The following is a 144,179-nucleotide window of genomic DNA, read 5'->3' on the forward strand; positions in this document are numbered from 1 at the left end:
TCACAAATGATTATAAATTGACTGTGTTTGGGATGTTGTTATTATATTAAGTTATTTTAATTTTTAGTTATTTTAGTAGGTTAAAATTTTTGTGTTTAGAAAGATGGTTGAATTTTTTTGTAATTGGATATCATGTTTGTGAGAGAAAAAATAAAATAATTATAGATTTGATGTAATATTTTGTTTTATTAATTATTTTAGCTTATTTTATCTTTTTGTCTATTTTAGCAAAAAACATACTAAAATCTAACTTGCCAAACACCCTGTAAGATTTTGGAGATACATTGAACCATTTATGAGTATCAAAGCTAAGGGGTTATTTGCGGTGTCCTAAATAAGTGTACTTTTTGTCTTTTTGGACTAAAAAATTGAGGAAGAAAATATGGATGTTTGGATTAACTTTTTGACTTTTTATGGAAAAATGTGTAATAAAAAATTATAAAAATTGATTTATAGGGAAAAATTATGATTGAGAGTTGTGCAGCCGTAATTGTTGACTTTTGGTGAATAGTGTTAACTTTTTAACTTTTTGAGTAACTTTTTAACTTTTTGACTTTTTAACAATATGTCAAACTTGGCCTAAATATATATCCTAAGAGATAGACGGAATATGACCATAAATATGAATTTAAAGAAAATTGAAATGGGGGTAGATGATAGATTGGTGGTAGACTTGTTGGCAACATGAATTGGGATGAAAAATTTACCCAACATGATGTATTTGTCACAATTTGATTTTAATGAAAAAAAGTTTGAAGTATTAATAGGATATGTTAGAGTATAGGAGATTCTAGGTTTAGAATTTTGATAAAATATGAAATTAAAAATAACAATACTCAATTAGTACACAATAATATGTGTTTATAAGGGAAAATATTGAATACACATTTAATATTTGGCATAGTTATAAAGTGATTATTCCGTAACTTAAATCTATAATCTCAAACTTATGAGGTCAAAATTCTATCATTGAATCAATAATAAAATATAAAATTATATCACAAAAATCTTTAAATTGAAAATTAAGAATTCACACACAAAATTCATAAAAATTACTCGTTTTCATTCCCAAACACTAACTTCTAGTAAAACATAATTTATAAATATATTAATATTTTAATAAAAAATTAAAAAATCACTTTTCAAACTTATCCTAAATAGTAGTATTTCACAGTAAACTTAGAGCTCAAATTTTATCCAAATCCACCAACCCAACTAACTAAGGCGCTGTTTGGGAACCTGAGATTTAGGCTATTATAGCCTCAATTCAAATTTCAGCCAAAAAGCGTGAACAGTTCACGCGTGGTACAGCTACGTTAGAAACCGGGGGTGAAATTACCATTTTGGCCTTTGACTATTTCAAAGGGTGTGGGCTATACACACAGCTGAAACCCAAGTGCCCTATTCTCATCTCTTTCGTTCCGTCTCTCACACCGACTGTAGCAACACCAGTGCGCGACTGATCTCTCCCTGGCGGACCTATCTCCGGCGGACCTCTGCCTTCCACAGAACACGATGGACGAAGAACAATGACAAGTAAATCACGTGAACCGATTATACATGTGTTTGTTACCTTTGTCGACTCGGTTTGAAACTTTTTCCATTCCGATCTACGACACCTTCCTCTGTTTTGGCCCATAGTGATGGTATTCGGTTGGTATTTATGCCGATCTGGTGATGATCCGTCTTTCTCCAAATATAAATCGCCGACAACATTTTTTTTTTCTCGCCTTAGTTAAATGCCTTCCACAGAACCGCAAAGGTTTTTTTCTGAACATTTTTTTTGTGTTAAGCTACCCAGGTTTTTTCCCCCGTGATTTCTGTAATTACCATTCACGGTTGGAGTGATGTAATCGTTGCTTAGGTTTGGAATTTTTTTTTTTGTTTCAAAACAATTTTTTCCATAATTATCATTCACAACCCAGTTTTTCCCATTTTTTCCCCTGTTTTTCCCATCCGAATGATGTAATCCCTCTTGATTTCCATTATTATCATTCACAATCCACTGTGTTTTTCCCATTTTTTTTCTGTCCATCTGTGTTTGTGCATCATATATGAGATGGACCAAAATTTTCAATAATTTTCTATCAATCTGTGTTTATGAGATGGAGCAAAAAAAAATTTCTGTGAAGCCTATCAATTAATCTGAATTAAGGGTACAACAACATGTTGGGAATCTTCAATGCTCTGTTCATTATTTTAATCTGATTTCCTCATTTCGTCATTTCTGTTCATTATTTTACCTATTTCATCATGACTGTCTTATTATCAAAATGCCTAAACCTTATTATCTTCTTGTAAAATGCATAATGAATTTCCTGGTTATAGTTCGCCACCATATTATCAAGATGTTAAAGTAAATAGATTCACCACCATAGTTTTGAATTTGCAAAATGCCTAAACCTTATTATCTTCTTGTAATTTTGATGAAAGTAGATTAGACTTGTGAGATATTTATTAATTTAAGCACAAGAGCTACATGCTGGGGAAAATGCTGGTTATAGTTCCTTGTAGAATGATAAATATTAAGAATGTTCAGTTAACTAAGATGAATTGTTAATAGAATGATAAATATTAAGAATGTTCAATTAACTAAGATGAATTGTTAATAGAATGATAAATATTAAGAATGTTCAGTTAACGGTTTCCATTCAGATGCCGATCTCATTTTCAATACTAAGTTCACTTCTCTGAATTATGCATAATGATTTTGTACTTCCACATGTGTTAGTTCTTCTACACTGAAATGCTCTGAACTTGGTCACCTTTGCTAAATTTGCTCCAGCAAGTGGTAGGGTTAGAGAATTGGGATAAGACTATTGAATTAAGTTGTTATACTAACTCAGTTGTTCCATGGACTTTCTTATATACTGGCTGCCTTATTCATTAAAAACAACAACAAAATACTAATAATAATCAGTGGAAATTTGGTCGTTCTGTCTTGTTTTGAGTGTTCTATTTTGGTGCTGCCCTTGTAGGCTTTAGGTATTCATTTCGATGGGGGGAAAAATTTGTTCTTACAATTGGAAAAGCGAAGACATGAAATTATTTTGTTTACTCAAAACCAAGACATGAAAAAATGTATTATTAGAATTGGTAATGCCCCCATTTCCATGGCCCAGTTCATGTTGTTCGACTACATTTGTAGTTTATAAATTATAATTTATAAATACATATATGGCAGTTGGTATCTATTAGTTGAGTGATTCATTTAAGAGTTTGTCGTTTCATATTCAAATAATTGTGAAAATACTCTATTCTATTTTATAGCTCTTCAATATAAATAACGACAACAACGGTGATATGTATTGGTTCAGTTGTTCATTTAAGAGTTAAAATGATAATGTCGGACCACGCCAAACTTTAGATGACGCATGCTTGTTGAGATAGAATCACATCAGATCATTATTATTTATACTAAAGATGAACCTGTTTTATCTATAAAGTGTATTCGTAAATTCTAGAAATCACTATTTTTACTAAATATTTGTTAGTAAGAAACAGCGGATGGCTTCGTCTATGTCCACTAGCACGTCGACAGGGCCACGACGAATGTGTGCTTGCGGCTATGGCCATTGTTTGGTTAAGATTTCCAGATCCCACAAAAATCCTGGTCATGCATATTATGTTTGTTCTCGGCTTGTGGTGAGTTGTGTAAAATACGTTTTTTGAATCTCCATTTATTGGCAAAATTGAACTTCATTAGCTAACCACAGTTATGTTTGTTGCTCATCAGCAATGTGTAAATTGGATTGGTTTGTGTGATGAATCAGGGAGACCGAGCCCCGACCATGACTCATCTCCAACCGAAGTGATGCAGTTACGGGCTGACATCGTGCAAATTTTTAATACCTTGCGTGTCATTAAAACGATTATTTCTGTGTTGTGCATAACGGTTATCATATTATTACTGCGCATGTAAAACGTTGTAACAACATCGCGTATGTACGTTGGATGCTTGTCTAACTAGTAACTGAAGTAACAAAGCTGGCCTACTGTAAATGCACTTTTCTATTCTTAGTTATGTCCTACATTTCTCCTACATTCCAGTTTAATTTTGCATATCATATGTGCCTGTGATATGTTGTCTATTTTCCGTTTCTAATTTATTTGTGTAAAATGTGTACACTACCTTTTACCGTAATTAGTTCAATGGCGGCAACACGCTCCTCCCCTCGAACACCATGCAAACATAAAGGTGTTGGACAGTTGCCTACTGAAGGGTTGCCTGATTACATTGATCTTTCACATAAAGCAACTTGGGACAGTGTATCAACCGAAATTTTCTTAGAATGTGTGCGGGAGCAAATTTTAGTGGGACGTAGGCTAGGTACAACTATCTCAGTTGCCGGGTATAAGGAAATTTCTGTGCAATTTGCTAAGCGCACAGGCAGGCGTCATGACATGAAACAGTTCAAGAACAAGTACCTTGCTTTGAAGAAGGAGTGGTAGGCATGGAATAAATTGATGGACACCAGTAAGGGTGTAACTGGGATTGGGTTCGACAGGTCAACCGGGTTGTTCACTGCGTCAGACGAATGGTGGGAAAATTTGAAATCGGTATGCATTGGAATATAGCATGTTGTACTATATTGTTCAATTCATATTCGTAATTTTTTCGGTTGTTTGTTACTCTACAACTTTAATTTGGGATTCTAATTGTTATTCTTCTCATTTGCAGACAAACAAGCTAGCTTACAAATTCAAGACAAAGCCATTGGAACATGAAGATTTGATACGGGAAGTTTTCACAGGTGCAACCGCGACTGGGAAACATCATTGGACCCCCGGTGAGCCTGTTGTGGACATTGCTGACGGTGAATCCGATTCTGCTGACTCACCTGGGTTGCAGCCATTTACTGCGCCATATGAACCGGTTGTGGACTCACCACCACCCTCCCCCATTGTCCACGTAGATGAAGCGGAGCAAGGGTCAAAGCGCAAGAAGGGGGCGAGTTCAAGTGGAAAGTCGAAGAAGCCGTCCACTGGCGCATCAGTGCTTGCAAACAGTTTCAACCATCTCTCCGAGGCTGTTCGTTCACAGAAGCACCTTACGATCAGGCATGGAACTGGTGCGTCTCAAAAGTATGGCATTGAGGCATGCATGCAGAGGATTATGGCTATACCCGACTTTCTCAGTACGCCTCTTTTCCACTTTGCCTGTATTGCTTTGGAGAATGCAGATTACCGTGAGATACTAATGTGCATGCCTGATGATGGTAATGTGGTCGGTTGGCTTGCGGCATTAAAGGCCTCCAAAGGACTGTGAGAACTGTGGTTTGTTGTTTTTTGGGATAATGGAAACAATTGTGGGTGTTTGTGGAAATGACTTGTGCTGTTTTTTTTTTTTTTTTTAATTTTTGCTTTTTGCTAGCTTCGCTTATCAGGACTGTTAGTTAATATTAATGTTTTGGGTGAATGGATGTGGACCTAATGTCCAACATTGTATGCAGTATTGCTTCATTGATGTGTGGTTTGTGTTGACTATACCAGCATTCGTAACTAGAAGTGTTTAAGTTCATTGACTGCATTCCTCTTTATGGTTTGTTGGAAAATGTGGATGTATGCATAGGTGTTGCCATCCTTTGTTATTTTGTGTAGTAGTTTATGCAATATGATAAGACTACATGGTCAACATAATTAATCCTCTGAGACGTGCATTGTAGGGTTCAACACTGTTGATATGTGGAACGGTGAATGTAGCATTCTGCATCGAAATAACGATGATTACATAATTGAGCAAGCAGAAGATCAAGAGGACCAACAGAATGATGTAATTGTTGAAGCAGCGCGACATACAATGGAATATTACGTAAAGTACATGGACAAGATCCCATGTCGAACTTCAATTTTAACCGGTCGTGCATGGATTGAAGAATTATTTGATGGACACTTGGGTAGGGGTGAAGAAAATTTGCATATGCCTCTGTATGTGTTTAAAGCGTTATGTCATACATTACGACGAGATTTTGGTTTACGGGTACCTAAAAGACCTCATGGATTACACATTGAAGAAAGTGTTGCCATGTTCATACATACCTTGGCCGGCTACCAAAATCGAAGCATTCAAGAGCGGTTTCAGCACTCGGGAGAAACGGTTTCTCGACATTTTCATGCAGTGTTGGATGCAATGAAATTGTTCACAGAACAGCATTGCAAGCCCACCAGAGCTCAAACTAGTAGGCATCCCAAATTGCGTTCAAGAGGCAAATACATACCGTTCAAGGTAAGAATGCTGTAATTGTCATTAAGAACACTTGTTTACAATGCGGTGTTCAATTAAATAGTTGTGATGTGTTCTATTATGTCAGAATTGTATAGGTGCGTTGGATGGAACTCACGTAGAAGCTGTGTTGCCTGTCCGTGATGCAGCCACATATTACGGCCGAAAAGGGTATCCAACCCAAAATATACTAGCTGTGGTAGACTTTGACATGTGCTTCATTTTTATTTCCTGCGGCTGGGATGGAAGCATGCATGATAGTCGCATCTTTAAGGAAGTAATTGAAAATCAGCGTGTACCGTTTCCTCACCCACAAGAAGGTAACAAATTTCAGATTCATAACTAGTTGGGGTTCATGTCACGTGTATATAATTATTTTTTTATTTAATTTTATTTAACTATAGGTAAATATTACCTTGTGGATGCGGGATATCCAAACAAGAAGGGGTACCTGGCACCATTCAAAGGGTCTCGGTATCATCAAGCACAATTTCGGGAACATGGACAACCCGATAACCCGAGAGAAATGTTTAACGAAGCGCATGCATCACTAAGGAGTGTAGTGGAAAGGACTTTTGGAGTGTGGAAATCTCGGTGGAAGTTCCTGCACAACATGCCAGACTATAATTTTGCGACGGTGCAAGTGCCGTTGGTCGGTGCATCAATGGCCTTACACAATTTTATTCGTAGACACGAGATAGCTGCCTTGGGCAACGACAGACAATATTTTGTTTCATCAGCCCTGGATGACAAGCCCGACGTTCACGCTGGTGGACAAAATCTCGATGATGGGCTCATGGTTGGGGATACAGATGTGGATATGGCAAGAGTTCGTGTTCGCATACGCGACCATTTGTTTTATATACGCAGGTTGGGACTATTGTGAATATGCTATTTTCGATGTGGAAATTTGTTTCGGAATGTGACCCATGTAGCAAGCCTTTGGACTTATGGAACTATTTGTAATGCACAATATTCGAACTGCAGTATCAGTTATGTTTGTAATGTACTTATAAATTTATTTAACTAGATCATCCTTTAGTTTCGTTCAATTTTGCACCTATTGGATGCCTTTGACATTTGCCTCACAGTCAAATTTCATGACATGAATTGCATTTTTTTTTTTGAAATGTCATTCATAAATTTTTTTGGTAATTTATTCAATTTCTGAGAAATTCAATAATTTTATAAGTTGATTTTTTTTTATTTGTAGAAAAACATAGAAATTCATATTTAATTCTTATCAGATTTTGAGAAAATGTTTTACAGTTTTTGTAAACATCAACTAAAGAAAAGAGTTCGCGGTTAAGGTGAAAATATATTTCAATTTAATTTTTATTATTTATTATAATGAGACCGTACACATTAGAGTTGGAACAAAGTTACTTGAAAAAAATTAGTTGGATAAGAAAAATAGTTCAAAACACAAATTGGGAAAAAAAAATTAAAACAAATGTGATTTTCACAAAATTAATTTGGAAAAAAAATAAATTCCGATTTTTTTTTTGAAAAAGTAAATTAATTGACAACTAAATAATTGTTGAAAAATATGTATTTTTCAAAAAAAAAAAAAGCATTATAAACTGGCCATTTTTAATAAATTTTAAATTTTAAAAGAATTATAAATTATATTAATGAGTCATGTTTAATAAATGACTGAAAGTTTGTTCATATATGTAATTAATTGTGTATAAGTTTTACATATATATTTATTTGATCTGTACATGTTAAAAATTACACTTCAATTAAAATAACTGACAATTCTTTTTATTTTTTTGTTACCCAGATTTGTTTTTTTTTTTTTTCAATTAAAAGTAACGATCCTTTTTTTTTTCAATTAATGACAATGGGTACCGGTAGGTATTAATTTTTTTGGTCAATTAACTTTCACAGTTTGATTTACAACTCAACTTTGACAAAACAGCCATCCTGATGTGCAGTCTGTACGTCACGTGAGGGATTCACCGAGCTGCTGCCAACGGCGGGAACATTGGTTATGTAGGGGCAATTTGGTAATTTAATAACAAAACATCATATCAAACACTCTCTCCAATACAATTATTTAAAAATATTCTCATTCATCTTTCCAAACACAAAAATTAAAATAGCCTATTAAAATAGTCAAATAACCAAAAAACTTACTAAAATAGTTACTTTCCAAACGAGGCCTAAGAAACATGCAAGTAAAGAGAAAGAAACACATCAAGTTCCAAATGGACCCACGTCTTCATTATCCAATGAAGCACCTCCACGTGGACCAATCACCACACTTTCAAAGAAAAATGTTTGGATTTCTTTTTTGAGACGTCACAATTCCTTTTGAACAGGGGTGAGCATGGTCCGGATTGGACTAGATTGGGATAAAATCAGGACTAATTCGTTATCTACGATTCTTGAAAAATTGGAACCAATCCAATCCATTTAAATCGTGGAATCAATCTGAACCAATCTATTTAAACATGGATTTGATTGGTTTAGGACCACGAATTTATATAATTAAATAACAAAAAAATATATATAACACTTTAATTTTATAAAAATATAAATATAGTATTATATTAGTTTCACAATAACATGTCTTTTCATAATAGCGACGTACTGTTCTAGAATTTAAATAATTGTAAGAAAACTGGTTCTACCATAAGTATTTAGACCATTACAAATTAACATTAAAAACTAGCAAACAAAAATAATAAAAGAAGATACTATGCGAGTTTAAGTTTGGATTTAAGTTTTATATAAAATAAGAGAAGATGCTATGCAGGAGGGTGTATAATAAAAATATAGATTATTTGTATACAGTCCGGATCGGTTCCAATCCGGAACCGTGGGGCTCAATCTGGAATCAATCCGTGAACTACGGATTTTTAATTTTTCAATCCAGAACCGAACCACGGATTTAAAAAACCAATCCAAATCTACTGGATTGGTCTGGACTGGATCAGCTTACGGATTTCACAGATTCTTTACTCAGCCCTACTTTTGAATTTCAACCATTGATGTATATGTAGGACCCACTTATATATATATATAAGGTCCACACCGTCAATGGTTGAGATCCAAAAAAAAATTTGTGAGAGTTTAAAAAAAAAAAAAAAAAAAAATCTAAATCATTGTTGTACTTTCAAAAAGCCAGTCACTTTGCTTTCCAAAAATGTTTGGGAGAGCTTTAAGAGATGAGATTCACCCATTAATATGATATTTTAATTTTTTTTTATCACATCATCAAAATTCAATTAAAATTTTAAAATTAAAATGCTCCTTTGCTTCCCTTCGATGCTTCCGTAGACTGTTGGCAACCCTTTGCTTAGCTGTCGTTACAAAAACAACACTTGATAGAGTCCCCCTCACACGTTAGCTCTCTCATTAGTCAAAACCCAAAATTCAATTTCTTTTCCAACAAAGTGCATAATACCCGTGCTATATATGGGTTAAAATAAATAAATAAAAATTATTTTTAAAATTAAATTATAACAAAAAATTTATTTATAATATAAAATAAAATTTATTTAACATGAATTAGTTTCCATATAATAATTATATTTATAATAAAATATAAATATATTTCATTTTGATGAATTTCGTAATTTTATTTTTTCATTCTATCAATTACCTCTTATCTTTTATGTAAAATCAATTACCTTATCTATTTTGTAGAATCCAATCAATCAAAATTAAAGAATAAATAAAAAATAGAGTCTCAATGACCTCAATCTTCAACCCACTGCTCAATTAAGACTTTGATGACGATTTTGCAAGGTTGCTAAGTATAATATCTAAAACAATCTCATTAAATATTAGTTAATTATATTTACTAATTTTTTAGATGTTAGATCAATTGAACATTTTGCAAACCATAAAGCCCTTTTTTTAATTTGATCACCACTACAAATCATTTTTAATTTTTGATTTTTAATATTTTTTAATTGTTTTATATTAAAAAAATTTAGAACTAATATACTAAACAAATAAGTTAAACTGAATATGTATATAAAAACAACTTAACTCTAGCCCATAGACCTAAGTTTTTTATTGTGCATGTGATTGAAAATGTGTTAGACCATTTTAATGGCCAGTACCTAAACCTCGATATTTACATAGTGGGTAGCTTGAGCCAGAATGATTACTTGGCCTATAATTAGTATGGTGTAAATAAAAGGTAATGTATGTATTATATGTGAATTTATAATTTTTTTTTCTCATTTGTTAATAGATTTATGTATAATCCGTATTTCAAATAAGAATTTTATAAATTTTTAAGAGTTAGTCACAAATTTGAAAAAAAAAACAAAAAAACAAAAATGGACATGATACATTATAAATATATAGCGATCCTGATTTGGACCTGACTCATTTATTACTTTTGAATCCGGGAAACCATATCTGAGACAATTGTTCTTCATTTTTGGTTTTGGCTTCAGGAGTCGACACCATCCTTGTTGGTGTCAACTTTGCCTTCTCTTCTTGGTCATGTTCTACTCCAAGGGTTGTGGACAGCACCGGATCCCTTTTGACCCTTAGGCCCAACCAGTTAAGCAAAAACTGCGCAGAGTCTGTCCAAACTGGGTGTTGAAGATTAAGGAGGAGGTCACCAAACAGATTGATGTGGGTTTCTTGGTTGGCTAATATTGTTCTGGTTAAGGAGGAGGTCACCCAACTTGGTTGGCTAATATTGTTCCGGTTCCAAAGAAGGATGGCAGAATCAGAGTCTGCGTTGACTACCGGGATCTGAATAGAGCTAGCCTGAAAGACGATTTTTCATTACCGTACATCGATGAATTGGTAGACTTCCCCGCAGGCCATGCGTTACTATCGTTTATGGATAGATTTTCTAGGCACAATCAGATTCTGATGGCACCAAAAGATAGAGAAAAGACTACCACACCGTGGGGTACCTACTGTTATAGAGTCATACATTTCGGGTTGAAAAACGCTGGGGCTACATATCAGAGGGTTGCGACTACAATCTTGCACGATATGATCCATAAAGAGGTTGAGGTGTATGTAGACGACATGATCGTTAAGTTTAAAGAGCGAGAAGACCACTACACCGCATTGGAAAAATTCTTTGAACGGATTAGGGAGTACAGACTAAGGTTGAACCCACAAAAATGCACCTTTGGGATAACTGCAGGGAAAATGCTGGGATTTTTGATTACGTAGAGGGGAATTGAAGTAGATCCATCTAAAATCAAGGCCATCTTAGAAATACCACCATTACAGATTGAAAAGGAGGTGCATGACTTTTTGGGTAAAGTGCAATTCATAAGATGATTTATTTCAAAATTAATCTTAACTTATGAACCATTATTTGGTCTGTTGAAGAAAGGGAAGAAGTTCCAATGGGATGATTGATGCTAGTTTGCCTTTAAGCAGGTCAAACAGTACCTCCAGAATCCACCGGTATTGTCACCATTAGAGTCGGGGAAGCCACTGATCTTGTACCTTTTGATAACGAATTCGACCATGGTTGCATGTCAACTCAAGAATCAGAAGCTAAGGTAGAGAAAGCCATCTACTATTTAAGCAAGAAGATGCTGGACTATGAGACCCGCTACACTTCCCTAGAGAAAGCTTGCCTAGCTTTGGTATGGGTGACAGGGAAGTTGAGGCACTACTTGTTAGCTTATTCTGTAATTCTAGTTTCGAGATTAGATCCCATCAAATATCTCTTTAAGAAACCGGTGTTTACGGGTAGGCTGCTTCGTTGGTTGCTTCTTCTATCTAAGTTTGACCTTAAGTATGTCACACGCAAATCAGTTAAAGGGAGAGCTGTAGCGGAATTTCTGGCAGATCACCTAGTGGAGGGAGATGAAGCGGTAGAGTATCTATTCCTAGATGAAGGCATTCTGTAGATAGAACAGGAAACATGGACAATGTATTTTGATGGAGCATCTAATCAATACGGTTATGGAATATGAGTGTTGCTAATAGCACCCGATGATTCCCACATACCCTTTGCTTTCAAACTCTGGTTCAAAGTGTCTAATAATGAAGCAGAATATGAGGCATGTATCGTTAGTTTGAAAGCTGCCCTAGAACTAATGGCAATACAGTTGGATGTCATTGGAGACTCGAACCTGGTTGTTTCTCAAGCCAACGGGGATTGGAAGGTCAAAGAAGAGAATATGAAGGTTTATCATTAGGCCCTGGACATTCTAATTCTGAGGTTTGAAAAGCTAACGTTTACACATCTGCTAAGAGAGAACAATCAGTTTGCCAATGCATTAGCAACTCTATCTTCCATTGTAAACATCCCGCTTGGAGTCAAGATGCGTCCAATTATCATTGAACAGAGGTATACGCCTGCCTATGAAACCATTGCCTCTATAGATGAGGTTCAAGACAAAAACCCCTAGTGTTACGACATTTGGAATCTTTTGGAAAATGATACGTATCCACTAGGAGCAAATGCTAAAGATAAATAGGGAATACATCATCTGGCCATCCAGTTCATTATTTGTGGGGATAAGCTGTACAAAAGAGATCATCTAGGAATGCACAAGCTTTGCGTTGAAGAAGAGGAATCGAAGTGTCTCATGGAGGCCATTCATAGAGGAGAGTGTGGAGCACACATGAATGGTGTAATGCTAGCTCGGAAGATCCTCAGGCAAGGCTATTATTGGTCAGCTATGGAGGAGGATTGCATCAATTTTGTGCGGCGATGCCACAAATGTCAAATTCATGCTAATCGCATGAACATACCACCGTCAAAACTTTACAACATGACTTCGCCGTGGCCTTTCTCAGTCTGGGGAATCGATGTCATTGGGGAAGTCTCGCCAAAAGGCTCCAATGGCCACGAGTTCATTCTAGTGGTGATCGACTATTTTACTAAGTGGGCAGAAACTCAGTTTTACTCTGTGTTGAAGACATCACATGTGGCTAAGTTCATCAAGAACAACATCATCTGCAGTTACGGGGTGTCAAATGAAATCATGTCGACACCAGCTCGCATTTCAAGAAAAAGGTGGTAGATTTGCTTGAAAAATATAATGTGGCTTTTCATAAGTCATCAACTTATAGACCACAGACCGATGTAGTTATTGAAACCGCTAACAAGAATGTTAAGAATATCCTGCAGAAGATGGTTGAAGCCTATAAGGACTAGCCGGATAAACTACCTTTTGCACTCTGGGGCTATAGAACATCAATTCGAACATCTACAGGGGCAACTCCTTATTCTCTTGTGTATGGGATGGAAGCTGTTCTACCAATTGAAATTGAAGTGTCGTCCCTAAGAATTATGGCTAAGTGCTAGATAGCGGAGGCAGATTGGCAGTAGAGCAAGTTCGAAGAATTGATGTTGTTTGATGAAAGGAGGTTAAAGGCATTATATCACATCCAAGGGTATCAGCACAGAATTGCTAGGGCCTTCACCAAGAAAGTCAAATCCAGAAATCTTAAAGAAGGAGATATGGTGCTCAAAGACAATAGAGCCCCCATCTATGACCCTAGGGGCAAGTTTAGACCCAATTAGATTGGTCCTTATATCATCAAATCTATCTGTTCAGGAGAAGTAGTTATCTTTATGGATTTAGCTGGTCTAGAGTTCTCACAATCGATCAATATGGACATGTTGAAGAAATACAATCCTTGAGAGGCTCGCTAGGTCAAAAACCCGAAAGGGCGACCTAGGCAAAAGTTAGAGCATGACAAATTAGAAACAAAGAAAAACAGAGCTCGCAAGGTCGAAAACCTGAAAGGGCGGCTTTGGCAAAAGTTAAGCGCAAAAGGAGAGAGTTAATACTCAAGTGAACCTGAGCCGAACTACGTAAAGCCTGATTTCTATCTTTGGGATACGTAGGCAACTTCATTCTGAAGTTCAGCCATAACCATCTCCAACTCAAGTGTCCTATCCATTTGTTTAATCGTGCCATCTTTTTCCTATCATCTATTAGCTTATGTTACCACCATTTAGTAGAAATGTCAGTTGCAAAGATAAAACAATAATGGTGAATGCAGTTCTACGCAGTTATGATTTTCTGATTTGGGGTTGTACATCTTAAGGGTTGATTCCGTGCGTGTCAGGTGGTGACCGTTTTCGAAAATTGTTTTGAAAAGTTTTAATAAAATTGATTTTTCTCAAAATTTTACCTTTTTCAACACAGACCGTTTTAGACCAAAAAGGAAATTTTTCAATGTTCACAACTTTAATTTCATTGGTTTCAACACATGTACATTCTCCAACTCTCTAATTAAATCAAAGTTGCTTTTACATCATAAAAAACTTGAAAAGAAAAGACAGAGCAATAAAACTGGGGGCACATACAAGTCAGGTGGTCTTATGTCTTCTGCTCGCACTTGTGAAGGTTTCTGCTGCCAAGGTTGGCCTAACCTATTCCTCATCCTTAAGCCAAGCCAAGTACTCACCAGAAAGGGCGTGATTAAAGCTACGGGCAGGGACCAGAAGTTCTCTTATCCCCCAAGCAGTGAGGTATCGAAGCAAGTGTGAACCACGAATGGAAAATGGTGCCAGGTATTCCACTCTTTCCTCCAGACAGATTTGATCATGTCCAAATTGACGTCTGAACATGGATGAAAAATATAACACACAGTGCATGAGGCCAATCAACTATATACCCGGCTGTCGGGACATGCTATAACACATCTCTGTCACATTAATCCAAGGGCAACGCCAAGCGATGTCAGCCACAGATTTGCTGCACATCCAGTCGCATCACAATTCTTCTGAAGGGAAGTCCACTAGCCGCTGGCAAAAGAAGTAGGCTCTGGCTGAATATACAAGACAAGGATCCACCACTTTTAGCTTATCTATCAACCACACCTGGGAAGGGATGAAAAATAAGAGAGATTAAAGAATGGAAGATGTGCGTTGAGAGAAAAGTAAGAAAATGGCATCAAGTGAAAATAGAGAGTGAGTGCTGAGTGATGTAAGTATCATAAATAAGAAGGGTGGGAAACAATACCTGAAGAAGTAATGAACTCCTTGCAAACCGAGTGGTCTCCCACTTGTGGAAAGTATTTAAACCCATCAAAGTCTCGGCCAATGCCAAACTAATGCAACTCTTACCCTCCTTTAGGCATTGGGCCACTTCGATCAACCTAATACTAGCTCCACCATAACTAGGGGCAATAAGGAAATGATCGAGTAAGGATAAGTAGAGGTGTCACGACCCAAACCCGGCCCTATGGGTTTAGCACCGTAACCGGCCAGTAATCCGAGATTACCGAAGGCCTGCAGAACAGTAGTATAGTAAAACAGAGTACAGGGCCTGGCGGAAGCCAATACAGTAAATGAATAATGTCCATTGAGCTGTGTCAGTCTGTATGCCAAAAAGATTTTTCATGCATTCACATATACAAACAGTACAGTCATTACAAAACTTACAGCCACACAGTACAAGGACCTAATCCCTTGATAACAGTACAGTAAACATTCAGTCTATACAGAACAGTAGACGGTACAAAAGGGGGAATTGTAAAACACCCCTAAGCCTTAATACGATAGGCTCGGAACCTCGCAGTGAGGCACATAGGCTGGCTTGACAAAACTGGAGTCTAACCCACGCTCCTAGCTCCGATCTGGTGGCTAAGCACCTACATACATATATAAACAGTGAGCTAAAGCCCAGTGAATAACATAATGCGTAAAGGGGTTATGAATGAAATGTCCTTATAGTAATGAAAACAGTCCATTAAATCAGTATTTCAGTCAGAACAGTTATTCAATCATATGTGGTACATCCATTAGCATAGCAGTAAACAGTAGGTCTTAAAGACCGAACAGTATTGATGGCCATCAATCAGTAAACAGTAGTGGTTCCACGAGGAAACCGACAGAGATCTCTGTAACAGTAACAGTCAGTAACAGTAGTTGCTAAGGATGTCACAATACAGTTCAGAATAGAGGACATACATTCATTCAATTAACAGTAACAGTTCAGAAAGCAGTACAGTTCAATTGTTCAGAAAATAATCATTTTGAACATATCTTTACACAGTTGTTACTCACAGAGTTTGGGCTACAGTATGCTAGAGCGTGTCTCCCCAGTCGCCAGCCCTACACAGTTCACAAGTTGAACACACACTAAGCTACACAGCTGGGAAAGATCATAATTTAATCCCTAATGCCTCGGTGTGCTCTACATCTATATCCTCAACAAGATGCCTTAAACTAGGTCTAAGAATGCCTAGAATGGGATGAGGATGCAAAGATGTGATCAGAAAACAGTCTCGGAGTTTTCAGAAAAACAGAGTCCCGCTCGAGCGCATGTTTCCCCGCTCGAGCGGACATGCAACAAAGGTACACGCTCGAGCGTAAACTTTCCCGCTCGAGCGTACTGTAAAAGTACTGGATGGGTGAAATCTCCGCTCGACGCCCGCTCGAGCTTGAGACATGACTCCGCTCGAGCGCCCAATCCTCCGCTCGAGCGGACTGTAAAACAGTGCAGAGATACTGGATGCTCGGATTCCACGCTCGAGCGGCGATTCCCCCGCTCGAGCGGAAATGCAAAATTTGGAAATTCCAGATTGCACCTCCAGGCCAAAAACCAAGTTCAAAAGCATCAAAACCGATCCTCTTGGGCCCATTTTCTGGAAAACATTTATAAACACATAGAATAACATGTTTCAAAGCTCAATTTTAAGAAATCAAAGCCCAAGGGTGTTTAATTCAAACTCAATTTAAACCATTTTTCAAGCACATGATGAACATGCAAACATGCATGAATTCAAACCATTTTGAAGCTCCAATTTGATGCTCTAAGGAGCCAATTGATCCAAGAACAAGTTGGAAACATGGACCATTACAAAATTATGGACATGCATGCACCATTTTGCCATGAACTCAACTCCAAATTCAACCAAGAACACATGCAAGCATGAATTATGCCCTATATCAACATGTATGAACTAAAACATGACTTAGCTCTACAATTTAACATGGACCATGCAAGAATTAGTTCAAACACAAGAATGAGAAGGTGAAATTCATACCTAAGGTCCTTGAATGCAAGTCTAGGGGTTCAATCTAGCAATCCACCCTTCAATTAGCAAGCAATACACCAAGCAATTCAAGCCAATTCAACAAAATGAACTCGATTCTCTCCTCTAGTCTCTCTCTAGTCGGCAAGGCAAGGAAAAAGGCTGAGGTAAACGTTTTTGGCTTAAGTATAATGAACTCAAAAGTGTATAGGTAGTGGCCCACTCAAGGGCAAGGTTGTAATTAAGGCCAACTCTGTATTTTATCAATATTTAATCTAATTTAATCATACCTAATCAGTTTTCAAATAATTATACCATAAAATCACATCAATTATGACGATCATAAAACATTAATCAATTCCGGATTCGGCCGCCGATAAGGCCTTCAATTAGCAGTTTAAACACTAAAATACGAACAGATCAAATAAACAATCGACAGATAGAATGCAATTCAAACGTACATACTCAGTCAATTCAGTTTCAGTTTTCAGTCAGTCAGTTCAGTATTTTTAATCAGTTCAATTATCAGTCATAATCAATTCAGTTTAACAGTAATCGATGGTTATCGGTAATCAATCAGTCATTAGTCGGTAAACAGTATGAGGGTTGTTACAAGAGGGCATGTTGACGATAACCTCACCAGAGAAGGTCATCTCTATCTTCAATATTGACACACTGATGAATCAAACCGGGAATATCTACCTCCCCGTCTTGGGCCAGAGACTAAGCCTCGTGCAAAATAAGCCCACACGTTTGTTCCAAAGCCTTTGCATGGCCAAAGTGGGGTTGGGGCATAATCTTCTCATCACGTCGAGATTCCATTAAAGCCTGAAACTCTTCAAGAGTCGGACACATTTCTTGTGCTCCAAAATGAAATAGATGCGTGGAACGAAAAATAAAGCGAAGTAGGGCTTAAAGGAAAAAGAGCCTTGATATTGAAACCCCAGAAATTCACCTTTTCGAGTCATTCAAAGTTGCTAATCAATTCAGTTTAACAGTAATCGATGGTTATCGGTAATCAATCAGTCATTAGTCGGTAAACAGTATGAGGGTTGTTACAGTCTCCCCTCCTTATAAAGAGTTTAGTCCTCTAAACTCGAGTTACCTTCATTCTGGAAGAAAACAGGATTCAGTGGAAACAGTTCAGGATATTTTTTAGCCATGTCATCTTCCCTTTCCCAAGTGGCATACATGCCACCATGGTTCTGCCAGTCGACTTTCACTAGCTGGATCTCTTTGTTCCTCAGTTTCTTGATCCGTCTGTTTACAATCTGTATAGGCCATTCCTCGTAAGTGTAGTCATCACTCAACACTACGTGGGTAGGCTCTATTACATGGAAGGGATCCCGGAGATAATCTCTTAACATCGAAATGTGGAAAACATTATGCATATGCTCCATTTCAGGAGGGAGCGCAACTTGATACGCCACCGGATTGATTTTCTCAATAATCTCATATGGTCCGACGTATCTCGGTGCTAGCTTGCCTTTGACTCCAAAACGAGTCTGGCCTTTCATCGGTGTCACTTTTACAAACACGTGATCACCCACTTCATACTCTCTGTCTCGTCTTCTGACGTCAGCATAACTCTTCTGTCTGCTCTGTGCAGTTTTCAATCTTTGTTGTATCAGTTTCACTTTCTCAGTTGTTTCATAAACCATCTCGGGGCCAAGCAAAGGCCCATCTCCAATTTCTGCCCAGCAAATCGGAGATCTACATTTTCTGCCATACAATGCCTCGAAAGGCGCCATACCAATACTCAAATGGTAGCTGTTATTGTAGGCGAATTCAACTAAGGGCAGATGACTTCCCCAGTCCCCCTGAAAATCAAGGACACACATTCTCAGTAAATCCTCCAGAGTTTGGATGGTCCTTTCTGACTGTCCATCTGTCTGAGGATGATAGGCACTACTCAGCCTCAATTCAGTACCCAATGCGGTCTGTAGACTTTGCCAAAACCTCGATGTAAACTTCGAATCCCTATCAGAAACAATAGACACAGGCACTCCATGCAATCTTACAATTTCATCAATATAGATAACAGCCAATTTGTCCGCATTATAGATTGTCTTGACAGGTAAGAAGTGAGCAGATTTGGTTAGTCTATCAACAATAACCCAAATTGAATCCATACCTTTTTTGGAGCGAGGTAACCCAACGATAAAATCCATCGTGATATGCTCCCATTTCCACTCTGGTATGGGTAGGGGTTGCAATAATCCGGCAGGTCGTTGATGTTCAGCTTTGACCTGTTGGCAATGAAGACATTTCGATACAGAATCGGCGATTTCTTTCTTCATTCCTGGCCACCAGAAATTCTGTTTCAGGTCTTGATACATTTTCGTATTCCCCGGGTGGATAGACAATTTCGAATTGTGGCCCTCTTGCAGAACTCTTCTTTTCAGTTCAGTATCGTTTGGTACACACAGTCTTTCATGAAATTTTAGTACATTGTTCTCAAATTTGAATCCCGGTCTCGGTTTAGATTCTCTTTCTTCGATGATCTTTTTCAAGAAGTCATCCTGTTGCTGTTTCTCTTTAATTTCTTCAATCAGTGCCGGTTGAGCAGAAATAGCAGCTAAGATTCCACCTTGTTCTCTCAAAACAATTTCAATTTCAGATTTCTCAAGGTCACAAAGCAACTCTTTCTGTTTGGTGAGCAAACAAGCTAAGTTGGCAATTGACTTTCGGCTCAATGCATCGGCCACAGTATTGGCTTTTCCTGGATGGTACAGTATCTGTAGATCGTAGTCTTTGATCAGTTCTAGCCATCTGCGCTGTCTCATATTTAGTTCTTTCTGTGTGAAGAAATATCGTAAACTCTTGTGGTCGGTATACACTTCACATGTCACCCCGTACAGATAGTGACGCCAGATTTTCAGTGCAAATACTACTGCAGCAAGTTCCAGATCATGGGTCGGGTAGTTCTTTTCATGTGGTCTCAACTGTCGGGAAGCATAAGCAATGACTCTCCCATTCTGCATTAAAACACATCCCAAACCCTTATGAGAAGCATCACTAAAGACAGTATAACCATCCGTACCTGAAGGTAAGGTCAGAACAGGTGCAGTCACTAATCGAGTTTTCAACTCCTGGAAAGCAGATTCTTTTTGGTCAGTCCAGTCAAATGATGTCCCCTTCTGTGTCAGTTGAGTCAACGGTAAAGCAATCTTGGAGAAATCTTTGACAAATCTTCTGTAATATCCAGCCAAACCCAAAAAGCTTCGGACTTCAGTCACGTTTGTCGGTCTAGGCCAGTTCACTACAGCTTCAATTTTCTGCGGATCAACAGAAATCCCAGCTTTGCTAACAACATGCCCCAAAAACATAACATGGTCAAGCCAAAATTCACATTTAGACAGTTTAGCATACAGTTTCTGTTCTCTTAAGGTTTGTAGGGCAAGTCTCAGATGATGTTCATGTTCTTCTATATTCTTGGAATAAATCAATATGTCATCAATAAATACAACAATAAAATTGTCAAGGTATGGTTTAAAAATTTTGTTCATAAGGTCCATAAATGCAGCTGGTGCATTCGTGACTCCAAAAGGCATAACTAAAAATTCGTAATGGCCATACCTTGTTCTAAAAGCAGTTTTATCAATGTCTTCCGGTTTAACCTTCAGTTGATGATATCCCGGTCTGAGATCGATCTTAGAAAACACTCGAGCACCCTGTAACTGATCAAATAAGTCATCAATGCGCGGTAATGGGTATTTATTTTTCACAGTTGCCTTGTTCAGTTCACGGTAATCTATACACAATCTCAATGAGCCATCTTTCTTCTTTACAAACAAAACAGGCGCACCCCATGGTGAGGTACTGGGTCTGATGAACTTTTTGTCTAACAGTTCTTGCAGTTGCACTTTCAGTTCTTTCAATTCAGTTGGAGCCATTCGGTACGGAGCTTTAGAAACCGGCTGTGTTCCGAGAACCACATCAACAGTAAACTCAATCTCCCTGTCAATCAAATCTCCTGGCAAATTGTCTGGAAAGACATCTGGGAATTCTCTGACTATAGGAATACAGTTCACATTAGCATTATCATCAGTAGATACAGTCAGTACAGAACACAGATATCCCTTACATCCCTTTCTAACTAATTTAACGGCTTTCATTGACGAAATCAAATACGGGGGAGGTACTACTCCACTCCCATTAAACACGAATTCAGGCAAACCAGGTGGACGGAAAACAACTTGCTTGGTCACACAATCAATAGTGGCACGATATTTTTGTAACCAATCCATCCCCAATATTACATCAAAATGATCAATGTTCAATGGTAGTAAATCAATAAACAGATGCATATCCCCAACAATGATTTCACATGCGGGGTACATATAAGCACATGTCATGGATCCTCCTACGGGTGATGATACGGCTAGCAGATAGTTCATGGGTTCTAAGGGTCTATTCAATTTCCGTGAGAAAGCATGCGATACATAAGAATGTGTAGACCCCGAATCAATTAATACATATGCGTTTTGTGTACAAATAGAGAGGATACCTGACACAACGGTCTCTGTATTTTGCACGTCTCCCGGTACTAGGGCGAACACTCAGCCCTGCCTCACGGGCTCTTTCCCGGTAGCTTTGGGGTTAGGCTTTGGTGCTACAGTTGATGCTGCCATGCTTGGTGCAGCTTTACTACTGGCTTGTGGGGCAGAGGGGCAGTCTTTAACCATGTGACCCACCTTGCCACACCTGTAACAGGCTCCAGATAGTTTGTAGCAGACCCCTTTGTGCTTCTTGCCACACTCAGAACAGGGTGGTATGAAACCACTCCCTTGGCTGGGGCTAGTTGTCGACCCCGTATTCTGTTTCTTGTTGGCCGGGTTGTGCTTGCCTTTCTTGAATTTGAAACCCTGCCTCTTACTACGCCATTCCGACGTTGGTGTTTCAGTTTTCAGTGCTTCAATGTTTGATTCAGCCATCAAGGCTCGGTCAAGAACATTTACATAGTTCGGTAGCTTCAAAACATTGATTCTGTCGAGAATTGCAACATTAAGGCCGCCTTCGAACTTTCTGGCCTTCTTATACTCAGTATCCACCATATGCGGTGCATATCTAGCAAGCTCGGTGAATTTCGTCTCATATTCAGCCACAGACATTGCTCCTTGTCTCAGCTATTCAAACTCAGTCACTTTTCTATCCCTGACACACTGAGGGAAATACTTTTCGAAGAAGGACTCCTTGAACTGAGCCCAAGTCATAACAGTATTTGTATCGCGGATCAACATCCACCGCCTTTTACCTTCTTCTTGTAGGGTGAAGGTAACTAACAATACTTTATTCGCTTCTGAGCATGGAAACACTTCAAATAGTTTTTCTGTTTCAAGCACCCAAGCTTCAGCCTTTAGCGGTTCCAGTCCTCCCTGAAAGGATGGCGGTTTCATCTTGCTGAATTTATGGGTGAGAGCAATAATATCCCTATCATTCACATTCGCATTAGGTTCCGGCTGTACCGGAGGAGGAGGAGGAGGTGGGGGTTGTTGGTTCTGTTGTTGTTCAAGTCTAGCAGTTATCAGTTCCATCATTCTTTCCATTCTTTCCATTTTTTCCTCAGTAGATGAGGATTCAGGTTCATTCGCATTGTCCATTCCACTATAAGCAGTTATAACAGTTATAACACGTTAACATATATTCAGTCATAACATAGCCACACACTTTTCAAGTTCATCACCCTATAGCTCATTTGGACACGTGTGTGCGGTATAACTCGTGGTTAAGTATCGCTCTGATACCACTCTGCACGACCCAAACCCGGCCCTATGGGTTTAGCACCGTAAGCAGCCAGTAATCCGAGATTACCGAAGGCCTGCAGAACAGTAGTATAGTAAAACAGAGTATAGGGCCTGGCAGAAGCCAATACAGTAAATGAATAATGTCCATTGAGCTGTGTCAGTCTGTATGCCAAAAAGCTTTTTCATGCATTCACATATACAAATAGTACAGTCATTACAAAACTTACAGTCACACAGTACAGGGACCTAATCCCTTGATAACAGTACAGTAAACATTCAGTCTATACAGAACAGTAGACGGTACAGAAGGGGGAATTGTAAAACACCCCTAAGCCTTAATACGATAGGCTCGGAACCTCGCAGTGAGGCACATAGGCTGGCTTGACAAAACTGGAGTCTAACCCACGCTCCTAGCTCCGATCTGGTGGCTAAGCACCTACATACATATATAAACAGTGAGCTAAAGCCCAGTGAATAACATAATGCGTAAAGGGGTTATGAATGAAATGTCCTTACAGTAATGAAAACAGTCCATTAAATCAGTATTTCAATCAGAACAGTTATTCAATCATATGTGGTACATCCATTAGCATAGCAGTAAACAGTAGGTCTTAAAGACCGAACAGTATTGATGGCCATCAATCAGTAAACAGTAGTGGTTCCACGAGGAAACCGACAGAGATCTCTGTAACAGTAACAGTCAGTAACAGTAGTTGCTAAGGATGCCACAATACAGTTCAGAATAGAGGACATACATTCATTCAATTAACAGTAACAGTTCAGAAAGCAGTACAGTTCAATTGTTCAGAAAATAATCATTTTGAACATATCTTTACACAGTTGTTACTCACAGAGTTTGGGCTACAGTATGCTAGAGCGTGTCTCCCCAGTCGCCAGCCCTACACAGTTCACAGGTTGAACACACACTACGCTACACAGTTGGGAAAGATCATAATTTAATCCCTAATGCCTCGGTGTGCTCTACATCTATATCCTCAACAAGATGCCTTAAACTAGGTCTAAGAATGCCTAGAATGGGATGAGGATGCAAAGATGTGATCAGAAAACAGTCTCGGAGTTTTCAGAAAAACAGAGTCCCGCTCGAGCGCATGTTTCCCCGCTCGAGCGGACATGCAACAAAGGTACACGCTCGAGCGTAAACTTTCCCGCTCGAGCGTACTGTAAAAGTACTGGATGGGTGAAATCTCCGCTCGACGCCCGCTCGAGCTTGAGACATGACTCCGCTCGAGCGCCCAATCCTCCGCTCGAGCGGACTGTAAAACAGTGCAGAGATACTAGATGCTCGGATTCCACGCTCGAGCGGCGATTCCCCCACTCGAGCGGAAATGCAAAATCTGGAAATTCCAGATTGCACTTCCAGGACAAAAACCAAGTTCAAAAGCATCAAAACCGATCCTCTTGGGCCCATTTTCTGGAAAACATTTATAAACACATAGAATAACATGTTTCAAAGCTCAATTTTAAGAAATCAAAGCCCAAGGGTGTTTAATTCAAACTCAATTTAAACCATTTTTCAAGCACAAGATGAACATGCAAACATGCATGAATTCAAACCATTTTGAAGCTCCAATTTGATGCTCTAAGGAGCCAATTGATCCAAGAACAAGTTGAAAACATGGACCATTACAAAATTATGGACATGCATGCACCATTTTGCCATGAACTCAACTCCAAATTCAACCAAGAACACATGCAAGCATGAATTATGCCCTATATCAACATGTATGAACTAAAACATGACTTAGCTCTACAATTTAACATGGACCATGCAAGAATTAGTTCAAACACAAGAATGAGAAGGTGAAATTCATACCTAAGGTCCTTGAATGCAAGTCTAGGGGTTCAATCTAGCAATCCACCCTTCAATTAGCAAGCAATACACCAAGCAATTCAAGCCAATTCAACAAAATGAACTCGATTCTCTCCTCTAGTCTCTCTCTAGTCGGCAAGGCAAGGAAAAAGGCTGAGGTAAACGTTTTTGGCTCAAGTATAATGAACTCAAAAGTGTATAGGTAGTGGCCCACTCAAGGGCAAGGTTGTAATTAAGGCCAACTCTGTATTTTATCAATATTTAATCTAATTTAATCATACCTAATCAGTTTTCAAATAATTATACCATAAAATCACATCAATTATGACGATCATAAAACATTAATCAATTCCGGATTCGGCCGCCGATAAGGCCTTCAATTAGCAGTTTAAACACTAAAATACGAACAGATCAAATAAACAATCGACAGATAGAATGCAATTCAAACGTACATACTCAGTCAATTCAGTTCCAGTTTTCAGTCAGTCAGTTCAGTATTTTTAATCAGTTCAATTATCAGTCATAATCAATTCAGTTTAACAGTAATCGATGGTTATCGGTAATCAATCAGTCATTAGTCGGTAAACAGTATGAGGGTTGTTACAAGAGGGCATGTTGACGATAACCTCACCAGAGAAGGTCATCTCTATCTTCAATATTGACACACTGATGAATCAAACCGGGAATATCTACCTCCCCGTCTTGGGCCAGAGACTAAGCCTCGTGCAAAATAAGCCCACACGTTTGTTCCAAAGCCTTTGCATGGCCAAAGTGGGGTTGGGGCATAATCTTCTCATCACGTCGAGATTCCATTAAAGCCTGAAACTCTTCAAGAGTCGGACACATTTCTTGTGCTCCAAATGGAAATAGATGCGTGGAACGAAAAATAAAGCGAAGTAGGGCTTAAAGGAAAAAGAGCCTTGATATTGAAACCCCAGAAATTCACCTTTTCAAGTCATTCAAAGTTGCTACCCAATCTCTGAGCCTATTGTTGGGTGAAATCTCTATCTTGAGAGAAAAATATCAAAGACTTGCTATTCTGCCATAAAAACAGGATAGGAGCACCTTTGATAAAGTTTGACAAGAGGCAGTGCATGGCAGCTGGATCACACCCACCGACATCTTTTATGGCCCTGGCTGTGCCTTATTGGGGCCCGACCGTGTCTATTTGGACCTAGCCAAGTCTAAATGTCTGCCCAGAGCAGAGTGCTTGTAGAAGGGGACTAGCTCTTGCCTAGGTTCACTGTGGCTGTGTGTTGAGTTTTACCTTGTTTGCATCAAGTGTTATTTGTGTTTTTTAGGTTGTTTTCATTTCTTTTTTCCTGTTATCGAGTTGTGTTTTGCATTTTGTTTGGTTGTAGGTTATTATCCGATTTAGGAATGAATTCAAAGCGAGCATTATTGTGAAGTATTGTTATACAAGGGTTATGCTATTCATCACATGCAATGCAATGAGAAACTACCAAAATATTTCTTTTCATAAATTGGTGGGTCCAACCCCAATCATTATTTTACAAAAACAAAAGCAAAAGAAAAGTCTTCAAAAAAAAAAAAAAACAAGAGGGTCTATTTGAAGCTACATAGTTCCTAACTACAAAGCAAAAAAAGGAAAAGAAAAAGAGAAATCAACCCATCCTGGCCCTCTTTATCCTTGGTTGAGGAGGAGGCGCATCACTATCCTCACTAGCACTGCTGGACTGGATGTCAACATCGTTCCCCTCATCCTCAGGGGTCGTGTACTCATCAAAAGTAGCCTCGGAAGAAGGTGAGTGCTGTCTCACTCTGCCTCTCCCATGATAAACCCATCCTCTACCTCTCACTAGGGCCCGTCTCTCTCCTTCTCCCAGCTGGAGAAGGTCCTGCAAGTGCAGCTAATGTTGGCTCAAGTTGAAAAGAGTATAGATGTCAGAATAGATTCAGGATATAGGCAAGATTGTAACAACTGTGGACAAAGTGTACCTCGATCCCGTTAGTGACCAGAGCAGTCTATCTCCTTTGTACCATGAAAACAGTCGGTCAACCAATCGAAGGAGGTCATTGACATACCCTATAGGCACCTGCAAAAGAGAGAAAATTTGAGAATGTGAAACAAAGTGGTAAAGCACAGTGGGCAAAAATATAAGGGAAATGTTTACTTGCTCAACACCGGGAGCAACCACCAACCTGCGATCCCTCTCTTCAATATGCTCAAGAGGGATCGGCTTAATCACCCCATCTGGTCGCACGTATACAACCTCGGTCGGTATCGTAGGAAGCCTAAGAATGAGAGCTGTAGCAAGAACATCTCTAGCAGCGGAGACAACAGCCTCAGGAAGTGCATAGACCACACCCCTGGTAAGAGGAGCCATCACAAGAGTCTGTAGAAAGATGATGAAGTCGCCAGCTCCGTGGTATCGATCACCATCCTCTCTCTACATAAGGTGATCAATCAGGGGCTTGTCACAGAGGTCATTAGCGATCCTCATGCTTGAAGGAGGGGGGATGTGGAACATCAGGATCAACTCAGCCCTGAGTCTAGTGAAGGAATTGCTCTCCAAATGATTTGCCCTGCCAAAGGAATCCTCGAATAGAATTTGCATGGTGGAAGCCTCCTATTTAGCAACATAGGTCATCCTCGATGCCTGAGGATGCCTGCCTAAGGATGCCAGTCAATCTGCACGTAGAAGATGCAAGACAAGTATTAGATATCAAGGGTTAACAAAAGTAGTAAAAGATAAAGACTAGTAGCAAGTTTTGTTACCCTCTCTGTGGTGATGGTGTCAAAGAAGCGGCAAAAGTAAGGAAAGTCATGATCTACGTGTCATCGTTACTCCAACCAGGAGTTGTAGTACCGAGAGCGGGATACAAACAACTCGATCGGCCACACTGGGACTGGGGCAAGAGAAGTGAAGTATGAGTAAACCCACAGTTGCAAAAGGAAAACAGGTTGAGGAACCAAGTGAACAAATGAAACAGATATAAACGGGAAATGCAAAGCAAAACAGAAAAGGAAGTGTAATGTATACCTCTCAAGCTCTCTAATAACCACTAAGTGAATCCACATTTTGGTAGGATACGGGACTCATGTAGCAATATAGGGTAGCCAGGCTAGCGCTACCCGAGTCATACTCTACCATGGAGATACATGAGGAAACTGTGATTGTACTGAGCAATCTCTCCTGGAGTAGTTGGCTGGAGGCTGGAGAAGTGGTCCAAGAATCAATTGTAGCGTACCATCCCATGGCTGACAGTGTCCGGGATCGCCCTAAGAAGGTGAAGCTGTGCGGTTCTCCACTGAACCATGTCATGATCGAATGGGATCGAGTCGCCAACCCCTACCCGCAAGCCTGTGAGCATCGAAAAGTTGTATGGGGTCAGAGTCAACTCCCCGATAGATGAGAAGTGGAAAGAGTCGGTGGTGTCCCACCATCTCTCCACTAAGGCCCCGTATAGCAGTGGTTCGGCCCTCATCTGTATGAGTCCTAAGCCAAATGGCCCGAAGGCGGCAGTGTCAACTAGTGTGCAGACCTTTGGGCGGAGCCTCTCGTACCAATACCGGGGGACCAAAAACAATCACGTAGCCATCTATCCTCCTGGCTATCACCTGTGGCGTGGGAATGTTGTCAGTATTTGCATTAAAGGACAATAAAGGATTTGTTTAGGATATTCCAAATGTGTTCAAAACAAAGGAAAAGATTGCTTACCATGGAGGCATTAGCAGATAAGTGTTCCGAGGGCTCTCGCAGTAGAACATCCTCGTCAATCCCTAGGATGAGGCCCTTAAATATCAGAATATCACCAGGGGTTAAGGCATGTGTGTGTGGCTGGTAAGTGGCCACATCAAAAGGTGTATCGGCAAGAGAAAGCAACTCAAGCTCAGGTACGAGAGGGAGAACATTCTCAGCCTTTATGCCCTCACCAAGGATGGCTCCAATACCTGCGGCAGGGTCTGGAATGGGAACCTCGTCACTAGCCATAGAGGGAAAATAAGGAAAAATGAAGAAAAGTAGGTGGGTGAGTGAGATTGGGTGAAACACCCCAAGTAGAAACCCTAGGAGAGAGAAAACAAGGAGAGATTAGGAAAATCAAGAGAGAGTGGGTAAAACCCGAGGAAACACACGAGAAATCAAAAAAAAACCAAGAGAAATCTCAAAACTTCACCAAAACCAATTCTAATCGGTTCAAAATGTAGAGGAGCGAAAGGGTTTTCACGGAAAAAATCGCAAGGGTTGTTGGGTATCATGAATAGAAGGAAAATCTAGCAAGAGGAGGAACCTAGGAAGAGTGTTTTCGGCATTGCGTGTATGCAAAATAGGGGTTGGACTGTGTTTTAAAAGGGCCACGGTTTGTATGTTTACCGAACTTCCCTCTGTCGCCATAGCGACCAGGCCGGCTTTATTGAGACTCGACCGTGCTTAATTTAGGCCCGACCGGCCCCAAGTGTAATACAAGTTGTATGTTTTGTTTATTCCAATACTGGGTAGTCTTATCCCAACTCTGGGTGGCCCCCAATTCAAAAAATAAAAGAAGAGTTTAAAAGAAGAGAAGAAAAAAGAAAAAGAAAAGAAAAGAAAAAAAAAGAGAGGAAAAGAAAAAAGAAAAAAATAAAGAGAAGAAAAATAATAAAAGAGGAAAGGAGAGAAAAAACGGAGAGGAAAAAAGACTAAGAATAAAAGAGGAGAATAAAAGAAGAAAGGAGTTTTGTTTTTCTTTTTTTTGATTGTTTTGTGTTTTGTTTATTTCGTAATTGTTCCAGAAATTGCATTCAGTTCTTTATATCATTTTCTGAGGTATGCCGATTCCAAATTAGACCCATTTTCAAGAGAAAATTGGCAGGTTTGCTTCCATATTATTAATTCGAGCATCGTTCTGATTTGTGCGTCATTTTGGCTTATCTAACTTGTGATCCACTCTCCATACCTTGAATTGGGTTATCTTCGTAAGCTTCTTTTTTCTGAGGCATTGTTAGAAACAAGTTCCCCGGATGGGATAATCTCGTTGTATCGAGTTCTAAAAACTCGTTTGCCCTTTTGCTAATTCAAGGGTTTTTGAACCTCACACCATCTTTTCTCTTTTCACAGGAGACACGCTAGGAGTTGTTTTACTTGGTTAAAAACATTAGGTGCGCCTGGTGTTCACACCATCTTTCCTCCTTTCATGTGAGACGTGTTAGGAGTTGTTTTACTTGGTTAAAAACATCAGGTGCGCCTGGTGTTCACACCATCTTTCCATCTTTCACGTAAGATGCATTAGGAGTTGTTTTACTCGGTTAAAAACATTATGTGTGCCTGTGTTCACACTATCTTTCTTCCTTTCGCGTGAGACACGTTAGGAGTTATTTTACTTGGTTAAAAATATCAGGTGCATCTGGTGTTCACACCATCTTTCCTCCTTTCGCGTGAGACGCATTAGGAGTTGTTTTACTTGATTAAAAACATTAGGTGCACCTGGTGTTCACACTATCTTTCCTCCTTTCGCATGAGACGCATTAGGAGTTACTCGGTTAAAAACATCAGGTGCACCTGGTGTTCACACCATCTTGCCTCCTTCTGTGTGAGTTGCGTTAGGAGTTGTTTTACTCAGTTAAAAACATCAAATGCGTCTGGTGTTCACACCATCTTTCCTCCGTTCGCGTGAGACGCGTTAGTTAGTTGTTTTACTCAATTAAAAACATCAGGTGCTCTTGGTGTTCACACTACCTTTATCTTCTTTCGCATGAGACGCATTAGGTTGTTGATTTCTCTTAGTTAAAATTTTCTCTTTCTCTTCGTATGCAATACGGAGAGACGTGTGTCGATTGCACCGTCTTGTTAATTGCTTACTCCTTTCTGTATGAGGTGCAGCTAGATTTGTTTTGGTCCTTTTCATTCTTGCTGTTATCTTGCGTATTCTATTGTTTTACATGATCATGAGTTTTCAAAAGTAGCCGGCTTCGTGTAGCGCATAAGTCCAACTTTCAAAGTTCTTTCTGTATATCATTATACAGGTTTGATTCCTTACAAAGAGATACGTAAGCAACCCTCTACTACAACAAAACTAACTATTTACGGCTTTAAGTGTACGGCATACATCAAATGCATGTCGTAATTAGTACATTCTACGGCATTTTTTTTTGGCAAGCCGTTAATGTTTTTTCAATAATGACATACATATGATGTAAGTCATTAATTCATATATTTATGGCATACAAAAATATGCCGTAAAAAATGTATATTTTCATAACTTAAAAAATATGTCGTAAAATATTTGCACTGAAGACGACATACATTTCATGTTGTAAAATATTATAACTTTACATGACATGCATTAACATGTGGTGAAAACTTCTAAAAAAAAAAAAAAATTCAATTAGATTTTTTTATGGCATGCAAAAGCATGCCGTAAAAAATGCATATTTTCACGGCATACAAAAATATGTCGTAACATATTTGCACTTAAGATGACATACATTTAATGTTGTGAAATATTATAACTTTATACGACATTCATTAGCATGTCGTGAAAACTTGTATTAAAAAAAATTTCAATCCAATTAATTTTTTTTTTGTTTGATTTTAAAAAGCTAATAATTTCCAACCAAGCTTCTCACCTTAAATTTTTCTAATTGAGGACAACGTAAAAAATAATTTATAAATTATTTTATAATTTAGTGTCTTTTGATAATTTATATATTTTTTGCTTTTTAGATGTGCCTAATTTGGATACAACTAAAAAGTAAAATATTTATAAAAAAATATAATATATATCAAATGTATTAAATTTTATATTTTTTTGAATTTAGTGATTTTTTTAGAAAAGTAAAAAAATATATTCCTTCTAAATATATGTGAATTATTTGAATTTAAAAAATAAAAAAATATTTTGAAATATTTCAAAACTTACAATAACAAAAACAAAAAACTGAAAAACATATTATTTTAAGACCCTGCTCACCACTCTCCCTCTCATTCTTTCTATACATGTTTTTGTTTCAAACCTCTCATTCTCTCTCTCTCTCTCTCTCTCTCTCTGCGTGCGAGCTCTTGAGCTCTCTTCGTTCTAGTCTGTTTGAGGTATGTTCTTCGAGCATTGCCTTGATCAATCGCGCGACTTCGCATGGCCTCACAATGTGTGTCATTCACTTTATCTCCCAATCGATCAATTTCTCTGTCTCTCGATTATTTTTTCCCAAAAGCTTCGAATTCATCATTTTATTTGAAATGAGGGTTCAGTGAGAGCCATGGAAATGTAGACTACGAAGCCAAATGAATTCTCAATCAGTTGATCTCAAACCCTAACTGATCTCTACATACTCCTCTGTATCGAACGATTCGACCTCTCTGCAATCTCCTCTCTGATCGCGAACTTGAACTAGTTAAAGCAATTCATCGATGATTGCAAGTCCAATCCCTCAATCCTCTCCGATCTTTCTCTCTCCTTCTTCCGAGACTACCTTGAAAGGTATGATATAATTCACTTTCATGTAGCTTGATTCAGAATTTTGATATATTTGTAACATGTATTATCTTATTAATGCCAAATTTTGCAGATGGGAGACTCTTCTATCGAGGTCATGGAAGAAAACCATGATGCTTCGCAGGAGGCTAAGGTGGAAGCAATTTCTGAAAGCATTCTAATTTCATTACATGTACATACACAAATGTGTACCTATTGTAAACACATGTTTTCATAATCTGATTTTGATGGTTTTGGGTTGATTAGGGAAACTGGAGAAAGCAATAGAGCAGCTCACAGACTATTTTGCTCAATCCAACCTCAGCATTTATGTATTCAGGTTCTCTCATTGCGATCACTTCAGCCGAAGTTTTCTTTGAAGAACATTATCAGGGTACCTTCTCTCTCTCTAGCTCTTATTTTTTGATTCTTACTTGTTGATTTTCGCTTGCATTTCGAGATTCCTATGATTTTTTGGTGGTTTAGTGGAGTGAATTGATGTTGAATTTGATATTCCTTGCTGAGATTCCTATGATTTTTCAATTCAATTTTTAATTTGTTGTTAAATTGTTTAATTTGTTATGGTGAGCCTTATTGTGTTGATGTGTACATTCTTTATCCTTTTTAGTTATTTAATTCTATGTATTTACACTTACTTTTCTTTTGATGCAGTGATGCACAAGAAAAAGTAGCATTACTTCTGATATCATTGTCAGTATTAAGTGGATGACCATTATTCTCTCTCTCTCTCTCTCTCTCTCTCTCTCTCTCTCTCTCTCTCTCTTTGTTTTTCTTTGATCTTCAAATGTGTAGGTAACAAAAGATCAAAATTCAAGTAGTTTCAAAATTAATTTTCAAACGGATCTTCTTTGGGAGGGTTTTTTCTTTTTTCTTCCTGATGTGCTAATAGGGCTCTCCTTTTTGCTTTGTTCTCTGGCTGCTTGTGAGCTTTGTTGCCTTTGTTCCCAAAAAACATTATCATCGAAATCATGTTTTATGAAAAAATCTGGGTTTGAAAAATAAGTTTAAAAATTTGCTCGACTTTAGGAATTTATTTTAAAATAACTTGTATTTTAAAATAACACCTTCATTCCTTCCTCTCTTTCCATTTGGAAGTTGATTGAATGAATCTTATTTTGGCATTGTTTCTTGTTGTTGCATACTATGGATAAATTCAATGTTTGGCACTTGCAGAGTGTATAATTTCATGTTCTTGTTGCATACTATTGATTCATAGAGAATTTTTCTATTCTGGGTTTTGATGAAATTAATCCACTTTTTTTGTGTTTTGAATTGGACTAATTTTTGGTTGAATCCGTTGTCGTTTTTGTTAAAAAAATTAGTGGCTTTAGTGTTATGTTATGGCTTTGCGTCATCAAGCTGCCCCATAATTCACGTGCCCTCTTCTCAACAGAATTCAATACTACTGAAAATTCTTTGCCAAGCCATCACTTTCTCCTAGTATTTGATTTTATTATTATTATTATTATTATTATTATTATTATTATTATTATTATTATTATTTTCTGTAGAATGAAAATTTTAAGAGGAGTGGATAAGGATGTGGCTTTTCATTAAGATTTTTTTATTTTTTTAATTATTATTGTTTTTTGGAGGCTGAGAGATGGGTGGCTTGTGGTGGTGGTTTTGTGTGTTGGTGTTGGTGGGTGTGAATGGGTACCCAAAGGAGGATCTGGTGGTAGGTTTGCTTGGACAACCAAAGGTTGGGTTCAGGCAGTATGCAGGGTATGCTGGTGTGGATGTCAAGGCTGGAAGGAGTTTGTTTTACTACTTTGTTAAAGCAGATGAGGAGGACTCTCTCTCTCTCTCACTCACTCTCACGCTCACCAGCCTCATCATGATCGTCATAAGCTTAAGCCCCTCACTCTCTGGTTCAATGGAGGTAGGCTTTTCTTTCCACTTTAATTTCTTCCTTATTTAGCCCAATCAATGTAATGTTCATGTTCCCTAAGTGGGTTCTTCTGACTTGAATTTATAGGGGGACTGTTTTGTCTAGTTTTAGCGCCTGTTATTGTGGTTAACTTATGGGTCTTGCCTTGATCCTCTCCTTTTGCTTTCTATCTTGAATATTCAATTACTCTTCTTTTGCTAATTTTCTCAAGAATTGTTGAACTGTTGCTTTTTTAGACTCCTGTGATGACTATAGTACTGGCCAAATTGTACCTATCTATAATTATTGAACTGTTGAACTGTTGCTTTAATTTCTGTTATGCTTTAATTCTACCTACCTACCTATAAACATTTCTGTTATGCTTTAATTCTACGTACCTACCTATCATTTGGTGGATAGTTCACTGAACTTTAATTGTTTGCTGGTACTACTACCTAGCTGTATAGCTGCTCTTAGTGGCTTGTGGATGGATTGTCTTGTGCTTATCATTAGGAAATGTGTCTTAGAATTTCTCGTAATGTTTTAATTTTTAATGTCTAACAAGCTTTATGTAAGATGTAGAAGAATCAGAATTGTAAGTGTAGAATTTTCTTCTCTCTCTCTCTCTCTCTCTCTCTAAATTATCATCAAAGTTGTAGAATTCTCACTGATCTTTAAAAAAAAAAAATTGTAGAGTTGTCGTTAGTTAATGTAGGAACTTTAGTTTATGAGCAAGGTTTTGTTCCTACATTGATAATAAGTGAGAGCAATTACGAAATATTTTCAGAAAACTATCAAGCATATGATTTGGTGTTTTATAATTAGGCTTATTACATGTCAGTGAAGTCAGGAAAAAAAAGTACAAATTCATGGAAAAGTTTACAAATTTAATTATTAACATGTATAAAGTTTTTCATTGATTTGATATTTTTGTTGAAAAGTTACGCTGTTGTGCTATTTTCCCTTTATAATTTGTCTAAGACACATCCTACCCACCTGTGCACCCTGTGTACACATAAGTGGGCATGGATGACTAATGGCTTGTGTAGGGAAGGAGATTAATATTACATGCAAGGGAAGGAAACACATTGTAGACGCCCCATTTTTGACCATCCTCAAGACTTGGATGTTCATACAGGTATATCCAGTGACAAGTTTGATTGCTTGTCGAGTACTCGAATTTCGCAGCAGAACGTCACAGGTTTGAACTTTCCAATCCTTGTATTCTTTTCTGCCCCATTTTTGGACCATGCTTTGGTCCCTCTAGCATGCTTCTCTTGGTGCACTGCCGGCTATGAGATGGGACTGCCGGCCACGCACTTTGGCCTGCCGGCCATTGAGGAGGCCTGTCGGCCATCAATAAGCCACTGCCCGCCATCACTGATGGCTGGCCGGCCACTAGTGCATCAGTAGATATTTTTACATATTTTGAGCCAGCTGGTGAACACTAGTGCTCCCATCTATACACATGTATGGAAGGATGAAGGCAAGCTTTGGCTTGCATTTTCTATAAAAAGGGAGGTCTCTCCCCCATTTGAGGGGTTAGAAATTTTTGTGAGCAAAAATTCAGTCTCTCTCTCTCTAGAATTCTCTCTCTCTCTCTCTCTCTCTCTATATTGTGCTTGAAAGTAAGTTTTCCCCACATCTTTGCACTAAGACCCTTGATCAAACTTGCTCATCTTTGTGTTGAGATTCTTGGAGGCCTTGTTTGAGGTCTTGAGCTTGGTTTTAGCTCAGAATACTTGTTGTTTGCTGTTGGCCTTCAAGGGTAAAGCCTTATCCCTTTTTAAGCTTGTTTTGTTTACTTGTTTGGCCACCTTTGCATACTGTTTTTCGCCTAACTTTCAACTACAAAAACCTCTATTTTTAAGGTCTCAAAATAGTGGTATAAGGTCTTTTTGGAGTTGGGGGTGGTCCACACTCTTTTGTGGCTTATTTGCTAAGAATTGTGCTACCACTTAAAGCTTTTCAAACAACTTCTTTTTGGCCTTTTAACCACTGAAATCCAAGGGATTTGCAGTTGCAAAAACTTGGTTTTGAGGTCCAAAATAGGAGGGTGTGACCTCTCCTCCTTGTGTTTTGTTTGCATGTGTTGATGGCCTAAGATATGAGCATGCTTTTCTACCTTTTTGTAGCTTAGTTCAAGCATGTTTTAGGCTTTATTTTGACCTGCTTTAAGTTTGTTTTTGGCTGGTTGGATCACTTCTTGCTTGTTTCTTGCACTTGTAGTGCAATCATGCTTACTAGCCTAGCATACTTGATGATTTAACCTATCATCCTAGCTTGTGTTAGCTTAACTCCAACACATTTTTGCCAATGTTTTAGCATGTTCTAGCTCTGTTTTGGGTGGTCTTGGTTATATGCTTCATGTTTTGTATGGTTGTAGTGTAAAAGGCCTTGACTAGCTTTGTGTTCTAAGGCCTCTAACATGCTTAGCTTGAGTTGATTGCATGCCATAGCATCATTTCGCATGTAATTTTAGTGCATATATCACTGTTACATTCTCACATATTCCACTCTTCCATGGCTTTTGGGAGTTGTGCTTTGTGCCTCATTTGTGAACCAACATGCGAGCATGTTTTCTTGCCTTTTGTGCTTCATTCTCAGCATGTTTTAGCCACTGATTTGGCATGTTGTAGCTCTGTCTAGGGCTAGTTTGATCATTAAGCTTGTTATTGCATGCTTCTAGTGTAGTGTTCTTCACTAGTTTTGATGCTTTTGGTTTTGAACATGTTGTGCATGTGTTTCTTGCATGTTTTAGCATTCTTTTTCATGCCATCTCAGCACTGAAATTTTGCAACCTCTCTCATTTCTTCACTTTTAATTTGCTTTGAGGGTTGGTTGGCTTTAGGGTAGTGTTTAAGCTTGAGGTAGGGTTTATGCTTAATGGCTTTAACTCTCTTTTGAGGGTTCCTCCTAGCCAAAGGCATGAGCTCCCTCATGTCTTAAACCATCCTTTGGTTAACCCCTCTCTTTGTATGGCAGAACCCTGTGGGATGCAGCAGCCACTTGGTACGTCGAGTTGGAGGATACATTAAAGCAAAACTGAGAAAAGTTGGTTGAGGCCTTTGGCGATCAGTATTCTTGTAATACCCAGGTTGAAATGACCATTCAAGAGCTTGAAGCAACCCACCAGAATCCTACAGAGCCTTTTGTGGAATTTGTTGCAAGGTGGAGAGCAAAGGCAGCACAGATGACGGATCGCCTTCTGAGAGGGATCAAGTGCGGATAGTGGTGTAGAACCTTGAGCATGATATATTACAAAAGTTAATAGTGGCTCCACTATTCACTTTTAAAAGTTTGTATGAATTGGGGGTCCAGATCGAGAGTGCGTTTAATAGAGGGATTATTCTCAAAACAAGTAAACTAGTAAGGAAGGTTTTTGCTGGGAGTGCCAATGCTGGTGGTAGCAATGTTCCCAAACCCACTAAAAGCAATACAGTCACCACAGCTGACCCTTTTGCCAATGCCAACCCACAAACAACCAGCCTAGCCCAAGCTTAAGGCAGAACTTTCATCCCCCTCTATATGAGCCTAACCAGTGTACTAAAAGTCCTGATGGAGAGAGGGTATCTCAAACCCCTTGATCGTCAACCTCTACCTGACCCACTCCCTGCCAGACATAACCCCACCAAATACTGTGTGTATCATCAGCAGCACGGTTATGGCACCGATCGTTGCTACCGTCTTCGTCATGAGGTCCAGAATCTCATCGACAACCAGACGATAGCTCCACATCCAGACCCCAATGACCAAAAATATCCTGCCTACCTCAATCTGATCCATACACTGTCACCCACCTATAATCCTAGTGTATACACCCCGAGCCATATACCCAAGCCTGAGGTGTTTATCCTAGACAGTATGGACTAGTGTATGATGAATGCGCTCGAACCCCAATCATCTCAAACCCATGAACCTACTACTTCTGAGCTAGTGAGCATGATTGAAGATTTTCAGAGAATAGTGGCAGATTTAGCCTTTGGGGTTTTGGCCCCATCATCAACCACATCACATACCAGGGATTTCAAGTCAAAAGGCTCCCCAACCTTGGGACGGGCTGCATTGGAAGAAGGCCAATCTCTTAGCAAAGTGGAGGCCAGTGATTAGAACAAGGCAGGGGCAGACATTGGTCCCTATAAACATCTTCAGTGGGCTGTTGAGGCTTTGAAGGCTGAAGGACTGAACAAACAGCTAGTGCACGCAGTTGTTGCAAAGACTGTGGATGACACTTTTGCCAGTCAAGATGAGAGCACTCTGAATCAAGGAGTAAGCCAGGAAAAGGGATGTCCTACCCGAAACGCCCCTTTCAGCTCCAATCCTACACTCGGAAGAGATCATCAAACCCAGTCAGCACCTGCCAACCCCTTTGCTGGTACATCCAACACAACCTCACAAACCTTGAAGTGTCCACCCCGAGGCGAGAGGGTCTTTAATCCCCTTTACATGACTTTATCCAAAGCTCTCCAAATCCTCGTTGGGTAAGGCCACCTCAAACCCCTTGAGCCTCGGCCTCTCTCGGATCCTTTTCCAGCCAAGCATGATGTGGCCAAGTACTGTGCCTTCCATTAACAAGTTGGCCATGACACTGACAGTTGCTTTTGTCTTCGCCATGAAGTACAAGATCTGATTGACAACGAGGTCATCGTTGCACCAGGCTCTCACTGGATCAGTGAACTTGAGGGATAACGTGATTATGTGATCGGGGGATGAACCACCTGCTGATGGCGCTCATTTTATTCCAGATGTGGAGATGGCACATATTGTTTTGAGCAATTTGCGAATGCTGTTTATTTTACTTTCTGACTTGGGTGTTGGGTCAGTCTTGTTGTATTGTATTGAGTCAGTCTTTTTGTACTGAGTCAGTTGAGTCTGTCTTGTTGTATCGAGTCAGTCCTGCTGTGTTAGAGTCGGGTGATTGCGGGGGTGTTACCTTGGGCATCACTTGCTTGTTTTGTGTTTCTCTTTTACACTCCTTTCTTTTCAGTCTGTTTTAGCCATGGAGCCAGTTGTGCTGGAAGATCTGAATGAAACAGCAGTGCTTTTCACCTACTATTCTGTGCCTTGAAATCATTACATTGACCTAAGTTTTTCAAAACTTTTCTAACACTGTGTGAAACCAAAGAGTGAGGAATTCCTCGGGATTTGCAAAAATTTGATCAATTGAGACAAAGAGAGGCATGCTAAGCCGTTAATGAATGAGATCATGTTTGTTAATGTGAGTACTGAGAAGGATCCTGGCTTGATCCAGATTGGTTCTACATTGCCTTCAGCGCGAGCGGCTAGTCGCTTTCTTAAAAGATTTCAAAAAATATTTTGCGTGGTTCTACGAAGACATGCATGGAATTGATCTTGAGATTGTGCAGCATAGGATCACTCTCGGCCTCGAGACTCGCCCCCTTTTGCTTTTAAACCTTGAACTTGGATTCAGAATGTTCAACAATTAATCACAACATAAGGCTTGTATAGCTGGATTAGAAGCAACCCTTGGACTAGAGGCAAGAATGTCAGATCAAGAAGGTTAGATGTCATCAAAGGAAGCTTGTAAAGCAAGATCAGAAGCATCCCTTGAACTAGGGGCAAAAAATGTCAGATGTGCTCAAAGATTCAAAAGATGAGTCATTGCACAAACCAATGAAGACTGACAAGAAATCCAAATCCGAGAAATGGAGAGAATAAAGTTTATTGCTGAAGGACCATCGAGTTCCTGTCTACAACACTAGGGGCAAATTCAGACCCGATTGGATGGGCTCCTACAGCGACAGCGAACATCAGCCATTCTCTTGGATTCAGATGGCTTCGAGATCTCAAACCGATCAACATGGACAAGTTACACTTTTTTATCCTTGAGAGGCTCGCTGGGTCGAAAACCCAGAAGGACGACCCAGGCAAAAGTTAGAGCAAGGAAAAAAAAAGAGAAAAGAAAAGAACAAAAATGAAAAAAGAAAAAAAGAAGAAAAAGAAAAAAAAAGAAAAGAATAAAAAGAAATGAAAAGAAAAGAAAAACAGAGCTCGCAAGGTTAAAAACCCAGAAGGGCGGCCTTGGCAAAAGTTAGAGCACAAAAGGAGGGTGTCAACACCCGAGTGCACCCTAACCCGGAACTACGTCAAGTCTGATTCCCATGTTTAGGATATGTAGGCAACTTCATCTTGAAGTTCGGCCCCAATCATTTTCAGCCTCTTGGCTCATCCATGTTGATTGGTTTATCCTTATTCAACTCAGCTATCTTATCCATGTGCAAATTGGCTTGTCTTCGTTTAAAGTCGGTTGTCCTATTCCGTTGGAAGATTCAGCTGCAAGGCAATTTAAATTCAGATCTGAGGTTGTGCATCTCAAGAGTAAATTCTATGTTGGTCGAGCAATGGCCATTTGCAGAAACAGCTTTCAGGATTTTTAATGAGGTTGATTAATTCTCTTGAAAATTATTCCATTTTTTCCAAAACTGGACCCTTTCTTGGACCCAAAAAAAGAAAATTTTCAGTGCTCACAACCTGAGTTGCATGATTTCAAATCAGAAAATCGAACAAGTATGTTAATCTAACTCTCATATTGGTCAAAATTGTTTTAGTAGTAAGCCAAAAAATAAAAAATGGTCAAAATGATGAACTAGGGGCACAGTTGAGTCAGGTTCTCTACCTTTTCCCCGTTGTCAACATACTTGTCAGAAAAGGAACCATACTTGCCGGAAAGGGCACCATATTCGCTAGAAAGGGCACAACTGAGGCTAACAAGAAAGGGCCGGAAGCTCTCTCATCCTCCAAACAGCGAGGTATCAAGCTAAGTGCGAAGCATGAATTGGAAATGGAACTGGATGTTCGTTTCCCTCATCTGGGACGATCACGCTCAAATTGGCATCCGACCCAGAATAGGGACGTAGAAAACGCAATGTGTGAGACCAATCAATTGTATACCTGACCGGTGAGATGTATTGTAATTCATCTCGGTCAAGCTAAGCCAAGGGCAAGCCAAGGGCATCGTCAACCGATATCAGTTGCAGAGTGCAGATCTGCTGTACATCCGGTCACATCACAACCCCTCTGTGGAAAAGTTCACTATTGTGAGCCAAAGAAGGAGCATCTGGTAGAATACCAGGGACAAGAGCCCACAGCTTCCTATTTATCCATCAACCACCCAGGGAAGGGATAAAAAAAAAAGAGAGATTGAAGAATAGAGAGAGGTGCGCTGAGAGAAAAGTGAGGAAAGAGCTTTTTCAGAAAACAAGAGATTGAGTGCCAGAGTGATGTGAGAATCACAAATGAGCAAGGGTGGGAAACAATACCTAGAGAAGTTGTGGGCTCCCTGTGAACCGAGAGGTCTCTCGCCATTGGAACACATTTGTGTGTTTTTGTTTGTCCGATTCTTGTTTTGAGTCGTTTCAAGTGTCAATAGATGTGTTTGTGTTGTTTCTACCTTATTTCTCCCTTTGTTGAGTCGCTTTGATTGTGGTCAGTCGTAGGCTCAATACCTGGTTAAGAACTCGTTTCTTAATTTCAATTTCAAAGCTAAATCATTTTGTGCTCAGAGTGCTGTGCCATTCTCCATATATGTGCAAAATAGGATCCTTTCTTTCATGAACTGCAGGGTTCAACCCAGGTCATGTGTGAATAATTGAACCAGGACCTATCTGAAGCTATATAGGTTTCGGACTGCAAAGCAAAAGAAAAGAGGGAAAATTTGGAGCATCTGAGTGTGTTTCAAACTTCAAAAAGTTCCGAGATTGCACTCCGGATGTACCTCCTCAGGCCTTGTCAATGCTCCGAAGTACGAGTGTACCTCTACCTCAAGCTCAAGCTCAAGCTTGCTTAAAGCCAGAATGGCGATCAGAAGTGTTCTCCCAAAGTACCATTCCCTGCTAGAGACATCTTGGCTGTGTTTGCAATGAGTTCCTAGGAGACCAACTACGACGGTGGAAACTAGAGTTCGAATAGCGATGCCTAGAACGCAAAGGTTTAGGATTTTCGAGACTAAAGTCTGGTTTAAATACCCAAAGGTGTATCCTCGGCTTCAAATCTGTATGGCAGCCCCATAGGTTGAGGTAGTGGGTATGCGCCTCAATTCTGGATACTGAACCAACCTAGTCTGTCACCCTATTAGAGAATAGGGAAAGTTGTGAACATGGCCAGGAAGAAAAGTAGTACCTATGGTTTGGAAGTGTAACCAAGAAAAAGCAGAAGATCCCCAACAACATAAGGAAACACTCGGGTGCGCCCAGTGTTTACATCGACATCCCTGTTGGTTAGAAACACTCAGGTACGCCCAGTGTTTACACCGACATCTCGTTGGTTAGAAACACTCGGGTACGCCCGGTGTTTACACCGACATCCCTGTTGGTTAGAAACACTCGGGTACGCCCGGTGTTTTCACTGACATCTCGTTGGTTAGAAACACTCGGGTATGCCCGGTGTTTACACTGACACCCCGTTGGTTAGAAACACTCGGGAACGCCCGGTGTTTACACCGACATCTCGTTGGTTAGAAACACTCAGGTACGCCCGGTGTTTACACCAACACCTCGTTGGTTAGAAACACTCGGGTGCACCCGATGTTTACACCAATACCTCATTGGTTAGAAACACTAGGGTACGCCCGGTGTTTACACCGACACCCTTGGTTAAAAGCGTTTGGGATGTGTGTCTGATGCTTATACCACCTTGTTGGTTAGAAACACTAGGGTACGCTCGGTGTTTATACCGACATCCTTGGTTAGAAGCGTTTGGGATGTGTGTCCGACGCTTATACCACTTCGTTGGTTAGAAACACTCGGGTACGCCCAATGTCTACACCGACTCCTTTGTTGGTTAGAAACACTCGAGTACGCCTGGTGTTTACATCGACTCCTTTGTTGGTTAGAAACATTCAGGTACGCCCGATGTTTACACCGACACCCTTGGTTAGAAGCGTTTGGGATGTATGTCCGACGCTTATACCACCTCGTTGGTTAGAAACATTCGGGTACGCCCAGTGTTTGCACCGACACGTCGTTGGTTAGAAACACTTGGGTACGCTCGATGTTTACGTCGACTCCTTTGTTGGTTAGAAACATTCGAGTATGCCCGATGTTTACACCGACACCATTTCGGTTAGAAGCATTTGGGATGTATATCCGACGCTTACCCCCTAGTTGGTTAGAAACATTCGGGTACGCCCGACGTTTATACCACCCTGCCTTGGTTAGAAACATTCGGGTATGCCCGATGTTTATACCACCCTGCCTTAGTTAGAAGCATTTGGGTTGTGTGCCCGATATTTATACCACTTCTCGGTTAGAAGCGTTTGGGACGTGTGTCCGACACTTATACCACCTCTTTGGTTAGAAACACTTGGGACGTGTGCCTGATGTTTATACCTCCTTGTCGGTTAGAAGTGTTTGGACCGTCTCCCGATGCTTATACCTTGCTCTGGTTAGAAGCGTTTGGATCGTGTGCCCAACGTTTGTACCTCGCGTTGGTTAGAAACATTCGAGTACACCCGATGTTTACACCGACACTTTGTTAGTTAGCAGCATTGGGTTGTGAGCCTGATGTTTATACCACCCTTTTGGTTAGAAGCGTTTGGACCATGAGCCTGACGCTTATATCACCCATTCCGATTAGAAGCGTTTGGGTCGTGTGCTCGACGCTTATACCTCGCTTTGGTCAGAAGCATTTGGATCGTAAGCCTGATGCTTATACCACCTCTTCCGGTTAGAAGCGTTTGGGCCGTGTGCTCGACGCTTAGACCTCGCTTTGGTTAGAAGCGTTTGGACCGTGAGCCTGACGCTTATACCACCCCTTCCGGTTAGAAGCATTTGGGTCGTGTGCTCGACGCTTATATCTCGTTTTGGTTAGAAGCGTTTGGACCGTGTGCCCGACGCTTATACCTTGTCTTTGGTTAGAAACATTAGAATGTGCTCTGATGTTTATACCACCCTCTGGTGTTTGCACCGCTCCCTTTTCCCTCTCGCGTATGCCGCGTTAGGATGCTTTGGTTAAATGCATTTGAACGGGTTCCAATGCTTATACCGCTCTTTGCTTTGATTGCTTGAAAGTTGGATGTGTTTCACTTGTTATCATTACTTCTTTCCTTGCGTGTGCCACACGTTGGAATTTTGTTTGCTGCCTTGGGTGCGCCCGATGGTTATTGTTCTTTATCTCTTTCTGCGTGAGGCACAGTTAAGATTGCATAATTTTCTTACATCATTTCTGTGTGAAATGCGGTTTGATTTGGGATTCTCACGCGTGGAGTGTTTATTTGTTCACTTCTTCTCATGTGTGAGATTGTTATACCTCGTTGGTTTGCTTAAAATGTCGCATTTTCTTTGCATGATACTTGCAGTTAAGTGCTTCATTACAGCTTTCTTTGCATGATCATAGGTTATGCTTTCGCATCATGCATACCATTTGCATTTTGCCCCAGCCTGCGGGCACATCTTTGTATTGTTATATTGAATGTTTGTCTAAGTCTTCGGCCTTGGTAAAAATGGGTCGTCTCTAGGCTTTGACATTCACTCCTGTCATTTCATGACTTCCGAGTTCTGTCAAAGAGTGGCAACTGTAGACACCCCATTTTTGACCGTCCTCAAGACTTGGATGTTCATGCAGGTACATCCGATGACAAGTTTGATTGCTCGTTGAGTACTCAAATTTCGCAGCGGAACGTCACAGGTTTGAGCTTTCCAATCCCTGTATTCTTTCTGTCCCATTTTTGGACCATGCTTTGGTTCCTCTAGCATGCTTCTCTTGGTGCACTACCGGCCATGAAATGGGACTGCCGGCCATGCACTTTGGCCTGCTGGCCATTGAGGAGGCTTGCCGGCCACCACTGATGGCCGGCCAGCCACCAGTGCATTAGTAGATATTTTTAGATATTTTGAGTCAGCTGGTGAACACTGGTGCTCCCCTCTATACACGTGTATGGAGGGATGAAGGCAAGCTTTGGCTTGCATTTTCTATAAAAGGGGAGGTCTCTCCCCCATTTGAGGGGTTAGAAATTTTTGTGAGCAAAAATTCAGTCTCTCTCTAGAATTCTCTCTCTCTCTCTCTCTATATATATATATATTGTGCTTGAAAGTGAGTTTTCCCCACATCTTTGCACTAAGACCCGGGATCAAACTTGCTCATCCTTGTGTTGAGATTCTTGGAGGCCTTGTTTGAGGTCTTGAGCTTCGTTTTGGCTTAGAATACTTGTTGTTTGTTGTTAGTTTTCAAGGGTAAAGCCTTATCCCCTTTTAAGCTTTGTTTTGTTTACTTGTTTGGCCACCTTTGCATGCTCTTTTTGGCCTAACTTTCAACTACAAAAACCTCTATTTTTAAGGTCTCAAAATAGTGGTATAAGGTCTTTTTGGAGTTGGGGATGGTCCACCCTCTTTTGTGGCTTATTTGGAGGCACTACCTTTATGGTGAGAGGTTCGAGGTGTTCTCGGACCACAAGAGTTTGAAGTACCTGTTTACACAGAAAGACTTGAATTTGAGGCAGAGGAGATGGATGGAGTTCATTGAGGACTATGATTTTGAGTTGCACTATCACCCGGGAAAGGCCAATGTTGTGGCCGATGCTCTTAGTAGGAAATCCATTAGTGATGTAGCTTGTATAGCCATCCGGGAATGGGAGATGTTGGGTGCACTTGGCGAGTTTGACTTGCTTCTGAGTGAATCAGTTGAGGTTGCGGCCTTCTTTTCTGTTGTTGCGCAGCCTACACTTGTGACCCGAGTGTTAGAGGCACAGAGAGGTGACCTTGAGGTAGAATCCCTCCGAGAGAAGATCTCAAATGGGAAGGTTGAGAAGGGTTTGACGGTTTATCCCGACCTGAGTGTGAGATACCGAGACCGTTTGTTTGTGCCGGAGTCTTACCGAGAGGAAGTACTCCGAGAGTTCCATCATTCACGTCTTGCGGTGCATCCGGGAGGCACTAAGATGTATCGGGATTTGGGTCGCCAATTTTGGTGGCGGGGTATGAAGAGAGATGTGGTTGTTTTCGTATCGAAGTGCCTTACTTGCTAGCAAGTGAAGGCCAAGCATCAGAGGCCAGCGGGTTTGTTGCAACCCTTGCCTATTGCCGAGTGGAAGTGGGAGCATATCACTATGGACTTCGTTGTAGGTCTTCCGAGGACTCAGCGGGGTAGTGATGCCATTTGGGTGGTTGTAGATCGGTTGACTAAGTCGGCGCACTTCATTCCTATGCGCGTGAGAGATTCGGTAGATCATCTCGCTGACTTGTATATTCGGGACATAGTGAGATTGCACAGGGTCCCAGTGACGATCGTCTCAGATAGAGATCCTCGTTTTACTGCTAGGTTGTGGCAGAGTTTGCAGAGTGCCTTGGGCACTAGGTTGACCTTTAGTACGGCTTACCATCCTCAGACAGACGGGCAGTCCGAGCGTACTATTCAGATCCTTGAGGATATGCTTCGAGGTTGTGTCCTTGACTTTAGTGGGATGTGGGAGGGGCACTTGCCCTTGGTGGAGTTTGCCTACAACAACAGTTTTCAGTCTAGCATCGGTATGGCACCGTTTGAGGCCTTGTATGGCCGACCGTGTAGGTCTCCAGTGTGTTGGGCCGAGGTGGGTGATGCACCTTTGTTGGGTCCGGAGTTGGTTAGGGAGACGACGGAGAAAGTTGAGCTTATCCGTAGGAGGCTTGTTACAGCCTAAAGTCGCCAAAAGAGTTATGCCGACCGTAGGAGGAGGCCTTTGGCGTTTGAGGTAGGTGATCATGTCTTCTTGAAAATATCACCTAGGCGAGGTTTGATGAGGTTCGGGAACAGTGGGAAGTTATCTCCTCAGTTTATCGGTCCCTTTGAGATCCTTGAGAGGATTGGGGAGGTCGCTTATCGTTTAGCTTTACCGCCGCAGTTGTCCAAAGTACATGACATGTTTCATGTGAGCATGCTTCGGAAGTATGAGCCGGATCCGTCCCATGTGTTAGATTGGACGGACTTGGAGGTAGATGAGGATGCCTCGTATGAGGAGAGACCGGTTCGGGTCTTGGATAGGCGGGACCAAGTCTTGCGAGGCAAGACCATCCCTTTGGAAAAGGTTTTGTGGAAACATCATGGAGTGGAGGAAGCCACTTGGGAACGTAAGTTGGAAGTCCGCGAGAAATATCCATACTTGTTTGTTGATATGTAACCATGTATTGGTAATTTTGTAATATCGTTGAACTTTAAGAACATTATATGTGTCTTAAGTTGTAAAACATTGTGAATGTTTTGGTTAATGGAAATTTGTTATAACATTGCATATGTACAATGTATTGTGGAAATGCAGGCATGGTATTAATGTTGCATGTATTATGGAATTGTGGGAAATGAGTTGAAATTGGTAAATTTCAAAGGAATGCATGTTGATAATGCAGGTTGTTATGAATAATGTGATATGCCTCTTGAAAAGAGATGGGTTTGACCGGTAATGGGTCGGATTGTTTAATATTATGCTGTAATATTGTTGAGAATGGAGAAAACCTGTTTTTGAAAAACTTGTGTTTAATTTCGGGGACGAAATTCTTTAAGGGGGGGAGGTTATAACGATCCCGGTTGTCCCTTTACTGTTCTGTTGTATTCCGGACTCGGTTCCGTGATGTTGGTGGTGGTATACCTTGTTGTCATCCTTTAATTCCGCTTGATTGAGTTTTAGGATGTTTTGGGCAGAGTTGTTACAAGTTGGTTAGGCTTTGGTTTCAATTCTTTGTTGCCCAGTTTTTAGGAGTTCCGCTCGAGCAGGTCTTCTTGCGCTCGAGCGGAGATTGCACGCTCCCAGTATTTTGGTGCTCTGCAGAACTTCTGCAGGCATGTTTTTCATGCTCAAGCGGGTTTCTTTGCGCTCGAGCAGTGGCGCTCGAGCGGGTATTCTGGCGCTCGAGCGGGTAGTACTTTTTGGCGTAAGTTCTGGTAGGGGAAAATTCACGCTCGAGCGGATTAGTTTTCGCGCTTGAGCGGATGTACTTTATTCTTGTGTCTTGGCGCTCGAGCGGGCCTTATTGTGCTCGAGCGGACCTAGTTTTTTGTTCTTGACGCTTAAGCGTTGTGTTCTCCGCTCGAGCGAGAATGTCGTATATCAGTTGGCAGCTGGGCATTTTAAAATCACTTTTTACATTCTCTCTCTCTCTCTTACTTTCTAAAAAGCCATTTTGAGAGTTCCTCTCTCTAGAAACTCCCTTCTCTCTAGGGTTTGATCTAGTTAGAGTGCTTCCCTTCCCTTCGGCCTTTGTAAGAGTTGGGTTGATCGTCGAGGGCTACGTTTTGATCCGAGTATTTTGAGTTTTGGAGCACGTTGAGTTTCTTTATCTTCTTTCCTTGAGCTCCGAATTTGAGGTAGGGATTCCTACTCACTCTTATGGGTTTTAACCTAGATTTTGAGCTTATTGTTTAAATGGTTGATTTTGGGACTTAGGGTTTCAAAATGTGTTAAAAAGGGTTTTGTGATTTTGGACTCATAATATGTATTTAGGGTTTCAAAATGGTGTTATTGATGTTGGTTGTTGATATTTAGACCATTGGGTCAATATTGGGAAGTGGGGTAGAAAACCCTAATTGGTTGTATAAATTAATTTGTATGATTAATTTGGGAAAATTGTGGTTATATGGAATTGAGTTGAAAATAATGAAATTGGTTCATTATATGGTTAAATAGTGGAGTTGGACTTATTAATCGCTCACTTTTGAAAACATTGATATTTTATCTGTTGGAGCTTTTATTATCTGTTTAGAAATAATTGCTTGGGCTACTGGTGGAGGGTAGTTTTGATTGTTGTAGACAATGCATGATGATTAGGCAAACTAAAACTAATCAATTGGATATGTCATAGAGTATGACGGTTGATAGAATACATTAACGTTATGTATTGATTGATTGTGTATATGACTTTTGTGTATATACGTTGTGTGTGTGGGAGGAGATAGGGGATGTACTCCACGGTTTAGGGGAAGATAGGGGATGGACCTCTAAATCGGATGTTGTTTGGGAGGAGATAGGGGATGGACTCCACTGATACAGCTCATATGCTTGTCAGATAATGTGTTGATATAGCTCATATGCTTATCTTTGGAAGTGTTGATACAGCTCATATGCTTGTCATTGGAAGTGTTGATATAGCTAATATGCATATCTGTTGAAATGTGGATACAACTTGTGTGCTTATCTGTTGAGATGTTGATATAACTAGTATGTTTATCTATTGAAAAATGGGAAAGGTTTAATATGAGTCACTGTCTCATATAAGTGGTTGGCCAGGTTCTGAGCCATTGATGTAAATTGTGAAATTGATAAGAAATGGAAACTGAAATGAAACATGAACATAGTGGTTATGAAATGGAAATGGGTTATGAATTGGTTTATGGAAATTGAACATTTATCAATTGTTAATGTCTTAGTCATTGCTCATACTATGTTTAGCATATCTCTACTGGGCATTGGCTCACCCTTTACGGGATATTATTTTCAGGTACAGGTAGTATGCCACTTCCAAGGACATAGCTTGGATGATGATGAGAGTTGAAGACTCATTTTGTTTATTTTGATGTATTACTTGTAAATTCAAGCCAAGGGCTTAATATGTATTGAGTTAGCATTTTTCTTTTTGTAACCAAGTGTTAACTTGGAAAGCTGTAAACCCATAGGGCATTTGCTTTTGTTGTTAACATGTAATACAGTTGTAAGAATTACTCTGATGAATAGAAATGGTTGGTTTCTTTTATATCAATGCTTGTCTAAAGTGATGGGTTTTATGTATTATTTTGAGGGCGTTACAGTTCAGTAGAAAGATCTTGGAGTTACCTTGCAAACAGAGCCTCTTAAGAGCAAACCAGAGAGCTTTTCGGGACGAAAACTGATTGCATGCATCTTCTACCTCCCGGAGCAGAGTAGTAGCCGCATAGTTTAACATGTTAATTACCTAGTTAATTTGCATTGATTGTTGTAATAATTAAGTAGCTTTAGATTAGCTATTTCTTTATGTTGTATTGTAATAATTAGTAAGTAGTTTACTAGTTATTCATTTTGTTGTGTAATAATTAGTCTAATTAGTTTAATTAGATTAGTTAGCTTAGCTTAGATTAGCTTAGCTTATTCATTCGGATCCTCATTCGCGAGGGTGTAATGTTGTAATAGGGATGCGTGCGTGTGTGCATGTCTTCCAACCCCACGTCTTTCTCCCTTTTATTTAACCGCTTTCGATGGATAGTTTAGGGATCATTTTCAATTAGCATACCTTATGCTTGCATGTTTGCATCATTCATTTGTCTTGCATGCACAGGGCTCGGCGCATCATTCAAACTGCATCATATTTCAATTCTTATTTGAATACGTGTTTCAAAGGATGTTATCAAATTGTTGCATTCATATGCCATCTTAGATAGCCGAGCCTGTTTAGTTGCATTATTGCATGTGTTGCATTAGACATTTTGTATAGTTAGGATCATGCATATTTTTAACTAGTTTTTGTTTTGGCTCAGAGTACACTGTAAGTTTTACGCTTTAGCATACTTGTATGAGTGTGAGTGTTGTCATGTTTCACATACTTGCCATGAGGCTATTTGCTTAAGTGGTTAACTGCATGAATGCCTGTGGATAAAGGCTTTGTTACTTGAATTGGGACAATTCATCAAATGTGAGTTTTAAGCCCACTTTGTGAAGTGGCAAATCATGTTTTAAAGCCTATCTTGTGAGATGGCAAATCTGCGCTTTAGCCCACTTGAGGGTGGCACTTTCAAACCATTTTCGAAAACAAACATGAGTTGTTTTATTCCAATTCTTGCGATTTTAGTCTATACTTGTATGCTGTGCACATCACATAGTAAGTTAGATTAATAACCGGAACGAGAACACATGTGTTTATAAAACAACATATCATGGTTAGTAGAGGCCGATCTTTGATCGGGCGAGCGGTGCTCATTTCAGTACCTTCCCCTCTCTTACCCAAGTTCCCGAGCCGAGGCAACTTTGGTGATGGCGGACACGTGACCTTTGGCACGAGTCAGGATTTCCTAAATTTTTCAAAAATAAAATATTTAGGTGGCGACTCTGTAATCTGGCAAAGTAGTCCAGTTTTGACAATATTTGATTTAAAATCTGATTTTCCAAAATGACTTGTCGGATTGGACTCTTTGGTGTTTATTAGTCTGACATTGCACTTTGTGAGATTAGATTCAGAACTGGGACAGGAGTTCGAACTGTAAGAGACCAATTCGCGCCTCGCTGAAAGGGGGGCGCGCGAAGAAAGTCGAGTCCACACACATGAATGTAGGTTCCTTGAATATTTAAATAGTTCTATGGATAATGTTGTTTTGCTTGGTCTCTAAACTCTTAAACTTAAGATATCTAATGTCTTTTATCAGTAATTAGTTTGCTGATATAAAGACGAGATACTTGAATAAGATAGTTGTGCTAATCTTGCTAGTTGGCAATAAAAACTTTGTATCTCGGCTACTAGGTAAAAGTATTGTTTCTTTGGTAGGTTGCTTCTTGTATTGTGGAAGTAGTGGCCCAAATAAATTCTGACATAGTGTTTATGAAAGCTGAATAAACTTGGCCAACCATATACATCTCTCCACTACTAGTTTTGTACACCAAAGAGACACTTGTGAATCTGTAGCAGTTTTATGGTGTTTACGCAATCATCTGGTAGAATCTGTCCTTGTTTGGCTTTACATCTCACTGGTATTCAAAACCACATTTTTGCTGAAGTGAAGCTTAGGAGTAGAATTTAGATTCCACTTGTGTTTGGTATTAAAAAATGGTGTAGATTGTGGTTTCATACTTCTTATTACTATTTTGGGCTTGACATTGCATTGTTTAATTGTCAATTGCTCTGCAGGCATTGAAGTTCCAAAGTATGTGGACACCTTTACTCCTGAATACAAACTCAAGTTTGATGCCCTGGTGAGAACTCTGAATTTTTTTTTTCCTGATTGATTGTCAGTCTATTGAAGATTTATCTACTCTTTACTTCCACTTCTCAGTTTTCACCATCTATCAAGTGGATTTCCCCCCCCCCCTTCCTTTCAACATCTTCCTCTACTGCAAAGCTCTTGTAAGCACCCATGATTTTATGAAAATGCAACATTTTTGAGCTTTGTAAAAGTTTGAATTATTGGTGAATAGTAGTCCATTTGTAAATGACCTCCATCCAATGGGGACTAAATTGGACAAACCTTTTTTTTAGTAATCTATTTGTAAAGTTGTTTGTTCACTAAAAACTTCAAAAATCTTTGAAGTTATTGCCAAAAAAGGACAAATGAAATATGTTTTACCTTTTGGGTAACTAAGCATTTGGGTTGGGATTTTGGTTGAATAGATATTTGTCTTTTTGCAACAAGGTGAAACATCTAACAAAGAAGTATGTTTTGAGTTACAATTGGTGGAACTGAGAGAAGCAAAAGCAACATCTCTGAAGGAGTTTGAAAGATTAAAGAAAGAAATTGTAGAAGTCCAAGAGTTGAAGGTAATGCAAAAAAAATATGAATTTTGTTCTTTGCCAATTTTTCACATGTTCCCTTTATGTTGATATCTGAAGGGTTGTTTGTTGTGTAACAGCGAAAGATCAGTATCATGACTGCAGATGAATATTTTAAGAAGCATCAAGAGGTAAAGAACATTGTGTTTAGATTTTGTGTTCACAAACATTGTGTTTAGATTAATTTTGTGTTCAAAAACATTGTGTTTAGAATTAAAGTTCTGTTCACAACCATTGTGTTTAGATTTTGTTCACAAACAGAAATCAAAGTTCAGAGGTGGCTGATATTGATATTTGTTTTTCTCTACAATGACTCAGGTTTATTGTTGTTGATCTGATTGTTATTGTGAATGCCCATTTTTTGATTGATATTAGATTTAGAGATTAGTGAATCTTATGATTTGGATACTTTTTTTGATTTGTATGTTTGAGGTTGTTATCAGCTTGATATGATCAAAGTTGAGGCTGAAAGTTGGTATGCAGGTTGTTTGGTGTATGGATATTAGATTTTTTTGCTTACTTCGTAGTTGTTGCTTCTGTTTGGTTTGTTAACAGGTTGTATTTTATAAGCTACTGTCTATATATTGTTAGGCAAGGTTATATTCCTGTGTATATATTATATATTAAAAATTACCTTCTACGATATATAAAATCATGTCATGAAAAGTGTAATGATTTATGACATGCAAGAAAATGCCGTCAAAGATTATATACGACATACAAAGTATGTCATAAATATATTAAAAATGACATTCTATGGCATACAAAATTATGTTATGAAAAGTGTGATGATTTATGACATGCAAGAAAATGTTGTAAAATATTATATACGGCATACAAAGTATGCCATAAATATATTAAAAATAACCTTCTATGGCATGCAAAATTATGCCGTGAAAAGTATGATGATTTATGGCATGACAAAAATGTCGTAAAAAATTATATATGACATACAAAGTATGTCATTAATGTTTAATTTATTACTTTTTACAACTTTACTTGCATGCCATAAATGATGCTCAACTTTCCACGGCATATCATATAATGGCATTTGTATGCATGCCGTGAAAGAGTGTTTACGGCATGCATTGCAAGCTATAAAAATTCAATTTTGTTGGAGTGCTCGGGTTCAACCAAATTTATTTGCATTTGTTTATTTTGCCCAAGTCTTACGGTCTTGTCAAATGGGTCGTCCTTTGGGCTTTGACATTCACTCACGTCATTTCATGACTTTAAGCTTTGTTAAAGAGGGGCAACTGTAGGCATCCCATTTTCGACCGCACGCAAGACTTGGGTGCTTTATTCTGAGCACTCGATGATGAAAGTTACATTGTGTAATTGCTTTGAAATTCAACGAAGGAATCCGAATTCGAGCTCTAAACAATCCCAACCTTCCATACCCACACTGTTTTTACCTCAGAAATCCATTTTTGAGCACTGTGCCAACCTGCCTTGAACCTGAAACTAAGAAACAGGGGAACAACATTGGGGCCCGACCATGCCTCATTTGGGCCCAACCGTGTCCATTAGGGCACGACCTTGCCTTTTGGGCGATAAACATTACTCTGGGCAGGAATCTGCCAGCTGTCTATTTTTGAAAATATTTATGATCTATTTACCTCAAATTCTATAAATGCGAGGCCTCACCTCTGTTTTGAGGGTTAGAAAAATTTCAAAGAGTGTAAAAGATCTTTGAGAGCTCCTTCTTCCCTTGCAAGCTAACATTGTGTTATTATATCATCTTTGAGCTATATTTATATGCCATATACACCCTTAGAGCTTAATCTTGGAGCCTTGGTTGAGACTTTAAAAACCATAATTCACACTTGAGAGTGCCTTAAGATCAAGTATGGTTTACAACAAAAATTTTCTCTCTTCAAGAGGCATAAGCTTGCCTCCTTCTTTCTTGCTTTCATTTCAATATTTTTCTTTCATTTCCTGGTGTTTCCATACTGTTTTGGATCCTTTTCAAGTGCTAAAACTTAGGGTTAAAGAGTTACCAAAGGTAGGAGGGGCTTATCACCCTTTTGAACCTTATCCCATAAGTCATACCCTTTGTTTTCCCACTCTTTTCTTTGGTTTACATATTGATTTTCAGAGTTTTAAAAGGCTGGAAAATATGGTTTAGAAGTCCCAAAAGTAGAAGGGTTAGCCACCCCTCGTTAGTCCTGTTTACTAACTTTGTATCTCCTTGTTTTATTGGCTATCTTTCGTGCTCTCTTAAACATGATTTTCGGCACTATTTTTTACATTTTAGGGGCTATTTAATGCTTTTAAATAGTTTATGCTTTGAATATTATACTTGTTGTGTTGTAAGTTCTCATGGCTTCGGTTGTTTAGGCCTTAGACATCAAGTCATTTGAGTCGATAGCTTTTATTACCTAGTTTTCATGTAAAGAGTCCCATTTTTTGTAATAATCAACTTTGCATAATCATCTCTACACTCTCCATCCTTTCTTGGTTTTCTTTGTTTGAGAGTCGTTTCAAACGAGTGTTTAAGGCATGAGAAAGAGACCCTTCCATGCTTAATAGTTTAATCTCTTCGGAGGTTCATTACCAAGGCATTACACCTCTCTCATGTCAAGAACAACTTCTTGTTTAACACTTCCCTCCTTTTGGTGGACTTAATTCTCATTTTTCTTGGACTAAATGATTAAAAAATGGAAAGGTAAGTTGAAAAGGCTAATAAAATCAGCTTAAAATCGATCAATTGGATTCAGTCGAATGGTATGCCGAATCCATCACTTCTAGAGTCATCATATACTAATTTGTGATGTTTGATGATTCTCTAGGCGTGTCTACCTCTCTTGTCTAATTAATTTCATGATAGTAAGGAGGAGTATTATGTCTTTCATTGTATTAATTAATTTTTTGTCTCATCGTGTCCAAAACCATCATGCGATCAACTTGCAACCATTGATGGTTTCAGAACCGAATCCACTCTTCCCTTGAGTTTCTCCATGATAGAACAGAGCAGAAGGAACAAACATGGCTTAGAAATGTTCTGTCTGCACTGTTTTCACCTCAGAGTACAAAAATATTTTTCTGCTACAAAATAAAGCATGACCGGATTTATTTGAGCCCGGCTGGGCCTCATTGGGGGCCGGCTGGGCTCCAATGCATGGTAAATAGGGAACTTTTGGTTGAAACAGAGGGCTGTGGCTGAGGGTAAAACAGAGCAGTTTCACAGAGGGCAGAAATAGCAGTTTCTGAAAACTGTCTTCATCGACGCGCATGCGATCTTTGGCATTCTTTACATATTCTTGTTGGAATATTAATGTTGTAATAAATTAGATGGTTTGTTAGTTATTATTTATTCAAATTTGTAATAAGTAGTTAATTCAAGCACTTAGATATTTGGACCCTTCTACGTGAGGGGAAAATTGTAATATTGTGCATATCTTCCAACCTCCATTTCTTTCTTCCTTTTATTTATCCGCTTATAATGGTAGCATCATGTTTTACACTTTTATTACCATTACCCTGCTTAACATATCCATTTTTGCATGCATAAAGGTTCGGCTTATCATACTAATCAAATGTCAATTTCCTTCTTACTTGAATATATGATTTATCGCATGCCTTGAATTGACTCATATGCCAAGTTAAATAAACCGAACCTAGTAATTGCATCTTGTATGTATTGCATTAGCCATTTCTATTGTAAGGATCATGCATTTTTCTAACTATTTTATTCATTTTGGCTTGCCTCAGTTGAGGACTAGGTAAGCGTTTTTGCTTTAGTATATTGCATGTGTGCGATTGTTGCTATGTCAAGCATGTTTACCATGTGGCTAAGTGCTTAATTGATATATCTCTTGAATGCCTATAGATGAAGGTTTTTCCGATTAAGTTGGATGATTTTGATTAATGTACATATGAGATCACTTTTTTAAAGTAGTGCATATTCAAAACACTTTTCAAAGCAAACATGAAATCAAAACGTTCAAACTTTTGTGAATTAGTCTATATTTGTTTGACATCACGTAGTGATGATAGCATAATAACCAGAACAAGAGCATATAATGTACATAAAAATCACATCTTGATTAGTAAAGGCCGATCTTTGATCGGGTGAGTGAGGTGCTCAATTCATGACCTTCCCTTCTCATACCTAAGTTCCTGAGCCGAGACACTTTGATGATGACAGATAAGTGGCCTTTGGCATGAATCACGGGTTTCTTAAATTTCTCAAAAATATTTAGGTGGCGACTTTGTAATCTGGCAAAACAGTCCATTTTTTTGGCATTTTTTCAAAATCAATTTTCTAAAAGATTTGTCGGATTTGGACTCATTTATGTTTATCAATTTCACATTGCACTTGTGAAATCAGATTCAGAACCATGAGAGTCCAAACTATAGAACTAATCATATCTGAAAGGAGCACAAAAGGCAAGCTACAAGGATCGACACCAACCTTGAAAGGGTCGACACCTTCGTGCTACTGTGTTCCTGATTAACTACTGAAATTTATGGTCGACACCAGCCTTTTGTCGTGTCAACACTTGCCTTTTGTTGATGGTCTCTAGGGTTGACACTAATCTGGGAGGTGTCAACCCTTGTCTACTACTGGAACTGAAATTAGCTACAAAAATCTGGTGTCGACACCCTGTCTGCTACTAATGTTGGCGTTTTGCCATTTCTTCTTGAGGGTCAACACCTCTGGCTCAAAGGTCAACCCCTGTGTTCTTTTCCTAGATTTTTGTGCAGTTTTGGGTCCTACTTTTCAGGGATTTTGACTTATTCTTTTGGGTTGACTTTGGGACTTTATTTCACTTTAACCTAGTACTATAAGTAGGGTCTTCACTTACTCTTTTCTTTACTTTATCTTCTCTCTCCCTCTCTAAACCGTGACTCTCTATCTCTCTTTCTAAACTCACCTTTTTCACACAAGATCTTCAGATCAACTCACTTAGAAGCATCTTCTTACCTTGCTCCTTTGAGATTAAGTGCAGATGTTGTCGAGGGCTTCGCTTTAATTGGCACAAATCGTCATTTTGTCTCCGTCGACTTTTGGATTTTTCTTCCTCCTTCCTCTTTTAAGCTTGTGGTAGGGATTTTCTACACTTTCTTATGGCTTTTAACTTAGGTATTTGCTATTTCTAAAACAACTTTGTGATTTGGGAATTTTTGGACAAAACTAGGGTTTTGGCTTAAAAATCGAATGACAGGTTTTCAAATGAAATCTTGAAAATGGTTATGGAATTGGAAATGAGGTTGAGTTGTGATAAAGTGGTTGGTTTTGATACTTGGAATTGATTTTGAAAGAAAAAAGGGACTTTGCCCTAAATATCTTAAATGTTGATTTTTGTATAAATATATAGAATTGATGTTGGAAATGTGAAATTAGGTGAATATTGATGAGAATGGTGGAGTTGGGTATGCATTACTACTCACATTTTGAAATTTGGAAAGTTACCTTTATGGAAAATTGTTTACCTATTTAGAGATATCTGTTTTGGGCTATCAGAGGAGGATAGCCATGATTATTGTAGAAATTGCATGAGGATTAGGTGAACTAAAACCAATTTCTTATTCATTTGCATTGAACATTGAAAATGTTATTGTTTTGAGAAAAATGGGTGAATTTGGGAAGTGAATGTAATCTTGTTGAAATAAGTTAAAAACCACATATATACATGGGTGCTGATCCCGCGGACGAAATTTTCGTGAAATGACAATAGTAGTGCTTGTACAGCCTACGTTTACATGGGTCCTAGTTTCCTCAAGACGAAATTTCCTAGAAATGTTATATTGTTTTAAAATTCCCAAAATATGATTCACTGTCCTGTTTTCTAATGTAATGGAAGTGGTTACGAATTTTGATATAAACTTGGCATTGCATGGTTTGAAAGGAGATATAAAATGTTTTGTACGAGCATTACACATGCATATCACCTTATATCTCTGTTAAACTTCATCAGTTGTGTTGAGTTATTTCTACTGGGCTTTGACTCACCCTATGTGGGAAAAACATTTCAGGTGCTGATAATATGCTCCGCCAAGGCAATAACTTGGGAGGAATTGGAGCAAGGGCTTCATTTTATGTATTTATTATACTTATTTTTGTATAAGCCAAGGGTTTTAACTGTATTGGATCTAAATTCACTTTTGTTGTAACCAAGTATTGACTTGGAAAGCTGTAAGCCCTTAGGGCATTTCTTGTCTATTCAATTTCCATTCTATTTTTGTATTTTGCAATATATGCTATAGATTCAAGGCCAGACTTGTGAATGTATACCCGCATATGTTACTTTTTTTTGGACTCAATTAGATTTAATGGAAGATAATTACTTTATCATTGTCGTCACTTATGGATAATGTCGATGGGTTGTTGTTTTATTTCGGGGTGTTACAACTTGGTATCAGAGCGTACCAAGTTTGAATACTTTGGGTACGTGGGAAGTGGTTTCTACCACAATGAGTTTATCTCGCTTGATAGAGATAGTTATAGGTATGGTGTGTTATGTGGTAACATGCTTATGTGACTAAGTGGGTGTGGAATTTAATTTCTAAGATGTTGATTGGATCTATGGGTTTGTAGAAGTCTTGTTAGAAATGCACTTGATTACTGCTATTTCTAATTGGAACTTTGGTAGTGCCGTGGAACAATCATTATCTAGAAAGGAAATTCATATGTGTTTACGTGACTATGTACTTATATGGAGTGAGTTACTATTGTCCATCGCTCTAGGACGCAAGTGAGTTAGCTTTGACACATTTGTAAATGTACTAATCTCCTATGCTACCTTTATTAGGATGTTCGGATGTGGACGTGGTGGTGGTAGGCGTAGTAGGCCTAGACAATATGAAGTGTTGTTACCAAATGATATTCCGGTGCAAGAGGAGGGAGTTGGTCAGGCTAATGTTGCCGAGCTAGTAGGTTGGCAGGCCGTGGGCGCCTTGGCCCGATATATGTCCGGAGCTTTGCTGGAATCTATGGACAATCTCAGAGCTGAGAATTAAGTCTAGTCCAGACAAGGTCATCTTTTCTAAGGAGGGAGTTCTTCTGGTAAAATTCGGATAAGTTTTTGGGTGATCCTAAAGAGCCTTTGAAAGAGGTAAACGGCTCGAGCAGATAGTGAAGACGTTCGAGATGCTTGGCATCGAGGACGATGGGTAGAAAGTGACCTTGGCATGTATAGACCTTAGGAAATTGAACCTTATACGGAGCCATTGTTTTACTTTATTAATCTTGTTGGATAACTAAAATTCCCACATGTCTTGAATTGGTTCTTCTTGCAATGTAGTCCGATGAATTTTTGATTATGTCTGCATTGGTTCTATGTAGGGTGTTACTGCTTATACTCCCCCGAGGTCAATCTCAACCTCATTTCGCCATGGGTAGTAATTATGTTCAGGTAATATTTAATAATGTGTGTTTTTTTTTCTAAATGAATATGCATTATAATTTTTTGACTATTTCATATATTATTTTGTTTATGTTGGTTATATTTAGGGTCATTCTCATGGTGTTTATATTTCTCAATCTCGACCTCAATCTCAACCTCAACCTCCCTTTGCATTGGGTGGTATAAGTGTTCATCTTGTTATGTATGCTACATATGATGTGAGTTATAATTGCTTACATACTTCACATTTAAAGGGTACTATACATTGAAATAATAAGTTAAAAATTTTAACACTATTGCAGGGAAGTAACATGCCTCGATCAGTGACTGTAGTCTATCCTACTCAAACATCGTTTCAGGAGTTGCTTCGAGGTACTAGTGTTTAATAGTTTGCAATCCAAGTGTCACGATCCAAACCCGCTCCTATAGGTCTAGCATCGCAACCGGCCAGTAATCCATAGATTACCAAAGGCCTCTTAAACAAAAATCAAATTATTAGGGGCTAGTAGAAGCAAATAACCAATATACTGTTGGAAATGGTAGAAAAAATTCTGGGTAAAACCAGAATTTTTCCTCAAGTTTGGTCTATTTTTTAGGTGGGCCCCGAGTGTCGATTTACTCGGGTCAAAGTGGTAACGCGTTCTATGCCGCGTTGTGATTCACGTGGTATATTTGGTTGCTCAAAACCATTACCGAATGAATGGGAAATTGAAGCCAAAGTGTGCTCCATGGAAATGGAGTTTTGGTGGAAATTCCTTAAGGTTGTAAATTGGCTTGTCCCACATTGATTTGGTGGGAAGTTTTGAAAGGGTTTATAAGGCTTAGGGTGAGATACTTGGGGTGTGCCCCAAGGGGTACCCAAGTGTTTTAGAGGGAGAGGTTATGGGCAAAATAGGCTAGACCCATTGGACCCAAAAATCACCACACACCCGCGCGCGCGCCGTCGCCACCGTCCGTCCGGTCGGTCGGGCGGGCTGGGCTTGGGCGCGGGTGCGTGGTTGGGTTGGGCTGCTCATCCAAACAGAGCCCTTCCCGTTTTGCTATCTGTTTGAATTCAAAACCAACAGGTATCATACCTGTTCAATTCAAAATCAAGAGCCACCTTCACATCTATAAATAGGACCACCCTCATTTGATGTTTTCCATTCAGAAATTTCGTATTTCACTTCTGCTATTTATATTCTTCATGTTGCTGCATTTTATTTCCGAAAGAAAGAGTGTAAACACTTAGTGTGTTCGTAAGGCAAACAATTAGTAGTGCTGCTATTGCTTGTGGTAGATCATTTCATCCTGGGAGATAGACGTCCGAATTCTGAAAGCACCGTGGAGAGGACGAATCTGTCTTAAGGACACAGTGTTAAACACTGGACTTGATCAGAAAAGTTATTCAAATAAATTAACCAAGTAAGTTGCTTAATTTTATTCTGTCTTTATTTGTTTATTTAATCAGATTTTAATTTTGTTTTTGTAACAAAATAAAATCTGTAGTTTTATTTATTAATTTTTATTTCGAGTTTGATTTTTGTAATCAAACAAATTCTCTCATTTTCTCTATTTCTTTTATTCTTGTTGTTGTTTTGTACACAACAGTATTTAATCTATTTAAATACAGTGAAGATTGTCCAACAATCTTAAGACAGATTCCTTTTTGGGTATCTTCATTGTATTTAATTTTCTGTGTTTTCAAATTAATATTCTGGTTGGAAAAACAAATAGTGATTTATGCTATTTGACAGATAGTAGTAATATACTGTCTCTTTTCTTTGACAACAACTAGTAGTACGATACTGGTGTCATTAACAATTCAGAATATTATTTGGTATTACAGAAAATTCTTGTTATATTTTATTTTTCTAGTTTTAGTGACAAGGAAAATAAAATTATTTTGTTATTATAATTATTTTCTGGTTTTAGTAACTAGAAAATTAATTTGTGTTTTAATATTTTCTGATTTTTGTAATCAGAGATTATGGCTACTACAACTGAAACTGCATCTGGCAGTGGTACTCCTATTGTTACACTTACATCGGTCCCTATCCAGAACCATGTTCATGTACCAATCAATCATGGAGAAAAACGGAAAAATTTAACGGTACCGAGTTTAAGAGATGGCAGTAGAAGATGCTGTTCTATCTTACAACTCTTAATTTGGCCCGGTTTCTCCATGAAGAGGCTCCAGCACTTAAAGAGGGTGAAAGTGATCGGCAAGTTGTTGCCGCTGTAGATGCTTGGAAACATTCAGATTTCCTGTGCAGAAACTACATCCTAAATGGCCTTGACAATATGCTGTATAATGTATACAGTCCTCTGAAAACAGTAAAAGAATTGTGGGATTCTTTGGAGAAGAAATACAAGACAGAAGATGCCGGCACGAAGAAATTTGTCGTCGGTAAATTTCTGGACTTTGTTATGGTAGACTCCCAAACGGTAATATCTCAAGTTCAAAGTTTTCAAATAATTTTGCATGATATTCATTCAGAAGGTATGTCTCTTAGCGAGTCATTCCAAGTCGCTGCTTTAGTGGAAAAGTTACCACCGGCTTGGAAAGATTTCAAAAATTATTTAAAACATAAACACAAAGAGATGACTATGGATGAATTGATTGTAAGATTAAGAATTGAAGAAGATAACCGAAAAGCTGAAAAGAGGAATGGGAAAAATCCCATTGAGTCCAAGGCAAATGTGGTTGAACAAGTTCATAAACCACATAACAAAAAGAGAAAGTTTACTGGAGATGGTCCTAAACAAGGCGATAGTAGCAAGAAGTTCAAAGGAAAATGCTATAACTGTGGCAAAACTGGACATCGAGCTTCTGACTGCCGCCGCCCTAAGAAGAATCATGGAAGTACAAGTAAGAAGACCACCAATCAGGCCAATGTAACAGAATTGGATTACATCTCTGACGGAGTGAATGACATCAACCTCTCTGCTGTGGTGTCTGAGGCTAACTTGGTTGGAAATCCCAAAGAGTGGTGGGTTGACACTGGAGCAACTCGTCACATATGTGCGGACAAGAAGATGTTCACTACCTACAATAAGGCAGCAAATGGTGAACAACTTTTCATGGGAAATTCTTCTACTTCTACTGTGGCTGGACAAGGGAAAGTGATCTTGAAGATGGCATCAGGGAAAGAACTGACCCTCAACAACGTACTGCATGTACCTGACATCCGGAAGAATTTAGTTTCTGGGTCTTTGTTAAGTAAAAATGGTTTTAGGCTTGTATTTGAGTCTAATAAATTTGTATTAACAAAGAGTGGTATGTATGTTGGTAAGGGATACATGAGTGATGGTCTTTTTAAGTTGAATGTAATGACAGTTGTACCGAAAGTTGCTATGAATAAGAATAACACATCTTTTGTTTATATTCTTGAGTCAAATTTATGGCATGGTAGATTAGGACATGTGAATTTTGATGCTTTGCGTAGATTAATTGGTTTAGATTATATACCAAAGTTTGAAATTAATCCTAATCATAAATGTGAAATTTGTGTAGAAGCGAAACTAACTAAGGTTCCATTTAAATCGGTTGAAAGAAAAACCGAACCTCTAGAATTAATTCATACTGATGTATGTGATTTAAAATTTATTCAAACTAGAGGAGGCAAAAAGTATTTCATAACATTTATCGATGATTGCATAAGATATTGTTATGTTTATTTACTTAGAAGTAAAGATGAAGCCTTAGAAATGTTTAAACTCTACAAAACAGAAGTTGAAAATCAACTTGGTAAAACCATTAAAATGGTTAGAAGTGATAGGGGTGGTGAATATGATGCACCATTAAATGAATTTTGTGCACAACATGGCATTATTCACCAAACTACAGCCCCTTATTCTCCACAGCAAAATGGAATTGCTGAAAGGAAGAATAGAACCCTAAAAGAAATGATGAATGCCATGTTACTAAGTTCAGGTTTACCACAGAACTTGTGGGGGGAAGCAATATTGTCTACTAATTATGTTCTTAATAGAATACCTCACAAGAAAACCAAAAGCGTTCCTTATGAATTGTGGAAAGGTCGACCACCTTCCTACAAATACTTAAAAGTGTGGGGGTGTTTGGCAAAAGTTGAAGTACCTGTTCCTAAAAGGACTAAGATTGGACCAAAAACAGTAGATTGTGTGTTTATTGGTTATGCTCAGAATAGTAGTGCATATCGGTTTCTGACTTATAAATCAGATATACCTGATATAAATGTGAACACTATTATAGAGTCAAGGAATGCTGTGTTTTTTGAACATGTCTTTCCTTACAAGAAAGGACAGGAATTAAGTTCACAGAAAAGAACTTATGATTGTACACAAAGTCAAGAGACTAATGACAATCAAACACAAGAGACTAGTAATAGTCTTGACCAATAGGATTTAACTAATGATGAACCTAGACGAAGTAAGAGAGCAAGAACATCAAAATCCTTTGGTTCAGATTTTCTGACATACTTGTTAGAAAATGAACCTCAAAGCTTTAAGGCAGCGATGACAGGTCCTGAAGCACCTTTGTGGAAAGAGGCTGTTAATAATGAAATTGAATCCATTATGCAAAATCATACTTGGGAATTGGTGGATCTTCCACTAGGTTCTAAACCTCTTGGATATAAATGGATATTCAAGAGAAAAATGAAAGCAGATGGTTCAATTGATAAGTATAAAGCAAGACTTGTTGTTAAAGGTTACAGACAAAAGGAAGGTCTGGACTATTTTGACACATATTCCCCTGTGACAAGAATAACATCCATTCGCATGCTTATTTCTATAGCAGCGTTGTTTAATTTAGAAATACATCAAATGGATGTTAAGACAGCTTTCTTAAACGGTGATCTAAATGAAGAGATCTATATGGAACAACCCGAAGGGTTTGTAGTATTAGGGCAAGAAAAGAAAGTTTGTCGACTTGTAAAATCCCTTTATGGATTAAAACAAGCACCTAAGCAATGGCATGAAAAATTTGATCATGCAATGCTTACTAATGGGTTTAAGATAAACGAATGTGACAAATGCGTCTATGTTAAAAACACTGACCAAGGATATGTCATAGTTTGTCTTTATGTGGATGACATGCTTATCATTGGAAGCAGTCAAAACATGATCAAATCAACTAAGCAGATGCTTAACAAAAGATTTGATATGAAAGATATGGGGGTCGCAGATGTTATATTAGGAATGAAAATTACTAAAACATCTTGCGGATATGCATTATCTCAATCTCATTATATTGAGAAAATTCTTGATAAATTTATCAAGGATGATTTGAATTTAGATAGAACACCTGTAGACATCAGTCTTTATTTATCAAAAAATAAAGGTGATGCAGTGTCACAGTTAAAATACTCCCAAATCATTGGAAGCCTAATGTACCTAATGAATTGTACTCGTCCTGATATAGCTTATGCTATCAGTAAATTGAGTAGGTACACTAGTAACCCTGGAGAAGACCATTGGAAAGCGATCATTCGAGTTCTTAGATATCTAAGATTTACTCGTGATCATGGTTTGAACTTTACTCGATATCCAGCAGTACTCGAAGGTTATTGTGATGCCAATTGGATATCGGATACTAAAGATTCAAAATCCACTAGTGGATATGTCTTTACTCTAGGAGGCGCTGCTGTTTCTTGGAAGTCCACGAAACAAACTTGCATCGCACGATCCACAATGGAATCCGAGTTCATTGCTTTAGACAAAGCAGGTGAAGAAGCAGAATGGCTTCGTCACTTCTTAGAAGACATTCCAATGTGGCCAAAACCTGTGCCAGCTATTTGCATTCATTGTGATAGTCAATCTGCAATAGGCAGGGCACAGAATCACATGTATAACGGTAAGTCACGACATATACGTCGTCGACATAATACCGTAAGGCAATTGTTGTCAAACGGAATAATCTCAATAGATTATATAAAATCTAAAGAGAATATTGCGGATCCGTTAACAAAAGGTTTGACAAAAGAGCTAGTGTATAGTTCATCGAAGGGGATGGGATTAAAGCCTATTACATAAGAGTCGTCATAATGGTAACCCTACTTATATGACTGGAGATCCCAAGAACTAAGTTCAAAGGGACAACTAAGTTATGTATGGCTCGCCAGAAATCACCAAGGGATTAAAATTCCTACCCATTCCTATGGTGAGAGTGATATCTGCAACATATGTTGTCTGCAGGGGTATAAGGATAAGCTTTGCTTTTAATGATTACTTATATCTTGATTAAGACATAAAATCAAGTTGAGTATAAGAAGATACTCACAATAAGAATCACCTATATGAGTGTTGAACTGGGGCCGGTTCTATGAGAATGAAGAGGCTAAATTCTCTAGAAACACTTATGAAAACCAGGTGCGTTCAAGGCCAAAATGAACACAACAGTGAGAACCACGATGTGTTAGAAGATATTTTGTGTGAAATCTATTGTCTTGGCTTACACAAACGGCTGAACAATTCAAGGCATCGCGTCCATTGGTTAGCCAGTAAGTCCGATAGGTTATCACTAGGGAAGGTTCAAGGCCGAAAACTACCTATCCTGATGCAAGATATTTTCGACTTATACTCTTTCGTTAAGTCTGCATATTGTTGCATTTCCGTTGTCATCAAATTCCATTCATGTGGGGGATTGTTGGAAATGGTAGAAAAAATTCTGGGTAAAACCAGAATTTTTCCTCAAGTTTGGTCTATTTTTTAAGTGGGCTCCGAGTGTCGATTTACTCGGGTCAAAGTGGTAACGCGTTCTATGCCGCGTTGTGATTCACGTGGTATATTTGGTTGCTCAAAACCATTACCAAATGAATGGGAAATTGAAGCCAAAGTGTGCTCCATGGAAATGGAGTTTTGGTGGAAATTCCTTAAGGTTGTAAATTGGCTTGTCCCACATTGATTTGGTGGGAAGTTTTGAAAGGGTTTATAAGGCTTAGGGTGAGATACTTGGGGTGTGCCCCAAGGGGTACCCAAGTGTTTTAAAGGGAGAGGTTATGGGCAAAATAGGCTAGACCCATTGGACCCAAAAATCACCACACACGCGCGCGCGCCGCCGCCGTCCGTCCGTCAGGTCGGTCGGGCTGGGCTGGGCCTGGGCTTGGGCGCGAGTGCGTGGTGTGTGGTTGGGTTAGGCTTCTAGCCCTTCCCGTTTTCAAACAGAATTAAATTGATTTGGATTTATTGCTCATCCAAACAGAGTCCTTCCCGTTTTGCTATCTGTTTGAATTCAAAACCAACATGTATCATACCTGTTCAATTCAAAACCAAGAGCCACATACCTGTTCAATTCAAAACCAAGAGCCACCTTCACATCTATAAATAGGACCACCCTCATTTGATGTTTTCCATTCAGAAATTTCGTATTTCACTTCTGCTATTTATATTCTTCATCTTGCTGCATTTTATTTCCGAAAGAAAGAGTGTAAACACTTAGTGTGTTCGTAAGGCAAACAATTAGTAGTGCTGCTATTGTTTGTGGTAGATCATTTCATCCTGGGAGATAGACGTCCGAATTCTGAAAGCACCGTGGAGAGGACGAATCTGTCTTAAGGACACAGTGTTAAACACTGGACTTGATCAGAAAAGTTATTCAAATAAATTAACCAAGTAAGTTGTTTAATTTTATTCTGTCTTTATTTGTTTATTTAATCAGATTTTAATTTTGTTTTTGTAACAAAATAAAATCTGTAGTTTTATTTATTTATTTTTATTTCGAGTTTGATTTTTGTAATCAAACAAATTCTCTCCTTTTCTCTATTTCTTTTATTCTTGTTGTTGTTTTGTACACAACAGTATTTAATCTATTTAAATACAGTGAAGATTGTCCAACATATACAATGTCCATTGAGCTGTGAAGACATATATGAGACAGAAAAATTTTAGACTTTATATAGATATATATACACATCATTCTTACGTCATCATATATATATATATATATATACACAAATAAGACAAAAAATGGACTTAGCCCTAATTATAGAATAAACAAAAGTTTAAACTTTAATCACATAGCCTTCACTACTTGACGTATCCGGAACCTCCACCACAGATTGTAGGCAAATGCTCTAGGCCTGGTCACGCGCTTGATCACCTACATACATAAATAATACAGTGAGCTGGAGCCTAGTGAATAACAACAAAGTAAAGGTTTTAATGAATGATGTCCCATAATAGATTCAAAAACAAAATTCAGATCAGCAACAAATTCATATTCATATCAGATTCTCACAAATAATCATATGTGGTACATCCATTAGCGTTAATAAATCTGATGGCTCATAAATACATGAGATGTACAGATGACCCATGAAGGGACCAGATGACAAGTAAAGGGACGTATACAGAGCAGATAAACAGTTATGCATAACCAACCCTGGTACCACGTCATATAATAAATATCACATGATGCTAAGGATGCCACGAATACATTTTAGAAAGTTGGACAATCATTCATTTAATCATAAAATAGCATTTCAGAGAACGGTTCATATCATATCATTCAGAAAATACTTAAAGTTGAATATAGCTTTACAGAGTTATTACTTACAGATAGCTTCAGAATCAAATAAGACAGTTTAGAGAGATCAGACAAATCAGGTAGACGATAGCGCGCGACCTACACAAACACATAACATATGTACATTCGAACACAATATCACTTCCTTGATCAAACTTGACTTCTCTTGTCTTTTTCTGTCTAAATAATCTGAAATTCTACTATGCTTATTGTTTCTTTATTCAAATGAATAGAGTTTTCATTTCACATATTCTTTCATTATTAAATCATTCTTTTCCAAATAAACCGATTTCTTACTTGGCTTCTTAATCAATTACTACTAAGTCAATGACTCATTCTTTAACTAACTAATTTATGGTGATTGTTAGCTTATTAATCCTCAATGAGTTACAATTCTTGCTTAGAAATGTTTGGGAGGAGATGAGATGAAAATATAAATAAAGTATGATTTTTCAAAATATGCTAAAAATAGTCTAACCGCTCGAGCCACCACTTAGTCGCTCGAGCGGACTTTATTGTCTGTAAAAATACTAGAAGCTCGTAATGTTCGCTCAAGACACCAATTGGTCGCTCGAGCAGTCTGTAAATTTTTTGAGTTCCAAAACTGAAAATTTACCTTCCAAATTTCATTTCAAAACTTAGATTTATGCATATTTAAACATGTAATGTCATTAATAAATATGAACACATAACTAATTTCCAAATCTTAATGCAAAAACCCCCTTAATTTGTCAAGATTAAAACCATAACTTCATGAATATAATGATTTCAAAACTTTTCTTCCTTTTTCTTACAAAATATGAAACTAAAACTATAGGGCTCTTAGAAAAATATTTACATATATGAAAAGATCAAACCAATTCTTGATTGTCACATTCAAATTATAATTTATTTCTTAATTTGTCCAAATTTAGATTTAATTCATTTTCTTCATATCAAACCTAATTTCAAACTCATAAATTCTAAAATATGAATCAAATTTTCAAAATATAATTTCAAAACTTGGGTTCATACATGGCTTGTCTAAAAACATACAAATTCTTAAATAATCAAGAAAATATGATCAATTTTAAATTATTTAAATCAAAACTCCTTTAATTTAAAAATTAAGCTTATGTGTTCATAAACTCATAATTTCCCAAACTTAGTTCTTGTTTCATCAAAAACTGAAATAAATTCATAGAAATCTATAATACATGTATAATTGGAGTATTAAAACTTATAAAAGTTGCTCATGCATGTAGAAATGAAACTCAAATTCAGGCAAGATATTTAAAATCAAACCCAAAATAATTAATTTCTAAATTTAACTTTTATAACTTGAACCTAATTTCATTTCTTCATCTCCTTACTAATTTCTTTCTAATTATATGAAATTGAACCCAATTATTTTTTTTTTTTAATTTCAGCTTTTAAATAAATTATCTACAAGATTTAAACTTTAATTTCTTACCTAGAGCTTTGGATTGTTGAATTCTTGAGTTCACTTCTTCAATTTTCCAGCACAAAACTTGAGCTTTTTTCTTCTTTAACTATCTGATTTCCTTCTAATTCCATGAATATAATTCCAAACTCTTCTCAATCTCCAGTATAAGAAGGAGATTTTACATAAATCAAGCATAAATCTCATACCTTAAACTTTAATTTCAACAAATTGAGTTGATTTCCCTTTAATTCCCCTTGTTCTTCCTTCAATCTCCATCACAAAGTGGGTTTCTTTCTCTTTACCCTTTGAGCTCTCAAACTCACTCTCTTTCTAAGCTTCTTCCAGCAGAAATGATGGACTCAAGAATGAGCTCCCTCTCTTCTTCTTGACTCACATATAACACACACGTCACTTTTTATTAATGCCCCACGTGTGCACACACTTGCACCTCTTCTTTGAGCTCTAGCACAACAATGACATGTACATATACACACTAAATTATTGGTCCAACACAACTTATAGGGGTATAATCCTCTGCACACCACCCCACAATTAATCACATCACACTATTTCACAATTAGTCGCATGGGTAGGATTAGTTTAACTCTTAGGCTTCGTTTGGGAACAGGCTAATTTAATAATTTTTTGATTATTTGGCTAAATTATAAGCTAAAAAAAATTAGTGTGTTTGGGATGACTTTTTGACTTTTTATAAAAAGATGTACAAAAAATAGAGAGAAAATAGAATCTTTGACTTTTTGGTATGAGTTGTTGGCTTTTTAGCTAATTTTATAACTTTTTGACTTTTTAGCTAAAAATGAGGATTCCCAAACGAGGCATTAGTCGCACAATTAGCTTAATTAAACCGCATTTAGTCACACAATTAGCTTAATTAAACCACATTTAACCATATTGAGTCTTAATTGATCAATTCCCACATAACTCAATTAGTCTAATTAACTTCAATTAAGGCCCAATTAATCATAATTAAATTTCTCAATCTCAATAAGATTTTTAATCAAACTCCGAAAAGACTCCAAATATCAAATAAGACTTATTACCATCATCAATTTTGGTTTCTCAAATCATTAATGCCTTCAATTTCAGATCAAATTCTGAATCTCCGTTAATAAATTACATATTCAATTGAACACCTCATAAATAAATTTAATCTTAATTCCCAATTCTCACAACTTAATCAACTCTAATTCGGACCCACTTAATAAAATCTCAATTTTACTAAACTGAATTGAATATTTAATTAAACTCCCATATGGTCCGATACTCGAAATTAAAATCATTCAATTCACCAATTATAATCCCTTGAGCCATTTAGGCATTCAATATCTAATTCCAAAATAAATTCTCAATAGAATCTTATATGAATCAGTCTCCACACTTTTCATAAATCCTAAATTAAATTAGAATAATATGCCATTAAAATTCAAATCTCCTTAATTAATTAAATGTTAATTATTATATGCAGTGGGGTCGTCACACCAAGTGTCGCAAGCCTCACATAGTCTTGCTCACAGTCATGTAGATGGACATCCCTAAAAGGTTTGCACTGAACAATGATGACGTTACCTTTTCAGATTTTGGTCTTTTTTTTTATTTATGTTTTTCGGCCTTTTTTTTATGTTGGTTTTTTCAATGGGAACAATGTATGTGTGGTTGACATTACATACGGTTGACATTATTATGAGGTTGTATTTTGGTGGATTAGTTCTACTATTTCAAAGTCATGCAGTATTGGGGGTTATCATTTCTGATAGAATTGTGGTTTGAGTTTTTACAATGCACAATGTATATGAGACATTATATAACTACAATAACAGGTTAAGGGCTCTGGAGAAGAGAAACACTACTTCAATTCATGGAGTATGTTGTACAGGATTTAACAGTATTGGATTTGTGGAGTATGTTATAATACTTCAATTGATTTCTTTGGGAAAAAAAATATAAGTAAAATAAAAATAAAATGATGAATGAATGACCATACATGCAGGCATGGAAATCTATGTTCTTTGGGGTTGATCTTGATCTTCATTCTTGGGGAAAATATGCATTATGATGTTCTGCAAATAATTGTATGATAAGTTCATACCCTTGTCACAATATGCTAGTCCCCATTCAATAATTCTAATTCTCATTAATTCTACTAATTAGAAATAACACCAATTTGATACAGATTTTGTTAGGAATCTACTATTCTCAAATAACTAACATTTAGATTCAACACAATTGATATAGCATATGTAACTTCATTAATTAAGCATTGTTTGGATTTTACATGCACATATCAAAACCCATAGTTTAAGCTTCACAACCCAAATACAAGTTCTACAAACAGTGGTTACATTCACTAGAAGGGCTTACATTCACTTGAGCAACATCATTAGCATGGTAAAACCAACCACCACTATGGTTGTAAACATAATGAATTTCATAGCTCCTTGGTTTGCCTCAAGTCATTCCAATTTTACCATAACTTCATTATTTCTATCAAAATCATAATCATTCGCTCTCTCATCTTCATTTTTCATATGAATAGCTTTACTTCTCCTTTGGAAATTTGATGCATTCCCAATAGGAGCCGCTCCCCATGCATAGTAGTCATAAATCTTATCTGCACACTTTAAATATGACCTCGTTAGATTTTTCTTTGATTCTGATATGTACACTGCTGTTTTTTTCCCACATTTGCATCGTTTATTTTGCAAAAAGCCATCATTGTTTAAACCCATTGACATGTTAATCCTAATTACAAGTAAACACAACGTTCAAATTCAGATATAACCATGGAACCTTAATCCAGGCAACTAATTAAGCATGTAACCGAAAAAAAAAAAAAAGTTTAAACAAAAAGCCTTCAACTTTATCAATTTCATCCATCAAGTAACCTAATTCAGATATGATTTAATTCAGAAACCAAGAGATGGAGAAAAAAAAATATTATGTATTACAACTTAGAAAAAGATTAAAGCTCTTGCTTTATCTATGTTCAAGTTACCAATAAACTTTTTGTTGAATCAACTTATCAGTTTCATATGCAACTTATAGGAATTTTAGAAATTGTGTATAAGGCAACCACTGTTTCTATCATAAGACTCTAGAACCACTTATTTTCATATGCAATCATATTCACTAAACACGAGGAAAAATAACATAAGTAACTTAAGGTTCACATCATGCCTCTAAATAACAAATCAGGGTAGTTTTCAATAGAGAGGATATGAAACTACAACTAATGCTATGTTTTGTAAAAGGAGAACCTAAATAATGGATCATGGGATCCTTCCAAAGTGTTTAAAAAGGGAAGGAGGAAGGTAGGGAAATGTGGATGCGTTTTTACCAAACTTCAACCCAAGAAAAAGTTTTGAAGGAATTGTTTTCTTTACATATTGATCAGAGATGAGTTTTTACCAAATTGTTTATCTATATAATCAAACTACAAAATACTCAAAATCAATTTGAATAGTTCAAACTAACATAACCTTAATTTGTCATATGGTAAAATTACCATGACCAATAAAATCTAGTTTAGACCACCAATACCATGGCCATGGCTAGGTCCTTGACTTTTTTTTTATTTATCTTGATTCCCTAAGAGTAATGTGAGATATTCTTTGTTATCAGGTAAATGATTCATTTCAAGCCATCTCTTCCCATCAATCCTAACTACTACCCATCACATATTGCACATTATTATAAACCAAAATGGTTTCCAATTCCAAACCAATACTAACAACTTAAAAATTCAAAACAAAACACTAGATAGTTCATTATGAATGTCAAGAGCTGAAGATCATCCTGGTCGACTAAACATCAGACAAATCCACAAGATGATCATGTAACTCAATAAACATTCGTCAGTATCACCACCACAGAATTTTTCTTCTAAAATTTATGCAAACTAGAGAACTTAATAGAGTATAAATTAACTAATATTGCTAAATTCAGCCATTTGACAAATATTGCTAAATTAACTATAGTGAAATTTATGATTTTCAAGCTCTGGGATCAACAAACTCAACAAATCATTCCATTCTTTGTAAAGTAAAATTATATTCTATGATGAAATGTGTAAGGTTTTTATTCTTGGCAATCCTGTCTGACAAAATTTCTTTCAGTTGTACTTGTTTTCGCACTTTTATTTCAGCGAGACTATGAGTTTTTAGATGCGAAGCCAACCCGAATTGCGCATTGCAGAGAAGTTTGTGGTGTTAATTCTTTCATGATTGCCATTTCGCTGACTATGACGGGGATCGAGTTGCCCGGTCAGCTCGCGGGGGTTTAGGGGGTAGTGCCCCCGAAGCAAAATGTAAAAATGCATTCAAAGTTGCATGTCCGCTCGAGCGTACTCGAGCGGCCGTTTGTACGCTCGAGTAGAGAATGTTGGGTTCCAAAAGTTTGACATGTCCGCAAAAATATTGTGAGGCATGTTTTTACGCTCGAGCGTCAATTTCCCCACTCGAGCGTACATCCTGGTTTGGAACACACGATATAAAATCCCCGCTTGAGTGTTCTTTCCCACGCTAAAGCGGACCTCGCGATCTCAGCTTCTATAAAACCTCAAGTTGCTCCAAATCTAGGGTTACGCTTCTAGATCTTCTTCTTGGATATTATGGTTTATATCTGGGACTATTTTATTAGTTTTCTTTGATGTTTAATTGAGGATTCAACTCATGGTTTAAGAAGTATACATCAAAAGATTGTTTGTTTATTTAATACAAAAGAGAGTGTTGTTCTTCGGTAGATTCTGTGAAATTCGAACCTGAAGCTTTGGTGGATTTTGGAGTGGCTCATCGTCATGAATTAACATCGGCGTTGTCGATTCAATGTTGGGCAAGACAATTCCAAGGTGAAGATGGGGCTGGAAGAGGCACATAGGGGTTGGTTTAATTCAAGCGTGGATTCGCTAGGTAATTGAGAGTATACTTGTGTAATTCCTTTATATCTTTTTAGTGGATTGTTTCATGGCTTTTTCCAGTGATTTTTTTTTATCACAATTGGAGGTACTCCAATTATGATTTTTTCACGTAAAATCCTTATGTTGATTTGTCTTTGATTGTTTGATTGGGATTGTTATTTACTAATTAAAATTGATACATAATCACAAATCAATATCTAGGGAATTTATAGATTTTTCAAAATGGATAGAAAAGTAGAAATCAAATCAGTCTAGCTTTTGGAAAAGCTCATATTTTGATATTTCAGTGTGATCTATAATTTTATTCTAAAACCACAAACAGAATAACCGTAAGCTCATATTTTGGTCTTCGTTATTTTGTTTATTTTGGTGTTTGTGGTTTCACTTTCTGGACTGAATATCAGAATAAAATTATAGATCACAATAAAGACCAAAGGCAGAGAAATTATATGTGTGCTTTAGTTGAGTTGTAACCAGTAGAAAATTTGATAACAACTCAAACATTTTTGGACGAACCGTAATGTCTGTTTTGTTGTAGGAAGACCAACTCAAACATTTATTATAGGAAGATGTTTCTTTGTTTAAAAAATGTTTGTTAGTCTAGAAAATGAAGACCAAAGGGAGAGAATATATATCAGTAGCAAAAATTATAATGAAGATCAAAGGGAGAGAAATGGACCTCGTTGCCGTCTTGCGTTCGTCGCCCACTCTGTTCATCTCTCGCTGTCTCTCTCAGTTCGTCTCTCGCCGCCTCGCCTCGCCTTGCCTTGCCTCCATCGCCTCGTGGGGAAACCACGTCGCCCGTGCAGCCCTCTCCGTTTGTCGCCTCTCTGTTCATCTCTTTCAGAGGGGCTAGGGTTCAAAAACGCAGAGGAGTTGAAAAGCAAAGTAAGAAGGAAAAAACAAAAAAAAAACAAAAAAAAAAACAAAAAACAAAACAACGTCGTTTTGGCGGGCCACAGGAAAAGACGACAGATGATCTAGACTCGTTATGGCGCAATAGGCTTGCACAATAGCGAGAGTGACCACAGTGATCCCGCATCCGAATATCTTTTTATTGCATGGGGATGAACAAATGAGGTCTTTCTTTGTTTTCTTTTCATGGTGGCATTGGCAGAAGTTCTAAACTTTTTTTTTTGGCTAAAGTTTTAATTTGTTTAAACCTTTAACACCTTGGTCTTGCCCTGTTTTTTATATCAATAAAAATGCTGAATTAAAGCGTGGTGTCCCTTCCCTGGTCATTAATTACAAACCATTAAATAAAGTTTTAGAATGGATAAGATATCCAATCCCCAACAAAAAAGATTTAATTAAAAGACTTAGTCAAGCCGTCATTTTTAGTAAATTTCATTTAAAAAGTGGATTCTAGCAAATCCAAATTCATCCTAAAGATAGATATAAAACTGTTTTCACTACACCCTTTGGTCATTATGAATGGAATGTAATTCCCTTTGGATTAAAAAATGCTCCTAGTGAATTTCAGAATATCATGAATGAAATATTCAACCCTTTTAGTCATTTCTCTATAGTCTACATTGATGACATCCTTATCTTTTCTAAGTCATTAGAAGAACATTGGAAACATCTCCATGCCTTCTTCCAAATTATTAAACATAATGGTCTAGTCATTTCTGCTCCTAAAATTAAACTATTCCAAACCAAAGTTAGATTTCTTGGTTATGATATTTACCAGAGTACTATTCTTCCTATTAGTCAGTCGATAGAATTTGCTTCTAAATTCCTTGATGAAATTCTTGATAAAACTCAATTACAACGATTCTTAGGATCACTCAATTACATTGCTGATTTCTACAAAGACCTTAGGAAAACTTGTCAACCACTTTTTGATTGGTTGAAAGATAATCCCCCTCCATGGTCTTCTGTTCACACTTCCATTGTTCAACAAGTCAAAAAAAATGTCAAGACTTTGCCTTGTCTTGGTATTCCTACTGAAGACTCATTCAAAGTTATTCAAACTGATGCTTCTGATATTGGTTATGGTGATATTCTCCTTCAAAAGATTACCCCCAAGTCATTTGAACAAATTGTTCATTTCTATTTTGGTGTTTGGAATAAAACACAGCAAAATTATAGTACTATTAAAAAAGAAATTTTATCTCTTGTTTTATGTATTAGTAAATTTCAAGATGACATTTTAAATCAAAGATTTTTACTCCGTGTTGATTGCAAAAGTGCTAAATATGTTTTGGAAAAAGATGTTCAAAATATTGCTAGTAAATAAATTTTTGGTCGATGACAATCTATTTTAAGTATTTTTGATTTTGATATTGAATATATTCCTGGTAGTCAAAATTTTATTCCTGATTTCCTTATCCGAGAATTTTTACAGGGGGGATAGGGATGGCCACTCCTTTTATCTCTTACGATAAATCAAAAGTCACTTTTGATAAAAACGTTATTCATTGAACTGCTTACCGAATTGCTTGCCTCAAATTAGCCAAAAAGGCTACTCAACGTACTCAATACATTCAATTCCATCAGATTCAAAGTCGTCGCCATTTACTTGCTCATTATTACAAATGTTTGGATTATCATCAAAGTAAATTGGATATCCTCAGTGGATGCTAATCTTTGTTTAAACTTATTTCCACAGATGTCTCACCCAAAGCCTCCTTCCAAAGCCTTAATTTCATCTAGTCAACCTTTATGTGTTCCTCCTATTGAAATGGTCAACCGTTACCAAGTTCTTGGTAACATTCCTAAACCTAGTTATACTTCTGCTCTTGCTTCAGACCATTTTGCTTCTTCTAGTCAAACACTTACTCCATATCCACCCAATCCAGTCACCACTGCTAAATCTAATTATGTTCAATTTTATTCAGTCAACCTATTCTTCAAAGAACCTGTTCATAAGAACATCCATGATGTTCTTGATTTAACCTAGAAATACTTTCCTCCAGGATGGCATTTTGTTCCACTCCATCTTGATAAGTCAATTTCCCTTTATAAGGATATCCTGTTTCACCACAAGTCAATTGTTATTAAACCAATTCGTGATAAAGTCAACCATCTTAAAATTGTTTACCATTCACTTTATATTCACAATATTGTATCTCTCGATGAATGGGGAACTCCTTTTATAGCGATCCCGGTTTCCCTTTTTCTTTAACTGTTGTACCCGGACTTAGGTTCCGTGGAGTTGGTTGTTGTATATGTCTTGTTTACATCCTTTACTCCTTGCATTCGAGTCTTGAGTTGTGTTGGGCGAGTTTGAAACAGGTTGGTTGAACTTAGAAACAAAGAGTAGTTGCCCAGATTTTGGCCCTCACGCTCGAGCGGGCCCTTCGTTGTTGTCTGTCCGCTCGAGCGGGGTTTTTGACGCTCGAGCGTAGTTTTCCATCTTCCAGTATCTCCTCTGCAGAGTTGTACGCTCGAGCTGGAGTTTTGACACTTGAGCGGGTTGTTGTGTGTGACGCTCGAGCGGGAGGTTTGACGCTCGAGCGGAGACCTAGTTCTATAAAAGTTCTGGAAGTGTGTATTCGCCGCTCGAGCGGGATTGTTGACGCTCGAGCGGGAGTCTATGAGTGACGCTTGAGTGGGGCGTTGGACGCTCGAGCGGGGCGACTTTTATATAAATTCGAGATCCGACTTTTGGATCACTTTTTCAAGATCTTTTCTCTCTCTTACTTTTCCAAAAAGCCATTTTCAGAGCTTCTCACTCTAAAACCGGCCCTTCTCTCTTAGATTTGATCTAGTAGGAGTTGTTTGCTCACCTTTGGCCTTTACAAAAGAGTTGTTGATCGTCGAGGGCTACCTTTTGATTCGAAAAGTTTGTGGTTTGGAGCACTTCCGTTTTCTTCGTCTTCTCGGTTGGGAGTTATCTTTGGAGGTAGGGATAACCTACTCCTTACTATGGGTTTTGTCTTTAAATTTTGGTAGTTTGAGATGTTGGAGTTAGTTTGGTAATTTTGTGAAAGTTTGAGACTTTTGTGCAAATTTACAAAGTTGGGGTTTTAACTATATAAAAGCCTAGATGCATGTTTGGCATGGAAAAGTGGAATTAATGTTAAAACATTAATGAAAATGGAACCTAAGGGTTGAAATGTTAATTATGGAAAATGCCCTGATTACATTGGTTAATTAATTTGTAAAATTAATTGTGAGAAATGAGGAATTGAATTGGAAATGTTGAGATTGGGAATACATGGGATTAAAGGGTGTAGTTGGATTTTATGTCACTCACCTAGTTGGAAATGTCGATTTTATATCCATTTGTTGCATTTATTTTCTGTATAGAAATAACTGCTTTGGGTTATCGGTAGAGGATAGTCTTGGTTGTTGTAGACAATGCATGATGATTAGGCAAACTAAAACTAATCACCAGAATGTGTCATTGAGTGTGACGGTTGAATGAATACATTAAATGTTATGTATTGGTTGATGATGTGTATAATTCTTGTTTATATGCATTATGTTGTGTTGGAGGAGATAGGGGATGTACTTCGCGGTTTAGGGAAAGATAGGGGATGAACCTCTAAACCGGATGTTGTTGGGAGGAGATAGGGGATGGACTCCGTAGATAGATATCATATGCTTATCTAGTAATGTGTTGACAGAGCTCATATGCTTGTCATTGGAAGTGTGATAGTGCTCATATGCATATCTGTGGAAGTGATGATATAGCTTGTATGCTTATCTGTTAGTATGTGATATAGCTAGTACGCTTATCTGTTATGTAATGGGAGGTGCTTGATATGAGTTACTGTCTCATATGAGTTGTTTGGCCAGGTTCTGAGCCATGGTTATAAATTGAGAATTTGAAAGGAATTGGAAAATGAATGGTAATATGGACTTGTATGTCATGAAAATGTAAAGTGTGGTAAGGGAAAGTATCAGTGTTGGCCATCTATCAACTGCTAATCTTTTAGTCATTGCTCATATTTGGTTTAGTGTATTTCTACTGGGCTGTGGCTCACCCTATATGGGAATATCATTTTCAGGTACAGGTAGCATGCCACCTCCAAGGACGTAGCTTGGGAGGCTAGAGGCAGGCGGACTTTTGTTGTTTTATTTCTTGATGTATTACATGTCTATTCAAGCCAAGGGCTTAATGTGTAAATGAGTTAGCACTCTTTTTTTGTAACCAAGTGTTAACTTGGAAAGCTGTAAGCCCGTAGGGCATTTGCTTTTGTTGATTAACATGTAATACTTTTGTAAAGAACTACTCTGATGAATAGAAAAATGTTTATCTTTATTACCAATGCATGTCTATATTGATGGGTTTAATGTGTTATTTTGAGGGCGTTACAACTTCGTATCAGAGCTTACCGGGTTCGAATACTTTGGGTACGTGGGAAGTGATTAGGATCACAATGGGGTTGTCTCACTTGATAGAGACTTAGATGTAGTGCCATATGCTATGTGCTTAGTTGATAACATGCTTATGTGACTATGTGGGTATGGAATGTAGTTTCTAGGATGTTGATCGGATCCTTGGGTTGCTGGGAGTCTTGTTGGAAAGGCACTTGATCAATGCTGTTTCTAACCGGAACTCTAGTAACGCCTCGGGACTATCATTATCCGGAAATGAAATTCGTAAGTGCTTATGTGTTTATGTGCTTACGTGGAGTGAATTACAGTTGTCCATGCATTAGGACGCGAGTGTTATAGCTTCGGCACATTTGTGAATGTGCTAATTGTCTTGGTTACCTTTATTAGGATGTCAGGACAAGGGCGTGGTAGACGTGGCAGGCATGGTAGGCAGGAGGTACCTGTACCGGATAACGTTCCGGCAGTGCAGGAGGGAGTTGGTCAGGCCAATGTGGCCGAGCCAGCAAGTCAGCAGGCTATGGGCGCCTTGGCCCGAGAGATAGCGGGAGCTTTGGGTATTCTCAGAGCTGGGAATCAGGCAGCTGAGGTAGGGCCTTCTTTCTTGAAGAGAGAGTTCTTCCGGTCTAACCCGGATGAGTTTGTTGGGGATCCAAAGGAGCCACTGAAGGCTGACGAGTGGTTGGAACAAATGAGTAAGATGTTCGAGATGCTTGGCATCGAGGATGGAGCTTTGAAAGTGACCTTGGCATCCTTCCAGCTGAAGGGAGATGCGGGTCAATGGTGGAAGTACGAGAAGGCTCGTGTTGGTGGTACATGGGAGGCGTTTGTAAATGCTTTCCAGGAGAGGTTCTTGTCTGCAGTTGCTAGGGAGAAGCTGAGGGATCAGTTTAGCCGGCTTAATCAGCAGGGTATGTCTGTGGCAGAGTTTGAGGCCACTTTCACTAGTTTGTCCAGGTTTGCACCTGAGTTGGTGGCGTCCGAAGAACGCCGTTGCTATGAGTTTGAGCGGAAGTTGAGGCGGGGCCTCAAGCTGAGAGTTGGTGGGTCTTACATCCGAGAGTATAGACATTTGGTGGATGCTGCAGCTCATATGGAGCTCATGATGCAGGAGGAGGATGAGGGGCAGAGAGGCTCCAAGATGGCCAGGGCGATGGCAGGAGACAGAGGGGTCCTAACCCTCAGCAGTCGCAGGGTGGTGTGCTTAGATCGACCTTTCCAGTGCCGAGTGCAAGCTCTGGGAGAGGGAGTCAAGGGGATTTTACCTGTTACAAGTGTGGCTAGCTGGGTCACAAAGTTTTGGTTTGCCCGCAGAAGGGAGGGGGTCAGCGAGCTGCTTCTTCTTCAGCTAGACCTCAGGGCCAGAGTCAGGGCAGAGGCCAATCTTTGTCTTGCTATCAGTGTGGTCAGCCTGGACACCTGAAGAGGTATTGCCCACAGTTGGGTGCCACATCGGGAGCGTCTGGTTCTAGGCAGACGCAGGGATTTCAGCCAGCTCAGTCTGTGCAGGCCTCGAGGGCCAATCCGGGAGCCTCGTCATCCCAGTCAGTGCAACAGTCGTATGCTCCGAGAGGTGAGCAGGTGGATCAGGGGCCTACAGGGCGCGTGTATGCTGTTACCGCGCAGGATTTAGTACCGGCTCCATTAGTAGTGAGAGGTACTTTTCTGTTTTGCAACTCGGTTGCTAGTGTGTTGATTGACACGGGTGCATCTCATTCTTTTGTATCTGCTGCATTTGCATCTGTTTTGGAATTGGAGTTGGCACAGTTAGCATCTCCTATTTGTGTAGTGTCACCTCTTGGGGGTGAGTTAATCTTGAAACAAAGTGTTAGAGGTTGTGATATAGAGGTCGCCGACCATAGGCCTTCTTTTCCGTTTGTCATCATGCCCATGAAGGGCTTTGATGTTATTTTGGGTATGGACTGGCTATCGTCATACCGGGCTGTTATCGATTGCTACCGCCAGAGGGTCACATTATGTACCTTGAGCGGGGAGTGGTTCCATTTCTTGGGAGACCGGGTTGGTAATGTTTTGCCACCGGGGTATGATTCGCGAGGGCGAAGTGAGCTTAGTGGTCTACTTGCTAGCTTTGAGAGTGGTGAGTGTGGTGAGACCCAGCTTGTGTTGCCGAGGGTGGTTTGTGAGTATTCGGATGTCTTTCCCGAGGACCTTGTTAGTTTGCCACCTCATCGAGAGATAGAGTTCTCTATTGATTTAGCGCCCGGCACGGTGCCGATTTCTATGGCACCTTATCGTTTTGCTCCAGCAGAGTTGGTTGAGTTAAAAGTTCAGCTCCAGGAATTGCTAGATAAGGGTTGTTCGCCCCAGTGTTTCGCCGTGGGGATCACCGACCCTCTTTGATAAAAAGAAAGATGGTGCCTTGAGATTGTGTATAGACTACCGGAAGTTGAATCCGGTTACGGTGAAGAATAAGTACCCTATGCCCCGTATAGATGATCTGTTTGACCAGTTGAAGGGTTCCCGTTGTTTCTCTAAGATAGACTTGAGATCGGGTTACCACCAGTTGAGGGTCAGGGAGGAGGATATTCCTAAGACGGCATTCCGTACGCGGTATGGCCATTATGAGTTTCTGGTGATGCCATTCGGGCTTACCAATGCACCGGCAGTCTTTATGGACTTGATGAACCGGATCTTCTGGGAATTCTTGGATCGATTTGTAGTCGTTTTCGTGGACGACATCCTGATTTATTCGCCTTCAGAGGAGGAGCACGAGGCACACTTGAGAGTAGTGATTGAGTTGCTTAGAGCCCATAGGCTGTATGCCAAGTTTGGGAAGTGTGAGTTCTGGCTGAGGGAAGTCAAATTCTTAGGCCACGTAGTATCCGGGGAAGGGGTGTCTGTTGATGCATCCAAGGTTGAGGCAGTGCAAGATTGGGCACAGCCTAAGAGTGTGTTTGAGATCCGCAATTTTCTGGGATTAGCTGGGTATTACCGTCGGTTTGTGAAAGATTTCTCCAGGCTAGCTTCGCCGTTGACTAGATTGACTCGGAAGGGAGTCAAATTTGTGTGGAGTGAGACTTGCGAAAAGTCGTTCCAAGAGTTGAAGGTTAGATTGACCACCGCTCCGGTTTTGATTATTCCGGAGAGAGGGTTGGGTTATGCGGTTTATTGTGATGCCTCACGAGAGGGTTTGGGTTGTGTGTTGATGCAAGAGGGGAAAGTGGTAGCTTATGGCTCACGTCAGTTGAAAATTCACGAGAAGAATTACCCTACACACGACCTAGAGTTAGCAGCAGTGATCTTTGCCTTGAAGGTTTGAAGGCACTACCTTTATGGTGAGAGGTTCGAGGTGTTCTCGGACCACAAGAGTTTGAAGCACCTGTTTACACAGAGAGACTTGAATTTGAGGCAGAGGAGATGGATGGAGTTCATTGAGGACTACGACTTTGAGTTGCATTATCACCTGGGAAAGGCCAATGTTGTAGCCGATGCCCTTAGTAGGAAATCCATTAGTGATGTAGCTTGTATTGCCATCCGAGAATGGGAGATGTTGGGAGCACTTGGCGAGTTTGATTTGCTACTGGGCGAATCTGTTGAGGCTGCGGCCTTGTTTTCCGTTGTCACACAGCCTACACTTGTGACTAGAGTGTTAGAGGCACAGAGAGGTGACCTTGAGGTAGAATCCTTCCGAGAGAAGATCTCCGGTGGGAAAGTTGAGAAGGGTTTGACGGTGTATCCCGACCAGAGTGTGAGATACGGAGACCGTTTGTTTGTACCGGAGTCTTGCTGAGAGGAGGTACTCCGAGAGTTTCATCATTCGCGCCTTGCGGTGCATCCGGGAGGTACTAAGATGTATCGGGATTTGGGTCGCCAGTTTTGGTGGCGGGGTATGAAGAGAGATGTGGCTGTTTTCGTATCGAAGTGCCTTACTTGCCAGCAAGTGAAGGCCGAGCATCAGAGGCCAGCGGGTTTGTTGCAACCCTTGCCTATTGCCGAGTGGAAGTGGGAGCATGTCACTATGGACTTCGTTGTAGGTCTTCCGAGGACTCAGCGGGGTAGTGATGCTATTTGGGTGGTTGTAGGCCGGTTGACTAAGTCGGCGCATTTCATTCTTATGCGCGTGAGAGATTTGGTAGACCATCTTGCCGCCTTGTATATTCGGGACATAGTGAGATTGCACGGGGTCCCAGTGACGATCGTCTCAGATAGAGATCCTCGTTTTACTACTAGGTTGTGGCAAAGTTTGCAGAGTGCCTTGGGCACTAAGTTGACCTTTAGTACAGCTTATCATCCTCACACTGACGGGCAGTCCGAGCGTACCATTCAGATCCTTGAGGATATGCTTCGAGGGTGTGTCCTAGACTTCAGTGGGACGTGGGAGAGGAACTTGCCATTGGTGGAGTTTGCCTACAACAACAGTTTTCAGTCTAGTATCGGTATGGCACCGTTTGAGGCCTTGTATGGCCGACCGTGTAGGTCTCCAGTGTGTTGGGCCGAGGTGGGTGATGCACCTTTGTTGGGTCCGGAGTTGGTTAGGGAGACAGTGGAGAAAGTTGAGCTTATCCGTAGGAGGCTTGTTACAGCCCAGAGTCGCCAAAAGAGTTATGCCGACCGTAGGAGGAGGCCTTTGGCGTTTGAGGTAGGTGATCATGTTTTCTTGAAAATATCACCTAGGCGAGGTTTGATGAGGTTTGGGAAGAGTGGGAAGTTATCCCCTCGTTTTATTGGGCCTTTTGAGATCCTTGAGAGGATTGGCGACGTTGCTTATTGTAGACGTCCCCGAACGCCCCGGGAGGGTTGAGCTCTCGTTCCGCTCGATATTGGGGTCACTACAGCTCAGGACTCTCAAATTTGTCACGGTTCTAAATCTGAACCAAAGAGTCCAAATCCGGAAAATCATTTTGAGAAAAATAGATTTTGAAAGAAGTGCCAAACATGGACTGCTTTGCCAGATACAGAGTCGCCACCTAAATATTTTATTTTGGAAAATTTAGGAAACCCTGACTCGTTGCCTAAGGCCACGTGTCCATCATCACCAAAGTTGCCTCAGCTCGGGAACTTGGGTACGATTGGGGAAGGTCACTTCGTGAGCAGCCCCGCTCGCCCGATCAAAGATCGGCCTCTACTAACCATGATATCTATTTTTGAAAACATTCTGTATTCTTATCCCGGTTATTAGCCTAGATTTACTATGTGACGCGCACAACATACAAGTCTAGACTGGGTCGCCTGAATTGGAACGAAAACATTTCATGTTTGTTTTTGAAAGATGGTTTGCTACTCGCAAGTAGGCTTAAAGATGCAGATTTTGCCACCCTCGGATGGGCTTAAGAAAAGATGGTTTTGCCACTATCTAGTGGGCTTAAAACTCACAGTTGATGATTTGTTCCAATCCAAATAACCCAACCTTCACCCACAGGCATTCAGGCAGATATATCACATAAGCATTTAGCCTCATGGTAAGCATGCTACTTATGGCAGTCACTCACACACATGCAAGGATGCTAAAGCATAAAACTTACTGAGTACTCCAAGCCAAAAAAGAAGCTAATTAGAAATCCATGCATGATCCTAATTATACAGAAATGCCTAATGCAACACATGCAAAAATGCAACTATAGCAGGCTCGGCTATTCTAAACATGGCATATGAAATGCTACAGCTAACAAGTATTCAACTTTGAAATTGAAATACAAATGCAGTTAGTATGATGCGCCGAGCCCGGTGCATGCAAAACAGATGAATGATGCAAACATGCTGTCATACTGTATGCTAATTGAAATATGCCCTAATCTAACCATCATAAGCGGGTAAATAAAAGGGAGAAAGACGTGGGGTTGGAAGACATACAACACACACACGCACACTTATTACAGTTGTGCCATCGCGCAGAGGGTCCGAATAAATATACAGTCCAAAATAAATAATTACAGTCCCAAATAGATACAAAAATCCTAATTAATTTACAAATTAATCTAGGAAAGCTATAAACTAGCATGCAAGCCAGGGACTGCCTTGACTCTGATGAATGATGCATGTCTGGCCTGCCTTGCGCGGAAATCCACAGCGATGCCCCGATTAGCCTCTGTTTCACAATAATTTCTTGGAAAGCGCGCCAAGCTCCGAAAGGTTGCTAATTATTGATTTGCTGCAACAGAGAGCACGAAAGGGGCATAACAATGTATTTTCACAGATGTATGCATGCCTCGATCCTCGTACCACCAATCACGCATCTCGATGCATGATGGCCGAGGGGTCGAATTGTGCAACTCAATATGGAATGAATGCACATGAAAAACACAATGAAACCTAGACTCCATCATGGATAATCCGGAATGTCGGTGACTGGGAATTGAGACACATTTCGTCACTCGGAGTACGAAACGTACCTCGTTTCCCGTGCCCGGGCTAACTCCTACCCGAAGCACAATGCAATATGCATGAGATGCATGAATGCAACTAATATACAACCTAGCATGCACAATGCTATGAAATGGCATACACGATGCACGAGGTAACATGGCATACACAATGCGCTAACATACAATCTAGCATACGCAATGCTATGAAATGAGATGGCATACACAATGCAATATGGGCTTACACCAACACAAGTGGGCCTCAGCCACACTCACATAGGAGGCCATTAGATGAAAATGAGACAACTCGAGATGCGTGCACGCATGCACGCAAACCGAGGACCGACCCTAAGGCACCAAATGCCACTCTAATAAGACATGGCAAGGCATGAAAAATGGCATTCAAACATGCAAGTTTCAGCAGCAAAACATGACCCAAAACAGCCCCGAATCATAGGAATATGGCACCCGATGCATGAAATGGTCCCGAAATGCAAGATTAAGCTCATGAAATGACTTGTAGCTACATCAAGCATGCATTATTTGATCATGACATGTAAAGACAGATTCAAGGCAGCCCCAAAACAAGCATGTTTACAGTTCTAAGCGAGGCCAAACAGCAAACACAAATAGGGAAAAACAAGCATGCAAAAATAGCCCTAAATGTGAGATAAAGAAGCAACTCACAGCTGCTGACCCCAAACAGATTAGGGCCCTTCAACAATGTTGAAGAGGGGCCCAAAATATGATGTTTTACAGTTTATGGCAAACCACAAAAACCAACACAGGTATGCCTAAGCTCTCATGCAAGAAAAGGGCCAAAAGATGGACAAAGAAGCAAGTAGTGGTTTCTGGCCTTAAACACAAAGGGGCCCTTCAACAATGTTGAAGAGGGGCAAAAAATAATGCACTTTACAGTTGATGGCCGGACCCAAAACAGTATGCAAGAACGCTCAAAATGCTATGCAAAATAAGGCCAAAATAGGGATATAACACAAAGTATATAAAATATGCCTCAAACCATGAAAGACCCTTAATGAAACATGAAGAGGGGGTCAAAATAAGACTGTTTTCAGTTCTGAAAAGAGACCAAAAACAGAAGCATCCGAGGCTAACAAATCATGCAAAAAATGGCCAAAAGAGAGATATAATGGCAAGTAGTAAATGGAGGCCACAAACAGCAATGAGCCCTTCAACAATATTGAAGAAGGCCTCAAAATAAGCAACTCTTCAGTTTATGACATGCCTCAAAACAGATTATACATAAGCCTAAAATACTACGCAAGAAATAGGCATACAGGAGGGATAATGAAGCAAGTGCAAGATGGGGACCTCAAATGACAAAAGTCCCTTAATGAAACATGAAATAGAGCTAAAAAGAACACTACTTTCAGTTATGGCCAGAGCTCAGATATACAAGAAAGAGAGGCTAAGAAATGTTGCAAAAAATGAGCTAGAAAGAGAGAAATGGTAACTCACCCTTGTAGACCAATCTTTAGCAACTTCTTGGACCAAATTTGCTGCCTCCTAGCCTTTGAGAAGACCTCCAAGCTGCTGGAAATGGAAGTGGTGGTGTGGTGCTAGGTGATGGTGTGTAAAAATGGTTATGAACTTAAGGGGTTTTGAGGTTTAGAGTAGAGAGAGAGAGAAATTTAATGAGAGAGCTCAAAACCAAAATTTTCTAACCCCCCAACACATCTGGGAGCTGCTGGTTTTATAAGCAAAAGAGTTGGAAAAGAGGGGGAAAAAAGAGAGGGGGGGGGAAACAATTCAAGTTTCCCCCCAAAAAAGGCCAAAAAGTGGGATATAAAGGCAAGTGGTAGCTGCTGGACCCAAATGGCCGAGATCCCTTCAACAAAGTTGAAGAGGGGCTCAAAACAAGACATTTTGTAGTTTATGACCAAGTCCGAAACAGCTTACAAGTAAGCCTTAAATACCGTGCAAAAATAGGCCTAAAAGAGCGTTAAAGAAGCAAGTGATAGGAGGAGATCTCAAACAGCAAAAGGTCCTTAATCAAACATGAAAAGGACCTCAAAATATGACTATCTCAAGTTCAGGTCGGAGCCCAAAAATGTAGAATGAAGGTTCGGCAGCCAAAACACGCAGTTTGGGGCCCCGAAAGTGGGCTGTTAGGCACCGGAAGTGGTGTTCGACCACGAAGTTGGTCTCTCGGACCACAGTGTCCCTCAAAGGGGAGCAAATAAGATGTATGCCAAAAACCGGGGTAAACGGAGGTGGTTAGGCGGTCCCGAACCGAGGCACACGGCCAACGGCTCCGAAAAACTGGAAACCGGGCTCTAAACGGGCAAAATGGCCTACGACCACGAAGCGTAGCCTACAGCCACCGAGAGATGATCTACGAGACCTCTCCCTCCCTTCGGTAAGAGAAAATAGAGCCTGGTTCACAAATTGAGGCAAAGCGCAAAAGAGCCCGGAAGTCCGGAGGCAAGGTTCGCAGCCGAGACTCTGAAACTTCTGAGCAAGCACAATATGCAATATCACCGAGTGCTCAACTGGTGACGTCTGAGTCTCAAGGTCGGTCAAAAATGGGGTGTCTACAGTTGCCCCTCTTTGACAAAACTCGAAAGTCATAAATGACGGGAGTGAATGTCAAAGCCCAGAGACGACCCATTTTTGACAAGGCCGAAGACTTAGACAAACATACAAAATAACACAGATGTGCCCGCAGGCACACCCGCAGGCAGGGGCAAAATGCAAAATGATACGCAGAAATATTTTGAAGATTGGACTTATACGCTACGCGAAGCCGGTTTGATAATTGGACTTATACGCTACGCGAAGCCGGTTTGGTAATTGGACTTATACGCTACGCGAAGCCGGTTTGGTAATTGGACTTATACGCTACGCGAAGCCGGGCATCACTCATGATCATGCAAAGAGAGCTGTAATGAAGCAATTATGCGAAATAAATGCAACACTTTAAGCGAATGCTAGGCAAGCAAGTAAACTCGAGCCAAATTACACCTTGTGCAGAATGGATGTAAGAAAATTATGGAATTCTCACTATGAATACAGTGTGCATGTGTGATAGATACACAGAACGAACATGTGATTGATACACAAAAAGGTGAGCACAAAGTGTGATAGATGCACTAAGTGAACAAGTATGATAGATACACAAAGCGGGAGTGTGTGATTGATACACAGAGCGAATGCGTGTGATTGATACACAAAGTAGGCATAGTGTGAGCGTGTATGATTGATATACAAAGTGGGCAAAACGAGTGTGTAATAGATACACTATTTGAGCAAAGTGTAATTGATATACAAAGGGTGAAGTGAACAAAGTGTGATGGATACACTAAAGGTGAACACAAAGTGTGACAGATGCACTTAGTGAACAAAGTATGATTGACATACTAAATGTGAACACGAAGTGTGATAGATGCACATAGTGAATAGGTATGATGGATATACTAAAAGGGAACACAAAATGTGATAGATGCACTTAGTGAACGAGTATGATGGATATACTAAAAACGAACACAAAGTGTGATAGATGCACTATGTGAACAAAGTGTGATTGATACACTAAAAGCGAACACAAAGTGTGATAGATGCACTATGTGAACAGAGTGTGATTGATACACTAAAAGCGACCACAAAGTGTGATAGATGCACTATGTGAACAGAGTGTGATTGATACACTAAAAGTGAACACAAAGTGTGATAGATGCACTAGGTGAACAGAGTGTGATTGATACACTAAAAGTGAACACAAAGTGTGATAGATGCACTATGTGAACAAAGTGTGATTGATACACTAAAAGCGAAAACAAAGTGTGATAGATGCACTTAGTGAACAAAGTATGATTGACATACTAAATGTGAACACGAAGTGTGATAGATGCACTTAGTGAACGGGTGTGATGGATACACTGAAAATGAACACAAAGTGTGATAGATGCACTATGTGAACAGAGTATGATTGATATACTAAATGTGAACACGAAGTGTGATAGATGCACTTAGTGAACGGAGTATGATTGATATACTGAAAATCAACACAAAGTGTGATAAATGCACTTAGTGAACAAGTACGCTGGATATACCGAAAATGAACACAAAGTGTAATAGATGCACAAAGTTAGCAAAGTATGATTGATATACTGAAAATGAACACAAAGTGTGATAGATGCACAATGTGAGCAGAGTATGATTGATATACTGAAAATGAACACAAAGTGTGATAGATGCACAATGTGAGCAGAGTATGATTGATATACTAAATGTGAACACTAAGTGTGATAGATGCACTTAGTGAACATGTATGATGGATATACTAAAAGGGAACACAAAGTGTGATAGATGCACTTAGTGAACGAGTATGATGGATATACTAAAAACGAACACAAAGTGTGATAAATGCACTATGTGAACAAAGTGTGATTGATACACTAAAAGCGAACACAAAGTGTGATAGATGCACTATGTGAACAGAGTGTGATTGATACACTAAAAGCGAACACAAAGTGTGATAGATGCACTAGGTGAACAGAGTGTGATTGATACACTAAAAGTGAACACAAAGTGTGATAGATGCACTATGTGAACAAAGTGTGATTGATACACTAAAAGCGAAAACAAAGTGTGATAGATGCACTTAGTGAACAAAGTATGATTGGCATACTAAATGTGAACACGAAGTGTGGTAGATGCACTTAGTGAACGAGTGTGATGGATACACTGAAAATGAACACAAAGTGTGATAGATGCACTATGTGAACAGAGTATGATTGATATACTAAATGTGAACACGAAGTGTGATAGATGCACTTAGTGAACGGAGTATGATTGATATACCGAAAACGAACACAAAGTGTGATAGATGCACAATGTGAGCAAAGTATGATTGATATACTAAATGTGAATACGAAGTGTGATAGATGCACTTAGTGAACAAGTACGATGGATATACCGAAAATGAACACAAAGTGTGATAGATGCACAAAGTGAGCAAAGTATGATTGATATACTGAAAATGAACACAAAGTGTGATAGATGCACAATGTGAGCAGAGTATGATTGATATACTGAAAATGAACACAAAGTGTGATAGATGCACAATGTGAGCAGAGTATGATTGATATACTAAATGTGAACACTAAGTGTGATAGATGCACTTAGTGAACAGAGTGTGATTGATACACTAAATGTGAACACAAAGTGTGATAGATGCACTTAGTGAACAGAGTATGATTGATATACTAAAAATGAACACAAAGTGTGATAGATGCACAATGTGAGCAGAGTATGATTGATATACTGAAAATGAACACAAAGTGTGATAGATGCACTATGTGAACAGAGTATGATTGATATACTAAAAATGAACACAAAGTGTGATAGATGCACAATGTGAGCAGAGTATGATTGATATACTAAAAATGAACACAAAGTGTGATAGATGCACTATGTGAACAGAGTATGATTGATATACTAAAAATGAACACAAAGTGTGATAGATGCACTATGTGAACAGAGTATGATTGATATACTAAATGTGGGTGTGTGTGATGAGAATATGTGTGATAGATGAGAATGTACGTGATAGATACAGGAAATGAGGATGTGTGTGATAGATACACAAAGTGAGGTGTGATCGATACACTAAATGAGAATGCGTGTGATAGATACACAAAAGTGAAAGAAGTGTGATCGATACACAAAACGAGAATGTATGTGATAGATACACAAAAGTGAATATGCGCATGGTAGATACACAAAATGAGAATGTGTGTGATAGATACACAAAAGTGAATGCAGAAAGTGTGATAGATACACTAAAGAAATGATCTTAAACGGAACTTCTTTGAATGAACCATACATACAATATCGTGCATGAATGGGAAGGAAACCTGATAGGTACAATGCAATACAATGCATGATCTTTAAGGAGCGCAATAAACAAGCGTAGCGGCGCTTTTAGAAAGCACCTCATGGGGTGAGTGGCGATGAACCGCTCTACTCTGACGGGGATCTCCCCTTCGTGCTCTTCGAACACTTACCTTCAACTCACAGTACAAAGGCTCTGAAATACTGACAAGGATTCTTCACGTAGAACACTTTGGATGTTGCCTTTCTTCCTGATCATATTCACAACTTTCCCTATTCTCCAACGGGGTGACAGACTAGGTTGGTTCAGTATCCAGAATTGAGGTGCATACACGCTATCTCAACCTATGGGGCTTCCATACAGATTTCAAGCTGAGGACGCGCCTCTGGGTATTTAAACTAGACTTTAGTCCCGGAAATCCCGAACCTTTACGTTCTAGGCATCAGCCATTCGAACTCTAGTTTCCACCGTCGCAGTTAGTCTCCTAGGAACTCATTGCGAACACAGCCAAGATGCCTTGGCGGGGAATGGTACTCAGGGAGAGCACTTTTGATCGCCATTTTGGCTTGAAGCAGACTTGATCTTGAGCTTGAGGTAGAGGCACACTCATACTTCGGAGCTTTGGCAAAACTTGAAGAGGTACACACGGAATGTAGTCTCGGAACTTACTAAAGTTGGAACAAACTCAGATACCCGACATTTCCTCTTTTGCTTTTGCTTTGCAATCAGGAACCATATATAGCTTCAGATAGGTCCTAGTTCTACTGTTCTCACATGACCTGGGTTGAATCCTGCGATTTTATGAAAGAACAAATTCTGTTTTGTACGAATGTGGAGAACGGCACGGCACTCGGAGCACAAAACGATTTTATTTTTGAAATTGAGAGATGAGTTTTCGACCAAGTATTGAGCCTACGACTGAACACAGCAAAACGACTCAACAAGGAAATAAAAAGCACACAACCTAGACACATCGAGTAACACTCGAAACGACTCAAAACAAGAATTGAGATAAAACAAAAAGACACGACACTCAGACGTGCACAGGGAGCCTGTTTCACCAGGTAGTGTTTCTCACCCTTTCTTATTTGTGGTTCTCACATCACTTGGCCCTCAAGCTCTGTTTTTTCTGAAAAAGTCCTCTTCTCACGTTTCCTCTCATCGCACATCTCTCTATTCTTCAATCTCTCATTTTTCATCCCTCCCCTGGGTGGTTGATGGATAAACAGCAAATTGTGGGCTCGTACCCCTAGCATTCTGCTAGATTCTCTTTTTTCCGCTCATAGCTGGTGAATTCCTCCCACGGAAAGGTTGCGCTACAACTGGGTGTGTAGCAAATCTGCAGCTAACATCAGTTGATGATGCTTTGCTGGGGAGTTCAGACGTGATAAGATCTGTCCAGATGATGGAGTGGAATATCTTGCCCCATTCTAGTTCGTGCTTCGCACTTTGCTTGATACCTCGTTGCTTGGAGGATGAGAGAGCTTTCAGCCCTTTTGTTGATAGTTTCAGTTGTGCCCTTTTCTGGCGAATACGGTGCCCTTTCCGACAAGTAGAGTGCCCTTTCTGGCAAGTATTTTGACAAAGAGGAAAAGACAGAACACCTGACTCAACTGTGCCCCTCGTTCATCATTTTGACCATTTTTTGTTTTTGCTTTCTACTAAAATAGTTTTGACCAACATGAGAGTTAGATTAACGCGCTTGTTCGATTTTCTGATTTAAAATCATGCAAGTTGGGCTATGAGCACTGAGAGTTTTCCTTTTTTGGGTCCGAGAAATGGTCCAGTTTTGAAAAATTGAGTACTTTTCGAGAAGATTAGTCAACCTCAGTAAAAATTCTCAAAAACTATTTTTGCAAACGACCACTGCTCAACGAGCACGGAACCTACTCTCGAGATGCACAACCTCGGATTTGAAGGAAAATTGCCCCTTGCTTGAGGGGAACTGCATGGCAACGGAAAGTTGCCCCTTGTTTGAACGGCACCGCGGCGCGTTGAATGGCAACGGAAAGTTGCTCCTTGTTTGAACGGCACCGTGGCGCGTTGAATGGCAACGGAAAGTTGCCCCTTGTTTGAACGGCGCCACGGCGCATTGAATGGCGACGGAAAGTTGCCCCTTGTCTGAATGGCCCCGCAGCGCATCGAATGGCAACGGAAAGTTGCCCCTTGTTTGGATGGCACCGCAGCGCATTGTAGGCAGTCCTCAGAGCGACGAACACAACCAAATCCTCAGATACAGAGAAGACAAAGATGACTAGAACCATCGCATGGACACAATCGAATTGTTTTACGGCTGGACTTCAGAATGAAGTTGCCTACGTATCCCAAAGATAGGAATCAAGCCTTACGTAGTTCGGGGTTAAGGTACGCTCGGGTATTTAACCTCTCCTTTTTATGCTCTAACTTTTGCCAAGGCGCCCGTCGCGGGTTTTCGACCTTGCGAGCTTTGTTCTTCTTTCTTTTTCATTTCTTTTTTTTCTTCTTTTTTTTGCATTTTTTTTTGCATTATTTTTTTTCTTTTCTTTTGCTTTTTTTGTTTCTTTTTTTTATATATATATATTTTTTTGTATTTTTCTCTTGCTCTAACTTTTGCCTGGGTCGCCCTTCCGGGTTTTCGGCCCAGCGAGCCTCTCAAAGGGTAAAAGTGTAACAAGTCCATGCCAAATGGTTTTAGGATCTCGAAGCCATCCGTATCCAAGAGAGTGGCTGTTGTATCGATTTGTAGAAGGATCTATCTTCGGCTCTTCGAGCACATCGGACATTTTCGCCCCTAGTTTGAGGGGTGTTTCTGTTCTAGCTTTGCAAGCTTCTTCTGATGAGGTCTGATCTTCTTGATCTGACTTTGGTGCCTCTTGTTCGAGGGCTGTTTCAAATCTGGCCACACAGGCCTCATATCGCGGTTGACCGTTGAACACTCTGAATCCAAGGTCAAGGTTTGAAAGCAAGGGCTCAAGTCTCGAGGTTGAGAGCGATCCTAAACTGCACAATCTCAAGAGCGATTCCACACAAGTCTTCGCAGGACCGCGCAAAACATTTTGTTTTTTTGAAAATTTTTAAGAAAGCGACAAATCGCTCGCGCTGAAGACGGTGTGGGACCAATTTGGATCAAGCCAGGATCCTTCTCAGTACTCACATTAACAAGCATGATTTCGATCATTAAAGGCTTAGCATGCATCTCTTTCTCTCAAATGATCAAATTTTGCAAAACCCGAGGAATTCCTTCCTCTTCGTTTTCACCGCAGTGTTCAAAAAGTTTTGAAAAACTTAGGTCGATACAATGATTTCAAGGCACAGAAAAGACAGAGTTCTTTAGTCAAATACTGCCGTCTCATTTGGAATTTTTGGTACAACTGGCACACGGCAGAAGCAAGCATAAAAGCATGAAAAGCCACTGCTGTTTCATTCAAATCTTTTGGTGTTACGGGCTCCCCGGCAGAAACAGACTCAAAAGGAAGCGAAAAGACAGACACAAAACAAAATAGTGATATCCGAGGTAACGCCCCCGGGATCGCCCGACTCCTATACAACAGGACTGACTCGATATAACAAGACAAACCCAAAACAAAAGAGACTGACTCAAAACAAAAGACAGACTCAAAAACAAAACAACAAGACTGACCCAACACCCAAGTCAGAAGCTACAAAAACCATCATTCGCAAATGATCAAAACAGTGCGTACCCCACGCCACATCTGGAGTAAACTGAGTGCCGCCCGCAGGTGGTTCAACCTCTGATCAGATCATATTATCCCTCCACAAGTTCACTAATCAAGTGCCGATAGACTTTGCAGGACCTGGTGCGGCAATGACCCCGTTGTCAAACAGATCTTGTACATCATGGCGCAGACGAAAGCAACTGTCGGTGTCATGACCGGTTTGTTGATGGTAGGCGCAGTACTTAGTCTAATCATGTTTTGCAGGGATAGGATTGGGTAGGGGGCGTTGTTCCAACGGTTTCAGATGCCCTTTCCAGATTAAGACCTCTAGAGCTTTTGACAAAGGCATATGAAGTGGGATAAAAACCCTCTTGACTCGAGGCGGGTATTTGGTTCCTTGTGAGCTACTTCCGGACGCACCGGTGAATGGGGTAGCTGTTTTTGATACGGCGGTGGTAACCATGCCCACATCCGAAGATCTTGCCGCTGCATCACCACTGGTGGTCGCATTTGAACTGCGGGAAAATGCCCTCCTGGGCTGCTCTTTCTCCTGGTCAAGAAGGCCTTGCCTCATAGCGTCCTCGATCTGTACTCCCATCTCATGTAGGTCTGAAAAGGTAGGGAAGGGGAGTACAATCATCTTTTGCATCAGTTTTGGCTGGAGATTGCGCACAATCATCTTGATCTGGTCTTTGTTAGTAGGCCTCAGGGTCATCATAGAAGCCTTGGCCCTCCAGCGGGCTACGAAATCAGAAAAACTCTCCTTAGGCTCTTGCCTTGTTGTCTCAAGATCACAGGTTGTGACCTCGATTTACGTGTTATAGGAGTACTGCGCAACGAAGGCCTCGGCCATCTCATCCCAGTTCCGTTTGACATCGTCTTCTAATTTTGCATACCAGATAGCGGCCACACCTGACAGGGTCCGGCCGAATAATGAAAGTTTCTGCAGCCTGGTGAGGCCCATCGGCCTTAGTATGTCTGAAAACAGTCGTAAGTGCACCATGGGATCCCCGGACCCGTCAAAGCGGTCGATATGTGGCATTTTAAAGCGGTCTGGCAGCGTCACGGCCGCATCGGTATACCATCCTCAATGTCCGGGATGGACTTGGCGCCCTGAGATTTCTTGAATAGCTTTTCAAGCTTGCTCACCTTTAATGCTGTGGGTCCACCTCGGACTCAAAGGGAGAATCCGGCGGGTTGGTGGGTGTTTTGGATAATTGGGGTAGGATTGGGGGTGGAGCCGGTCCCATTGGAATGTCCGTACCTTCCCGGACATTTGGTGTCTCCCCAGGCACTGGAGCTCCTGGTGGGGGAGGAGCCTGATGCGAAGCAGATGCTCCGTTTTGCTGTTGCAGCCTGGTGATTAGCTCAGCTTGCTGGGCCATGATCGCAGCCTGCTGTTTGGCAAATTCCGCCTGACGGGCAGCGTCTTGCTGCATGAGTTTCATACTTTCTTGAAGTTGACGCATCATTGCCTCCATCCCTGATGTGTTCTGCTGATCCATCTAACTGACTGGTATCTATCCCTGCAGTAGAAATTGAGATCTCAGCCTGACTGTTCACTGGTGGGGTGGATAAGGGCCACTGATCTGGTAACCGCTGAACTGGTGATTTGTGCCTGACTGGCCCTCTTTACCCTGCCTCTGGCGGAGGAACACTAATTGCCCTTGAACTGAATCTCTGACCTAACAAAGTCTATCAGCACAAGTTCGATGAAACTCGAGGGATATCGGAGCCTTCTGAAGCTATGGTTCCCAGACCACCTAGCCAAAGAGAAAACATGCAGCATCTCAGCTCAACTTCACCAAAACAGATACAAGTGTAGCAGGATGACTGTGCCCTCTACTGAATTCTGCCTCCAAAATTCTGCCTCAAATCTGATACCCTTTGGTAAACCGAATCCCAAGATGCTGAACTGGTGCCCACAGGCCTGATGCCCAAACTTGTAAACTGATACATGCATTCCTATAGAGACGCACTCTAAAAGCACAAAGCAGATAAGTGAGAGCCAAAACACCCCTATGTAGGGGTAGGGTTTCCCTGTCCTATTTTGTCAGGAGCTAGGGCTTCACTACGCACGCAGCGGTTTCAAACAACCTAAATCGGGTAAGCAACCTGTCCTAGTTTGGAATGGTCACTATGCACTAGGTCGAATGGTCGAAAAGGGTGCCCCGGTAAAACCGGGGTTTGTGTTCCCATACTGGCAGAGCCCACAACCGGTCAGCCTTATGGTCATGCCTTGACAAGACAAGCCTCCGGCAAACCGTTCAGGAATAGCAGATGGCAAACACGGTGTCCTAGGCGCACCAATGCACATGCAATGCAAAGAAACACATAAGTGTAGTCAAAAATAGATATCATGAGTTCGAGTCAAGTTCTCTAAATCCCCAGTAGAGTTGCCAAAAACTGTAGACGTCCCCGAACGCCCCGGGAGGGTTGAGCTCCCGTTCCGCTCGATATTGGGGTCACTACAGCTCAGGACTCTCAAATTTGTCACGGTTCTAAATCTGAACCAAAGAGTCCAAATCCGGCAAATCATTTTGAGAAAAACAGATTTTGAAAGAAGTGCCAAACATGGACTGCTTTGCCAGATACAGAGTCGCCATCTAAATATTTTATTTTAGAAAATTTAGGAAACCCTGACTCGTTGCCTAAGGCCACGTGTCCGTCATCACCAAAGTTGCCTCGGCTCGGGAACTTGGGTACGATTGGGGAAGGTCACTTCGTGAGCACCCCCGCTCGCCCGATCAAAGATCGGCCTCCACTAACCATGATATCTATTTTTGAAAACATTGTGTATTCTTATCCCGGTTATTAGCCTAGATTTACTATGTGATGCGCACAACATACAAGTCTAGACTGGGTCGCCTGAATTGGAACAAAAACATTTCATGTTTGTTTTTGAAAGATGGTTTGCTACTCGCAAGTAGGCTTAAAGATGCAGATTTTGCCACCCTCGGGTGGGCTTAAGAAAAGATGGTTTTGCCACTATCTAGTGGGCTTAAAACTCACAGTTGATGATTTGTTCCAATCCAAATAACCCAACCTTCACCCACAGGCATTCAGGCAGATATATCACATAAGCATTTAGCCTCATGGTTAGCATGCTATTTATGGCAGTCACTCACACGCATGCAAGGATGCTAAAGCATAAAACTTACTGAGTACTCCAAGCCAAAAAAGAAGCTAATTAGAAATCTATGCATGATCCTAATTATACAGAAATGCGTAATGCAACACATGCAAAAATGCAACTATAGTAGGCTCGGCTATTCTAAACATGGCATATGAAATGCTACAGCTAACAAGTATTCAACTTTGAAATTGAAATACAAATGCAGTTAGTATGATGCGCCGAGCCCGGTGCATGCAAAACAGATGAATGATGCAAACATGCTGTCGTACTGTATGCTAATTAAAATATGCCCTAATCTAACCATCATAAGCGGGTAAATAAAAGGGAGAAAGACGTGGGGTTGGAAGACATACAACACACACACGCACACTTATTACAGTTGTGCCATCGCGCAGAGGGTCCGAATAAATATACAGTCCCAAATAAATAATTACAGTCCCAAATAGATACAAAAATCCTAATTAATTTACAAATTAATCTAGGAAAGCTATAAACTGGCATGCAAGCCAGGGACTGCCTTGACTCTGATGAATGATGCATGTCTGGGCTGCCTTGCGCGGAAATCCACAGCGATGCCCCGATTAGCCTCTGTTTCACAATAATTTCTTGGAAAGCGTGCCAAGCTCCGGAAGGCTGCTAATTATTGATTTGCTGCAACAGAGAGCAGGAAAGGGGCATAGCAATGTATTTTCACAGATGTATGCATGCCTCGATCCTCGTGCCACCAATCACGCATCTCGATGCATGATGGCCGAGGGGTCGAATTGTGCAACTCAATATGGAATGAATGCACATGAAAAACGCAATGAAACCTAGACTCCATCATGGATAATCCGGAGTGTCGGTGACTGGGAATTGAGACACATTTCGTCACTCGGAGTACGAAACGTACCTCGTTTCCCGTGCCCGGGCTAACTCCTACCCGAAGCACAATGCAATATACATAAGATGCATGAATGCAACTAATATACAACCTAGCATGCACAATGCTATGAAATGGCATACACGGTGCACGAGGTAACATGGCATACACAATGCGCTAACATACAATCTAGCATACGCAATGCTATGAAATGAGATGGCATACACAATGCAATATGGGCTTACACCAACACAAGTGGGCCTCAGCCACACTCACATAGGAGGCCATTAGATGAAAATGAGACAACTCGAGATGCGTGCACGCATGCACGCAAACCGAGGACCGACCCTAAGGCACCAAATGCCACTCTAATAAGACATGGCAAGGCATGAAAAATGGCATTCAAACATGCAAGTTTCAGCAGCAAAACATGACCCAAAACAGCCCCAAATCATAGGAATATGGCACTCGATGCATGAAATGGTCCCGAAATGCAAGATTAAGCTCATGAAATGACTTGTAGCTACATCAAGCATGCATTATTTGATCATGACATGTAAAGACAGATTCAAGGCAGCCCCAAAAAAAGCATGTTTACAGTTCTAAGCGAGGCCAAACAGCAAACACAAATAGGGAAAAACAAGCATGCAAAAATAGCCCTAAATGTGAGATAAAGAAGCAACTCACAGCTGCTGACCCCAAACAGATTAGGGCCCTTCAACAATGTTGAAGAGTGGCCCAAAATATGATGTTTTACAGTTTATGGAAAACCACAAAAACCAACACAGGTATGCCTAAGCTCTCATGCAAGAAAAGGGCCAAAAGATGGACAAAGAAGCAAGTAGTGGTTTCTGGCCTTAAACACAAAGGGGCCCTTCAACAATGTTGAAGAGGGGCCAAAAATAATGCACTTTACAGTTGATGGCCGGACCCAAAACAGTATGCAAGAACGCTCAAAATGCTATGCAAAATAAGACCAAAAATAGGGATATAACACAAAATATATAAAATATGCCTCAAAACATGAAAGACCCTTAATGAAACATGAAGAGGGGGTCAAAATAAGACTGTTTTCAGTTCTGAAAAGAGACCAAAAACAGAAGCATCCGAGGCTAACAAATCATGCAAAAAAATAGCCAAAAGAGAGATATAATGGCAAGTAGTAAATGGAGGCCACAAACAGCAATGAGCCCTTCAACAATGTTGAAGAAGGGCTCAAAATAAGCAACCCTTCAGTTTATGACATGTCTCAAAACAGATTATACATAAGCCTAAAATACTACGCAAGAAATAGGCATACAGGAGGGATAATGAAGCAAGTGCAAGATGGGGACCTCAAATGACAAAAGTCCCTTAATAAAATATGAAATAAAGCTCAAAACAACACTACTTTCAGTTATGGCCGGAGCTCAGATATACAAGAAAGAGAGGCTAAGAAATGTTGCAAAAAATGAGCTAGAAAGAGGGAAATGGTAACTCACCCTTGTAGACCAATCTTTAGCAACTTCTTGGACCAAATTTGCTGCCTCCTAGCCTCTGAGAAGACCTCCAAGCTGCTGGAAATGGAAGTGGTGGTGTGGTGCTAGGTGATGGTGTGTAAAAATGGTTAAGAACTTAAGGGGTTTTGAGGTTTAGAGTAGAGAGAGAGAGAAATTTAATGAGAGAGCTCAAAATCAAAATTTTCTAACCCCCCAACACAGCTGGGAGCTGCTGGTTTTATAAGCAAAAGAGTTGGAAAAGAGGGGGAAAAAAGGGGGGGAAAACAATTCAAGTTTCCCCCTAAAAAAGGCCAAAAAGTGGGATATAAAGGCAAGTGGTAGCTGCTGGACCCAAATGGCCGAGATCCCTTCAACAAAGTTGAAGAGAGGCTCAAAACAAGATACTTTGTAGTTTATGACCAAGTCCGAAACAGCTTACAATTAAGCCTTAAATACCGTGCAAAAATAGGCCTAAAAGAGCGTTAAAGAAGCAAGTGATAGGAGGAGATCTCAAACAGCAAAAGGTCCTTAATCAAACATGAAAAGGACCTCAAAATATGACTATCTCAAGTTCAGGTCGGAGCCCAAAAATGTAGAATGAAGGTTCGGGAGCCAAAACACGCAGTTTGGGGCCCCGAAAGTGGGCTGTTAGGCACCGGAAGTGGTGTTCGACCACGAAGTTGGTCTCTCGGACCACAATGTCCCTCAAAGGGGTGCAAATAAGATGTATGCCAAAAACCGGGGCAAACGGAGGTGGTTAGGCGGTCCCGAACCGAGGCACACGGCCAACGACTCCGAAAAATCGGAAACCGGGCTCTAAATGGGCAAAATGGCCTACGACCACGAAGCGTAGCCTACGGCCACCGACAGATGATCTACGAGACCTCTCCCTCCCTTCGGTAAGAGAAAACAGAGCTTGGTTCGCAAACCGAGGCAAAGCGCAAAAGAGCCCGGAAGTTCGGAGGCAAGGCTCGCAGCCGAGACTCTGAAACTTCTGAGCAAGCACAATATGCAATATCACCGAGTGCTCAACTGGCGACGTCTGAGTCTCAAGGTCGGTCAAAAATGGGGTGTCTACACTTATCGTTTAGCGTTGCCGCCTCAGTTGTCCGGAGTTCATGACGTGTTTTATGTGAGTATGCTTCGGAAATATGAGCCGGATCCATCCCATGTGCTAGATTGGACCGACTTGGAGGTAGATGAGGATGCCTCGTATGAGGAGAGACCGGTTCGGGTCTTGGATAGGCGGGATCAAGTCCTGCGTGGCAAGACCATCCCTTTGGTAAAGGTGTTGTGGAAACATCACGGAGTGGAGGAAGCCACTTGGGAACGTGAGTTGGAAGTCCGCGAGAAATATCCGGACTTGTTTATTGAAGAGTAATCTTGTATTTAGATTTTGTAATATTGCTGGACTTAAGAGCTTTATATATGTCTTAAGTTGTAAAACATTGGTAATGTTTTGGTTTAATGGAAGTATGTTGTAAAAACTTACCCTGATATGGGAGTTGATTATGATATTGCATATGTTGGCTATATTGTAGAATTGGAGTTGTATCTTGTATATTAATCATGATATGAACTGTGAACCATGTATGTTGAAAATGGTTGGAAATGGGAGAAAATTGCATGTTGATAATACACTTGTAATATGGGTTGTGAAATGCCTCTTGAAAAGAGATGGAATTGACCGGTAATGGGTCGGAATGCTTAATATTATGTCGTAATGTTGTTGGACATGGAGAAAACCTTTTTTTTTTAAACTGTGTTTAATTTCGGGGACGAAATTCTTTAAGGGGGGAGGTTATAGCGATCCCGGTTTCCCATTTTCTTTAACTGTTGTACCCGAACTTAGGTTCCGTGGAGTTGGTTGTTGTATATGTCTTGTTTACATCCTTTACTCCTTGCATTCGAGTCTTGAGTTGTGTCGGGCGAGTTTGAAACAGGTTGGTTGAACTTAGAAACAAAGAGTAGTTGCCCAGATTTTGGCCCTTACGCTCGAGCGGGGATTTTGACGCTCGAGCGGGCCCTTCGTTGTTGTCTGTTCGCTCGAGCGGGGTTTTCGACGCTCGAGCGTAGTTTTCCATCTTCCAGTATCTCCTCTGCAGAGTTGTACGCTCGAGCTGGAGTTTTGACGCTCGAGCGGGTTGTTGTGTGTGACGCTCGAGCGGGAGGTTTGACGCTCGAGCGGAGACCTGGTTCTATAAAAGTTCTGGAAGTGTGTATTCGCCGCTCGAGCGGGATTGTTGACGCTCGAGCGGGAGTCTGTGAGTGATGCTCGAGCGGGGCGTTGGACGCTCGAGCGAGGCGACTTTTATATAAATCCGAGATCCGACTTTTGGATCACTTTTTCAAGATCTTTTCTCTCTCTTACTTTTCCAAAAAGCCATTTTCAGAGCTTCTCACTCTAAAATCGGCCCTTCTTTCTTAGATTTGATCTAGTAGGAGTTGTTTGCTCACCTTTGGCCTTTACAAAAGAGTTGTTGATCGTCGAGGGCTACCTTTTGATCCGAAAAGTTTGTGGTTTGGAGCACTTCTGTTTTCTTCGTCTTCTCGGTTGGGAGTTATCTTTGGAGGTAGGGATAACCTACTCCTTACTATGGGTTTTGTCTTTAAATTTTGGTAGTTTGAGATGTTGGAGTTAGTTTGGTAATTTTGTGAAAGTTTGAGACTTTTGTGCAAATTTACAAAGTTGGGGTTTTAACTATATAAAAGCCTAGATGCATGTTTGGCATGGAAAAGTGGAATTAATGTTAAAACATTAATGAAAATGGAACCTAAGGGTTGAAATGTTAATTATGGAAAATGCCCTGATTACATTGGTTAATTAATTTGTAAGATTAATTGTGAGAAATGAGGAATTGAATTGGAAATGTTGAGATTGGGAATACATGGGATTAAAGGGTGTAGTTGGATTTTATGTCACTCACCTAGTTAGAAATGTCGATTTTATATCCATTTGTTGCATTTATTTTCTGTATAGAAATAACTGCTTTGGGCTATCGGTGGAGGATAGTCTTGGTTGTTGTAGACAATGCATGATGATTAGGCAAACTAAAACTAATCACCAGAATGTGTCATTGAGTATGACGGTTGAATGAATACATTAAATGTTATGTATTGGTTGATGATGTGTATAATTCTTGTTTATATGCATTGTGTTGTGTTGGAGGAGATAGAGGATGTACTCCGCGGTTTAGGGGAAGATAGGGGATGGACCTCTAAACCGGATGTTGTTGGGAGGAGATAGGGGATGGACTCCGTAGATAGATCTCATATGCTTATCTAGTAATGTGTTGACAGAGCTCATATGCTTGTCATTGGAAGTGTGATAGTGCTCATATGCATATCTGTGGAAGTGATGATATAGCTTGTATGCTTATCTGTTAGTATGTGATATAGCTAGTACGCTTATCTGTTATGTAATGGGAGGTGCTTGATATGAGTTACTGTCTTATATGAGTTGTTTGGCCAGGTTCTGAGCCATGGTTATAAATTGAGAATTTGAAAGGAATTGGAAAATGAATGGTAATATGGACTTGTATGTCATGAAAATGTAAAGTGTGGTAAGGGAAAGTATCAGTGTTGGCCATCTATCAACTGTTAATCTTTTAGTCATTGCTCATATTTGGTTTAGTGTATTTCTACTGGGCTGCGGCTCACCCTATATGGGAATATCATTTTCAGGTACAGGTAGCATGCCACCTCCAAGGACGTAGCTTGGGAGGCTAGAGGCAGGCGGACTTTTGTTGTTTTATTTCTTGATGTATTACATGTCTATTCAAGCCAAGGGCTTAATGTGTAAATGAGTTAGCACTCTTTTGTTGTAACCAAGTGTTAACTTGGAAAGCTGTAAGCCCGTAGGGCATTTGCTTTTGTTGATTAACATGTAATACTTTTGTAAAGAACTACTCTGATGAATAGAAAAATGTTTATCTTTATTACCAATGCATGTCTATATTGATGGGTTTAATGTGTTATTTTGAGGGCGTTACACCTTTCCTTCTTCGAGATTTACCTGGTCACTCCATCTAATATAGTTATTATGACTATATGAATGTTTGGTTTAAAGTCCTTTTGTATCAAAATGAGTCATATAGTAACTCCTGGTTCTTTCAGTTTGATCACCAATTCAAATCAGTCATTCTTACACGGTTCCTTAGTTGGTGGCCTCTTTATGGTGCAATTCCTGAGATCATTCCACCCTCTCTGATGGAACAAGTCAACTACTTTGCAACTGTTTACAAACGTAGTCAACATCAACGGCAATTTCCATGGTTGCTCATTTTTATGTCCAAATACAAAGTTTCCTGGATATTTAAATGGCAATATGGGATTGAAAATAATAACATAGTCACCCCTCAACATTTTGTTAAATAGTGGGATAACTTCAAAGTGCCCCGCATTATTGAACAAGTTCAACTTGAGTTTCCAGTAAATGTTCATGCTCCAACTCCTGCAATGGTTAAAGCTCAGCAGAACCCAATTGCTTCAGTCACTCAAGGAAGCCCACTTTCTCCAGTCAATCTTGGAAGCCCTAATGATCCACCATCTAGCTCTTCCAAGCCCAAGTCATCTAAATCCAAGATGGATCAGTCAAGCAAGTCAAAGCCCAAATCTGATAAATCTAAGTCAGCTCAGTCAAAGTCCAAGGTCAAACCTGGATCATCTAGTGATCAACTGCTCCAGATGGCCCGTCTCCTGATGGATTAGGCCTAGGCCCAATTAAAAGATGAACCTTCTGATGATAAGTCTTCTGAACTGACCAAAAAATCCAGTTCATTTAGCTCATCCAATTCAACTGCACAGTCAACTGGCTATGACCCATATGCGGCCCACTTCCAAGATGCTCAAGGCCCATATGCATAGCTCATAGTCAACAATTTGCTCAACTAGTGAACATTGGATTTGATATATATACATAATAGCTTCATTCATTACTCTACTTTTGAGAAAAGCTGTTGTTTTGTATGTATATTGATTCCCCTTAGTCACATGCCACCGAAAGCAATGAATAGTAAACTTTGCCAAACAAGACAGCTCAACAATAGTCAAAAGCATCAATCAGTCAATCAGCTTTAGTCAATCAGTCGAAAGCAGCCGAGAGCACCCATGTGCCTCATCAGCTCCTTTCAAGTCACAAGCTACATAATTATTTTCTTGCTTATAAATTAGTCATTCTAGTCAATTGTAAATCAGAGTTAGAACCGAAGGAAAACCAGTATTTCTTCTCTACCTTTCTCTGATATTCAACCTTGTAATCTATTTAATGTATTTTGAAGCAACTCATTACAGTTACTTCCAGTAAACAATTGTAAGTAATTTTAAATTAATTTGTTAAATTAAATTATTGGTATTTTGTGTGCATATTATTCTTATTCCAAGTCAATTGATTGCTTTTGTTTCTTCTGTTTCTTATATAATACACATGATATATATTATATATTAATTATAGTCTAAATTGATGTTAATTATGAATTATTGGTATTTTGTGTAATATGTAAAAATACTTTATAATCTTGTTTCAGTACTTTTTAGTTACAAAAAATAAATGGTAATGTTCAAAATTTATGCCCGTAGAAGTAAATATTTTAATACAAACATACAAACATAATTTTTGTGCAAATGTGATAAAATAATGAAATAAATTTTATAATTATGCACATAATTTGGTCTCCTCTTTATCAAATTTCTCCGTCCGTCACTGCATGGTAGTTGTCAAGTTGTATGAACCCAAGCGCAAATGGGCTTTGTTTATTTAACTTTTGTTTTTCCTTTTATATATTTGTTAAAACTTCAAAAATGTTGCGGCCGAAAATACCAGATTCAAAATATGTCACAATAGTTGCAAGCTAGTCAATAGCTCATATTGGATGGTATGGGACTCAAGAGGTCAATGTGAAGGTCGGCAAAGACAGCTTGTTATTCATTTACTGCAACAAATTTTCTTCTTCATTCATGTGCGTGGTGATGATGGGACCCACTCACTGCTCTCTCTCTCTCTCTCTCCATTACTACACAATGAGAGTCTGTCTGACTCTGCAACTGGTACACTAAAATTGTACTTGGATCAATGGAGTAACAGTATAATTTGAATATAATTTGACTATGAAAAATATACTTTGAATCTACCAATATGGCGATTTTTCTTGGTTATATGTTTATTAAATCTTTCCCATAAAATAATATACTTTTCATATATTTTATATATATTTTATCAATTTTTCAATCTTAAGAAGCCCTAGAGGCGAAGGCTAGCATTTGCCAATTTAAAATATCACATAAATAATGCCAATGACTAAATAACTAACCTTATAATTGATGTATTTAGATTGTGCTTGGATCATTAATTTTGATAATAATTTAAATATATATTTATAGATGAAGTGAAATGAATGAAATATGTGTGATAAGATTATATTTTTAACCAACACCTTTATTTTATTTTTTTTTTGATCAGCGAAGAAAAGGAAGCTTTATTGATGAAGACTGAATAAGGAAATACATCAATAATTAACCAACACCTTTATAATGGTGGTTATCAATTCAAACTATATTTTTAATGTTCAAATTATATTCTTACGGTGATGGTTAGCAAGATCCTTAACCAGTGCCTATAGCGTGATGGTTAGCAAGATCCTTCTAAATTAATTAGACAATAAAAAAATTTACATATAAGATTGTTGGTACCATATTATTTTTATTATTATTAATGTAAGTAGGACACATGACATACTCCTACACACTTGAAAGTTGATGGAAGTTATGAAAAAGTATGAAACACGTGTGGAAAAGATGATGGAAAAGTGGAATATCATGGAGCAAATGGAGGAGATGGAGGATCATCATGGAGCATGAACATGTTTTCCATAAATTCCAAAGCAATGAAAGCATATGGAGGACACAATTTTCTTCAAAGCAGATGTTAAATATGTGTATATAGTTCAACAAAAAGAGCTTTTTAATAGCAAGAAATATTGTTTAGCAGTGCTATGATAAACATTGAGAACACTGATCGATATCAATAGCATTCGGGCATATCCTAATCAATGTCAATATCAGTGGCTTCTAGTATTGGAGTCACATCTTTTAGTAGTTTCAGTCTTCTTATATGGCCTTAAAATATCTTTAAAACTTCACAGGCTTATGAAGCATGTCTCGAGCTCCTTTAGAATGTGGTTTTCTTATGTTATTGACTCATTCGAAGTACCATTGTTGGTACTACTAAGATATTCGAAGCACTTTATTGCTCATATTTGTCGTGCCTTGGTCCATTCGAAACTTTTTACTAATTCTATTGCGATATTCAAAGCACTTTGTTGTTTGCAGTTAGGCTCACGCTATGATTCGGCCCTTCAAATTCAATCAATATAATTGTAATTTTGGCCATCCACAAATTATCACTTGTAGCATGATCTCATAATTAATAAAAGTAGCCATAAATTGAGAAATGATGACTCAAATTTATAAGATAATCTACAAATAAAAAAATTACCAAGGTGATGAGTATTACGGGATTCTCATTTACCGCATATGGAGTCCAAAACTGCTTATAGCTTTCTGATTTTTTATTTTTTATTTTTGGTAAAATAATTTGGGGGTAATTACACCCTAGTGAAAATTTGAAAAATATTTACACATTAATGAAAAGTTTGTAATTACAATTATAAATATTTATAAATTTTATTATTAATTTGTAATTACATTTAAAAAATTTGAGGTGCTTGTGGGGCTCACCACGGGTCTCATTTTAATAATTTGAACAGTTCATTTTTGTAAGGCTTTCAATTTATATCATCTATGAAAAAAATTAATTCAATATCATAATCGTTATCTTTTCATTTTATCATATTTGTCTCGTAAAAGTAAATGCCAAATATATTCTTAAAAATATACCATATATTTTGTAGACACAAACATGATAAAATGAAAAGCTACAATTATCGGATTAAACTAATTTTTTTTTTCCATGCATGATATATATTGAGGACTTTACAAAATGAACTGTTCAAATCATTAAAATGTGATTTATGATGAGACTTACAGGCCCCTTAAGTTTTTGGTTTTGTTTTTTTTGTTTTGTTTTTTTGAAATGTGAACATAACGTAAACTAAGCCCGGTTTAATATTAGGATTGACCAAAAAGAGTTTAAAAAATAGTGAAAAGTTAAAAAGTTAACTCATGCCAAATAGCCTGTTAACTCATGACAAAAAAGTGTTTAAAAATAGTGAAAAGTTAAAAATTATGATTTAAAAGTGGTATTTTATTTTATTGATTAAATTAATTTGTTTTGTCTTTGTTGGCTAATTCAGCAAAAGTAGCCCATGCCAAACGAAGCCAGTAAAAAATATATTAAATTTAGTAAAAGTGTCTTATATTTTTTAATTTTATTTTATCTTTTTCATATCACTAACAAGCATTTGTTAGTAAGACTCTTTGTTTTATATAGAGATGTATAGAAGATTAAATGCTTAGCATACAACTGACAAAGCCAAAAAAAAAAAAAAAAATTCTTTCAATTTTTTGGTCTTTAGTGATCTTCTCATTTTTTTTTTAAAAAAAAATTTATGTCAAAAACTTTTATTTTCCCATTGATTTTATCTTGTGTAGATGAATATAAAAGTAAGAGAGAAAAAATGAAAATCCAAAGAATAATAATAAAAAAAGGTTAAAAAAAATAGACTAACAAACAACTGTTTTTGGCCTCTTTTTTTCTAATTTATTTTTTTCAATATTTTTTTTAATTTTTTTGGGGTTAATTACACTTTTCACCCTTTAGTTTGACTAAAATTTTATTTTAGTTCTTATTGTTTTAATTTAAATAATTTGATCACTAAACTTTAAATTTAGTTTCAATTTGGTCCCTCTATGCAAATTGAAGGTTAAATTAACAATTTTGGAATAGTTGTCAATTTTCTAAAGTTTCAATTTGGTTCTTTTGCCTAAATTGAAAGTTAAAATTAATAATTTTGGGTCACTTGTTAATTTTTAAAGGTATACACGTAGACAAAATTAACAAAAATTTAAATAGAAAAACCAAATTAAAACTAAAGTTAAAGAGTAAGAACTAAAGTCAAAGTGAGGATTCTGCTTTCATTTTGGCTGCTGCTGTGTTTCAAATACTTGGTGTTTTGCTTCTGTTGTTGTCTTTCTCTTTCTCTATTTTGTTGGTTTCTCACCAACTGGCACTTGGTGCTTTATTTTAGCTCCAAGCTCCTCTTTATTGATGTAATCTTTCATACCTTGTATGTTTCATCAATAAAAATTTTCTTTGCTGATTAAAAAAAAAAAAAAAAAAAGAAGAGTAAGAATCAAATTGTTATAATTGAAATTATAGGGACTAAAGTGAAATTTGAGTTAAATTGCAAGGGTGAAAATTCTAATTATCCCATCTATTTTTTATTTTCTTTTTCCTTTTTTGGTTTGCTTTTCCTATCCGTCTAATTAAGTAGAAGCTAAAAGATTAAAGATTTTTGAAAATTAAAAAAATGATTATTAAAGAAGAAATAAATAAATAAATTACAAAAAAAAAAAAAAAAAAAACGGACAAACAAGCACCAAAAATAGCAACTATAATAATCCATGATTCTGCTTTAAGAGGTTGTTTATTACATAAATAAAAGGAATAGTTTCTCTCCACTTCGAAAATGGATTGGATGATTCTACTTTATTTCAATTTAATCCTTTGAAGTAGTATTATACAATTTTTATAACACTATTTTCTAGAGAAATGTTATATGTCATTTATTTTTGTCACTATTTTCAATCACCCTTACATAAATACTCATAATTAGTTCATTTACTTACAAATAATTATGACAAAATTAATGACAATTAATAATACATTTCCATGTAATTCAATAATTCAAAATGGTGAAAAAAATAAATGGTATATAGTAGCCTATATATTATTTATTCAACATTTCTTTTTATTTCTTTCTCTATCCCTTTTTACATCTCTTTTTGTGTGTGCATCTTTATATAATTTAATTGGTTAACTTGAGCTAATATTTAAATACAATTTTTGCATCACCCTAAGGGGTTGTTTGAGGTGTCCTAAATAAGTGCACTTTTTGTCTTTTTGGACTAAAAAATTGAGGTTGAAAATATGGATGTTTGGGTTAACTTTTTGACTTTTTATGGAAAAATGTGTAATAAAAAATTGTAAAAATTGATTTATAGGGAAAAATTCGAATTGGGAGTTGTGCAGCCGTAATTGTTGACTTTTGGTGAATAGTGTTAACTTTTTAACTTTTTGAGTAACTTTTTGACTTTTTGACTTTTTTACAAGTTCCCAAACTTGGCCTAATTCTTAGTTTTACAATCAAATAAAAATTAAGTTTAATTGAATTGTGAATTTTGTTAAAATTTCAATTCAGTAGTGCCCCTTCTGAGTCAAAATCCTAACTCTGTCATTGCTCGGTGGGCCCGACTTTGAGTCCATCTCAATAATTCAAATCATTTAATGTGTACAACTCATTGAGTACATCACCTTAAAAAATAAAAAAAAAAATCACATTAATCAGATATCATTTGTCATTTGATCGTATTATATTTATGTCTGTGATTTATTTTTAAAATTATAATTTCCTCGGAAACAAATACAATCAAATCAAATGACTATCAACATGATTTTTTTTTTTAAAGAACAATGTACTCAGCAAATTTAACACCTTTTAAAAAATAATATAATCGACAAATTTAACACATCAACGATTTGGATCATCAAAATTATCCCCGAGTTGGGCGCATTGCAGTCCAACAATGTTGTCCATTCTAAATTCGTACCGTCCAATCTAATTCCTGATTGGAGAGAGACTGTACCATAAATAAATAAAAGTGGTGTATCGAGTGATCCATATCCATATTACTCGGTATGACCAACCCCTTGACATTAAAATTGAGTAGGTGATCAATCCCACCCACCATTAACTCTCCTTGATGGCATGGCATGGCACATGCTTGTCATAAAATCAGCTTTTCATTCTTTCAAACTAGGCATTTACTTGTTGCAATGTACAAATCGTTGAATCAGTCTCACCGTGTTAATACTCAACCGTTGGTACTGATAAAAAGAGTACAGTTTCTCTCTAGTTCAAAATTGAATGGTGGTGGTGGTGGTGGTGGTGGTGGTGGTGGTGGTGGTGGTGGTGGTGGTGGTGGTGGTGGTGGTGGAGTGGCAGTGATGGAGAAGGTGGTGGTGAAGTGGCAATGGTGGTGGAGGAGTGACGGTGGTGGAGAAGGAGGTGGTAGTGGTGGTGGAGTGGCAATGGGGATAGATGAGGAGGTGGTGGAGGTTGTAGTGGAGGTTGCTTGGTAGTAGAAGTGATGCTCATTTAGACAGGCTTATCTTATGTACTACCTCTAGTTACAACTTAAGCTTTTTGGAGTTGTTGGGCAACTTATTTTATGTATTAAAATTTTTTTTTTTGACTTTAAAAAAAAAGAAAAAAGAAAAAAGAAAAGGAAATTTGTGTTAGATTTTTGGGAGTAATTTTTGTTTATAATTTATAAAATAAAATAATTTAAATAAATTGATCATGTAAAAAAGTAGAGAATGAGTACTTTTGATTGATATTTTTATGATTATTAATATTTCACGTACAATAAAACAGGCAATGGTTTTTAAAAAGTATTGGCTTATTAAAAAGTATTGGCTTAGAGCATCTCTAATGAAAATGTTAAAATTATGTATTATATGACAAAAAGTAATAAAAATATAAATATAATTTTGTGTGTTAATATTTGTTAGTTTAGTGAATGCGTAAGGTGTAACAATAGAGATGTTAAGGTGCGAGTCTACCTTACTTTCTTCTCTCATATATTAAACACTCTTCCATAATGTGTCAGAGGAGCAGATCGGCCCCTTCATTTCCTCGTTCTTCTTCTCTCTCTCTCTTTCTCTCTGCCTTTCTCATTCTCATTAGCTCAGTCTGTATAGTTAGAGACTGAGTTAGCATCTGACATTGAATTTGTTAACCCATACACAAACATGTCTATTGTAGCAACAAAAAACCTTTATCTTCCATTTTTTTTAACAACTGATACTAATCCGCCCACTAACAGTATCACTGTAAATGCTCTTATTTTGTTATTTTTTATTTTAGTAAAAAAATGAAAATCTAATTAATAATATCAAATAAATATACACGAGGAAGATGTAAAATGTATCATAATAAAAACAACTTATCTTAAGCACAAGAGAAAACCACAATCATATGCAAGCACCTTCAAAACCAAAGCTAGACAGCATTAATACGATCGAAAAGGGGTGACAAGGCACCAGCCCAACTAGGTTCATCCTACTTTGTTATTATATTGATAATAATAGCACATAATTGTGCTGATTTTGTATGCTATTTGATGTGTTTAGAACACCTTGAAATGGATATGGTGATCTAACTTTTTATGCAAAAAGACGATAGCTCTTCTTCTTGTGTGCTTTCAACAAGTCTTTTTATTTTTATTTTTTTTGGAAATATCTTTTATTGATTAAAAAAAAAAATTGATATCACAAGCTTTTTCAGTAACAAGCTCAAAATACTCCTCTTACAATTAAGAGATTAGAAAATAAGTCAGTAATTTTGGATACAGCAATGTTAGGTATCATGAAAAATCTTTTATGAAAATAATCATGAAAGCTTTGTGACCCTTTGATTACACTTAGAAATAAAGCATCACACACTAATCAAAGTAATCTAAGAATCATAAATCATTCATGATCATTTTTATGAAAAAATTTTCATGATGTCTAACTTTTCTCTTCTGGGTAATAGGATCAGTGGTGGCTTTATGAACTTTTAATGGATAGACATTCAAAAAAAACATTAAATTATAGAACTAATAATATCTATCATCTATTTCAAATAAATGTAGATACGTGTTTTTATATTTTGAAATCTATGCATAAGAACCTCATCAGTAATGCTATCAAATACATCATTTTTAACATATTTATAAACACTATCACTAAATTCCTTTTAATTCTTCAACCTTTTTGCTAGAGAACACATGTATCAATGACGTTGTTGTCAAGTTGATTGTTAAATTTCTATTTGAGAAAATATGACAAAGTATGCAAAATTTTGGTGGAATAAATTGGGCATTTAAATTTTGGGCAAAATCTATTTTATCTCTTTATGGTATGACCTGATAACACTTTATCTCTTGTCTTTTAAAAGCAATCACATACCTCCCATATAATTTTAGATTAAAATGCTACAATTATATTTTTCATCCAAACTAACAAAGTGTCTCACATGTCTAGTTTGAGAGTGGGGAAGTAAAAAAAAAAAAAAAAAAAAAAAGCCAAAATTAAATTTCAATGTAACAAGATGAAATTAGAATTATTTTACCTTTTTTTTTTTTTTTTATATTCTACTCAACTTAAAACCCTAACCTAAATCCACCCATTCTCAAGACACAATCAGCATGTTTGTTTGGATGGACTGGATAAGGAGAGATTGGAATCCATGTGATTGTAATATTGGGATTCATAGTCCTGGGACTATTTTGTTGGATAAGATATATATCTCATATTTGTTTAATCATAGAATTAGATGTCAGGAAATGACTATTTGGATATGATAGGAATCTTATGTTTGTTTGAGATATTATGGAGAAGAATAAATGCTCAAATGACTATTTTACAGTTTTCAATTATTTATTAAGTAATAACAATATTAAGCATAACTTTAATATTTTAATTACTTTTAGTTAGATTAAATAAAAATTTATTTTATTTTTTTACACAACTAAATAATTTTTTTAATTAAATAAATTAAATAAATAAAATATCAATAAAATATATGCTATTTTTTAATTAAAATTTTAAATAAATTTATTTTAAAAAATAATAATAATTAAATAATGAAATTAAATAAAACATATATTGAAATTTAAATAATGAAATTAAATAAAATATCAACAAAATTTTAAAATAAAACATCAATAAAATATCTATACAAAATTATTTTAAAAAATTAAATAAATAAATTTTTTTTTTTTTGATCAGCAAAGAAAAATTTCATTAACAGCATGAAATTAAAGGTACAGGAAGATGACATGCATCGAGAGAGATTCGGAAGTACAAAAATACCCCTACTACTGCTACTCGCATCCATACAACCAACCTCTTGGCCTCTCGAATTTTAAATAAAAAGTTAAGAAGAACTTAACTAGATAATAAAGTACATGAAACCCCACAAAATCAACCCACCAAACCCCCCAAACAGCTCCTGCAAATCCTCTAATCAACCCAAAATCAACCCAATATTTAAATCACCTAAACTGCAAGCCTCATGATTTTAAATCATCAATATCAACAACCCAATATTTTAATCACCATGCCTCTGCTAATGCTGCAACTCCCGAACGCCTATGCTATTGCTACAGCTCCTGAAAATTTTTAATCACTATGCCTCTGCTATTTTAACTCCCACTTGCTATCATAAAACTAAATCTTTACCGCCCAGTAGCTAATTTTTGAATCTATTTTCACCTACTTCAACTCCCAACGCCCACCTGACAACGTCCAACGCCCAACGCCCACCTGCTCCTACTGTAACATCTTTTCACCTATCTGTTGCACGCTCCTCTGGCCAAAAGACTCCATAGCCAACATCTCCATGGCTGGAAAACCTGCTACACCCACTGAACACAGCTTGATCACCATAGCTACCCCCACTGAAAACCTGCTACACCCACTCCATAGCCACCTGCTACTACTGCTAAAGCTTTTCAAAACTCCTGCTGCTGCACGCTCCTACCAGCTTGATCACCATAGCTACCAGCTTGATTACCTACCTGCTGCACACTTCTCTGCTCCTACCGAGGAGTTTCTCTGGCCGGAAAACTTCATAGCCACCCATCTGAACACAGCCAAAACCCACTTCCACGGTCTGAACTTCTATACTGATTCAAAACTCCGAGCACTTTGAATACACCCAAGGCCGATCAACACTCATGACAACAAGACCCACTACCATCTCCACTTCCATGATCGGGCACAGCTTTCCAGCTCCAAACTCTGAACACGCCCAATGCAATAGCCTCGGTGTTGACAGCCCAAAACATCGAACAACCGCCGAGACAAAACCATACATCTGGATGAAGCTCACCCCTCAAACTCCCACTCGAAAAGGAGCGCTCGAATGAAATCTTAGACAGATCTAGATCAACTACAACACCCATGTTCCCTCCAAACAAAGCACCGAAGCAACTCCATAGATCCGAAACCAAGCTCATCCCTCAAACTCCCACTCACAAAAGAGCGCCCGAATGAAGATCCATCCAGATCTGGCCAACCTCTATACCGGTCCAAACCCAACCTCCTTCTTCTCTGTTCTGTCCCTTAAACCCCAAAGTGGACACAGAAACAGACAACAAAAAAAACAAGCCGAAGCCCCCCTGAAGACACAAAAAAAAGGACACCAAAGTGGGAAGAAATTGTGGGAATCAAGTTTATTGAAAGCAGAAACCAGCACACAAACACGAAAGAGAGCTGGGCCAGCCGACCGCCATAGCCAAAGGCGGCGGTCGGCCGGCCAAAATTGAGGCCCGGGGGTGGAGGTTTAGAGAGAGAGAGAGAGAACGTTAGAGAGAGAGAGAGGTTTTTCTTAAAAAACCTCTCTACTTACAGTACCAAGAATGGAATTTACTCAGAAGGTTGTGGACTAGATAATGTAATAATAAATAAAAATCAATAAAAATTAAATTAAATTATTTTATTTTTAAATTGAGACTGCTTTATCAATTATAATTAATACCATGAGGAAAAATGTATTTAATACTAGAGGGTCAACAATGTAATTTGGCAATCTAATCCCATGGGATGACTTATTCCATGATTTGTGTCCCATCCCTCTCTCATGGGATACAATAGTCCAGCAGATTTGGAATTAATAGTCCGGATGGACTATTAGTCCGATGCAAAAAATTTGAAACAAACAACAAACTACTAGTCTGGATGGACTATTAGTCCAATCACACCCTTTAATCCCACCAAACAAACATGCTGAGTGTATATATAAATTACATACACACTAGAATTTATTATTATAAAATTATTTTAATCTACTTTTAAATTTTAAATTCTAACACAATTTCTTATTTAATAACATTTTAAATTTAAAATACATAATATACATATATATATATATATATATATATATAACAAAATAAACTATAAATTAAGCTAAATAAATTAATTTATTATCATAAAATTAAATCATCAAACTACTTTAATCTAATTTTTAATCCAATTTTTTATTCAATAATATTTTAAAATAAACATAAACATATATATATATATATATATATATATATATATATATATTTGTAACAAATTAAATCATAAATTAACCTAAATAACGTAATCTATTACCATAAAATTAAATAAACAAGTACCTTAATCTAATTTTTATTTTTTAACACAATTTATTATTTAATAACGTTTTAAATTAAACATTTACACATATACATATATATATATATATATATATATATATATATATATAACAAATTAAATAAGAAAGTAATTACAATGTCTATATATATAGTGTTGAATGTAAATATACATATATGGATGTACAGGGTATATATATACATGTATATCATAATATCTAAATAAAATTAAAAATTTTGTTTATCAAAAAAAAAAAATGGAAAATTCTAGTTTCTTGGATATTTTTGTATTATATTTTTAATTTTTTTGCTTAGTCCTGGAGTAAGTTTATTATTTATTTATAAAGAGACCCAAAAATAGAAGAAGAAGAAGAAGAAGAAGAAGAATTATTGAAATCCTTCTCATTGATTCAATACATGATTACAATCACTTATATATATAATACTTCTAACTAACTAATAATAGGATAAAGCTTGGGAGCTCGAATTCCCTCCCCCTCGAATCCCCCGAAAATGGAAACAGAGGGAAACAGCGGGAAAAGAGGGGGAAGGCAAGAGAGAGAGAGAGAGCGAGAAAGAGAGAGGAGAGGAGAGAGGGAAACAGAGAGAGAGAGAGAGGGAGAGAAGCTCTGCCGTCGCAGCAGCTCGGCCGATAGTCGGCCGATCGCAGCTCTCCATCGCAGCTCGGCCGATCGCAGCTCGTCGCAGCAGCTCTCCGCCGCGCCTCCGCCCCTGGTTGATGGCTCCTCCAGTCCAGTGCTTCTCCTTCCTTCTGTCCTTCCTTTTCTTCTTCTTCCTTCCTTCATTCTTCTTCGTCTTCTTCATTTCTGATTCAACCCCAAAAAAAAAAAAAAAAGAGGCAAAAACGACGTCGTTTTTGCCTTTAGGGGGATTCGGGGGGGGGGGGGGAGGGGGACTGGTTTCGAGCTACGTAGCATTACTCTTAATAATATCTGTAACAAACTAAACAATCTAACAAACTCTATCTAACAACCATGTGAAACAGTTGAGCAGTTTGCTGAGTCATCTTGAGCTGCATAAGCTGGTGAAGCAATAGCTCTAGTTGTGGCTTTAGCTATTGCCCTAGTTGTGGCTTTAGTTATATTGTCATCAGCCCCTTACAAACTGATTGGAGAAAGAGTGACCAACAGCTTGGTCTGAAGAAAATGAAATCTTGCACTGGATAAAGGCTTTGTAAAAATATTTGCTATTTGATCCACAGAAGGAACATACTTGAGAACAATTTGCTTGGCTGCAAATTTTTCATGGATAAAGTAACAATCGACCTCAATGTGTTTAATTAAAGCGGGTATGAAACACAAGATTTGAGGCACGAGTAATAGTTAAGAGGTTATCACACCAAAGAGTAGGAGAGGAAGGAGTGGAAAGATGTAGATCCTAAAGCAGCATTTGTAACCAACTCAACGCAGCTGTAACATGAGATAAAACTCCATACTCAGTCTCAGTACTCGATCGAGAGACAGTTGGCTATTTTTTTAGTAGACCATGAAATGATATTAGAGCCAAGATAAATACAATAGCTTGAAGTAGATCTCCTATCCAAACTATCTCCAGCCCAATTAGAAAAAAAAAAAAAAAAAAAGAAGCTTGTAGCTCAAAAGAACTGGGAGAAAATGTGAGTCCATGAGAGAGAGAGCCTTTAACAAATCTGATAATGCGTTTAACAAAGGCAAAATGGCCATTGGTGGAAGCATGCATATGTTGGCAGGCTTGGTTAACTGCTAAAGAAAGATCAGGTCTTGTGATTGTGAGATATTGCAAAGCTCCAACTAGGCTTCTGTATAAGCGTGGCTGATCAAATGGTAGAGAAGAGGCATGGGTGAATGATGGTTTTACTGAAATAGGTGAATTGTAGGGTTTACAAGAAGTCATGCCAGCCTTAATGAGACTATCGGATGCATATTTTTGCTGAGACAAGAAGTAATTTACTCCAATAGATTAAATGGATATGCCTAGGAGGTTAGAAATGTTGCCTAATTCTTTCATTGCAAAGGCATAATGCATTTGATGAATAAGATCTTGAAGAAGAGGAGAGCTACTGCCAGTAAGTAGAATATCATTTACATACACAAGAAGAATAAGAATATTAGTGGAGGTCTTCTTGATGAACAAAGAGTTGTTACAGTGGCTGTTGACAAAGTCTTGAGACAATAAAAACCTAGAAAAGGTTGAATATCAAGCTCTAGGAGCTTGCTTCAGTCCATAAAGAGCTTTCCTTAGTCTACAAACATGATGAGGATTGGTGGCACTAAAAAAACCAGGTGGTTGCAGCCTATAAACTTCTTCATCCAAGGTGCCATGAAGAAAGACATTGCTAATGTGTAGCTGCTTGAAAGGCCAATTATAATGCAATGCAATGCAGAGTAAAATTTTGATAGTTGGTTGTTTGGCCACAAGACTAAAGGTCTCATTATAGCCACACCTTCTTGTTGTAAGAAACCTTTTGCCACTAACTTGGCCTTATATTTGGCAATAGTACCATCAGAATTTCTTTCTATTTTGAAGACCAATTTACAGCCAATGGCTGTCTTGGAAGAATGAAGAAGAACAATAGACTAGGTACCTTAAGCAAGCAAAGCTTCGACTTCTTCAAGCATAGCAAAATACCAAATAGGAGATTGAAGGGCTTAATGATAGGTTGGTGGTTCTACCTCGGCAAAAGAGGAATCAGTGCATGCTTATAAACCATGGGGTTTGGATCTTGTAACCATTGGATGGATATTAAAAGAAAGATTAGGCAAAGGTAAAGGAGGAGGCACAGCAACTGAAGTAGGTAAAGAAGGTAAATCAATAAAAATAGACTGAATAGGAATTGATGGAGAAGGCATAGAGGTAGGAGTAGAAGGATGCTGAGAAATAGGGATAGGACTAGATAGAGGGGCAGAAGTAGGCAAAGAGTGCGATGGAGAAGGCACAGAGACAGGTATAGGTTGATGCTCAAAAATAGGTAGAAGATTAGACAGACTAAAGCCACAACTAGCGCCACAACTGGAGTTGTTGCTTTAGTTTTATTGTCATCAAAAAGAAGAAGAAGACATAAAATGTACAATTGTCTTTTTATTGTTAACGGTAACGGAGTTAATGCTACATTTTAGTCCAAAGTCACATGATGGTATATAGTAATTTTTAAAAAAATAATAAGGTAAAGTACTTTCAAGTCATACTATAGAGATACAATAAATTTTGTCCTTGAAATTTTGATGAAATGGAATCATAATAGCAAAATATCATAAGCGATAAGTGACCAACTAAATAAGGTCAACTCTCCTTAACTATTAATTTGGAATCATTATACTAATACATTGGATTTATAATTGGGAAAATTGCAAATTAGTGATAAGATTATAAACAAATTGCAAAATCATAGAAAAGTTCATCATTTTAATTATTAAAGTTTGTAACATTTACCATTAACTTATAATTTATTTTGAAAACTTATACTGAATTGCAATATTTCCTCTATAATTTGGACTCATTGATTTAATATGATGAAATGTACATATATAATATTAGAAAGATGGACTCATTAATTAAAATAAGCACCCGAATAAGAAAGGTCAAAATATGCTTATGTGAGGGCATTACAGGAAATACAACAGTTTTTATGGCGTTTGTAAAACGCCGCTAAATCTCTGAAAAATGCCGCTAAAACCTTTGGTGATGTTTTATTATACGTCGCAGATACAACTGTCACTATATGTTTGTGACGTTTAAAAAACATCGTTGCAAACCTTATTGCGATGTTTTAGAAACGTCATGCTACAGTCGCCGTTGGTGATTCCTTTCAGCAAGATGATGTCATACAAACCTTTATAGCAGCGAAAGCACTTTTTTTCTATTTAATGAAATTTTCACCATTCAGCAGTATTATTTTAAATCTATGAGTTAGAATTATCAAAAATATATTCAAACCCTGTTTCAAAAAAATATATATTCAACCAAACACATCAAAATTGAAATTACAAAAAATCACAACCAAATTTATATACTCCATCATCATCTCAAAATTTTAAATACTAAGAAAAGAGTAAACGAAACTTTAAAAAAAAAAGGTTCAAATATGCTTGATACATAACACTTCGAAGCATTAATTTCGAACTTCTTCAACTTTGGAGAAAAGTTTCCTAGTTTTTCTTGGGTTTATATAAATTGCATTGCTGTAAAAAAAAAAACAAAAAACAAAAAACAAAAAGAAGATGACATTTCACAATGTGCAATCAAATGATATAATTAACAAATAGAGTTATAAATAATAAAATAGTAAACTAATGAAGGGGAAAAAAAAAGATTTGGCTATATTGATCAATCTCATTATGAGCACTAACATAATCATATGAATTTAAATTAAATTACCCCACTCACTATCAACCCTGAAAGAAAGACATGACGTATCATAATTATATATTTCTTACTAGCCTACGATAAATAAGGGAAATTTTAACAACATTAATTGTAGAAAATATTAGAGATGAGTCACAATTAAATCACCTTATCCAGACAAACTGCAACATATGATTTAAACCATAAGTTACCTGCATATGTTTTGCTGCAGAAATTTCCCAAAAATACAAAACAAAGTACAAGAATTCATTACATTTGATTATAGAAAATATTAGAAAACTAATCACTTGATCTGACTAAATGTCCAAACTAGAGCATTAAAACGGGTTAAAATTTTGAAAACAAAGAATTTTAAAAGAAATTACACAAATAGATTAAAAACTAGTCTTTATTTATGTGAGTCATGAATTCTATACATTTTTCTGCACATTTTACCCTATGTAGCTAAACCCTATATAAATTTCTGAACTTGATTATATATATAGATGCCAACATACAGATTTCAACTAATCAAGTTCATAAATTAAGACCAGATCAAATGGAAAGTGTAGCCATGGACATCTCAGGATCTAAACTGAACTTAGCAAGAGCATGCCAAAAAAACCAATTCAGAGCGATCCAAAGCCATAACCCGATATAGAACAAAACCATACATGAAAGAAGATCAAAAGAGATCGAAAAATCTTGAAGAAAAATTACAAAAGAAATTAAGTGCGCAAAATAAGATTACCAAAATCAAAATCAAATGAGAAGTACTCGAGATTAAATGAGACATCAAAGAGCTAAAATCTAGTCTTCATTTGACCAAACTGAATGTGAACAGATAAAGGACTATCTCTTAGTTGTTTAGGCAGGGCTTTAGATCAACAATAATTCATAGCCAATTAAAAAATTATGCATTGTTAAACCATAACAAACAAAATGTACACTTTCTGCAGCATGGTGATCGAATAGAGACATAAAGTAAAATAATGCTGCTTTATTAAAATGTGTCAAGTGGAATTTGTAAACAAGATAATAGACTATTGTTTACAAAAATCGAAATGAATGGCCATCCTATAACTACTTTGCATTTATATATGTGTGTGTGTTTTCCAAATTTTTTCCACCAAGAATTCTCTAGCAGTTGTCCAGATCCAAAATAGATCGTTAATGAGTTTTCAGCAATGAATAGAAATCCTGAACAACTCAAAACACATGCAGGCTATTAAAACAAATCAAATTTCATAGGGTATTAATCCTGATAAACTAAAAATGGATAATAATGAGTAAATTGATCAAGAAGATCAGATCCATACAGTGTTCCTTTACCTGTTAATGAGCACGTCAACAGAGAGGATCATAGTGCCATGCTTCAAGCCCCTGAACTAGTCTTCTGTGATAACAAGGCTGTTGGATGCAACTCTCGATCGGCAACGACATCTCTTGATCACCACTTCATTTCTTTCCATTCGCTGGTGATCAAGAACTCCATCCTAATGCGTGGACCATAAAGAGCAAGAGAACGAAAATTAGAAGAAAGACACAAAACACAAAAAGCAAAAGCAAAAGCAAAAAATGTTAGATATCAACCAAATCGAGTGAAAAGAAACTGAATTTACAAACATCAATGTAAATACAATCCAAATCATTAATTTTTATCCATGAAACTACATAGATCTTCTGTGAATTCAACAAATCCCTTACCTTGAGCCACGCCGCACCCAAACAAGAAGAAAAACGAGCCCTAGACGGATTTAGATTACAAGAATTCGATCAATAACTAAGATAAATGCTCAAATCAAATATAGAACCAGCATTGAAGATCAAAATGACGAAGAATCAATCTAGATCGAAGCACCAAGTGTCAATCCATCTCTCTCTCTCTGATTGACTTGGATTTCCCACGACTCTTAAAAGCAAAAAAGAAATCTAAAAGAAAAATAAGTACTTTTATCTAAAATAAACTACACCATTTTAATTATAACCCAACGTTTTAAAAACGTTGCCGTACTATTTTCCAATGACCGACATGTGTAGACTGCCTAAACTCGCTCTGTGCGCCCCCCTTTTTCGGAGAGGGCATGAATTGTGTTCTAGCTACTACAGTTTGGACTCCTATCACGGTTCTAAATCTAATCTCACAAAGTGCAATGTAAGACTGATAAATCACCAAAGAGTCCAAATCCGGCAAATTGTTTTGAAAAATCGATTTTAATCAAAAAGTGCCAAACATGGACTGATTTGCCAGATTTCAGAGTCGCCACCTAAATATTTTATTTTGGGAAATTTAGGAAACCCTGACTCGTGCCTAAGGCCACGTGTTCGCCGTCACCAAAGTTGCCTCGGCTCGAGAACTTGGGTACGAGATGGGAACGTCCTGAAATGAGCACCCCCGCTCGCCCAATCAAAGATCGGCCTCTACTGATCATGATATGTTGTTTTGAAAACATATGTGTTTTTATTCTAGTTTATTAGCGAACTTACTATGTGATGCGCATAGCATACAAGTATAGACTAAATCGCTCGATTTGAAACAAAACATCTCATGTTTGTTTTTTAAAATGGTTTGAAAGTGCTACTCGCAAGTACGCTAAAACGCGGATTTGCCATCCTCAAGTGGGCTTAAAACATGATTTGCCGCAAACAAGTGGGCTTAAAACGTACAATTTGATGAATTGTTCCAATTCAAGCAATGAAGCCTTCATCCACAAGCATTCATGCAGTTAATCACTTAAGTACATAGCCTTATGGAAAACATACTATCATAGCAGTCACTTACACACATGCAAGGATGCTAAAGTATAAACACTTACAGTGTACTCCAAGCCAAAAAAAGAAAACTAGTTAGAAATGAATGCATGATCCTAGCTATGTTAAGCAATGCCTAATGCAACACATGCAAAATGCAATAAAATAGGCTCAGCTACCTAAGATGGCATATGAATGCGATTTGATACACGTATTTAAATAGGTATTGAGATACAATGCAGTTTGAATGATGTGCCGAGCCCAGTGCATGCAAGACAAATGAATGATGCACGCATGCAAAGCATAAGTGTGCTAATTGCAATATGCCCTAATCTAACCACCGAAATCTGATAAGTAAAAGGGAGAAAGAAATGGGGTTTGAAGACATGCACACACGCACGCACCCTTATTATAACATTTGCCCTCTCGACGGAGGGTCCGAATGAATATGCTAAGCTAATCTAAGCGAAGCTAATCAACTAATCTAATTAAGCTAATTAGACTAATTATTACAGAAGAATAAAAAAATAGCTAAACTAAGCTACTTAATTATTACAACATTTAATTAATTAACAAATTAATTAAATTACAAATTCAAGCTAATTAACAAATAAAGCTTTAAACTAAGCTGCTCCAGCTCTGTTTGAAGATGTTGAGCATGCATGCACGCATACCAAAAAGCTCTCCGATTTGCTCTTTAGAGGCTCTGTTTGCAGGGTGTCTCCAAGATCTTTCTATTGAACCTTACCAAATCAAGGCTAGGGAGTGCACCAGTTGCCTACCGGGCATGAAGAGCTATTGCCGGCCACCTGCCGGCCAAAGATGGACCACTGCCAGCCAAGGATGAAAGGGTGCTGGCCATCAACGTGGCACTGCCGGCCACTGTTGTGCTGTGACACCAAACTACAACAGAGCACAAGACAGAGAAAATGAAGGGTCTCCCAAAGATATGTATGTACTATGCCACTCCTTATCATCTCAAAACATCAAGGGAGGGACACCATTGGATCCAAAACCATCAATCAAGCATTTGGAATGCATGATGGCCAAAGATCCAATCTTGCACACATTGAATAAATGCAATGCAAACAAGACTCTAAATCCACTACCTCATCATGGATGATCAAAGGCAATAGAGACCGAGGAAGATTGGCTCACTTTCATCACTTTGAGTATGAAGTGGACCAATCAACCTTATGTTCAACATAACGCCCGGTTGAACATGATGCAACGCAAACAACATGCTATCTTTCAAGGCTAAAGTGGCATGCACAAGACTCCATCATGTAAGCAATGCATGCAAGACATGTTTAGAGACCTAAGTACTGAAACAAGTGAAGGAAACAACACTAGAAGCATGCCATACAAGGCTCAAACAACCAAATCAGCTATGAACAGAGCTTAATCTTGCCAAAACAATGGCCTAAACATGCTGGAAATGAAGCTAAAAATGCTAGAGGAACATGCACACATGTTGGTCTATAAGCAAGGCATAATACACAACCCCCAAAAGCTACGAAGAGGTGAAGTATATGAGAGTGTGACTACACTATATGCACATGAAATTACATGCTAAATGGTGCCATACCATGCAAACATCACATGCATAACATGTTAAAGGCCTCAAAACTCAAAGCTAGTCAAGGCCCTTTACACTACAACCATACTAAGCAATACTCAAATGACCTTGACCATTCAAAATAGACCTAAGGTAGGTCTAAATAGTAGCAAAAACATGCTAGACTTGCAGCATAGATGGCAAGAAAGATAGGCTCATGTATTGGCTCACAAACAAGGCATGCGGCTCAACTTCTCAAAAGCATTGAAAGAGTGATAAACATGAGAGTATGACAAAAGTTTATGCTCTGAAATTATATATCAAATGATCCCATATCACACAAACATCACAAATAATGCATGCTAGGGGTCTCAAAACACAAGACTAGCAAAGCCAATTACACTATAGCCCTACAAGGCAAGCCATACATGACCAAGACCACTTGGAACAGAGCTTAAGCATGCTAAAACAAGGCCAAAAGCATGCTGAAATACAGCCAAAACAAGCTAGAACAATAGGCCAAAATGATAAGCATGTAGGGCTAACAAGTAGGATTACACTACAAGTGCAAGAAGCATGCAAGAGGTGACCAAACCAGCCAAAACTAGTGTTATGGCAGGTCCAAAAAGTCACAAAAATATGCTCAAACTAAGCCTCAAAAGGATAGAAACACATGCTCATTTGGTAGGCCAACAACACATGCTAACAAGACAAGAGGAGGGGGGGACCACCCCTTCCTATTTGGATCTCAAAACAAGTTTTTCACCACTGTAATTCCTCTGGAATTCAGTTGTTTGATGGTCAAAAAGAAGTTGTTTGAAAAGCTTGAAAGATAGCTCAAAAGGGCCTTACAAGGCTTAAACCACCATTTTAGAACCTCAAAATCAGAGTTTTTACAGTTGAAAACCAGCCTTGAAATGGTGGAAAGAGATGGCAAAGCAAGTGTGAAAGACAAGCTTAAAGGGTGAAAGTTTTACCTCTTGAAGCTAAGCATACTCAAAACCACCTTAAGGAGCTCCAAGAAGGCCTTGTAGAACCTCAGCTCAAAGATCAACAACTTTAATCAAGGGTTGATAGGCCAAGGGATAGTGTATCTACACTTGCAAGCTCCTATGCACAAAGGTTCTTGAGGGAGAGAAAATTAGAGAGAGAAGTGTAGAGAGAGAGAGAGGCTCCCAAAACTCTTCCTAAAATGTTCTAACCCTTGAATATGAGATATAAGGCTTTAATATACAGAAAAATACAAGCTTTTGGTCGAAACTATCTCAAGAGAGACAGCTGTAACAAGCTGGAGCAAAATATTTGCCAAAAACTGCTTTCTGCCATAAATGGCCGGCACATGACCATTGATGGCCGGCACTTGACCATTGTTGGACGGCATGGGACACCATTAGACAGCAGGGGGCCGGCCTTGGCCATTCATGGCCGGCACATGGCCAAAAAATCCCATTCATGGTCATAAACTTCTACCTCTAGTTGGACAGAAAAATTTGCTTTTTGGGTCCGACTTCAACCGGACATAACTCCTTTATCTGGACTCATTTGCTGGTCATTCTTGAGCTTAAATTGAAGCCCTGGAAGTCTTATTTCCAATGGTGGAAGCCTTACATCAAAATTACAAGTGTGCAAAAATATATGCTTGTTTGAGTGAAGACTGCTCAGTTTCGATCCTACCGGGATTCATGCCAAACTGCTTCTCCAACTTGTTTTCTTCTCTCGTCTCCTCTTTTCTTCAACTCCAAACCCCCAAACAAGGTGTTTTGAAAGATTTTTCAAAGAGTTCACCTCTCTTTCATTCATTTCCACTTTGTCCTTACTCGGTTTACCGGAAAACGCGATATTTAACAAAATGCGATCGTCGGAACATCGTAGGAACTTTTTCAAAAAGCATTTTGAAAGAGAGGGTTTCAAGGTCTGAAATCTTTTGATCAAGATCATTTTGGTCCAAAAAGGGGTATGAAGTTGGGATTTGACTCTCTCCTTACCAAAGAAATCGATCCTTTGCACTGCACATCTTTCATCACCAAGTAAACAATTAGTAGCGCCCAAGTCTTAAGGGCAGTAAAAAATGGGGTGTCTACAGTTGCCCGTCTTTGACAGAACTCGAAAGTCATGAAATGGCAGGAGTGAATGTCAAAGCCCAGAGATGACCCATTTTTGACAAGGCCGAAGACTTAGACATACAGGCAAGATATAAAATATATATGCCCGCAGGCCGGGGAAAAATGCAAATGAACATGCACGATGCAAGATCATAACTTATGATCATGCAAAGAAAGCTGTAATGAAGCATTTGAATGCAAATGTTATGCAAAGTAAATACAACATTTGAACCAAACCGATAAGATCATCTCACACATGAGAAACACAAACATACAAACACGGTACGCGCGAGACTTACAAGTCAAACTACATTTCACACAGAAAGGACGCAAAAAAAAAAAAGCAATCTTAACTACGGCTCACGCAGGAAAGACTAAAAGCGACCGTTGGGCACACCCGAGGTCTTAAACAAGATTCCAACGCGTTGCACACGAACGGAAAAGGAGTGGTATAAGCATTGAAACACGTTCCAAATGCTCTTAACCAAAGAAGGAGAAACATAGGGATACGTCCTAGTGTTTCGGAGTGGTATAAGCATCGGAACACTTTCCAAATGCTCTTAACCAGAGAGGGAGAAACATAAGGATACGTCCTAGTGTTTCGGAGTGGTATAAGCATCGGAACACTTTCCAAATGCTCTTAACCAGAGAGGGAGAAACATAGGGATACGTCCTAGTGTTTCGAAGTGGTATAAGCATCGGAACACGTTCCAAATGCTCTTAACCAAAGAGGGAGAAACATAGGGACATGTCCCAGTGTTTCGGAGTGGTATAAGCATTAGAACACGTTCAGAATGCTCTTAACCAAAGAGGGAGAAACATAGGGACACGTCCCAGTGTTTCGGAGTGGCATAAGCATTGGAACACGTTCCAAATGCTCTTAACCAAAGAGGGGGAAACATAGGGACACATCCCGGCGTATCCAACCACATGAGTGGTATAAGCATTGGAACACGTTCCAAATGCTCTTAACCAAAGAGGGAGAAACATAAGGACACGTCCCAGTGTTTCGGAGTGGTATAAGCATTGGAACACGTTCCAAATGCTCGTTACCAAAGAGGGCCTAACATGCCGCACGCGCGAGGAGAAAGAACAACAATGCCCAAGGCACACAAGATTAAATGGGATATATACACAAAGTGAACATGCGCGATAGATGCACAAAGTGAACATGTGTGATAGATACACAAAAAAGTACATGTGCGATAGATGCACAAAACATAATCAATCTTAAACGGAACTTCTCTGAATGAACTGTACATCCAATATCGCCTGGTTACGCCAGCTTCAAATGAACCGTACATACAATATTGTACATGAATGAGAAAGAAACTTGATAGGTACAATGCAATACAATGCATGATGTTTAAGGAATACAATAAACAAACATAGCGGCGCTTTAGAAAGCACCTCATGGGGTGAGTGGCGATGAACCGCTCTACTCTGACGGGAATCTCCCCATTGTGTTCTTCGAACCCTTACCTTGCGTTCTTCGAACTCTTACCTTTAACTCACAGTTCAAAGGTCCTGAAATGCTGACAAGGGTTCGTTATGTAGAAGCCATGGATACCGCTTATCTTCCTAATCATATTCACAACTTTTCCTATTCTCCAACGGGGTGACAGACTAGGTTGGTTCAGTATCCAGAATCGAGGCACATACCCGCTACCTCAACCTATGGGGCTGCCATACAGATTTCAAGCCGGGGATACACCCCTGGGTATTTAAACCAGAGTTTAATCTCGAAAATTCCAAACCTTTGTATTCTAGGCATCAGCCATTCGAACTCTAGTTTCCACCGTCGCAGTTGGTCTCCTAGGAACTCATTGCAAACACAGCGAAGATGCCTCTGGCAGGGAATGGTACCCAGGGAGAGCACTTCTGATCGCTATTTTGGCTTTGAAGCAGGCTTAATCTTAAGCATTGACAAGGCCTGAAAAGGTACACCTGGAATGCAATCCCGGAATTTGCTGAAGGTGAAACACACTCAGATGCTTCGATTTTCCTTCATTTCTTTTGCTTTGCAGTCCGGAACCTATATAGCTTCAGATAGGTCCTTATTCTACTGTTCTCACATGACCTGGGTTGAACCCTACAGTTTTATGAAAGAACAAATCTTATTTTGCACAAATATGGAGAATGACACAGCACTCCGAGCACAAAATGATTTTATTTTTGAATTTGAAATTGAGAAACGAGTTCTTAACCAGGTATTGAGCCTATGACTGACCACAGCAAAAATGACTTAACAACGGTAAACAAAGGTAAAACAACCTAAACACATCTATTGACACCCGAAACGACTCAAAATAAGAATCGAGACAAACAAAAACACACACACAACACTCAGATGCGCACATGGCGCCTGTTTCTTCGGGTATTGTTTCCCACCCTTTCTCATTTGTGATTCTTACATCACTCTAGCACTCAATCTCTATTTTTTTGAAAACCTTTTTCTCACTTTTTCTCTCAACGCACATCTCTCTATTCTTTACTCTCTTATTTTTTTATATCCCTCCCTTGGTTGGTTGATGGATAAGCAGGAAGTTGTGGGCTCTTGCCCCTAGTATTCAACTAGATTCTCATTCTTCTGCTCATAATAATGAGCTTTCCCATAGAGGGGTTGCAGTGTCACCAAATGCGTAGCAAATCTACAATTGATATCGGTTGACGATGCCCTTGGCCAGTTTGGATGTGATCAAATCTGTCCAGATGAGGGAGTGGAATATCCTGCTCCATTCCAGTTCGTGCTTCACACTTAGCTTGATACCTCGCCGCTTGGAGGATGAGAGAGTTTTCGGCCCTTTGCTGTTAGCTTCAGTTGTGCCCTTTTTGGCGAATATGGCGCCCTTTCTGGAAAGTGTGTTGACAATGGGAAAAAGACAAGAATCTTGACTCAACTGTGCCCCTGGTTCATCATTTTGACCATTTTTTGTTTTGGCTTTCGACTAAAACAATTTTGACCAACATGAAAGTTAGATTAACATACTTGTTCGATTTTCTGATTTGAAATCATACAAGTCAGGTTGTGAGCATTGAAAATTTTTCTTTTTTGGGTCCAAGAAATGGTCCAGTTTTGAAAAAATGGAATAATTTTTGAGAGAATTAGTCAACCTCATTAAAAATTCTCAAAACTGTTTTTGTAAACGGCCACTGCTCGACCAACACAGAATCTACTCTTGAGATGCACAACCTCAGATCCAAAACAATGGAAAATTGCTCCTTGTCTAAATGGCACTGCACGGCAACGGAAAGTTGCCCCTTGTCTAAATGGCGTCACAGCGCAGCGCACTGTAATCAGTCCTCAAAGTGACGATCACAACCGAACTCTCAGATATAGAAAAGACAAAGATGATGAGAACCATTACATGGACACAGTCGATTTGGAAGTGTTTATGGCTAGGTTTCAGAATGAAGTTGCCTACGTATCCCAAAGATGGGAATCAAGCCTGACGTAGTTCCGGGTTAAGGTACACTCGGGTATTAACCTCTCCTTTTGCGCTCTAACTTTTGCCAAGGCCGCCCTTCCAGGTTTTCAACCTTGCAAGCTATTTTCATTTCATTTCATTTCTTCTTTTCTTTTTCTTTTCTTTTCTTTAATTTTTTTGCTTTCAATTCTTTTTCTTTGTTCTTTTCTTCTTTTTTCTTTGCTCTAACTTTTGCCTCGGTCGCCTTTCTGGGTTTTCGGCCCAGTGAGCCTTTCAAGGGTAAAAGAAAGTTTAACTTGGTCCATGTTGAATGGTCGTAGGATCTCGAAGCCATCTGAATCCAGAAGAATGGCTGTTGTTCGCTGATGATGTAGAAGTCCATCCAATAGGGGCTGAATTTGCCCCTAGTGTTGTGGATAGGAACTTGGTTGTCCTTCGACGAAGATTTTCTTCTCTCAATTTCTCAGATCTGGCTTTCTTGCCAGTCTTCATTGGTTTTGCGAAATGACTAATTTTTTGAATCTTTGAGCACATCTGACATTTTTGCCCCTAATTCAAGGGCTATTTCTTATTTAGCTTTGCAAGCTTTCATTGATGACCTCTGATCTTCTTGATCTGACTTTCTTGCCCCTTGTTCAAGGGCTGCTTCAAATCTAGCCTGACGGGCCTTCTATTGTGGTTGACCGTTAAACATTCTGAATCCAAGTTCAAGATTTGAAAGCAAAAAAGGTTAAGTCTCGAGGCTGAGAGCGATCCTATGCTGCATAATCTCAAGAGCGATTCCACGCATGTTTTCGCAAGACCACACAAAACATTTTTTGAAATTTTTTAAGAAAGCGACTAGTCGCTCGCGCTGAAGATAGTGTAGAACCAATCTGGACTAAGCCAGGATCCTTCTCAGTACTCACATTAACAAACATGATCTCATTCATTAAGGGCTTAGCATGCCTCTCTTCCTCTCAGTTGATCAAATTTTTGCAAATCCCAAGGAATTTCTCCCTCTTTGTTTTCATCATATCGTTTAGAAAAGTTTTGAAAAACTTAGGTCAATGCAATGATTTCAAGGCACAGAAAAGTAGGTGAAAAGCTACTGCCGTTTCATTCAAATCTTCTGGCACAATTGGCTCCATGGCAGAAACAGACTCAAAAGAAAGAGTGTAAAAGACAAACACAAAACAAGATAGTGATGCCCGAGTTACCACGCTCGAAAGCACATGACTCTAACACCATCGGACTGACTCGATACAACAAGACAGACTCAACTGACTCAGTACAAAAAGACTGACTCAAAACAATACAACAGAACTGACTCAATACCCAAGTCAGAAAGTACAATAAAAAGCATTTGCACATTGCTCAAAACAGTGCGTGTCATCCCCACGTCTGGAGTAAACCGAGCGCCATCAGCAGGTGGTTCATCCCCTGATCACATAATCACATTATCTCCAAGTTCACTGATCTAGTGCCGATGGACTTTGTAGGACCCGGTGTGACAATGACCTCGCTGTCAATCAAACCCTGTATTTCGTGGCGAAGACGAAAACACATGTTAGTGTCATGGCTGGCTTGTTGATGGAAAGCACAGTATATGGCCGGGTTGTGTGAAGGAGGAAGGGACTTTGGGAGAGACCGAGACTCAAGGGGTTTGAGATGACCTTGTTCTATATGGATTTGGCATTACAAGAAAAAACCCTTTCTGTGACCAACATTTTGGTCGCAAAAAGTACCATATTTGGTCGCTAAAACCTTTTCGCAACCAAAATATGTTGGTCGCGAGTTAGTTGCTAAAGCCTCGTGACAGATAGTTTTCTGCTACCAAAAAAGCCTTTGGTCGCTAAAAGTGACCATTCGCGACCAACGTTTTTGGTCGCGGAAAGTCCAATTCATATTAGCCAAAAGGGAACTTTTAGCGACCAAAGATAAGTTGGTCGCCAAAAGTCAACGCCTTGACCCAAAAAAAATAATTCTTTTGTGCTGCCTGGGACTTGAACTCCTGACCAAGAAGTCACCATGCACCCAATCCACTCTGCCAATAACATGCTTCTTGTTCATATTTTGCAGAAAAAATATATAACCCATAAAAATTGGGTTATATATTATTTTGTAAAACTTTTAATGCCTAAACAAAAAAATAACATGTAATTATAGTAGTATCCTTTTTTTTAAAATTTATCTCGCCATAACTTTCCGCGACCAATTTTTTTGTTTTGGTCGCCAAAGGGTAATCTCCCGCGACCAAAAAAGCCTTTGGTCGCCAATTGATATACTTTCCGCAACCAACTTTTTTTTTGGTCACCAAAGGGTAATCTTCCGCAACCAAAAAAGCCTTTGGTCGCCAATAGGTAAACTTTCCGCGACTAACTTTTTTTTTGGTCGCTAAAGGGTACACTTTCCGCGACCAACATTTTTTTGGTCGCCAAAAGGTATACTTTCCGCGACCAAAAAAGCCTTTGGTCGCCAAAGGGTATACTTTCCGCGATCAACTTTTTTTTGGTCGCCAAAAGGTGATCTTCCACGACCAAAAAAGCCTTTGGTTGCCAATAAGTATACTTTCCGCAACTAACTTTTTTTTTGGTCCCCAAAAGGTGATTTTCCGCGACCAAAAAATTATGGTCGCCAAAAGTTAAATTTTAGTCTCAGAAAGTGGAGTATTTGCGACCAAAAAAAATAGGTGCTCGCCAAAAGTGTTTTTTCTTGTAGTGTGGAAAGCTTTGGACAAAGTCAAGTAGAGGGGATTGAAGACCCTCTGGCCTCGGGGTTGATACATCGAGGTTTATGTGGTCGGGTTGATTGTACCAGCAAAGGGATTGGCGGGTGCTGGCTGGGTTTGTTGACCTCTTCCGAGAGTAGGATTGGTGCTGAAAGGGGTGTTTCTGGTACGACGGCTCTTCTACTAGCTTGCCCCTTGATTCAAACTGCTCTCATTCTGAGTGACAAAAGTGCCATCCACAGTTTTTGCAACAACTGCGAGCACTTGCTGTTTGTTCAGCCCTTCGGCTTTCAATGCCTCAACAGCCCACTAAAAATGTTCATTGGGACCGATGCCTGCCCCAGCCTTGTTCTTACCATTTGCCTCCACTTTGCCAAGGGATTAAGTCACTATATTAGAGCGAAGCCCAGTTGTTGTCGACACACCAACACCCAGATCTGAGATGGCTTCAGGTTGGCCCTTTTCAATTGCCGCGTGCCCCAAGATCAAGGAGCCTTTTGGGTTGAAACTTTTGGCCTGTGATGTGGTCGATGATGGAGCCAAAATTCCAAAGGCTAAATCTGCCACAATTTTTTTGCAAATCTTCAATCATGCTCACCAACTCAGCAGTAGTGGGTTCACAGGTTTGAGATGATTGGGGTTCAGGTGTACCCATCATGCATAAGTCCATGCTGACTGGAATGAACACCTCAATCTTGGGTAAATGGGCTGGGGTGATGTATATATTGGGGTCAAACGGGTTGGCCGTTGTCTGGATGAAGTTTACCTGCCTAGATGGAGGGTTTTGATTGACATTTGGTTTTTCTAGAGGTGCTATTACCTTGTTGTCAGTGAGATCTTGAATCTCATAACGTAGTCTGATGCAAAAGTCGGTATCATGACCTTGCTGTTGATGGAATGCACAGTATTTAGTCGGGTCATGTTTTGGAGGGAGAGGATCGGGTAAAGGCCGCTGTTCTAACGGTTTGAGATGTCCTTTCCTGAGTAAGACCCCTAGAGCTTTAGACAAAGGCATATAAAGTGGGGTGAAAACCCTCTTGCCTCGGGGTAGATAGTTCGAAGTTTGGGGGTTTGGATTGGACATACCAACAAAGGGGGTGGCAGTTTTCGGAGTGGTGATGACCATTCCAACTTCAGAAGATCTTATAGCTGCATCACCATTGGCGGTCGCATTCAAACTACGTGTATAACCCTTCTTGGGTGACTCCCTTTCGCGGTCAATCAGACCTTGCTTCATGGCATCCTTAATCTGTACCCCAATCTCGTGTAAGTCAACAAAAGTGGAAAGGGGTAAGATGATCATTTTTGGCATAAGCTTGGATTGAAGGTTGCGCACAACCATCCTTATCTGATCCTTTTCTAGTGGTCGAGTTGTCATAATGGAGGCCTTAGCCCTCCATCGAGTGACAAAATTAGAAAAGCCCTCTTTCGGCTCTTGCCTGGTCGCCTCGAGATCACGAGTTATGACCTCGATTTGGGTGTTGTATGAATACTGGGCAATGAAGGCCTCAACCATCTCTTTCCAACTCCTCTTTTCTGAGTCCTCTAGTTTGGCATACCATATGGCCGCAATACCCGATAGGGTCCGATCGAAGAGTGAAAGCTTTTGCAATTTGGAGAGGCCCATTGGCCGTAGGATATCCGAGAACAACCGTAGATGTACCATAGGATCTCCAGAACCATCAAAACGGTCTATATGTGGCATCTTGAACCGGTCTGACAATGTCACTGGTGAATCGGTGTAACCATCCTCTATGTCTGGAATGAAGTTAACTCTCTATGCCTGTTTGAACAGCTTTTCAAGCTTACTCACTTTCAGTGCAGTTGGGTCCACCTCAAATTCAAACGGTGTATCCACTGGATTAGCAGGTGCTTTAGACAATTGACACGGGACTGGCCTCATGGGAACGTCCGTATTCTCTTGGACGTTTGTAGTTTTCCCGAGTGTTGGAACTCTAGGTGCGGGTGGGGGTGGATACGAAGCAGATGCTCCGGCTTGTTGTGGTTGCTGCTGTTGTTGAAGCCTGGCAATCAGTTTTGCCTGTTAGGCTACAACCTCTACCTGACGGGCGGTGACCTCCGGTTGACGAGCAGCATCTCGCTGCATGGCCTGCATGGTCTCTTGGAGCTGACGCATCATCTCTTTCATACTTACTGAAAACTGCTAGTCTATCAGAACAGGTGTATATTCTCTCTCTGTGGTAGGAACAGAAATCTCAGCCCAACTGCGCACAGATGGGGTAGACAATAACCGTTGATCTGGTAACCGCTGTACTGGTGACCTGTGCCTGACTGGCCCTTCTTTGCCTTACCACTGGCAAAGGAAACACTAGTTGCCCTTGAACTGAATCTCTGACCTGACAAAGTCTATTAACACAAGTCTAATGCACCCGGAAGATATCGGAGCCTTCTGAAGCTATGGTTCTAGGACTACCTAGCAAAAGAGAAAACAGACAACACCTCAGCCTGATTTCACCAAAACATATATGATCGTAGCTAAATGACTGTGCTCTCTATTGAATTCTGTCCAAAATTTTGCCTGTAAACTGATACCCTCAAGCTGATACTCAAACGTTCAACTGATACATATATCCCTGTAGAGACGCACTCTGATAGCACATATCAAGCAAGTAAGAGCCAAAACATCCCTATGGAGAGGTAGCTAGGATTTCACTACGCACGCATGCGGTTTCAAACAACCTACATTCGGGTAAGCAACATGTTCTAGTTTGGAACAGTCTCTAAAGCTTCTGATAAGCACTAGGTCGAATGGTCAAAAAGGGTGCCTTGGGAGAACCGAGGTCTGTGTTCCCATCGTGGCAGAACCCGTAACCGGTCAGCCTTATGGCACGCTTTTCCAAGCAAGCCTCCGGCAAACCGTTTAGGAATAACAGATGGCAAACACTGTGACTTAAGCGCACTGATGCAAATGCAATGCAAAGAAACACATAAGTGTAGATAAAACAACATATCATGATATTCGAGTCAAGTTCTCTAAATCCTTAGCAGAGTCGCCAAAAATTGTAGGCTGCCCGAACTCGCTCTGCGCGGCCACCTTTTCAGGGAGGGCACGAATTGTGTTCTAGCTACTACAGTTCGGACTCCTATCACGGTTCTGAATCTAATCTCACAAAGTGCAATGTAAGACTGATAAATCACCAAAGAGTCTAAATTCGGCAAATCATTTTGGAAAATTGATTTTAATCAAAAAGCGCCAAACATGGACTGTTTTGTCAGATTTTAGAGTTGCCACCTAAATATTTTATTTTGAGAAATTTAGGAAACCCTGCCTCGTGCCTAAGGCCACGTGTCCGTCATCACCAAAGTTGCTTCGGCTCGGGAACTTGGGTACGAGAGGGGAAGGTCCTGAAATGAGCACCCCCACTCGTCCGATTAAAGATCGACCTCTACTAATCATGATATATTGTTTTAAAAACACATGTGTTCTTATTCTAGTTTATTAGCTAACTTACTATGTGATGCGCACAACATACAAGTATAGACTAAATTGCTCGATTTGGAACAAAACATCTCATGTTTGTTTTTGAAAATGGTTTGCAAGTGCTACTCGCAAGTACGCTAAAACGCAGGTTTGCCACGCTCAAGTGGGCTTAAAATATGATTTGCCACAAACAAATGGGCTTAAAATGCACAATTTGATGAGTTGTTCCTATTCAAGCAATGAAGCCTTCATCCATAGGCATTCATGCAGTTAATCACTTAAGCACATAACCTCATGGCAAGCATGCTATTATGACAGTCACTTACACACATGTAAGGATGCTAAAGCATAAACACAAAAATTAGAAGAAAGACACAAAACACAAAAAGCAAAAGCAAAAAATGTTAGATATCAACCAAATCAAGTGAAAAAGAAACTGAATTTACAAACATCAATGTAAATACAATCCAAATCATTAGTTTTTATCCATGAAACTACATAGATCTTCGTGAATTCAATAAATCCCTTACCTTGAGCCATGTCGTACCCAAACAAGAAGAATAACGAGCCCTAGATGGATTTAGATTACAGGAATTCGATCAATAACTAAGATAAATGCTCAAATCAAATATAGAACCATCATTCAAGATCAAAATGACGATGAATCAATCTAGATCGAAGCATCAAGTGTCGATCCCTCTCTCTCTCTCTCTCTAATTGACTTGGATTTCCCACGACTCTTAAAAGCAAAAAAGAAATCTAAAAGAAAAATAAGTACTTTTATCTAAAATAAACTACACCGTTTTAATTATAAACCAACATTTTAAAAACGTTGCCCTACTATTTTCCAATGACCGGCATGTAATAATTGAAATCGTGTCTTAGACTTACCACACATTTTATAGCATTTTTAAAAATGTTACAAAATAAACATTGCTGTATCCCTTTTTTCTTGTAGTGGGGACTAGTAGGATCAATCCCAAAACAGAATAAATTTTCATTTTTTGAGGAGAGAAACAATTATCAATTCCACCGACTAAAGATTGATATGACTTTCAAATTCAACTCCCATGCACTATTGAATGCAATGCGTTAATAAATTCATGCATGGAGGATCAATGAATCACATTGCTGCATTTGAATCGATCTTTTGTCTATTATTATTATTATTATTAGTGTATAACAATCTTTGTATATATCATATATATCCGCGTGAAATTAATGCACCTAACTATCTTCTCAACTGTAAAAGCCAAAACATAGCCAGTCAAGCCCATTTGAATCTAAACAGTGTCACTCAATCCTGTTTGCCCCACTCTCTCTACACCCTATATATATGCTAGTTCTTTGGCCTCTTAATTTCATCATACCCATCACCGCCATTCCTATTTTCTCACCTCACCTTCATTTCCTTCTCTAAGGCCTTTTTTTTAATTTTTCATATTTTTATCACATTTCATTGTCTTTTGTGTTTTTTGATCTTCATTGTTAATTATGGCCGTGGATGGTGGTAATATTAGGAAATGGTTGGTGGTGTGTGTGGTGGTGATGTTAGTTTTGAGTTTGAGGTATGAGGCTGAAGCTCAACAACAGCAAGCTCAGGTGCCATGTTACTTCATATTTGGAGATTCGTTGGTGGATAATGGGAATAACAACAATATTGCATCTTTGGCTAAAGCCAATTATTTGCCCTACGGCATCGACTTCCCCTCTGGTCCTACTGGAAGGTTTTCCAATGGCAAAACTACTGTTGATGTCATCGGTCAGCTCTCCTCCCTCCCTCATTATTATTCTTTTATTTTATTTTATTTATCATTATTATTTTAGAAACATAGAGCTGACAAATTTAACTTCCAAGCACATCAATTTCATCTATATATATATATATATATATTTTTTTTTTGATCGGCAAAGAAAATCTTTATTGATGAAGGTATGCAAAAAGTATACAGGACATCAAACTTGTTGTTATCCGAAAATGACCTATAAACGAATGAGTAATCATATACAAATAAAAAATTTATACAGAATGATATGACAAATTTGTATTATTCATTTCACATTAAAAAGCCTGTTAGAGTGACTTATAAGAGTGGAATTTTTTTTATATGAATTTTTTGTTTGCGAATTCACTGTTGTCACCTCACTACAACATATAAAGATTTCAGAAAATTGAATTTAAGTGGAACAGTGCAAAAATAATTATATTTTCATGATAGTACAAATTTTCTGTGTGTATTGTGCAAGTGTACTTGGTGCAATAATGAAATACCATGCCATTTAGGTGGCAGTCTCCTCAATCATTGAATCCACTTATAGATATATTACAACCTCATAAATTTTTATTTAGAAATAGTAATTAATGGTTTAAACTTCTCATTTCATCAATTTGATCTCGACCACAAATGAGTCTAGACAAATTCTAGAATCATAAGTTTGGATTTTTAGTTTTTTTCATAGATAATATGACAAAAGGAAAAGTCTATAGTACCAAAAAATGGACAAGAAAAGTTTCAAGAATTTTAAATCAATGGTGTGTAAATTTAGTGGTGTTGTAGGACTATACATGGAGTGAATCTTGAGCATAGATGTTGAATTCTGAGTAGTTTTATGAGTTATTCTACTGCATTTGTAGCATCTCCTGTATAACAAAAATCTATTGCACTGACAAACTTAATTGGTGGATTAACAGCTCAGCAACTGGGGTTCAATGGGAATATACCTCCATATGTAACTGCAAGAGGTCAAGACATACTTAGAGGTGTCAATTATGCATCCGCAGCTGCTGGTATTAGAGACGAAACTGGCCAACAGTTGGTAAGATATTATTATTTAATCAACCATACCGCTATACATAATTTTTTTGACAAGCAAAAAGAAACCTTTATTGATAATAAAATCAAAAAAATGATATTACATCAAATAAAGGAGTGGGAGAGCAGAAACACATCACAGCTAACTGCTATACATAATATTACGGGTTGTTTTGGGAATTGGCTTATATAGATTTAATTTGCCTTTGCTATGTTCCCAAATGCTCTAGTGAACACATTAATTATATATGCTTTGTTTTGATGGTAGGGCGGTCGAACTAGCATGAGTGGGCAAGTGAATAACTACAGAAACACAGTATCACAAATAGTGAACATACTTGGAGATCAAGCAACAGCTGCAAATTATCTAAGCAAGTGCATATACTCAGTGGGATTGGGAAGCAATGATTATCTCAACAATTATTTCATGCCCACTTACTATTCCACTAGTCGCCAATATACTCCTCAACAGTATGCTGATGTTCTTATTCAACAATATTCTCAGCAAATCAGGGTCTCTCTAATCTCTTCTCTTCTTCAAATTTATTTCCCTTTAGTTTCAACCTTTTATTTATGGAGAAATTACAAATTAGTGTAGAAGATCAAAAGTAATTACAATTACATAGGGGGTGTGTAACTTTTTCTGTGCAAAGAAATCACAGCAAAAGTTACACCTCTACTATTTTGTTAATAATTTCTCCGCTTCGCGCTGTCTTATAATTTCTCCTTTATTTTTGTATAGTATTTTCCTTTCACTTTTCTTGTGTATTATTTTTTCTATCAAATGATCTTTTACCGATATATTTGGTCAACTCAATGTTGAACCTACTCGACCTTAAGGGCCATACATTTGTTTTTAGGGCAAGAAAAAGTAAATTTATAATTATTATTATTATTTTGGTCACTAGGGTACTCGACTCAAGCAATGGGCTTTGTTAAAAGCCCGGCCTTACCCTTAGCTAGGCGGCATCTTCAACATACAGATTTACATCTAAGTTACCTTTTTTTTTATTTTTTTTTTACTTTTTTTATTTGCAATGGAGAAGTGATGGCTTGGCTTGTTTCAAATTTGAGAGTTGTGAAACGTCATTCTCTGTTCAAAGGAAAAAGAAAAAACAAATATGCACTATGGTAATGGTCTGTCTAAAAGCACAAACTTGGGTTGGCCCATTAGAACTTTAGCACAACTTGGCCCTTTTGGTGCGCTATTCTATCTCTCCCTCTCTCTCTCTCTCTCTCTCTCTCATACACACACAACATTCTCTCTCATATAACATTCAAAAAAATATATGTTGAACTTTTGTTTTTAATCCAAATAACCCTAAATTTATTTAGGCTGTTTCTAAAGATTTAGCTAAGAGTTTTTCATGTTTGTGGCAACAGACTTTGTATAACTATGGAGCAAGAAAACTCGTCTTGATCGGTGTGGGGCAGATAGGCTGCAGCCCAAACGCATTGGCCCAAAATAGCCCTGATGGCAAAACATGTGTGCAAAGAATCAACTCTGCAAATCAACTCTTCAATGACAGGCTTAAATCTCTTGTTGATACCTTAAACAACAATTTCGCTGATGCTAAATTTATCTACATCAATGCTTATGGGATTTTCCAAGACTTAATTAGCAACCCCTCATCTTTTGGTAATTATTATATTCTCAATTTATTATTGTTACCTATTTTGCTTAATTATTTCAGATGAGTTAGTGTAATTACACAATATTAAATCACAAAAAAGTACTAATACTGTACACCTCAATACAATGAGGACTACTAAAGTTTTCCTTATTTTCTGGTATCTTTATTATTTTTACCAGAAGTTGCTAACGTGAAAGTTTTGGTAATGTTTCTATGATTTAGTTATGTGTATATAGACTCACTTTTTTCGGTTTAGGTGACAATAAATGTTGAACTAAGCGACATTTCGGTAAGTGTTTCTAGTTATATGCACATAAGTATGGGCTTTGTTTGTTTCAGGATTTACAGTTACGAATGTTGGTTGTTGCGGTGTGGGGAGGAACAATGGTCAAATTACATGTCTCCCTCTGCAAACTCCATGCCAAAACAGGAATCAATATCTATTTTGGGATGCATTTCATCCAACTGAAGCTGCAAATATCATCGTTGGGAGGAGATCATACAGTGCTCAATCTCCCTCAGATGCGTATCCAATTGATATTCGTCGCTTAGCTCAGCTCTGAAGATAAAGAGATGGCATATGTGGCATATGAAAGCTTCATACCATTTTTGTGTACTTGGATGATAGTTTCATGTTACTTCTCTTTACCACTATTTTAGTTGTTAGTGTTATCAATTAAGTGTTGTGTTAAAAATTCAATCTAAGAGCCTCTTTCCTATTTTTTGTAAAAGTTTGAAGAGAATAAATTATGAAATAAATTACTTTCTTTTGCTATGGCTAAACGATTAATCTTTATTTATTTATTTGTAACAAAGTCCCATCCTAACACAACATCACAACAATTCATAATTAGCATCATCAAAATTTATTACTTATTTAATGATAAAAGATGTGTACGATAGTCTTTTTCTAAATAAATAATTAAAAGCCAAAAAATTATTGTAAATCATATCACTCTTTCTAACTTTTACAATTTTTTTTCATAAAAAAATCAAAAAAAATTAATTAAAATAATTAATTTTCAGACGGAATATTATACAACCACAATGGTTTGGTTTGTAACAAGAGTTCTTTTAATTTTTTTTCAAACTGACCTCTGAACACTACATCAACAAGAGTTCTTTTATGATGCACTATTTCATAACATAAATACATTGAAAAGTGTGTACGATAGTCATTTTTGAAATAAATAATTAAAAGTCAAAAGGCTAGTGTAAATCGTATCACTCTTTTCACTTTTTACATTTCTTTTTATAAAAAATTAAAAAATCGATTAAAATAAACCATTTTCAAACGGTATATTATATAACCACAATGGTTTGGTTTGTAACAAGAGCTCTTTTATGATGCACTATTTCATAACATAAATACAATAATTCGGTACTAACATAAAGGATTTTTTTCTTTTTAATTTTTTGTAATTTAAATTATATACAAGTGTGTACTATTATAGTCTTTTCTCAAAGAAAATATTAATAATTATCTTCTTTTACTCTATTTTATATATCTTTTGATATAGCACACATATATTAATTAATGATGGAATAGTTACTATCTAACTCCTACGTGGGTGACAATTTAAATAATCGTATTATTATATTAATATATATTAAAATCAAAATTGACAAATGATAACAAAAGATATTATAAAAGCGACTATGCACCCTTGGTATAAGTGATGATACATAAGGACATAATTAAATTATTTTTAATTATAATTA

At 38.5% G+C, this 144,179-nt stretch overlaps 3 protein-coding genes and 1 long non-coding RNA gene across 4 annotated transcripts; 3 read left to right on the forward strand and 1 right to left on the reverse strand.

Moving 5' to 3' along the window:
• The first annotated feature begins 4,148 nt into the window (after window positions 1–4,148).
• On the forward strand, window positions 4,149–5,374 carry LOC114313504 (uncharacterized). The gene is made up of 2 exons (XM_082888707.1): window positions 4,149–4,560; window positions 4,682–5,374. Exons 1-2 carry the CDS (start codon window positions 4,468–4,470, stop codon window positions 5,267–5,269), a joined length of 681 nt encoding a protein of 226 aa, XP_082744833.1. The 5' UTR covers window positions 4,149–4,467; the 3' UTR covers window positions 5,270–5,374.
• A 22,488-nt stretch (window positions 5,375–27,862) lies between these two features.
• Window positions 27,863–58,737, forward strand: LOC145799703 (uncharacterized). Its single transcript, XM_082889331.1, has 5 exons — window positions 27,863–28,000; window positions 32,082–32,167; window positions 32,256–32,315; window positions 32,429–32,555; window positions 58,463–58,737. The coding sequence occupies exons 1-5, from the start codon at window positions 27,863–27,865 to the stop codon at window positions 58,598–58,600; spliced, it is 549 nt and encodes a 182-aa protein (XP_082745457.1). The 3' UTR covers window positions 58,601–58,737.
• An 8,927-nt stretch (window positions 58,738–67,664) lies between these two features.
• On the reverse strand, window positions 67,665–70,238 carry LOC114268781 (uncharacterized). Its single transcript, XR_003631406.2, has 3 exons — window positions 69,774–70,238; window positions 68,351–68,419; window positions 67,665–67,894 (listed from the first exon to the last, which is right to left on the reverse strand). It is a non-coding gene; the product is annotated as an uncharacterized LOC114268781 (long non-coding RNA).
• A 69,132-nt stretch (window positions 70,239–139,370) lies between these two features.
• On the forward strand, window positions 139,371–143,240 carry LOC114263320 (GDSL esterase/lipase At1g29670). Its single transcript, XM_028203820.2, has 5 exons — window positions 139,371–139,772; window positions 140,703–140,827; window positions 141,092–141,337; window positions 142,207–142,462; window positions 142,797–143,240. The coding sequence occupies exons 1-5, from the start codon at window positions 139,505–139,507 to the stop codon at window positions 143,018–143,020; spliced, it is 1,119 nt and encodes a 372-aa protein (XP_028059621.2). The 5' UTR covers window positions 139,371–139,504; the 3' UTR covers window positions 143,021–143,240.
• Window positions 143,241–144,179: the final 939 nt, after the last annotated feature.

The sequence above is a fragment of the Camellia sinensis genome, chromosome 9, assembly GCF_055761805.1.
Source record: "Camellia sinensis isolate YWXY chromosome 9, ASM5576180v1, whole genome shotgun sequence".
NCBI lineage: Eukaryota > Viridiplantae > Streptophyta > Magnoliopsida > Ericales > Theaceae > Camellia > Camellia sinensis.

Excerpts from the sequence above, each read along its gene's own strand:
- LOC114313504 (XM_082888707.1), top strand. The coding sequence starts at position 4,468 with ATGGACACCAGTAAGGGTGTAACTGGGATTGGGTTCGACAGGTCAACC. Across the intron at positions 4,561-4,681 it reads GGTGGGAAAATTTGAAATCG|ACAAACAAGCTAGCTTACAA; the intron begins GTATGCATTGGA and ends TCTCATTTGCAG.
- LOC145799703 (XM_082889331.1), top strand. The coding sequence starts at position 27,863 with ATGGAGATACATGAGGAAACTGTGATTGTACTGAGCAATCTCTCCTGG. Across the intron at positions 28,001-32,081 it reads TCCGGGATCGCCCTAAGAAG|TTAAAGCAATTCATCGATGA; the intron begins GTGAAGCTGTGC and ends AACTTGAACTAG. Across the intron at positions 32,556-58,462 it reads CTTTGAAGAACATTATCAGG|GTGCTGATAATATGCTCCGC; the intron begins GTACCTTCTCTC and ends AAAACATTTCAG.
- LOC114263320 (XM_028203820.2), top strand. The coding sequence starts at position 139,505 with ATGGCCGTGGATGGTGGTAATATTAGGAAATGGTTGGTGGTGTGTGTG. Across the intron at positions 139,773-140,702 it reads AACTACTGTTGATGTCATCG|CTCAGCAACTGGGGTTCAAT; the intron begins GTCAGCTCTCCT and ends GTGGATTAACAG. Across the intron at positions 141,338-142,206 it reads AATATTCTCAGCAAATCAGG|ACTTTGTATAACTATGGAGC; the intron begins GTCTCTCTAATC and ends TTGTGGCAACAG.